The 144,179-nt window shown below is 28.5% G+C and overlaps 3 protein-coding genes across 3 annotated transcripts; 2 read left to right on the top strand and 1 right to left on the bottom strand.

Moving 5' to 3' along the window:
• The first annotated feature begins 4,075 nt into the window (after window positions 1-4,075).
• Window positions 4,076-5,341, top strand: LOC136088435 (uncharacterized). Its single transcript, XM_065812145.1, has 2 exons — window positions 4,076-4,219; window positions 4,280-5,341. Exons 1-2 carry the CDS (start codon window positions 4,076-4,078, stop codon window positions 5,339-5,341), a joined length of 1,206 nt encoding a protein of 401 aa, XP_065668217.1.
• Window positions 5,342-44,575: 39,234 nt separating this feature from the next.
• LOC100210799 (trichohyalin) lies at window positions 44,576-67,260 on the bottom strand. Its single transcript, XM_065814815.1, has 10 exons — window positions 66,964-67,260; window positions 59,135-59,189; window positions 57,854-57,879; window positions 54,465-54,492; window positions 52,868-53,453; window positions 51,001-51,124; window positions 48,270-48,419; window positions 48,134-48,182; window positions 47,192-47,254; window positions 44,576-46,809 (listed from the first exon to the last, which is right to left on the bottom strand). Exons 1-10 carry the CDS (start codon window positions 67,099-67,101, stop codon window positions 44,834-44,836), a joined length of 3,195 nt encoding a protein of 1,064 aa, XP_065670887.1. The 5' UTR covers window positions 67,102-67,260; the 3' UTR covers window positions 44,576-44,833.
• Window positions 67,261-88,440: 21,180 nt separating this feature from the next.
• Window positions 88,441-134,818, top strand: LOC101234525 (toll-interacting protein). The gene is made up of 7 exons (XM_065814814.1): window positions 88,441-88,658; window positions 94,661-94,760; window positions 105,759-105,916; window positions 112,831-112,967; window positions 133,913-133,961; window positions 134,070-134,222; window positions 134,343-134,818. The coding sequence occupies exons 2-7, from the start codon at window positions 94,730-94,732 to the stop codon at window positions 134,658-134,660; spliced, it is 846 nt and encodes a 281-aa protein (XP_065670886.1). The 5' UTR covers window positions 88,441-88,658; window positions 94,661-94,729; the 3' UTR covers window positions 134,661-134,818.
• Window positions 134,819-144,179: the final 9,361 nt, after the last annotated feature.

The raw sequence follows: 144,179 nt of genomic DNA, 5'->3' as shown, positions 1-144,179 counted from the left end.
ATATCTCTTTAAATGAATAAGATTTTAAAAATAGGAAAACTGTTTTAGAAGGTATTTTTATTCTAGTTTTTAAATATTTTATGTGTTTTTATTTTTTAGAGAAAAATGAATAAAAAAATAAATTCAAAACAAGGAGAGATTAGAAAACGTGTGTATGAATTTTATTTAAATTACAAAAATGCTGGTAAAAAGTTCACTTATGACCACTTTAAAGTTGAGAATATACCTAAAAGTACTATCTACAAGATAATTAAACGTGCTGAAAGTGAATCTGGGTACCAAAGAGTCTGGGCACCAAAGAGTTCAAGGAAGTGGAGTAAAAGCTAAAAAAACGACCAGGACAAACATTGAAAGGCTCAAACTCATGTTTGACCATGAAGACGGAGTTTTTCAACGACAGGCAGCTAAAAAGTTCAACTGTAATCAGCAACACATTAGTAAAACATTAAAAAAAAGAACAAATATTAAATCAAGAAAATAAATGACGATTCCAAAACGCTTTGACCAGCAAAAAGCAGCAGCTAGAACTAAGTGCAGTCGATTGTGTCAGAAATTCAAAAATCATAAAGCAATCATTGACAATGAGTCTTATTTCATGTTAAATCACTCCAGTATCAATGGAAATGATATATTTTATACTAGTGATGTAAAATCTACTCCATCTACAGATAAATACCAAACAAAACAAAAGTTTCAAAAGAAACTACTTCTATGGATTGCTTTTTCTGAAAATGGAATTTCTCAACCTTATTTTGTACCAAGTGGACTGGCTGTAAATCAAAAATTCTATTTAAACAAATATATTAAGAAGAGACTTATACCAATCATCAATAAGTATCATTCAGATGGTGCATATGTATTCTGGCCAGATTTAGCATCATCTCAGTATGCAAAAACGGTAATCATATACCTAAACAAGGAAAACGTGCATTATGTTGAGAAAGCGGATTACCCTGCAAACTTGCCAGAATGTCTTATCGAAAATTTTTGGAGTATTTTGAAAGGCCTTGTCTACAAGAATAATTGGCATGCGGAAAATCTTAAAAAATTACGTTCTAGAATCAAGTATTGCCTTAATAAAATTGATTTTGAGATCATACGGAGCCTAGCTTAGTCTATACCAGGCCTAGTTGATAAAGTCAGAATAAATGGTTTAATTGAGAACAACTGATTATATATTTAAAAACTAGAATAAAAATACTTTCTAGAACATTTTTTCTTTTTGTTTTAACTTACTTCTCTGAAGAGATATGTGTCTTTAAATCCAGTCTCGTTTTTTAGTTGTCACCCATAAGAAGATAGTAGAGTTATTTGAAATATGTAAAGAGTCACAAATAGTTTCAATAAATTTAAATGATTTAGAGTTATATGAAATAGGTTGTTTTGTATTTCGGCAACTGAAATCTATGTAGTTAAAATCTCCTAGAATGTAAACTTTAAAAATCTTAAAAAATGTAAAAATAAAAAAACCATAAAAAGTTATATTTAAAGCAAAGTAAATACTTATTTTAATTAAAAGATAAAAGGGTAATGAAATTAAAAAATAAAAGATTAATGGAAAAAATAAATCAAAAGAAAAAAAAACAATGAAAGTGGCTCGCTTAAACGAAAAAAGTATAACAAAAAACGTCTCTATGAAATTGCTTCTAAATCCAAAAAACTGAATTTTTTTTTCCCACCAACTGAGGCGACAACTTCCAATTAAATGCTCATCCGCGGTGCTCTGTGATGTTGTCGATATTTTATGAAATTTAATGGAAAACAAAATATTCAAAGATTTTTTTCATTTCATCCACGCCATCAAAAAAAAATAATAATAATGTCACCCAATTAGCGTTTAATTCTTCCTAAGCTAATTATGTAGCAATTTCAGAATCGCAGAAAAAATTTTAAAAAATTGGTTAAGTTTTAGTTACGAAACAAAACTTAACCATTTTTTTTGTTAAAAAACTTGTTCTTTACGTTTGATTTATTTTTCTAAAAAATTGGTTGTTACAAGTGTTGAGGGTTTTGAAGACTGGGTCCATGTGTATGAACGCATAAAAAATCACGAAGAGCCAAAAACCACAGAGTAGCATTAAAATATTTTATGAGTGATAGTCAGGGACAAAGTGTAGACGAACTATTTAACAGAGTCCAGAGGAATCAAAGAGAACATGAAGTAATCAAGAAAAAAAAAGAATCTATAATGGAAATATTTAAAGAATTCGGAAAACAAGGATTGCCGTTTAGAGGATTAAGGTATGAGACAGCTTAGTATTTAAATAATACAGCAACTTAACCATGGAAACTTTTTAGAAATTATTTTATTAATAACCTGGTCTAACATTGATTTTAAAATATCACATTAAAATAATAATAAAAAAATAAGTTAGTTTAAAGATTCAAAAAAGTTTTATAATTATTTTTTTTTGTTGTTATTTCTTTTTTCATCGCAATTATCTTTATCAACAAAATGGATAAATTTAAAAATTCCGAAAACTCAATACAGTTAGTAAAGCAAATTTTTAATGAGATGTTTCTGAAACAGCAAAAGGATATTTTGAAATTGATAAGCGGTAACTTGAAAGTTACTAATGAACGAATCGACGGGTTACTAAATGACATTACTTAAAGCCACTTGCGAATCTCTAAAAAAATGATAAAAGCTGGTCAAGTAAAGTTAAACAACCAGTTGCTGAATTACGAAAAAGTTCAAAAGGACACAAAAGAAACTTTATTGTTTCATCAAGATTGTCACGATAAAAAGGTTAGTGACTTGGAGAAAAAAATTTATTCAAAATCTAGTTTAAGAAGTGAAAACAAAACAAAAATACGACAACTCGAAGATCGGCAAAGAAAAAATAATTTAAGATTCGAGGGAATTACTGAAAACGAGTCGGAAAGTTGGGATGGTTTGGAAATTAAAATACTAAATATACTTGAAAAGAACCTAAATGTAAATGGATTGAAAATAGAAAGAGCTCATCGGATAGGTAAACCTAATTCAAACAAGCTAAGAACTATTGTAATCAAGTTATTCGACTATAAAGATAAAATAAAAATTCTGAAAAATGCAAACAAACTTAAAGGTTCGGGAATATATATAAACGAAGATATCTCTATCGAAACATTATACATACAAAAAAAATTATTCGAAGAAAGAAAAGTTACACAGGAACAACGGTAAGTATTGTACGTACAATAACGTATATAACAGTACAATAGTCTCTCGATTAATTGCGCAAATTGAAACAGGCACTACGGTGCGCAATTAACTAGGAGTGCGCAAATAAGAAAAAGATAAGAAAAAATTTAGCAAACTAAATTATTAACTGTATAAACAAGTCTTTATTAAGAAATATATTATGCATGACGGAAAAAGTCGTGAATTGTAGGCTGATATGCATTCTGCACCTTTTCTCTTTTAATTTTCATAATTACTGACCGTATGTTTGATGATAGTTGTTCGTAGCTATTCATTAATTTATTGTTGTCGTCTTTTAAAATTGCTTTAGCTTTTTGACATTTTAATTGCTTGCTAATATTGATCAGAGATAAATGTATGATTTCAATACCTAAGAAGTCTGTATCATCGTCTAATTCATCATTATTTGCTACTTCTTCATCAGAATTATTATCCATAGCAACTGCATTATTATTATTTTCTTCGAGAGACAAACAATCTTCAACATTTTCCTTGATTGCTTCAATATGCGTTGGAGAATCTTCACAGTCAATTGATTCAAAAAAACTGAGCATAGCTCAGTGTTAACGGAAATAGTTCTGCCTTGTCAAAGCAATTTTTGAGAGATGAAAAAAATTGAAACACCAATATTTTGGGCCTAAACGCGCAATTAACTAGGATGCGCAACTAATTGGGTGCGCAATTGAGCGAGAGACTACTGTACTGTTAAGGCCGTTCTCCATTCAGCATTTTTTGCGCTTAGGCGGAAATTTACGCGCTATAGTTTGCTCTTGGGCGGAAAACTTCAAGCGGAATTTAATCTCCATTTACCGCGCCGAATTTTGTGTTGTTTTGTTTTTTTATAAAAAAAAAATGGTTTTAAATAAAAGAAATCTACTAAAAAAGAAAATGACTTTGTTGCTTATATTAAAAAAGTGTATTTTATTGAGAAAACGCAGGAAACATAATATGTGGATGCGTAGAATTTTTATGGAACGTTCACGAAAAGGTTTTTTTAATGTATTAGTAAAAGATTTAAAACTATTTGACAGTGTATACTTCTTTCAGAGTTTTCGCATGAGTTCACAAACTTTTGAAGTATTACTATCATAGGTTGCTCCATTTATATCTAAATCTTCTCTAAGACGGGCAGTTGCAACTGCTGAAGAAAGACTATGTATAGCATTAAGATATCTTGTTACTGGCGATGCTCTGATAACAATCGCAATAAGTTTCAGAATGAGCCCTATAACTTTAGGAAGAATTATCATAGAAACATGTAAAGTAATTTGGAACGTTATTTGTAAAAAAGGATATTTGTTAGCACCATCTTCACAAAAAGAATGGCTTAGAATATCTTCTGAGTTCTACGAAAGATGGAATTTTCCTCATTGTCTTGGGGCAATAGATGGTAAACATGTAATTATTCAGTCGCCAGCCCGAAGTGGCTCAATGTATTTTAACTACAAAAAAACATTTAGCATTGTACTTTTAGCAACGTGTAATGCAAAATATGAATTCACTTTGGTTGATATAGGTGGCTCCGGGCGTCAAAGTGACGGTAGTATTTACAATAATAGCAAAGTTGTATCCGCTATTGACAATAATCTGTTAAATTTTCCTGATCCATCATGTATAAGTGGTTATTCGAAATCCATAACATTTCGCTACACTTTTTTAGCCGACGAGGCATTTGCATTACAGTCGCATATGATGAGGCCTTATCCAAGAAGAACTAATCTCGATAAAACAGAAATTGTGTTTAACTATCGCTTATCAAGAGGAAGTGAGAATTCTTTTGGGGTATTGGCTAGCAGATTCCGAATATTTAGAAGACCGATAGTATTAAAAGTTGAAAATGTGAAAATTGTTGTTAAAGCAACTGTGGCTCTGCACAACTTTCTAATGAAAATACAAATAAAAACAGATAATTTCTCATATTGCCCAAGTCATTATGTTGATCAAGAAACTTCACACGAGAGTATTCCTGGTAAATGGCGAAAAGAAACAAATAATTATCAAGGACTTAAATCAATTCAATGTCAAGGAGCCCATAATTTTATCAAAAAAGCAAAATCTATAAGAAATAAATATAAAGATTACTTTAATTCGGAGGAGGGCTTAGTTTTAGATAGAATATTTAACAGTACATCTAATCCTTTTGATGAAGAATAATATAAAATAGTAAATAATAATATTTAGACACAGTATACAAGGAATAAAAAAGAAAATAATTTAAAGTTTGACGTTTTTTATCATAAATATAAATAAATTTATATAATTTTTATGTAAAAAGTTTTGTTTAAAAAGTTATTATTCTTCAAACTCTAAAGTAAATAAAACCTCTTCAATTCTTATTCTTGCCAAACGATGTTTCTTTTTTGGAAGCTCTTTTAACCTGCTAAACAAACTTCTACAATATAAATCATCAGAATCTGTGTTAATAGTTTCATTGTCATCTTTATTTAATTGTTTTAAACTTTCAACAAGTAAGGTATTAATAGCATTGACTGCTTTATGTATTTTTTTATTGCGACTTGAGCAAGTTTTTGTGTTGAACTGCAGTTCAACACAAAAACTTGCTCAAGTCTCAATAGACTCGGTGGAACTGCAACCGACTTGTTCAGCTGAATTTTTTGTGTATATAGTTGGTTCAACTTGAAACTCTATATTGACTTTTTCTTCAACTATTGAATCTAAGTTTGAATCTGTGTCTTGAGGACAGACTGTATCTGTCAAGAATTGTAGTTGTTTGAAATATTTGCATGTTGGCAGTATAGATGCTGCTGCCCCTGACCGTGTTGCTTTCTCTCGTCTGTTATTGCATCGTTTAAAATTTTTTCGTAAACCTTTCCATAGCTTTTTTAGGGATTCAACTATAAAGTTAATTAGAACAGAGTGAGTTTTAATAACAAAAAATCAAGTATAACAAAAAAAACTTAAAAAAAAGCACTACTTAGAGTGCCATGATATATTAAAATAAGTATAATCAGTTACTATTAATTGATTAGAATTATAAATTAGTTGTAAAGTAAAATATTATAAAAGTCTAGTTATATTATTCCTAATATAATTATTACTTTATTTACCCGTTTACTATATCTAATTTAGCATTAATATTTCATAATATAATCATAAAATAGCCAAATTGTTAATCCAAGTATACTTGTTTATTTTTCAAAGTTTGTTTAAAACAAAATATTATTTCTTGTACCATGTGATAGCTTTCTTGTTTTTTATTAGATAACACTATAGGAGCAAATAACTTTCCGCTCAACGTTGTTGAGCTTTTATTTCCTCCAACTTTTTTTATAATTTTCCGCCAACTTTTTTTAATATTACAGTATGCGCATGCGTGAAGTCGCTTTCCGCGCGGAAAGTTTAAAAAAAAGCTGAATAGAGAATAGCCTTTATATACGGATAAATTAATTGTTATATACGATAAATTAATTGTTAAAGGATTTTAGGAAATCAAACATTTGAATTATCGTTTTTTTATTTATTATTAAAATTACTCTTATTTAAAATGGCTGACGAAACTGACAGATCCGATTTTGAGTTTAAAACGTATGAAATTAATAATTCATCTCTTTTAAATCAAAGTTCGGATCCTAATATTAATTTTTATAATAACGATGAAGTAATTAAACATATTACCCCATTATATCAAAACTCAAACTCAAAAAATATTACGGAAGGAATGGACGATAACTCATTTTCGATTCTTCATATTAATATTAGGAGTATTCAAAAAAATTTTGAATCATCAAGACAGTTTTTATATAAAATCAAAATTAGTTTTAACATAATTTACCTTAGCGAAACATGGTGTCATGATAAAAATATTGAAAGCGATTCAAATTTCCAAATACCTATTACAATGTAGTACACCAAGTTAGAGGTTGGGGCAAGGAAGGTGGGAGTTTATGTATATTTATTATTAATTCTTTATCATACAAATTTATGCAAAATTTAAGTTCAACCTTTAATGACTACGAATCATAATGCGTGGAAATCATTAGCAAAACCTCTTTTTGTGCGGTAGATAGACCGCATAAAAGAAAACGTATAAAAAAAATCACATAAAACTTTAGGAGTACCTATAAAAAATAGTTTTCGAAACAATATTAAAATCACAAACTTATAAAAATATAAAAATCACATAAAACTTCAGGAGTACCTATAAAAAATAGTTTTCGAAACAATATTAAAAACATTTTTTTTTATGCGGTTAGATACGGACCGCATAAAAAAATTCTTTTTTTTCTACACAAAAATTCAATTCAACTTTTATATAAAAAATATTTAAAAGTTAACGTTGTAACGCAATTCGTGGTTGAATGTTCATAACAGTAACTATATAATGACGTAGTACATACATATTACAGATTTTAATCGTTGAGATTATTGAAATTATTGCGCGTTTAAAAATTAAATTATATGAGATCGCACAAAAAAATTGCATAAAACAAAACGCACAAATAAAGTATCGCATAAAAAAGGATCGCATAAAAAGAGATTTGAGTGTAGTGCATGCATTATATAGACCACCTACAGGAAAAATTAATGCATTTAAAGACCACTCAAATAAAAGAGTGTATTTTATCGGAAACAATAACCTCGACATTACTATTACCGTCTTTTTTCAATCTGGTTACTATTGTTACATTCCATTAATCAATAAACCCACGCGTGTAACTAAGAATAGTGCAACATCAATAGATCAAATTTTTACCAATGAATTTCTTATATCAAAAATAAAAACGGATATATCGGATCACTTTCCGATTTTTATTATTTCAAATAAATGCAATAAGTCTTATACTCACAAAAAGAAAGTAACAACACGACAAATAAACAATACTCCCATTAAATCTTTTCATGATATCATCTGAAAAATGGAAAGAAACTCTTTTAAATTTAAATGCTGATAAAGCCTATGATATCTTCTTAGCTAAGTTTCTTAAATATTATAATAAAGCGTTTCCCAAAGTTGCAATATTAATAAAAGAAAAAACCCTTAAATCTAAACCATTAAATCTTCAAAAATAAAACAGCGATTATATTGCAAATATCTTAAAAAAAGAACACTAGAAAATGAAACTAACTATAAAAATTATAAATGTTTGTTTGAGTTAATTTTAAGACGTTCAAAAACTAATTACTATTCAGATATGGCGCATTATTAGGGAAGTAATAGGCAAGAAAAACTTAGACAGAAATGCTCTGCTAAAAAATCTCAAATTAAATAATAAATTAATTGTTAATAAATCTATGTGGCAGAAACGCTCAATAACTATATTATTAATGTCGGTAAAAGTTTAGCCGCTAAATTGAACCATCTCAAATAAGCTTTAAATCATACTTGAAATCAAATAATGCTGTTATGCCTAATCATAAGCTAACGAAGGAAGAATTATTAAATTCAGTATCTTTGTTAAAACGGAGTTGTTAACCGGTAGATTTCGTACAATCCCGGAAAAATGAAATTATTTTCGCAAGGATATGAGAGTCAGGAATTTTTTCTTTTGTACCGAATTTTACGAAACAAAAAAAAACCGTCGATGTTCATTTCGCAACTGTTACTTATTAATTACAAATTAAAACTATTTTGCCACATACGAAAGTAGCGCTTTCGGAAGTCGCATTTGCGAAACGATCTCTTTCGCTAAACGACGCACAGTGAGTCAGAAAGGTGAAAAAACGACAAAAATTATATAACTATCATATATAATTATGTGATACATCAATATTATTGTATTTTGTTTCAAAAAATTTAAATTTTCCATTAAAAATAATTTTTACGCGTACCTATGACGCGTAAGGCGCGCGCATACGCGTGTAACTGTCTTTTACGCGCGTAAAATATAACCTAAATAAAAAAATCGAATTCCTTGATCCAAAATACCATATAAAAGAATACCACATAATTTTTAATCTAAATATTTCTTGTGCCTAAGGCTCGTACTACTTACGCGTATACGCGTTAGAGACTTTTACGCGCACAATGACTGACTTAATTTAAAAAAATTAAATTCCTCAAACCAAAACATTTATTAATTAAAAAGAAAAACTGGTTCGAAAAATGTTTTAATATTATATAATATTAAAATATATTAAAAACAAAATAAATATTTATCTTATCTAATTTTTCTTTCAAGAAAACAAAAAAAGAAAACCTAATAGTAATAAAAAGGCTTTATTTCATTATTACAGCATTAACAAAGATAAAACTTCAGGGGTAAGTGTTTTTCCATTTTTAACCTTGTATTTTTTAAAACAAGTGTTGGATATTACAGGATCACTTCTAATCAACAAGTATTGGTACTGGTTTTTTATAACATTCTTTCTAGATATCTTGGCTGTATGGTTTAATCTAGCTTTGCGAATTTCTTTATTTAGAGCCTCTTGTGACTCTTCAGAGAAGTAACCAATTGGCAGTTCTAATGCCTCAGATATCTGCACACCATGTTCAAAGAGTTTATGAACAGTTGGGGAAATCACATACCAGCAATAGTTTTTGAGTATAAGAGCTGTAGTTTCATAGCAATACTAGCAAAAACTTTCAGAGTTCAACTCATAACAGGAGCATACTGCTATTAGGATTGTCCTCAATCTAATAATTACATCTACTGCCACTCCCGTTATATCAGCGAAAGTTTCAGCATTTTCAAATGCTCTTCTGGCAGTGTTTCCATCGTTAGTGATGCCAAAACTCTGTTTGGGCATATCAACTATAAGACTTAGCTCTTCTCTAAACCTCAGTTGAATGTTCGTTTTTTTACTTTTTACTAATGCTTTTTCAGCAGGGGATTTGGCAAAGTATTTTTTAATGTCTAATTTATATCCTAAATGTAAAATATACTCAAAACATCTGAGCCAGCAATGCAGAGTAGAAAGACCCAAAGATAAAGCTTTTCATTGATTGGTTTAGATCTGATCAATGCTGGGTTATTAAGTTCACTGGGCTTAGCTCCGCAAACATTACATGATTGCGAGGACAGAGTGTTATTGAGGGCATTAACCACTTTACCATCAAACATGGTTAAATCTAGTTTGAACTTAAATGTGATAGTCGTATCCGGTTTGCCTTCCTCTACTTCTAACTTTACTTCAAACTTGACTAGTCTATTTATTTCTGCTTTTAAAAGTTCATATTCATTTTTTATCAATTCTTCCGTTTCTTTTTGATATTGGAGATGGTGGGGTCTACAGTAATGTGTACTAGAGGGCTTTTTATTTAACCATACATTTTTGTTCATGATGGTTAATTTAAGTGGAACAACAGCTGTCTGGAAAAGACTTTGTTCATTAACTTGGGCTTCACCAATATTTATATCAGTGTATTTTTGTTTATAGACACTTTGACTGGAGGCACCATCAAAATCACCTTTAAAATGAAGTAGACCTTTAAACCTCCCCCAATTTCAGAAAACATTCTAATAGAGTCTTGGCAGAGTATGAAAAAACATACCCTGTAGAGAAGTTGAAGCAGATGTTTCTGTCACAATTAAACCCTCAGGATAACATTTGTGTCTCTCATTCTTAATTTCATGAAGTGAAGGATAAATATCTGCTTTATGTATTATCGATGAATTTCTAATAATTTGATACTGTTCATCAGAAAGGTCACACTGAATTTTTAAGCTCAAGGCATCTTCGGTTTTCATTTTTATCGGAAAATTTATCTTTTTGATTTTATCTTTTTCAGAGTTTGTAGCACTTTTCACAAGATCAACGAAGTCTTTTTTGCTAGGATCTCTAGTGGCTTTTTTTATTGAAGCTAATGCCAATGCTTCAGCAGGATGTTCAGCCAATTTGGCAACCTTAAACTCGATAATAGTTAATATTTAAGCTTGTAAACTATTATTTTAACTGGGTTGAATTTAATTTATTTATTAATACCTTAGATCTTCTGCTTCTATCACCTAAATCTTCCCAGTTCTTGCACTTTCTACCTGAACCTGATGCAACATTTTTTTTGTTAACAGTAATATCTTTGTTCAACCAAGTTCGCTCGTGTTCTAAAAGTCTAGAGAAGGTTCTTGCATACTTCCGCAACTTTGATCGGAATTTACATTTAAATATTATTAGAGTTTTCTTTAGATTTATCATTTCAGGTTTTTCAATACTTTCATAGTATAGACCCTCCAGTCTACAAAACTCACGTAGAAGAGCCTCGAGTAAGTTATCATGATTAATTCCTAACTCTTGAATTATAGGAACTAAATGTATTCTTTTCATGTTGAATGTAAGCAATGAACTATTTTAAGTTATTTTATACACAAGTTTTAATTTTAAAACATGCACTATGCCATCAAACGTTGCATATATTGGTTTTTGAGGTTTGATCATTAGCACCATCTGCATGAGCATGAGTTTTTTTACTAATAGGAACTAAATGTATAATTTGCGTAATGAATGAAAGCAATGAACTAATATTCGCTACTTTATACGGCAAGTTTTAATTAAAAACGAAAAAAAAAACACAAAAAAACCGAAGTATTTGAAAGGTCTTATTTTAATTGGGGCAAGTTTGGGCAAATGATTTTTATTTTTTCTGCTTTCATATATACCTATTAATGGGAAAATATTAAAACTACCATGGAATCTAGTGGAATCGTTTAGTTTTTAAACTAAACTCATAATTAAACTATCTTAAAAAAATCAATTTATGACACATTTTTGAGATCTCAGTAATGAAAAACTAAAAACAAAATTTATTGTCAAAAATGTTGTTAGTAGTTGCCAAACATCTTAAAAATATGACTTCAAATTAAATTTTGAACTGTTTTTACCCATGTCAATCTTAAAAGAGTGACACAAAAGCTAGATTTTTTTGAACGAGTTTTCCGATAAATAAAATAAAATAAATAAGTCTCGGAAAAAGGCGTATAAATTGGTGAAATCTTGAAAATTGTTCACAAAAAAGTTAATTATTGACTTTTAGTGGTATTTAGTAACATTATAATTAAATTAATTAATTTCCAGCAATACTTTTTTTATGGGGGGTTTTTTGCCGTTTTTTATGGATTTTGACTCACTGTGCGACGTTTTGAAGTCTATAACAAAATTTTGTTGGCCAAACGGATATAATTGTAGAAGATAAAATTTTTACATACCAAAATGTTTATAAAAAAAAATTTATTTTCAGTATTGCAACATATGAACATTTTAAGGTTTTATTTTTTAAAACAATGATAAAAAACAAAATTTCTTTCGAAACGAAACTCTTTCGCACCGCAGCTTGCGAAACAGTTCTTAACGGAAAAAAAACTTACGAAACGCGGCATAGAAAATATATTTAATTACGTTTTATGAACCTAATACGTATAATTAACTAAGTAATTAAAATACTACTTTTTTATATGTCATTGATAAGTTTCAGTTTTAAACTTTTATAAATAAACCAAGACTTTCATAAAATATACTTTTTAGAATGTCATTTAATGAAAAAGAATTATATAATGAAGATAACATGAACAACGTTAACATACGAATGCAATTGCATAATCCGGAAACAATGCCTTTATTGAAATCAAAAAAAGACCTAATTTAAGTGATGAATGCTAAAACTTAATTATATAATAAAATGCCTAAAAGTAGTTCTCACTTGTTTTTAAAGAGAACAATTTTATGTTTAGTCGGTTTCAATTTTTTTAATTTTTGAGGTGCTCTGTTATATGCGATTTCGCTTTTATTACCACAATAACAACAAGTAAATTAAAAAATTTTTTAAAGACATCCTTTTCAATAATTTTTTCTAAAATGTTTTCCTTTATAAAAAAAATAATTCAGGGTGGGAAGGTGGGAAGGGCATTTGTTGCCCCTTGTGTCGTTGGCCCAAAATAATGTTTCAATTTTCAACATACGTTGAAAATTTTAAAGCTCTAGTTATTTTGGAGAGCAGTAAAAAAATAATTGCAAGATTTTGTAGCAAAAAAACAGGCACGTACGATAAAACCCTTCCCCAGGCCTTACACCCTAGAAACAACTTTAACATAGAAGCTCATCAGGACTATACAAGTGCTGGAAGTTTCAGAGCTGTAGCTAGTCTGAAAGGTAGTGATAAATTAATTGCAAGAATCAGTAAGAAATGACAACGGCAAAACAACACTTGAAGTTCAATTAAACTTTGTAATGGAACCAAACATTTTACTTTGTTTTTATATACGAGAAGATAAACAATAAACCTCCATTTCTGCAAAGCCAAAGACAATAAACAACCGAAAGTCAGAAGTAAACCAAAGTCGGTACTTAATAAATATAAATATATATATATATATATATATATATATATATATATATATATATATATATATATATATATATATATATATATATATATATATATATATATATATACTCTGGAATAGAGAGATATTGCGGAAGGAGCGTTGCCCTTTCCCTCAAAACTAACTCGAAGTTTCAGTTGTTTGTTTTTTTTTGAAAATTTTACTGTGTTAGGCCCCCGTCATGTCTCTTTCAGCCCTCCCCACCCCCCACCCCATCCAACCATCCTAACTTAATGAACCTGTTTTGGTGTATAACTGTATATACATAAATATATATAGTGTCCAAAAATACATAATAAAAATAATAACAACACATATTAAACAACAAAAACATAAATAATTTGAAAAGTTACCAAGTGCATTTAACTTAAATGTTTCTAAAATTAATATACTTTTCATTTAATTGATAGATCAATCATAAGGAAATTTTGCATTTTTAGAATTAGTTTTGTGATATATATATACATATATATATATATATATATATATATATATATATATATATATATATATATATATATATATATATATATATATATATATATATATATTTATATATATATATATATGTATATATATATATATATATATATATATGCATGTATATAGACATACCAGATATATATATATGTATAAACTATTGAAGAATCATTATAACAACATTATTTTATTTAAATAATAAATAATAACGTTTTTTTGTATAACGGTTTAATGAATGCTTTCGAGTCTATTCCGTAAGCGCACATTCCGGAACGCTTCTTCCGCAAGGAACTGTTTCGCAAGTACTCTTTCGAAATGATTTGTTTCGCAAGTTTCTTTTCGTAAAGAGATTTTTACGGAATTATTATTACTTATTTTTTTCGTATAATACGTTACGGAAGGTGAATTTGTGCATGTACAACTTCCGCAATAGCAACATAAAATACGCAAGATAAAAATTTTTGTTTACGGCGAACAACCTTAGTTGAAAACTAACAAAAGTTCAGGTTTAGATGATGTCAGCAGTAATGTCATTATTAAATCAATAAAGTATATAACAATACCACTTTTACATGTTTTTAATTTATCTTTAAAACATGGAGTTTTTCCTGAAAAACTAAAAATTGCAAAGGTTACACCAAATTTTAAAGTAGGCGATCTTTCTGATGTTTCCAGCTACAGACCAATCTCAGTTCTTAATTGTTTTTCCAAGATTTTGGAGCGTGTAGTGTATAATAGACTTTATTCTTTCTTAAATGTCAATAATGATCTGTACAATAAACAATTTAGATTTAAATCTGGTCATTCGACCAATCATGCAATAATTAATCTTGTACATGAAATATTTAAAGTTTTTGATGAAAAAAAGTTTACTTTAGGTGTCTTTATTGATCTAAGCAAAGCGTTTGATACCGTCAATCGTTATCTTGCTCTACAATCTTCATCTTTTCTTTTCCAGTAACTTCCAACTTTAATTAGTGGTTGCTTGCAGCCTTGTTGGAAGAAAAGATGTAAAAAAAAAAAAAAAAAAAAAAACATAATAATATTCTTCTATATAAACTTAAAAATTATGATATCATAAATTCTAACTTTGATTTAAGAGTTATTTAAAGAATAGGAAACAATGCATTTTATATGATGACAAAAAGACAGATTTAATGACAATTTTTTTTTTTTTGGTTTAGTATTGTTAATCGTAACACAGTTTTAAATAACCAGTAATAAAAATAATAATATAAACTTACAATGATAGTAATTATAACAAATACAGACAAGGTATCTGAAAGTAGATCGCAAAGATCTTGTCGTCAGAACCTTAAATAACCATTTTACAAAGATAAGATTAAAAAAAAATAATAAACTTTTACAAAATTGCAAAATAGATAATCTTCATCTGAAGAAAGATCAAGAGGATCTTCTCATCAAAATTTTATACAAGAGTAAACCAACATATAAATTAAAAAGTAAAAAGTATAACAACAATAATTAAAATAAGTAGGAATAAACTTCTATTAATGTTAACATGTATATAAACAATAAAAAATAAGTAGGAATAAACTGAGGGTTTAGCATGGGGCAGCAATCTTTTCATTCGTTATTCTTCATTTTTTCTTTTTTTTAGAAAACCTGTATCAATTTAAATTTAGATTTAGAAAAAAAAGTGAGCAAATGCTCACATAAATATCCTTTTGTATATATATATATATATATATATATATATATATATATATATATATATATATATATATATATATATATATATATATATATATATATATTAGTACAAATAAACACATAAATATAATCAAAATTAAATTATTTTTGCTTTAAAATCCACCACTGCTGATAGTAGCCTGTCGCCATGATCTGGATGCTCTTTTTGTCTCTTAAATCTAGTCCTTGTTGGTTTAAACTTTGCATGAATACTTTCTCCATATTGTTCAGCAAAGTTTCATAATCCTTGGTTATGGTATTCCACATATGGCTGTGCATGACATAGTAAAATGTGAACATTCCATGTTGTATTAAATTTTTTATTTAAATTTAATGCAACCTCTTGTGCAGAAAGAAACGAACTCCTTAAATTTGTTATTGCTTCTTTGAAATCTTTTAAAAACTGAACAATTGGAATCAAACATGTAAACGGCTTTATCATTTTTATTTCAAGAGAATCTAAGTTTTCTAATATTTTGTTTGAATTGTTCCATCCCAGCCTCTACATTAATAGACTCTCTGAATGACATTTTTTTAATTCAGCCAATCATCAAATCCTGGCCAGACATCCAACAAAAAATTTCCTAGCAGTGAAACAAAGCCAATTAATAAATGAGGTTTAGGCGGAGTAACTAGTTGCTCAATTAAAGTATCTGGACCTAGATCAATATACAAAATTCGAGGATTAATGCAGTTCATGAAGTCTTTCATGGATGAATTAAATGATTTATTTTCTAAAAAAATATTGTACCAATAATCAATACCGCCAAGAGTTTGTTTTGTCCTTGAATCTAATGTGGATATTCCCTCACACCATAAACAAGCTCTTTTCCCAGAATGCCCAGTTAAGCCAAATTACGCATTTCCACATTTTAGGTCAAAAGCAACATAAAAACTGACACATTGCAAATTTAACTTTTTTTTTAATTTGCCTCAAATGATAATTAGATTCAGGAATATCTTCAACAATAGCTAGAAGTTGTGATCGTTGTACACCACTATTCAAAAACTCATCTGAATCATCATTATTCTTATGAGAATCAAAGATATTGATAATCTCTTTAAAAAATGAACCACCGCCATCCAATGAAATTCTTATAAAGGCTGAAGTTGGGTCTAAACCACGTAATTTTAACAAGTCTCAAAATCTGATGTATTTTGAACATATACAAGATCTCTTAAAATTACATGGTCACACTGTCAACAAACTCACACTTCTGTACATAGTAGTAATTAGAAATAAATAAATCTTCATTCAGAACTCATTCAATTCAGAAAGACGACCAAAAATATTAGGCTCTATGGAAAGTTTACTTCCTAAACCTGTGCGTAGAGTAGCAACTATCACTTTTTTTTTCTATTTGACAGCTCATGCACAACCTGTTATTACTTAATTATTTCAAGGGAAAGCTGCTGGATAGAACTTCTTTTTGCTTTGTTTTCTGGTGTGCCAATTGTGACTTTAGGAGAATTTCCTCCTGTAGATAAACAAAAAGTAGATCTATCAATCAAATTTTCCGCAGTTATTTTACTTTTTATGATTCCAGAAGCAACAGAAGCAACAGAAGCAACCTAAATAAAATTTGTTCTAAAATATAACTTTTGTAGTTAATGTTTATGTACTACCAAAAACATTTTTTTTACCTACTCAGCTTGAAGAGAACCTAGTAGGAATGCTAATGAAATAATATTAGTCACTGCACAGGTGGGTTTACAGTTATGAGGGTAACCAGGTGCAAGATATGTATTGCAAAAAGAACATAAGCTTGATTCAGATTTAGGTAAATTAATTGTCTCATCTTGAAGAGTAACATTGGCACTGGAAGAACTCCTCAAAAGAGTAAATCTAGATAAAAGAACTTTTATGAAAAAGAAAGTAAGAATAACAAAAATGAGGACTTAAAAATCATTAAATATACCTTGGCTACTTTAACTTCCCATTCACCACGAGGCGAATCTCCCTTTTTAAGTCTATACAGGTTTCTCCTGCACCCAGAACAAACAACTGATGGATCATAACCGGGACTTCGGTCGATTTTGTCTAGTTTTAAATACCAGTATTTCGGTTTTTGAATGGTTGTTTTTTTATTTATTATTTTTAGCAATATTTATGTACTTCATGTACTTTTTTAAATTGATTTATAAAGAAAGTTTTCATTAAAGTATTACATCATTTAAGTAGATATTAAAATGCAATTATTTTTGAGACGTATCGTATTGTCGTATTTCAGATTATAAATACACGAAAGTTCGTAAACATTTGCTGCTTATTTTTAAAACCTTTTTTATTTTATCATGTGTTTAAACTATTTGTTTGAGTAAAAACCTAATATATAAAAGTAAAGTTGTCAAATTCTGATTCATTGACAACACTTTTATGGCGTTATACGGCGAAAATCTAAAATTAAAAAGTTCCCAACGAGTTTCCATTCCCAAACGAGTTCCCATTTTTACAAACTACAAAATCTTTATTTCCCTATTTCTTTGATAGTTTTTTTAAAATAATTACCAAGAACAACTTTGGTAAGTTTAAAAAATTAACATTTTTAAGTTTAAACTTATTTAAATTCATTTTATTTAAATATTAAATTTTTATTTCAGTCACATTATGTGACCGATATAAACATTGTGAGGATAAAATATGTGACACATATTTACAATTTGACACATATTGGTTTTTCATTCTCAAAGATGAAAAAGCGCATAGTGCAAAGTGTAGGTACATGTGCATTGTGTAAAAATTATAAAAACATCAGGTAGCGGCAATCTCATCTAGAGTGACAGCACTTGATGGGCTTCCATTCAGAATTTTCATAACATCTGATGATCTTCAAAAATCATTAAAAGCATTAAACTTAAGTGATAAACTTCCAAAATCCGCCACGACTATACAAAAAATTGTCACTAGTTGTAGCGAAACTCTTCGACAGTTAGTAATTAAGAAAATATCAGAATATAAATTAAATGGAAAAGGTTTTAGTATTACTTTTGATTAGTGGACTTCCTTAAGGAACCGGCGATACATAAATGCGAATCTCGGAGTCTAAGTTTTGGACTTTAGGACTTCTCCGAATCAATGGAGGTTTACTTGCAGGAAAATGTGTCTTTTGAGTGAAAAATTGAATCAGTATGGTTTGTCATTAGAAAAGAATATTATTTGTTTAACAAATGACGGTGCAGTAGTTATGCAAAAAGTAGGCCAATTAATACCGGCTGCTCAGCAATTGTGTTTGGCCCATGCAATTCAACTTGCAGTTGTAGATGTTCTATATAAAAAAGAAACAACCGAAAAAAGAACCTTTGGTTTGAATGAATCGATAGACTTCGACTCATATTTAGATGCAGAAGAGCACGAAAACTATGGTGCCTTTAAAAATGTTTCAAATACATACGAGGAAGGATTAGTAATAGATTACGATATGCAAAAACAAGGTACAAAAATAACACATAGTCAAATTAGTCCCCTTATACAAAAAGTAAGGAAAATTGTACAAATATTCAAACGTTCACCATTAAAAAATGAGGTACTACAGAATTATGTAAAACTCAAATTTCGTAAAGAATACTTTTTAATTGAAGGTTCCAAAACTAGATGGAATAGCCTATTAGCAATCCTCGAACGTTTTTACAAATTAAAGTCATGCATTCAAAAATCAGGTATAGATTTAAAACTTAATATAAACTTTACAGAAACTGATTTTGAAACAGTTTCAGCTACTAACTCAGCACTTTTGTTGGTAAGATTAGCCGTTGAGTCACTTTGTTGCAAGGATGCTAACTTAATTTCTGGGGATGCAGCAATGACATTTATGTTTGACAGGCTATGTAAAATTAAGTCATCATTGAGCATAGAATTTATGAGTGCTTTAAAACAACGTGTTATTGCAAGAAGAACGCAGTTGTCCGATTTAATTTCTTATCTGCATAAAGGTCTAGAAGATGGTATTAGAAACTCCAACTTAATAAGTTTTAACTTTCCGCGCGCATCAAAAGCGAATAATCTCAATTCACTTTTGGGCATTGTAAATCAGAAGAGACTTTGGAATCAAAGCACTGCTGTCGAAGTACGAGCCTAGGAAATTCTTCACTTTGAGGTTAGCAAAGTTGAGATTGACGAAGGAAAAAGTTCTGAGAAATCAATGAAAAAAGGCCATTTGTAAACAAATAAACAATGAGATTGTCGGAAACAACCACAACTGATGATATAATCAAGTGTCTAAAAAAAGAAATGAGTCTCTTCGAAGATGAAGGTGTGCAAGGAAAATATCTCCAACAGGTTTATGATCTTCTTTTAACGATTCGGCCGACTAGCGTTAAATCCGAAAGAGCATTTCCTGCCGGTATTATTTTAAACAAATTGCGGTGCAAAATAGATGACAAAACTCTAGACGCTCTTTGTTTTTTAAGAGGTTACTTTCATGGAATAAAAGATAAAGGTCCAAATAGATCAATAAATTTGCATTCTTTTCAAGTTTCAAGATTGTTAAATTTATTTACTTTGCTTTAAAAATTTAAAATATTTAATACCGGTTGTAATACTGGTATTCCTGTATTATATTTTTGTAATACTGAAATACCGGTACTGATTTTTTGACCGTTATTGGATACTCTAAATTAGATTAAGCGATTGAACCTTACGAAATTTAAAACTATTCAACAACCGAGTTGAACTATTTTCTCATCTAGGAAATATATTAGTTTAGTTAAAATAGGGGGTAAATTAGGTAAAATTTTATCTAATAATTGCATTAGTATTAGTTGAAATAAAAATTACAACATTAAATTTATTTTTTATTAAAGTTTTTATTATGTAATTATTAAATATATATATATATATATATATATATATATATATATATATATATATATATATATATATATATATATATATATATATATATATATATACATTTATATATATATATATATATATATATATATATATATATATATATATATATATATATATATATATATATATATATATATATATATATATATTTGAATGCATTATATTACAAAATAAATGTTATGAAATAAATTATTAAACCTCTTTTATGATTTTTTTTTTAGCGGTTTCCAATGATAAAAAAAATTTGTTATTCATATTTCAGTTTTTTTTTGCGTGGCGAACATCGCGGTGAACAGACGCGTTTTCTTACAGTTAAATATTTTTTGGAATTTTTTTAATTCGTTAAATAAAAATTGATATGTCTAAATCAGAAGAGTTAGTTTCGATTGCTATGATGAGAGAGCTACTTAATATTCAAAAAGAAACAATTTTTTTTTTTTTTCATGAAGCATTATCGAACATAAATGAGAGGTTTGATAACTTTTAATCTAGTTTTAAAGAAGTTCGGCGAGAACTCGATGAAATGAAATCTGGATTAAATTTTGTTGGCGATGTATTCAACGATAAAGCTAGAGCAGTTGAGGAAAAAATTAATAAAGTTCACGACGATTTATCAAATGTACGAAAAATGCAGGGTAAAATATCTTCTGACAATATTGAGTTAAAATTAAAAAGCGTTGATATTGAAGACCGTAACAGAAGAAACAATTTAAGAATTGACGGGGTCGTTGAAAATAACGAAGAAAAGAATTGGGAAATCACAAAAAAAAAGGTAAAGCAACTATTTAAAGATAATCTTGGTATTGAAAAAGATATTATAATTGATCGGGCTCATCGAGTGGGAGTAGCTAATGATAAACGAGAGCGAACAATTGTCTTGAAGCTCCGGTTACGAGGACAAAAAAACAATTTTGGAAAGAGCAACAAAATTAAAAGTAACTAATATCTTTCTAAACGAAGATTTTAGTTTTACCATGCGAAAAATTCGAAAGGAACTTTTTGATCAGGCGAAGATACATCGTCAAAATGGCTATTTTGACGGCTATATATATAGATAAATATGGCTATATATATAGATAAATATATGGTTAGAATGACTATAAAAGAATGGCTATATATATAGATAAATATATAGTAAAATATATACCTATATATAGTAAAATATATAGATAGTACTTATTATATTACTGTATTTAATATTATTATTACTATTTATTACTATTATTATTACTATTTATTTTTATTTATTTTTTATTACTTATTATTATTATCATTATTATTATGCTATATTTATACCATCATAGGTCTTTACGCATCATCAATTTATAACTGTTTGTAAATGTCCCGCACGATTGTATATATTTACAGTTATTATTAAAGTGAAAATATATTGATTTGATTTGATTTGATTTGATTTCGCAAAAGTTGTTTACAACAAACTTATTGTTCACGAATTTCGAGAAAACACCCGCAACACAGATGTTATTCCGACATGCGTAAACGAGTAAGCGTTTTGAGTATTTTAGTTTTTAATTATATTAAATATTTTTAAATTATACATTTTTAAAAAATGGCAGCGCTTTTTCGACAGAAATTAGATTTTCACAATTTAAATTTAGACTTTTTTGAGGACAACTTTATAAATAACCTATCAGAAGAAAATATAAATATTTTTCAAAAAACTCAAATAAACTTAATTAACACACCGTATATTGACCCTTTTGAATTTAAAGTAATAGCAGATGATGGCTCATTTTCTGTATTACACATAAACATTAGAACCATGCAGCAAAATTTTGATAAACTCAAAGAATTTTTAAATATTTTAAACTACACGTTCGACATTATATCTATTTCAGAGACTTGGCATGATACAGAAAGTTCTCTTGAATTAAATTCTAATTATATATTACCATTTTATAAACTAATAAGTCAATCAAGAGGAAATGGGAAAAAAGGAGGAGGATTAGGAATTTATGTCTTAGAAAAGTATGCTTTCAAGATAAAAAATATACTATGCGAGTGGAAAAATAAAAAATTTCGAAACTTTTATCAAAAATACGATTATGAAAATAAATAAAGAAAATAAGACATTATATATAACTGGTGACATAAATCTATATGCTCTTTCTAACACAAAATTTCATAGTTATTGCAAACAAACACAGTCTTAATAGACCCCTGATTCATATACTTAAGCTCTCATTAAATTCTGGGATGTTTCCGGATGTACTTAAATTGGCAAAAGTAATTCCATTATACATATGTAATGATCATTCTGACATTACAAACTAGCAACCAGACAATCTCTAATGGACTTATTATAAAAGGACAAAAATAGACTTCGACAAAGTACTAATTGCAACAATTTTAATTACAACTATCGAAAATGAATTGTCTATAAAAAATGTTTGTCTTTCTAGACAATCATTTTAAAAACGGACACTAAATGAACAATCTCGATTTTTTAATGAGGTATAGAAGATCTATTTAATATATAATTTGGACTTATAACGAGTAATTAAATTTTCACTGCAGTATCGTTTCAAAAACTGAAAACGAGCACAAAATTAAAAATACAATTTTTCTAACAGAAGTTCATTTTTTAATTTTTTGTCCAGCGTGTGCTGTTGATTAAAAAGTTAATGTCTATTTAAAAACCTCAAAATGGACTATTTTGTGCTCAATTGAAGTTCATTAATTACTCAGTTCAGTTGTTTTTCAATTCTCAGTGAATGTGCGTGAAAATTTATTTTTAAAATGCCCTCTCCAGTTTGGGATTACTTCAAAAAAGTTGAAGGTAAGTTTATCATTTAAAAAATTCATCAATAAAAAATCAATAATTTCATCAATAAAAAATCAAGTAAATTTAGACAAAATCATAGACACCAAATAGACAAAAAATTATGCTTTGTAGACTTATGAATTGAAAATTATTTTTTAACTGAGCAATCTTAGGACACCATCAAAAATTTGATAGACACAACAAGGACAAAAAATTAAACATTTGTTGTGTCCATTACAACATACAGAATTGTCTATGTCTGTGTTGTAAGTCTATCCATAGACTAGTCTGGTTACTATTACAAACTACAGGCCTATATCAATACTTTCTGTATTTTCAAAACTCTTAGAACGTGTAGTTTATAATAGAATCTATGATTACTTCATTAAAAACAATTTTTTTTACCCAAATCAGTTTGGCTTTCAAAAAAATCTCTCAACAGAGCATGCAATCATTGAAATAGTAAATCAAATAACTAATGGTTTTGAAAATAATAAATTTACTTTAGGAGTGTTTCTTGATTTATCAAAAGCATTTGATATAGTGGACCATTGCATTCTCTTAGATAAATTAAGGCATTACGGAATAATAAATAAAACTTATTATTGGATTAAAAGCTATCTTACAAACAGAAAACAATATGTAAATAATGTCCAATCTGGAGTATTAAATGTCATATGTGGAGTCCCGCAAGGACCGATTCTTGGTCCACTTCTTTTTCTAATATATATAAATGACTTTTGTAATGCATCTTTAAAAATGAACTCGGTCATGTTTGCAGATGACACAAACTTATTTCTCACCAACAATGATATCAAGAAATTATATGCAGACATGAATATTGAACTGTGTAAAGTAAACAACTGGTTTAAGGCAAACAAACTCTCACTTAACGCTGAGAAAACAAAGTATATACTATTTCACAAAAAAACACAAGAAGAAAATCTTCCTCTCAAGTTGCCTAACCTATCTCTAAATGATATACTAGTAAATAAGCAATCCAATATAAGATTCTTAGGAATCATTGTTGATGAAAAATTATTCTGGCTTCCACATATAATATATATCCAGTCAAAAATCACCAAAATAATAGGTTTGATGTATCGAGTTCGCTCCTACGTCAATAAAAATAGTCTTAAATTAATCTACTTTGGGCTAATTCATAGCTTCATCAGCTATGCAAACATTTCATGGGCAAGTACTCAAGCGGCAAAGATTAAAAAAATTTATAGTCTACAAAAACATGCCTGCAGAATCATTTACTCAAAAAATAGGCGTGAACACGCTAAGCCCTTAATGAAAGATATGAAAATGATGAATGTGTTTGAAATAAATATCTACCAGCATTTAATTTTCATGTATCGTTATAATCACAATATCTCTCCTATAAGCTTTAATAACAAGTTTAAAATAAGTAAAAATGATAGCTATAATCTTAGAGCGAATATGTCCAACACATATAAACTGCCTCGGATAATAAACAAATATTCAGAGTACAGCATTCTATATCGAGGTCCAAAAGTATGGAATACTTTTCAAAAAGGATTCAAAGGTACGGTAAATTCGTTAAGTTCATTCAAGTTTTTAACAAAAAAAGAAATTTTTAAAATATAAGAAACGTTTTTGGTTAATGATACTTTGAATAATTTCTCATAAATCTGTTTTTGCTTTATTTCTACTTTTGTTGGTTGCTTATCAATTTTATTAGCGAATTACGCGTTTTATTACGATATTTTATTAAAATTTTATTACGCATATTGTAACATATTAAGATATTTTTTTGAAATCTTGTTATAGGGACTCTGTGAAAAGATTGCGATAACGTACTGTCATCCTCATCTTCTTTGAGCCCCTATCTGTTTTACTTATTTTATTTATTGAAATTTTATATTACGAAGTTGTAAAATCTTATATTATATTAAAACAGATAAAGAAAAAAAAAAAAAAAAAAAAAGTTTGAGGTTCGACAAAAAATTAAATAATTTTATAACAATTTTAGAATATAGTTATATCTAGAATTTTATGATAGCTACGCGTTTTGATTTCAGAAATAATTTTTTTTGAAACAATATGGATGGTACTATTACATATTAAGGATTTGATTTGAGTGCCACGACTTAAAATCTGGCGGTTTCTGTGGTTCACAGTGCCTACAGTCTTTGAAATTTTATTCTCTCTCTTAACAAAACAAAGAAGTCTTTTGGTTAGTTTAAACTATCATCTAAAATATATGTTATTAGAATATTTGTTACTAACGTGTTTACTTAACGAGTTAGTTTTGCAAGCACATTTAACACTTTTGAGGAAAAAAGTATCATTTAAAAAAAAAACCATACTAAATTTCGACGTTTTTTTTATTGAGGGCTCCCACTAAAAAATACTGCCTGGCTCTCTAACCCTGCCATGCTTGTATAACCCTGCCTGTATAATGTATATGCCTGTATAACCCTGGTTTTTAACCTGGTTTGTAACCCTGTATAACCCTGGTAATGTATATGCCTGTATAACCCTGCCTGTATAATGTATATGCCTGTATAACCATGGTATTCTAACCCTCGCCTGGCCTCTCTCTTTAACCCTAGCCATTTCAATAAAGTTATCAATTAACTGAGTTCAGTCGATTGATGAGAGAATCAGTTGATTGAGAACTTTATTGAAATTGGTACAGAATTTTTGCTGTTGAAACGATTACTTTTAGGTTGCGAACGGAAACTTTCGGCTTCGGCCGAAGTTTCGGCCGAAACCGAAATTTCTGGTTCAATAATTTTTTTACTTTTCCTGTTTCGGCCGAAATTTCGGTTCAAACCGCAACCGAAATGAGCCGAAACTTTTATAAGATTTTTTTTTAAGTTTTAATTTAGAGTGGGATCATGACGGTTTCCTAATTGTAATCGTTTGTTAGTAAATCAATTTTTAATTATAACAGTTGTAGAAATTTTAATTGAAATCACGTTACATAATAATTTTAAATTACTATTCTCAAAATCATTCTTAAAATGAATTAAGATTTATGTAAAGCAACCCAAACCAATAGTTTCATCAAAAGGTTCTCAGTACTAAATTTTACAATGGAAAATAATCTATAAAAAACTGGTTTATGGAATCATTTTACCGTGACAGGTAGTGATTTCAAACACGGAACTTGCAATATCTGCAATTTGAAAGTATCTCGTGAATCGCACAATCCAAAACTTCAATCACTTAGCGGACTTTCATCACATTTAAGAAGTGATTTACTCTAAAAAATCTCCTAACTGAAAAAGCAATACAACTACCGGCAGTCCTGAAAATATACCTACTTTAGATCAAGTTGAGCCTATTACAATTAAAAAAAGAACAGTACCCTTATTTGACTCCAGAACAAAACAACAGAGGGCTGAAATGTTGCAATTTGCAATGCCTGGTTGGGTTGACAAAATCTCAAAAATTGATTCAAACTCCGAAGAAAGACGGAAGTTTCATAGGTTTATATTAGAAAACAACATTAAAAGCAAAGTTTGGTTTGGCAAAAGTAGCAAAGAGATTCCTACGACCTCGACCAACATCTACCGAAGTAAAAAGGTTGTTTTTAACTGCTGGAGACATTCTTTCAAATGAAAGAAACAGACTTTTGCCAGAAAACATGAAAAAAAAATGTATTCCGCAGAGAAAATACTTCAATTATTACCTTTAATTATTGAAATTATAGTTTTTATCAAACTATGTTTCATGATGATTGCTTAGATATATGTAAAATAGTTTTTTTTGCTTCAATTCGGTGATCATAAAAGGTTCAGGGATTTTAAACATTCTTTTTCAAATTTCGGCTGAAATTTCGGTTTCGGTTTCGGCCGAAATTTTGGTTTCGGTTTCGGCTCCGGCTTCACTGAACCGAAATTTCGGTACTTTCGGTTTCGGCTCAAATGTCGGTTTCGGTCGATCACTACTTTTAGGCATTGAGTTAATTTTTTTTTTTTTATTATTATTACATATTTCGCCGTTTGACAATGATTACAAATAACAAAATAAAAAAATAAAAAATTACATGAAGGAGCAAAAAAAAGACTATAGTTGTCTTATCACTAAGCCCCGTAATATATACCATACGTAGCATAGCTTTTAAAAACCGTGTAAGATAATACAAAATCTTTTTAATATTAATTAAATTTTCTTAAAAATTATATTTTTAATAAAAAAATAAAAAAAAAATTTCATTTTTTTTTATTTTATCCTCTTATTTCTTTCGTTTTTAAATTTCTTTGTTAAATTGAGAATAATTAAGAAAAAATTTTTTTTAACAAGAAATAAAAAAATATAGATAACAAAAACGAAAAAATAAAAAGTGAATGCACACACTCACTTATAAATACATGCCAAACAATTAAGGGTATTTTTTACATAAGATCTTAAGATTATATAGATATATATTTTTTACATCCTGGGTAATAACCAAATGATAAAATTAAATCGTGTAAAAGTTTCCAATAGATTTTTTTTATATATATATATGTGTGTATATGTAAAATTAGTAAATATATTCATAATTATATAAATCAAATCATAAGAGTACTCTTATTTAACGCCTTAGAAGAAATTTAATTCATTGTCGTTTAGTAGAAGAGTTTGCCTAAGTTTTATTTTAAATTGGCTTAGCGAAGAAAGTGTTTTAAGGTCATCATTTAAAAGTGTATTCATAATTTAGGTCCTCGATTTGTAATTGAGTATTTAGTGGCTGAATAATAGGTTTTGGATTGACTAAAGTTATTTTTTGAGAATCTTGTGCTGTATATATGATTTATTTTTTTAAATATTGAGTAAAATAACGGCGGTGCTGTTTTTTTTATCAAGTTTAAACATAAATATAAAAATTTGATAAAGATTTGTTTTGAAAACATTTAAAATATTGATTTTACTAAAAAGTATTTTTGCATGGGAGAGTCGATCTTTGTTTGTAATAATCCTAATTGCATGTTTTTGTTTGCAGAGAAGTTTATTTATTTTCGTAACGTTGGTGCTGCACCAAGCAATATTTGCATAGTTAAAACTTATTTACTTTTTTTTTTTAAGATTTAAAAAACAAGTTCTTTTTAATTTTTCTTTTAAAAATTAAAATTTTAGTACACAAGTTTAAACATAAGTGCCAGCCAAAAAATGGTTCCACGTTGTTCCACGTTCAATTTTAGTGAAACAAAACCACTAAACTATAGCCAAGTAAACTTTGAAGTATTTGCAGCAACCTCCTGCTCCTTAAGGAGATATTTTAAATTGATTCAAGCATAGTTTTGTCAAATGCAACACCCGCTCCTCCCTTTTCGATTTAAAAACAGTTTCCGGACGCTTATGCAATAAAATACAATCTAGTATTTACCTTATATTCCGAAAATTAAAGAAGTCTAATTTTAATATTATTTGGTAAAAAGAAATCAAGCTTTAAAAGTGAAATGAAAAGGTTAGATCTATTTTTAAAAGTTTGCGAATCTGAAGCAAGTAACGAAGCTCTTCCTAAAATACTTATCGAATTTATCAAAAAATCCGAAATAATTCCTAGAGATAAACTTGGTGAACTAAATAGAATTGTACAGATTTTTATTTCGAAAGTGAAAAATAAGCTTAAAAAATATTGTAGAAACTATTTAAAGTTTTTAAAGTATGAAAATAATTAGCTAGGAAAAAATCTCATTGATTATAGTGTGTCTTTTCATCCTAGACCAGGAAGACCAGTTAAAGAATGGGGAGATCTTTGTGAAAGTAGTAAAAGAACAAAGACTGCAGATTTAGCTAATGAACACCACGTAGCTCTATCTCTTGCTGCATCAAAGAGTGCTAAACCAGCAGAAGAAAATGATTCAGCTTATATTTTGAAAAGAACTTCTAAATGTGTTGATGTAGCTCAGATGAGAAGAAGTATAGATCCCTTGACTCAAGCAACTATGAAACTAAAGGAGGCTCTTGCTCTGTAAACGCAAACTGACTTAAGTGATTTACAATACCAAGTGTTGAGAAATTCAGCCCTTTCTCACAATGTAAAAATATATCCTAGTTTTAATAAGCTTGGGGAAGAAAAGCTAAAATGTTATCCTGAAGGTATTCAATTTAATGAAATGTCAGCAAAATGCTCATTACAAAGTATGCTAAATCATAGAGTTACTAGGATTATAGGTATGATTGATTTAAAGGAAAGTTGTAAAGTTAAGATGAATGAAATTTTATATGTGAAAATTGGGTTTGATGGAGCTTCAATTTAGTATTTACAAAGAAAAATTTGATAGCCTTAATTTTACTGAAGAATCAAAGCAAGAAGATAGCCTGTTTAGCACAGCAATTGTACCTTTTCTGTTTAAAGTTGAAAACATTGACTTTTGGAAAAATTCTAAAAGTTCTAGCTGCCATTTTTGTAAACCTCTTCACCAATAAAAAAGAGACATCAGAGTTGTGCAAAGAAGAAGAAACTGATCTTCAAACTCAAATGAATCAGTTAAAACCCTTCTCAACAGATTTGAATACTTCTGGTACAATAATAACTATTAAGGCTACTTTTAAAATTGATATGACCATGTTTGACGGAAAAGTAATAAGTTCATTAACTGACACAAAGTCAACTCAGTCTTGTAATGTGTTTGGTTGTAAGCCCAAACAAATGAATGATATATATTTAGTTTAAAAAAGCCTGTTAATAAGAAAGCCCATAAACTAGGTATTTCAAATTTGCACTGTTGGATAAGATCTTTTGAATTCATCCTACATTTAGGTTATAAAATGGAAATCCAGAAGTTTCAAGCCAGAACTGAAGAAGCGAAGCTTACTGAAAATTAAAAAAAAAAAATTTATTAAATTAAAGTTCAGAGAAAAGTTGAGTCTCATTGTTGACCAGCCCAAAGTAGGCTTTGGTAATAGCAATGATGGAAATACTTCAAGAAGAGCATTCGAGAATTATGCGATTTTCTCTGAAATATAAGGGGTTGATATGGAAGTTATAAAGAGAATGCACATTGTTCTTATTACAATATCCTCTGGGTACCATATCGATAGTAATCAATTTGAAGTTTATTGTACTGATACAACTAATACTCAATACTCTGAGGAAGCTCAGGAAAGCCTAAACAAGCAAATCCAAAATTTAAGGTTGCATCACACAGCAAAAATATCAAAAATTAACACGATGAAAGATCAGATCAATCTAATCAAAAGGTAGTGCACCTTTTGATTAGATTGGATCCAAAAATATCAAGCATTTTATTTGTAAAACACAGGAGTTATCAAGGAAAAACTTTGTCTCCAGAAGTAATAAACTTATAAGTAATTTAAATTGTGAAAAGATTTTAATATTCTGACTTGTTATTTTTGTATTAAAGATTGCGTTTAAGACTCATAACGCGCTTTGTTAAGCGTCTGCGCGCATTTAGCATACTCGCGCGCGTACAAACGCGTGTGGAGTGTTGAACGCGTGCGCGAGCGTTAGTGTGATAATAAAATAACGTTATATTTTGGGTCAAGGAAGCTAAGTTTTTTGCTAAAAATATTATTTACAAATTTTAAAGTCCTCCAACGCGCGTTTTGACGCGTACATCTGCGTTATACGGGTAATTAGTGCATGTAAAAAAAAAATTAAGTTACTAATTTGAATTCCTTGACCCCAAAATACCCTACTTTGATGCATAGTATAAGCTTAATGTATATGTTGTTAATAGTTAGGTAATTTTTGCCGCTTTTAACTTAATCTGGGTCACTGTGCATTGGCTTAGTTTATCAAGTTCTTTGTTTACAGTGAAATATAAAATATTATTATCTTCATTTGGAATAAATCAAGTTAGTATCATCGGCAAATAAAATTAAGTTTAAGATATTAGAAAACTTATTTAAATCATTAATATAAACTAGAAACAAAAGGGGTCCTAGTATTAAACCTTAGGGAACACCGCATGTGATAGTTATACTATCCGTTTTTTCACCTTTGTATGAGATATACTGCTTCCTGTTAAACAAGTAACTTTTAAACCAAGCCAAGTTTGAATTTCTTATACCGTAGATTTTGAGTTTGGATAAAATAATTATATGATCAACTGATCAAAGGCTTTGCTTAGATCTATAAAAACACCTAAAGTATACTTTTTTTCATTAAATCCTTTAAATATATCATGTACAAGATGTAAAATTGCGTGATCAGTAGAATGACCAGATTTAAAAACAAATTGTTTATTGTACAAAATATTATTTTTTTTTTAAGAAAGAATAGTCTATTATACATAATTCGTTCTAGAATTTTTGAAAAACATGTAAAAATTGAGATTGGCCTATAATTAGTAACGTCATAAGGATCACTGGCTTTAAAATTGGGACAACTCTAGCGATTTTTAACTTTCCCGGAAAAACTCCCTCTTTTAATGATAAATTAATTATATACAAGAGCGGGATTGTAATGAGTTTTATTGAATTATTAATGATGCTACTACTTATATTGTCAACTTCTATACTTTTTTTGGGCTTGATTAAAGAAACCGCGACTAATAATTCTTCAGTAAGTTTATTATTAAACATATTATTAGTGTTATTAGAAACCAAGTATGCATCAAAGTTGGTTTGTGAGCATTTAATTTTTGATGCTAATGAAGGACCAAAATTTACAAAAAAAGTATTAAGTGTTTCAGTTGTTTCTTTATAACATAGTTGTCATTAAATTTGAGTAATTTTGTATAGTATTTCTGTCAGAATTATTTTTACCAATGAGTTCCTTAATAATACGCCAAGTACTTTGAGGATCATTTGAGTGCTTTTTTAATTGATCTGAATAAAATATTTTTGATTTTTTTAATTGACTCAAAGTGTCAGTGATAATTTGATTTATTGAAGTTTCACTTTTTCTAGTTATGCGCGTAGGTTTATTGGTGACAGGGATGTAACTATTTTCATAGATTACATTGAAAAATTGTCTAATGTTTTTTATTTATGTCATAATCTAAAATAATGAGATTCAAGTAGTGATCGACCGAAACCGAAATTTCAGCCGAAACCGAAAGTACCGAAATTTCGGTTCAGTGAAGCCGTAGCCGAAACCGAAACCGAAATTTCGGCCGAAACCGAAACCGAAATTTCAGCCGAAATTTGAAAATGAATGTTTAAAATCCCTGAACCTTTTGTGATCACCGAATTAAAGCAAAAAAAAACTATTTTACATATATCTAGCCAATCACCATGTAACATAGTTTGATAAAAACTCTAATATGTCAAGACATTTCAATAATTAAAGGTAATAATTGAAGTATTTTCTCTGCGAAATGCATATTTTTTCATGTTTTCTGGCAAAAGTCTGTTTCTTTCATTTGAAAGAATTTCTCCAGCAGTTAAAAACAACCTTTTAACTTCGGCAGATGTTGGTGGAGGTCTAAGGAATCTCTTTGCTACTTTTGCCAAACCAAACTTTGCTTTTAATGTTGTTTTCTAATATAAATCTATGAAACTTTTTTTTTGTTGTTATTTAGGTGCCCCAAGAAGACCTATAGGTCTTGTCACAGAGCACCGCGGAAGTGCATTTAACCAGGAAGTTCATGCCTCCTTCATTACCGTGACGCAAAAATATATGCAAAGCTCGTTTTGAGCCTGGATCTCCTGCTTAAAAGGCAAGCGCTCTAACCACTGCGCCACGGTCGCATTAGAAACTTCAGACCTTCTTTGAAGTTTGAATCAATTTTTGAGATTTATAGGACTGCCGGTAGTTGTATTGCTTTTTCAGTTAGGAGATTTTTTAGAGTAAATCACTTCTTAAATGTGATGAAAGTCCGCTAAGTGATTGAAGTTTTGGATTGTGCGATTCACGAGATACTTTCAAATTGCAGATATTGCAAGTTCCGTGTTTGAAATCACTACCTGTCACGGTAAAATGATTCCATAAACCAGTTTTTTATAGATTATTTTCCATTGTAAAATTTAGTACTGAGAACCTTTTGATGAAACTATTGGTTTGGGTTGCTTTACATAAATCTTAATTCATTTTAAGAATGATTTTGAGAATAGTAATTTAAAATTATTATGTAACGTGATTTCAATTAAAATTTCTACAACTGTTATAATTAAAAATTGATTCACTAACAAACGATTACAATTAGGAAACCATCATAATCCCACTCTAAATTAAAACTTAAAAAAAAATCTTATAAAAGTTTCGGCTCATTTCGGTTGCGGTTTGAACCGAAATTTCGGCCGAAACAGGAAAAGTAAAAAAATTATTGAAGCAGAAATTTCGGTTTCGGTTTCGGCCGAAACTTCGGCCGAAAGTTTCCGTTCACTAGATTCAAGTCATCAATCAGATAAACAGATTTTTTTCTAAATCGAACTATTTTTAATTACACTTTTAATGTGATCTTCAAATACTTTAATTGATCCATTAGGTGGTCTGTATAAAGCATGGGCGATAATGTTTTTTGAGGTTATGTTAACTAATTCAATACACAATGACACATAATCATTAGTCCTTAAACTTAAATTTGGCTTAACTTTATACAATAATGAGTTTCTAATAAAAATCCTCCACCTACCTTGCCTGATGATCTAATTTGGTGAATCACTTTGTAATTTGGTAAATGGTAATTATATTTGTTCACCATTTTTTTATCATCACACAATGTCTCGCAGAGACAAATAATTTGAAAATTAATACTAATTTTATATAAAAATTGCTTTAAAGAATCTAAGCTTTTTTGAAGACTTCTAAATTAACGTAAAGGATCGAAAACGAGATCGAGAAGGATCGTGCTCCATTCCTTCAATGATGTTTTTTTTCATTTACAATATAATATAATGGGTTAATATTTTTTATTAGACTATTATTGTAAAATTTTGAATCAGGATTAGAATCTTTTTTTAAAAGTGTTGATTTTTTAGTTTTTTATTAACTCATATTTGGGATAAAAGCTACGTAAAGGGGGTTTGTTAAATGCTTTACTCTCATCTGCTTAATACACGAGAGAGAAGAGGCGTCAATCATTTTTGAAAATTTCCTTACTCGCCTATTAAAATAAGTTAACCCCCGTCATTTTACAATTATCTGAATTTTTTTTTTAATTTGTTCTTGATTACATATCAAAAAATTTCGTAAACATTTCATAAAACTTACAAGCTAAAATATAATAACATAAACAATTTTTAAAAAATGGTTTATATTGTTATAAGATTATTAATATACATAAAAGAAAGATTTTAATATGTATAAAGAATTAAAAATTAAAAAAATTTCTTGAAAGCAATTTAGACATATTATAATAGCAATATAGGCATGCATATATTTTTTTTTTTCACTACCGATAAGGCTGCAAGCTACCACTATTAAAGTTGGAAGTTAATGGAAAAAAAAAAATGAAATTTCTAGAGCAAGATAGTGATTAACAGTCTACTCAAAAGATTGCAAATTTTAAGAATCAGGAAAACAAGATGAAGGAAGCAAATTCCAAAGTACTGGTGTTTGAGGAAAAACAAAATAGATGAACAAGAAATTTTGGAACACTTAGAAACAGTCACAGTAAAAGAATGAGACTTAATTAAATGACGGAAAACACGAGAATAGATTTTAGTAGGCGAAACAAGAGACGCTAGCTCCTTAGAGCAGCCCATTATATTATTTAACGGGTGATGCGAAAGTTATCGGACAAATCCTAATTTCATTATTTGAGCATAATAATTAGCTTTTGTGGTTTTATGTGTAGGCATAAACGTTCTATAAAATATAAACTTTATTATTTGAAACACAATTATTTAAAATGAGATTAAATGCAGCTGAACGAGAATCTTTTCGAAAGCGACTAAAAATGTTTTTTGTAAATAAACCTAATATAAAAAAAAAAAATCGTAAATCATTTTGAAAAGGAAGGATTTGCTCGAAGTACAATATATGATAACCTAAAAAGACTTGAAACTGTTCAATCGTTTTCTGATAGAAAGCACCCTGGTCGTCCGACATCCTGGACTAGAGAAAAGAAAGCCGAATTAACGAGACTTGTCAACAATCAAAAAGGGGTCAGTCAGAGAAAAATAGGTATTAAATTCGGTGTAAATTAATCGGCAATTGGTCGTTAGTTAAAAAAAATGAATATTAAATATAGAAAACGTGAAAAGACTCCAAAATACACTATAGAACAACAAATAAAGGCAAAGAAAAGAAGCAGGAAACTAGTTAACCAACTCTATAACACAAAATCGCTTCTAGTCATCGATGACAAAAAATACTTTTGTTTTGCAGGGGACAACATGCCTGGAAATTCTGGATGCTACACAAACAACAAAAAGACATGCCCAGAAAGTGTTCGTTTTATAGGAAAAGAGAAATTTCCAAAAAAATTATTAATGTGGATAACCATATCTGACCGTGGTATGTCCGAGCCATTGTTTCGCACTTCCAAGGCTGTGGCGATCAATTCATCAATCTATATTAATGAATGTTTAGAAAAACGACTTCTTCCATTTATTCACAAATATCATGGAGACTTTACCTATTTATTTTGGCCAGATTTAGCAAGTTCTCATTATTCTAAAGATTCTCTAAATTGAGCAGCCGTGGCGCAGTGGTTAGAGTTCTGGCTCAGAACCCAGAGGTCCGAGGTTCGACGCCAGCTCTAGCCCAACAAGCGACATTGGTACGGAAGGAGGCGTGAACTTCCTGTTAAATGCTCTCCCGCGGTGTTCTGTGATAAGACCGCAAGGACTTCTGGGAGCACCTAAATAACTAAAAAAAAAAAAAAAAAAAAAAAAAAAAGATGGACCAATATGTCTATTACGTTGATAAAGAATCCAATCCCCCAAATGTGCCTCAAACACAACCAATTGAAAATTTTTGGGGACATTTGGCACAGAAGGTTTACGAAGGAGATTGGCAAGCTTCAACAGAGCAAGTTTTGATTGATCGCATTAAACTAAAACTACAAGAAATTGATTTAAACTTTTTACAGTCGCATATGAAAGGCGTCAGAGCAAAATTGAGATCAATTGCAGATAGTGGTGTTTTTTCATATAAAAAATAATATATTTTTATTAAAAGATAAATGCTTTATTTTAAAAAAATATAATAGTAGTTTGTTTTTTTATTTATAAATAAGTTATTGATGTTTTAATTTTAAGTTTTGTCCGATAACTTCCGCATCACCCATTATAGTAAAGAGAAAGAAAAGCAACATTACGACGTGGTGATAATGGTTGAAAGTTAGCTGCAAGAGCAGGTCCAACTATGTCAATATTTTTGCACCTCATCTAAAAGAGAAAGGGCATCATTCAAAAATTCACCCATGACATGGCAACCATTGTATTCCAAACAAGGACAGATTTGAGATTTATAGAGATAAAGAATAGAATCTTGAGTTAGAAAGTGGCGAGCATGGTAAAAAGATGCAACCTTATCAGATGCTATTTTGAAATTGATTTGATATATGGTTTCCAAGAAAGATCTGAAGTAAAAGTTAATCTTAGAAGATGAAGGGTAGATGATTCATCGAGCACATCGCTATTCATATAGGAAGATTTAGATTATTGCAATAACAATTAGCTAAAAAAAATTGAGTTTTATCGGAGTTAAAGTTCACCAGCCACTGTGAGCCCCATGCTGTAGCAGAAGTAAGATCTTTTTCAAACTCAAATGCCCCTTTTAAGCAATCAGAAAGTGTTGGCTTCTTATCAAGACAAGAATAAATAGTAGTATCATAAGCGAACAATGCCATCTTAGATGTGAGAATTTCTGGAGGATCGTTAATGTAAATTAAAAAAAGTATAGAGCCTAGGATAAAACCTTGAGGAACCCATTAAGGTACAGAATATGAAGAAGAGTGTTGTCCATCGAAGACAACTTTTATACTACGATTAGAATAGAAGGATTCAATAATCTTGAAGACCGTAAATAATTGAATTACAAATCATACAAACCGATTATTAAAAACGATAAATTACAAATTATATAAACTGATATAAATAATAGATAAAAAGATCATTAAAAAACCGGTATAAATAATGTATAAAATAATTTTCAAAAGGTTTTAAAAATACATTTGTTGGTTGTATTGAATTAACGATAGTGAATAGGGGCATAGCCAAATAACTTTGAGACTGGGGGAGTAAAAACACTGTACACTTTACTTTTGGCATACTTTTATTAATTAGATTAGTATAAAATTGAAATAATTGACATTTTAAAAATTGAGAATAAAATAAAAATTTTTTTATTGATAACAAAACTTAAAAAAATATTAAAAAATTGTTCAAGTATTACTTTTTATAACTTGAAACTAATAAATTCATTTTCATGTAGTTTGTTAAAAATTTATGAATTTAATCTTTAAGATCATTAATGGGCCATAGATATGAATTTACTGTACTCCGATTCACTGTGCTTCTCCATAACAAATTAAATTCAAGTCTAATTTCTTAGGACATGAGTGTTGTTAAAGGAAAAGTTAAACTACTAAAACGAAACATAAATATCAATAATCAGAATAAAAAACTTCAACTTTTAAAGTTATTTCAACCATGATCTCCATAATAAACATAAGGAAGGTAAGAAAATTTACTTTAGGTAGCTAAAAACAAAAATCACCTACCAAAAACCGGTAGTCAAAAATCATGTGGTAACAACTATAAATAAAGATTGCTGATATATGAGCACATAAAATGATTATATTATCAAGATGAACAATATCGTAATCTTTGAGAAAATACCTCTTATTCACTGTGCCCCTCAATCCACTGTACCCCAACTTCCCCTATATTGCCAATTTCAAAAACTACTTCCTTTAATTTTTTTTTTTTTTTAAGATATGTAATTCCGTTCAAAAGAAAAATCAATATCATTAAAGACAATTTTGTTCCAAAGATACGGTCCACGAAATGATATGCAAAATTGACTATGATTAATTTTCGAAAATGGTTGCATCAAAAAATTATCATTTTGAAGATCGTAATTATTTTTTTCGTTAAAGTTATAACTATGAAAAGGATTGTATTTTTTTTTGTTTTTTTTTTGTTTAGTTAGAACTATAAAAAGGACACAGAGATGATTTGGTTTTTCATTTATTTTTCATTAAAACAAAGAATATTATATACGTTAAGTTGATATGTGTTCAATACATTCATTTTTTCTTACGCGAGGCTTCCAATGAGTTTGTCGATCACACGAATTAACTAAGCGTGCTTTATTTTTCTGATGACGGCTCTAGGTTACTTTTGTTAGTACTGCCCACGCAATATTTGCATAGCTGATATGGCAGTGAATAATTCCATGGAACTATAAAACAGATGGAAGTTCAACCGCATTGAAATGCTTCGGGACTATGCTTGAAACCTTTTATTTCTTAAACAAAAAGAAAACAACATTTCATGTCGTTTTCTTTTTGTTAACGTAACAAAATTAAGTGTTTAAGTGCAGACTTGACTGATCTTAAAAACTTAATCTTTATGTGTTGCGACAACGCATAAAGATTAAGTTTAAATAGGTACTGATCTATTTAATTACCGAATTTTAGTAAACACTTTATAAAATAATTGCAACAACTCATGAATAAAACGTTTTAATTTTTTAAATTCAATTTAAAATCATTTCAGTGTTTTTTTGTCCAGTGAAACTCGTTTTTTTTTTCTATTTATATCTAACCAGCATATTCCCGAGACGACTTTGATGTTTGCGGCTTCATGAATTTCAATCTGTTTTATAATTCCATGATAATAAAGTTGGGTTAAAGTGCGCATGCTTAAATAGATTTTTGATTTGTATAATATTCCAATACTTTTCGAAATTTTGTTGCTTAAGTTTTTGATGTGCAGTCTCCATGTAAGAGTTCATCAGTATATATTCCTAAAAACTGTGTAGTTTTTTACTCTTTTTACTTCAATATTATAAATGAATATAGGTGTTTCATAGGTATTAATCATTTTTTTTCTTTTTTTAAAAAGTTGGTGAAATAGAGTCCAGTTAGTTTTGTCAATATTTACTGAAAGTTTATTTACTTTTAACCAATCGGAAGTTTTTTTAATTTCTAAGTCCATAATTTCAAATAGTAAAGTCAGGGCTGCCACGTGGGTAAGAGGTGCCTTTGTGCCAGATTATTTTCAGCGCCCTTTCCTGAACTGAACCCCAATGTCAAAAAACTATGACATGTTATTAATTTAATCATTAAAATATTTCCAATGAATTCTTTTATTTTATAAAATAATTACAGGTTATATAATACGATAATATACAGATTATATACATACAATATACAATACTAAATCTAAGCAATCAATAAAATTTGCTTGAATCCAAAGTATCGCTTTCTATAGATATTATGGATAAGTCCGTTAATCGTTCTTCTGTCATGGTAGACCGTAAATAGTTTTTAATTAGTTTTAACTTAGAGAAACTTCTTTCTCCAGAAGCAACAGACACAGGTAATGTTAAAAAAATGCCTAATACAATAGTTATATTCGGGAAGATCTCATTTAATGCATTTTTATAAATGTAATTTAAAACCTCGTGAGGAGACAAGTTAGACTTTATAAAAAATTGAATTGTTTTTAATTCTTCGTTTAGAGCTATCCATCAATATCTTCATCGTTTAAGTTTGTATCATCGGTTAATTTTATATGCAAATCTTTGCAGTGTTTCAATAAATTCTCATTATCCCATTGTTTTAGTTGGTTGATGTTGTGTATTATTTTAAAATCTTCGTTGTGTTGTTGCAATTATTGAAATCGTTCTGAAATTGACGATATAGTGGTGTCCAGAATCGTGAAGTAGAAATTAATTTTAAAATCATGTTTTGCATCAATCACTGTATCATCTGATGCTTCGTAATCGAATAACTTCCTTTTTTTTTAGCTTTCGAGTTTCAGGGAAATCAGGCTCAATATCAAGTTCTCTAGCTTTAGCCATTGCAGACGTCATAAGTTCTTCAAACTTCTTATCAGTTCTAAGACTTTTTAAGTTGTTCAAAATTGAATTAAGATTTTCCGTTACTAATTGTAAATCGATTGTAGGCTTTTGCATTATTTTGCTGACAATATTGACAAGATTCAATATATCATACCAAATTTAGACGGAACACAAAAATTTAAAAGAACAAATTTTTGAAATTATATTATTTGCTTGAGCTCTAGAATCCATGTCTTTTGTGTAGTCATTAGTGATATCTAATAAAGCTTGATAAATTTCTGACATATACATTTTTAAAGGTTTCAGGGCTTCTATCCAACTTTCCCATATAGTTGCAGAAAGTGGTTTTAGGGTTTTTAACGTATTTTTTTAATACATCCCACCGTTTCACACTGATTGAAAAATAATTATATAGTTCTTGAATCACACTAAAATAATTTACCGTCTCAAATGAAATTTTAACAGCATCGTTCACTACTAAATTTAATGAATGAGCAGCGCATGGAACGAAAGCACCTCGTGAATTTATTTCAAGAATTTTTTGTTGGAGTCCATTATGTCTCCCACGCATATTGGCTCCGTTATCTTACGACTGTCCGCGTAAATCTGATATATTAATGTTCATTAATTTTAAATGGTTAATGATGAACTCGAATAAATCTACACCGGTTGTGTCAGTTACACTTTGGAATCCTAAAAAGTGCTCACGTATTTCTGCTAGATTTATAGTGATAAACAAATCTTATGACAATGGTTAACTGTTCAGTATGGCTTATGTTTGGTGTTGTATCAAGAATGATTGAATAATATTTTGAAGAGTGGAGCATTTCTAAAATCTTTTTCTTAATAGCATCACTTATAATGCTAATTATTTCATTTTGAATCTGATCACCTAAATAATGACTAATATTCTTTTTCTCAGACATTTGAACGCGATGTAAATGTTCAGACATTATTGGATCGAATTTAGCTATGGTTTCTATTAATTTTAAAAAGTTTCCATTGTCGTTTTGAAAAAGATTTTTAGATGAACCTCTCAATGCCAAGCATTGTCTTGATAAATACTGTGTTATTTGAATAATTTCTTCCAAAAAACCGATCGCCAAATTTTTTTTTCGGTTTCGTAGAGTCGTTGTTGCATTGCATCAATTGTTCAATTTTTTTTAGTGACATTCTCAACTCGCTATATTTTGAACTGTTTTTTATGTGCCCAACACTAGTTTCGTGAACTTTTAATATGTGGCTTAAGTGTTGCCAATCATTATAACCACTAGTAAGTTGTGTAGTACTGTCAGACATTAATTTTACAAAAGTAACAAAATACTGAATTATGAGTTTTCGAACAAAGCAAATAACTCCTACAAATTTTTTCCCCGTTTGATAAAGTTCGATAATAACAATTATCAGAAAATTTACGTCCAGACTCATTTTTTGGGAAGTCTTCCAAAATTAATTGCTTAGGATCATTTTCTATTAAACAATCTCTTAATTTTATATTAATTTATTTTGGCCAAGTAGCCGGGTCGTTTAAATCAATTTTTTTTGGAATTGGAATTGATTTTATTAATTTCTTTGTTTATGGAGACACCAGAAGAAGAACTTGGTGTTTCGGGATTCAGGTTTTGATTTTCTTCCACTGCGGTCGTAATAGGATTAACAGTTTTAAAGTTAAAATCAATTTTTTCGGAATCGGAATCGATTTTATTACTTTCTTTCGATACGTTTTATATTGTAGAGTTTGTGAATACACCAGAAGAACTTTGTGTTTCGAGATTCATGCCTTGATTTTCTTCCGTTGCAGTCGTAGTAGGATTAATAGTTTTGATAGTGAATTTATCTAAAGAACCTGATAGCTTTTTTTTTTCCATTTTTCTTATTTTGCGTGCCTGATAGTTTTGATTTTTTTCCGATTCCAGACATCTAAGGATTTTAAGTTAAAATTTATTATACATTAATATTTTAAATTCATTTATATTTTGTGCCATAAAAAAATCTTTATACGAATTTAAAGCACTGGTAAAAAATTTATTGTTCTCACGTATAATAGAAAATACAATATTGGATTTCATAAATAAGAAAATATTCGTTTTTTGTAATTGTCAAATATTTAACAAAATTTCTTATTTAAGAGAAAAATTTCACGTGTTTATTCTTTTGTGACAATAATTTAATATTGTAAATTATACTTACGTTGAAATTTTATAATGAATGCCTGATGAAAATCAATAAATATTTGTTTTACACAGAAGACAAATGCAGTCCCAGGACAAAAAGTTCTATAGAATTTCTATAAACTTTTGAAACATATTGCCTATAGAAATTCTATAGAACTTGTATAGAATGTTTATTAATTTCTATAGAAATTGCTATAAAAAATTTTTTTCTTTAGAAAAAAAAGTTCTATAGGAATTTCTATAGAAATTAACAGAGATTCTATAGAAGTTCTATAGAATTCTATAGAATTTCTATAGGCCATATGTTTCAAAGTTTATAGAAGTTCTATAGAACTTTTTTTCCTGGGGTGGTGGTCTTGGCTAGACGTAAACATCATAAATGAACATATATGTTACATTTTACGCAAACGTCGCACATGAGAATATGTGTGTATATGTGAAATGCCGCACGCCGCGGTGACGCTTTTCTCAAACGAAGTTGAGCGATCTATACCAATCGCATCGCACGAAGTCACGAGCGCGCTTCCATAGCGTAGTAGAATAAGGTTTACGTTTCCGCGTTTCCAGTATCTCTCTAATAAAATGTCACTTTTTATTTTATATCATTTAATTTTTTTTATTTAGTGAGGTGGCGCCGATTGAAAGAAGCGCCTGACGGCGCCTTTTTCACTCGGTGCCCTTGTGCGGGGCACAATATGAACAACCGTACGCGGCGGCCCTGAATAAAGTAATGTTGTTATACGATAAAAATATATTTGTTTCGTAAAAATTAAAATATGCATATTCAGTCTAATCAGGTTATTAATTTCAAATTCAACATGGAATTATTTAAAATTCAACAATATAAACTCATTAAAGTTAAATCCTTTTGAAATTAATATAAAACAGTTGTTACAAAAATGGCATGTGCCACAAACCACACTAGAACTGTTATCTGGGGCTTTTAATTTACGAGGTTTTAATTTTAGACCGCCATTAAATTAGAAATATTTATTAAAATAGGTGACATCAAAACCTTCTTGTATTAAGCACCAGAGAGTAAAGTGTTATGGTCCATCTTAACACTAAAACACTTCGATATTTTTAAACATTTACATTACTAAAGTAAAGTTTTTCAAGTTTTTTTACTTTCCTTTTTTTATAAAGGGTGGGAAGGGGAGAGATAATTGTTTTCTGTATATCTAGTCGTAGTTACATAGCTGAATATGAAAGTACTACCGTATTTTATTATAAGTAACCCAGAGTATCAAGTAGGTAACAAAGTCAATTAAATTATCCATAATAAAAATTTGATATAAATGAATTCGTACATTAGGTAACTGATTCTTATATATAATACAAAAATTTATACAAATCATATAAACCGCTTGACAAAATATAAAAATGAAATAAAAACCCACATATTGTGTAAAATTAATCACGAAATTAATATAGTATTTACATCTCAAATGATAAGAAATTTTTTCTTATAACCATATATTATTTATTCTTAGATCATCGCTGCGATGCCCCCAACGAATGGGAGTAATTTCATGATCAAATCCTACTTGGTTGATTATTACACCATTTGGTGAAATTATTATAGACAAACGAGAACTTTCGGCTTGTAACTCGCTGATACGGTTGAGCTCATGAGAAGTCTGAATCCAGCTACTTAACACAGAATAGGATTTTATAATCTCCTCAAACGATTTTTGGCTACAGTAGAACTTATTTGTGACTTAACTCTGTGAAGTTGATAAGATTAATTATTTTTTGAAATACTTTTCTTACTTCGAGAGCTCTTTTCTTTAGGTTAGACCAGAAAGTATAACCCCACCTTGTTTTTTAAATGATTTACCTGATCATCAGGAATGGCATAACCGATCTCGAGAATAGGGAGGTTATGGTAAAAAAGAAAAATTGTAATAAAAACCCGCAATCGCAAAATAGTTCTAAATTATATTAAAGTATTTCTAAAGACTATTAAAGTATTTCTTTAATCCTTAACACGTAAATATAAAAAACTACTATTTCAAGCTTACTAAACTTTTAACTTAAGTTTAAACATATTAGCGACAACAACACAGCCCATTGAGATACTTTCACAAGTCATTATTAAAGAAAATTAGAGATCGAAAATCATTATTACATCATTTTAAAGGAAAAAACCGAGTGGTTGCCTAATTACAGTTAATAACTATTAAGGAGTTAAGGATAACCCTGACAAATTACTGCAGAGAAGTCGGACGCTTATTACGTAAAGAACTACAATGTTTAGTAATAACAAATTAAAAAGGATCTTGAAAAATAGAAGAGTATAAACATGGTACTATAATTTAACTATATTGCAAGTAAAATGTTTTGAGAGGCGTCTAAACCTACTTATTACGTTCAGTTTTAATAGAATCGGTAAAACTCATTACGTAATCATCAATCACGCTTTACTTGATGTAACTTCAAATAGATATTACTTTGGTTCTGCGAAATATTTTTCATTGATTACGTTCATATCAATAAATTCACCTCCAGTATTAAAATCTTCTATTCTGAATTACAGAATGTGGTTGCCGCACTTGTTGCGTATATTCAAGACGATTATCTCTTAAGTGAATGTTCTGTGAATTTTGATGCAACGCTAAGCCATGAGCAGCAGCCACATACCCTGCTTGCAAAGCCTGAGCCGCATTTGATCCTACTGAAGATTGTAGTGGACGTCCAAATACGTCACAGGACGCAGGAAGAATTCTCGGCGGAGCAGCTGATAGACCCCTATTTCCAAGCTCAGCGGGAGCAGGATGCAAACCTCTTCTGTCCCCAATGGAATTTTGAAGGACACCTTTTAACTCATGATTATTTAACATGTGTGGTGGTGGATCAGAATTACGGAAAACTCGTTCTTCGTTTCTTGTTCTTAATGGTGGACTATTTCGAATATCACGCCTTTCAACCTCTTTCCTAGAATCTGCTATTCGACGTTCGTCATACCTTTGTAAACCTTTATTTTCAATCCTATTATCCGAAAGTTCAATACGCTCCTTGTGTAAGCGATCCATGCCATGTACTACTCTTTCATCTCTTACGTCAGAACGATAACCACGATCATCCATTCTATTAGTATTGCGTAAGTAGTACTGTTCATCGTCCAATTGCTGATTAATTGGCCTGATGTCAAAAGACTTAATTTCAGTTTGGTTACCCAAAATCCCAGTTAAACCAGCTCTTCCAAGAACATCGGAGAGTGTTTTGGGAGCATTACTCTGAACATCAACATCTAACCAATCCCGTCTATCAAGATCACGCAAAGGGTTTCGCTCCTCTAATCTCATTGGTGATCTATCACGATTAAAAGGTCGTGTGTCAGTTCTTTGTACAACGCGTCGAACATCAGGTTGGGTGTTAAAAACGGGACGATCCCTATTATAAAGTTCGTCTTCTCGCGGAATTCGGTCATTACGGATATCTCTTCGATCTTCAGCATTTCGACGATCATTTCTGTGATCAGATTTACGATTGCCACCAGAAGGTATTAAGTGACGACGCTGATCAAATTCATCTTCTTTAAGGTAAGAGTCTTGACTTTCAGTAGCGCTAAAAAAATCCTTTCTGTTAGACAAAGGCGAATCTTCTCTTAAGGTTCTCTTTGAATCTGGATAATAAAGTGCTCTGTCATCATAAGCAGATCTTTTTAAACTGTTGCTATTACCAATATTTCTATCGATGCCTCTGTCAATAATTCTACTTCTTTCTCGTTCACGTCGTTCTCGATCAAGACGCTCTTGCTCTAAGCGTTGTCTTTCTTTCTCTATTCTATTTTCACGCTCAATTCTTGCCAAACGTTCTTTTTCCAACCTTTCTTCTTCTTGTCGTTCTCTTTCGATTCGCTCTAACTCCAGACGTTCTCGCTCTTTACGCTCACGCTCCAGTTTTTCGCGTTCAATGCGCTCTCTTTCTAATAACTCTCTTTCACGCTCTCGCTCCCGGCGCTCTCTTTCTTCTCGTTCTTTTCTCTCCAACAAAAAACGTTCACGTTCCCGTTCCCGTTCTTTCTCTCGTTGCTTTTCAGCCTCCCGTTGCTTTTCACGCTCTTTCCTAACTCGTTCAGCTTCCTTTCGAGCGCGCTCTCTTCGCTCTTTTTCACGTTTTTCTTGTTCTTTTCGTTGCTCTTCGCGAAGTAATCTTTCTTTTTCGCGTTCTTTCCTACGGCGTTCTTCGCGTAATTTATTCTCCTGCTCTATTTTCTCAGCTCGCTCTTTGCGAATTTGCTCTGCAGATTTGGTATCTTTTTCAACATCTTTGGTGCTTGCGTCTGCATCAATTTTTGATTTTTCGTGGCTTTTAGAAGATTCACTTGGAGATTTTTTTGGTTGAGAAGCAACTGTAGGACTTTTAACATCATTCTCTGCAACCGCTTGTTTTTTATTTTGTTTTTCTTTTGGTATATCACGTGTCCTCCTTTCATCTCTTCGACTTCCCCGATCATCGCGTCTTGCAGACCTGGACGACGAGGCTAAAATAACTATTTTAATTAGCCATTTATAAAAATACAAAAAAATAACAAAGCATCACTATTTAGTGTACAGCACAATACATATCTTACAATACAAAAACATTTATTGGACGTCTTTTTTTTTTCTTCGCCTCACATGGTTTGCAGGCATGTGAGCGAAACAACCAACAGATACTTACATCAATTAACACATCCCTCACTTAAAAAAAGATCGAATATTCGATGCTATTTTTATATTCGACATAAATGCTATACGGTATGTTTATCGACACCCGCCAAAAAGTGTTGTTAGTAAAAACTGATACATTAAACAAGTTTAATATAAATTTATTTCTATATGAATAGTGAATCAAGACAATAACTATACATAAAAAAATCTTACAAGTTCGAGAAGACTGGGTTCGAGATGATTGCCTAGAAGATTGAGAACGATCTTCATGCTTTTCTAAATAAAAAGTTTGTATAAACTTATTTAGTGGATTAATTCTTACAAAAATTTCAATAATAATGTATCTCTTTTTCAAAATTCAAAAATCAAGCTATAGAAATATTTAAAAAAGTTAATTATTTATAAGTTAGGGTTTGAATACATCAGGAAAGCTTACTTATAGTTGGTTATAAGATTAGTTTATTTAATTTTTGGAAAATTGGCTAAATTATTTAAATCAGAACTTTTTAACAGGTTATTTGCCTTTCATTGATTCAAATTCGAACCGGTTCATAAATTCGAACGAGAATAAAACTCATAAATGACCAAGCGAGAATGTGCAAGCTTGAGTCATTTATGAGATTAGATGAGCTTAGAGCCATCGATACTTTAATCATTTGCCTGGGTTGATTACTTTATCCACTATATTTAATTTATATCTACCAACTTTATTTATCCATGTTTTACTTGAAATTCAATATCTTAAATTATTAATTATAAAAAAATTAAATAAATTAAAAATTATTTCTTTACTATGGTCAATAACTAAATTTTTATTATCAGACCACATAAATAAATTGAAAAACTTGCAACAGTTACTTTATATATAAACATCTGTAGAATAAATAATAAATATAATAAATAGAAAACCTCCATAAATAAATAAAAAATAATAGAAACCACTATAACTAAAAACTTTATTTAAAAACTGTTAATTAATAATTTATTAAATAATATTATTTAATTTATTAATTATTATATTATATTAATTAATTTATTAAATAATAAATACTACATTAATACTACACCCTGCATACTACTAAGTTATTTTAGTTTGTTTAAAGAGCTATCGCAAATTACATTATATGATTAAATATCTTATGTTCAATTATTTACCTGATTTTTTTTCAACTTGCTTTTTTGGTGGAGTTGGGTCGGTTTTTGCCTTAAAAAGAAAAGAAAAAAAACTGAACTGTGGAAGAGTGGAAAAACAACTATTGAAGAAAATTTTAGAAGACATAATATTTAGTACCTTTTCAACTTGTATAACTTTTTCATGAAGAGTTGATTTGTGTAAACCTTCTATACACCTTACAGCTTCATCATTGGATGACATAGTAACAAAGCCAAAGCATTGAGAGCCGGGTGTTTTGGCACTAGTTACCACTTTAGCACCAACTACCTTAAAAAATAAAATTATAAAGTTAACAAATGGGGTAGTATGAAATAAACTTTTAAACAATTTTAGGTTTTTCGTCGACCAAAAACAGGTTTAACACTTTTTTAGCATTGCCGAATGCCAACCCTAATTCCGAGGGCTGATATATATATAAAAATGTTTAGGTTTATACATAATATACTAAATCTCAATTCGTATGTAAGGATGCAATGAAAGAAATGATTACAGCCCCATGTCTAACCCTCAGCCAATGTAGCAGCACTCCTTTGCAGGTCAGGCTATTTGATAATCAATGTATGCCCCCGCAACTTCCTGTTTTTTATGACATCATCTGTGTGTCTAATGCTGCATTTGTATGTGTGTGTGTATATATATATATTTATATGTATATATGCAGTACTGTGAATAAGTTTTAAACCACTTGTATAATTAGACGTATTTACAATTTTTTTCCTATGTAATTTTTTTAAAACATACTTAAGTTTAATAATATATAAGAAAAGTTGAAAGAATATATTATTTTGAATAAATAAACAAAATAGATTAGAAAACAGGATATTCGAAGAATGCTGTTATAGAAATCATTAAAAAATTTAGAGAAACTGGCTCCCTTGAAGATAGAAAGAAAAGTGATAGACCTCCTAAGCTAACAAAAAATGACAATAAATATTTAAAAACTTTCTTTAAGAAATACAAAAAAAGCATCAACCGAGATGGCAAAAGACATTAACACAGCAACTGGGAAAAATGTCAGCTCTTCTTTTATTCGACAGCACCTACTTATATCAGGATTAAGAGGGTGTTTTGCAATTTGAAAACCATTATTACAGTGTGGCAATAAAGAAAAACAACTTAAATATGCAAAACAACACAAAGATAGGACCCAGGAAATGTTTAATCAGGTTCAGAATTAAAAAAGCCTATCAGCCTGAGTGTTTAAAACCAACTATTAAACACAGAGGAGGCTCTTTACAAGTTTTGGGGTGTTTATCTTCATCTGGAGTGGGTGATTTGATCAAAATAGGTGGGCGACTCACTGGGAAACGTTATGTGGATATCCTAAGGCACCATGCTGTATCATCCGGAATGAGACTAATAGGTCATAATTTTATTCTGCAGCAGGACAATGACCCAAAACATTGTTCCCAAATGGCAAAAAATTATTTAAATGAAATAGCAGAAGAAGGAGTACTGGAATGATGACCTGGCCTCCCCAGAGTCCTGTTTTGAATATAATTGAGCATATTTGGGATTACCTGAACAGAAAGAATATCAAACATGCTCCCCAAAATGCTGAAGAATGTTTTGAAGTACTTCAAATGGAATGAAGACAGAATGGCACAACATACCCCAGGATTTTATAACTAATTTGTATAAATCTATTCCCCGGCAAATATTGGCTGGGATTGAGACAAAAGGAGGACATAGTAAATATTAAGAGTTTTTTTATGAAGATTGACATTAAAAAGTTTGTAACTGTTCCATATTTTGTGTGAAATACATGTTTTTTAATAAGTTTATAATTTAGAACTACAAACTTAAATATTAGAGAAGAATTCTCCAGGATTTTTTGAAAAAATGTAAGTGGTCTAAAACTTATTCACAGTACTGTATATATATTTATGTATATATATATATATGTGTGTGTGTATACATACAAGTTCTCGAGATTTTCTCAACAAGTTATCATTCACACATAATTAATACCAATAACTTGATTTTCAAAACTAATTTGACAAATACACCATTCAAAGACTATTATGGTGAAAGTATTAAATTTAATTGACAGACTTTATTGAGAAACTTAGTTTACTTGCAAAATCTTTTCTTTTTTTAAGGGTTAATAAATTGGCAATAGAACAAGAGGATCAAAATTGGTATTAATTATAATTAATACTGATTTTGACTACTTACACTGATAATTATCAGAGTGAGTAGTTAGACTCAAGATGAGATATTAAAAGTTTGTTAACAAATAAAACAAATTGCTTATAATACTAAGAAGACTGATTAGATAAAAATTGGAGGGGTCAGACAATCTATGATGATCATCTTAAAAATTTTAAAAAAATTGATACTATGTTGTTTTCTATCAGAAAAACAGAATTCATAAAAATAGGAAAACAGGATTCACTAAACTTGCTAAATACTTTAGAGAGCATTGAAAGTTCTGAAGAAAATTTTTGTAAGTAATAGTGCCACGATGACTAGCTAATAAAAATTAAGTGAAAAATAACAGAAGTCTGTGTGTTTTGGATGTCTAACAATGACTTAATCAGTTTCTCTGGAATTAAGGCATCAAAAAAAATGAAATGATTACAACTAAGAGTAGTAGGGATGAGCGAGGCTTGGATTGAAACCAACAGGAAGAAATAAAATGCCTGCCACAACCCAAAATATTATGTAGAAGACCTGATTTTCAATTAGGAGAAAAAAAATCACTAGGTACCATATAAAGAAATCAAACAATCCCAATGATTTAAAGAAATTATAAAACCATTACAACTAGTTTTGGTTTGTCATATTTTATAAAACAATTTTTACATTTAGTTTATTATATGTTAATTAGTATATATCTAATTACCTTCCCAAATTTACTGCATACATCTTTGAGATCAACTGCTTTTGTTATAGATGAAAGCCCACTTATCCAAATGCATTTACTTAAATCTGTTTTTTTATCTTCATTTTGTTTTGCTATGTTTTCACTGAAAAGTAAAAATATTTATGGAATAAATTTAAAAACATTTATTTATGATAACAACCTTAAATGATTCTTTTCTCTAAACTTAGTGTTTTTGTACATTTATAACTAGAATTTGTATTACATTTTTGGCAAATATTTTTTTATATTCGTAAGTACTGTGGAATTTTTAACTAATTTTGAAGGAGTAAAAAGCAAAAAAAAAGGTTGGAAATGAACTAAGTAGTTACAAATTTTAACAAGACTATATAATTTAACAAGAAAACATATCTTTAACAAGACTATATAATTTAACAAGAAAACAGTGTATTTTCACTAAATAATTTGGGAGAGATCTTTTTTTTTTAATAGAGAGATTACTTCATTTAATAAAATTTTTCGAAGGATTTTTAATTTCATTATTGGCAAAATAAATAGTAAATTAAACAAAGGGTTATATATGAAAATCATTTTTAATTGTTGGGAATTATAAAACCGTACGTTACTTAAAAATCACAATGAAAAATGATTAGGCTGAGTTGATAGGCATAAGTCAGTATTTTTTTCTGGTCTTTATAAAAAAGTAGCATATGAAAAACAAGCATCATCCAGTTTTCTATGACCAAAGCAAATGCAAATAGAGTTTTGAGTTATCTTTTTAGATAAAATATATTTAGCATGTTAAGCCAAGATAAATACAAGATATTTGAGTCAATTACAAAAATAATCTTGAGCTCCAGTTCCCATAACATTCCAGTTGCTTGGGTTAAAAAGCTGAACCAATAACCATCTGTAATATATGTTATTACGTAATCTGTGTAATCCATCTGTAATATGTGTTACTTAACACTTATGACAAATAAATAATCACATTAATTTTTCTTATAGCAGAATTAAAAAAAAAAAACACTTTGATGGTTTAAAGCAAAAATAATCTTCAACCAATTAAAAGTATTTAAACAGATTCCAACCAACTAAATACAAAAAATGGACTAACAGTTGTTTTCAACATTGAGAATATGAAAAACGTACTGTCTTAATTATGCTTAAAATTTTCTTTCAGGGTTAGAGTCAGGATTTACTGTCTAGCATCACCCTTTATACAGCTAAAATAAGATATTTTATCAGCGTCTCTTTTATACTTTTCTGTGGACTTTCATGGAATCAAATTTAAAACTTTATTAAGTAATTAACAAGTTTAGTTTAAAAATAATTCAGTTGATAAGTAAAACTGTTTTCTAATATAATTTTATTGTGCGATTGTAATTTTTAAAATTATTAAACCAATTTATTTAAGAAATTTTTAGAGACTATTTGAAAATTAAAAAAGTTGTTTACACCTTAAAAAAACTGTTTTGGCTAGCTTTTACAAAACTATAGATTTTTTTTGTATTTTAATTTAATGGTTCAAAATCAAGATCAAATTACCAAGACAAGAAAAAAGAATCATTATCACAACTTAAAATAATCAACATTAAGAATTTAAAAAAGAATATTATCAAAATGTAAAAAAATCAATCTTATAAATTTTGAAAAATCTTTTGATTTTTTGTTAAAGTTGAGAAGATAAATAAGTTTTTGTTTTAAAACGAAGAGACAATTATAACAGCCAAAAAAATTGATGATTAAACATACAAATTTCATAACTATATCTGAAACTAAGCTAACAAAAGCATCTATTTCTTAAAATCTCTAAAACACCATTCCATTATTGAGACTAATTTTACTGACTATGGTCGAAAATTTTTGTACAAAAGAATTCACAAACCTTTTTAAAAGCGAGTCCTTTTTATTCTCGCTTGAATCAGAAATTTCAGAAGATTCTTTTTTAGGTGAATTTACTGTGTTACTATTAGAGGCCTGCTCTGAACTTTTTCTTGGGATCTCATCTGTATTTTCAGCCAAAACCAAAGTTTTATTAGAATCATTTACTAAAAGAGCGTTTTCATTACTTTCTTGATCAACAAGTGCTTCTTTTTCAGCATTACTTTGTTTTGTGGCTTTTAACTCATTTCCCGTTGATTTTTCCAAAGAATTATCGTCAACCAATTCACCAGAAGCAACTGTCTCTGTAACATCCATAATTTCTTCTTCATTAGTTCTACTTTTTTCTTCCATCTTTATTTCATTTTCTTCAACTTTAGGATTATTTGTGTCCTCAACTGAATTTACCATATTTGTTAGCACATCCTTTACACTATCTTTTTCCTGGTTATCTTCATCTGTTTTTTCTTGTAAAAATTTATCATGTTCTTGATGTTGTTCAAAAAAATTTTCATTGTCTTCAACTTTCATTGAGTCACTGTTTTCACTTTTCACTGAGTCAATGTTATTTGCAGATTCCATTTGAAAATCTTTTGAAAAACATGCATAAAATAAATATATTTAAAAAACAATTAAAAAGTTTAAAAACAACAACAAAACAACAACAACAAACTGGAACCCTGTCATAAAGTGTGCAGTGTTTTAAAATATGCTCAAGCTTAGATTCTTGATTCTTTGATAACATAGATTTTTTCAATTCAATTTTTAATGTTCCCAGATGATATTTCTTCGTTTTGACTTTCCAAGGCTTTTTAAGTTTTTCCTGATGTTAAATAAAGTTACACCAAACAGGTTTTACCATGCAATTGTTTGAATATTACATAAACATTTGTAAATATATGAAGCTGCTTTAAGAATCAATTTACCACATCTTGTTTGACGATACCACCAAATCGACAACCAAGAAATAAGAATAGAGTATATACCACAACAAATTTAAAAATTAGTTGAACATTTCTTTAGAGTTAAAATATTTCACAGATTCTGCTTTTTTGAACATAACACAATAGACTTCAAACAACCAAAAATATTAGTCAAAAGCTATGACTCAAAATAGAAGCCAAATCAGCAATCGCCCAAATAAAATCATAAATTTAAACTCATTAACTTAAATTCTGAGCTTATTATGGCAGTGTATGTTGTTGACAGCCCACTGAATCAAAACAAAAAAATAATAACAATAAATTCCTTGGTGCAATTAGCGTTAAATAATAACAAATAACAAAGCAATTTCAAGCCAATAAAATGATTATCATCTGCTTGTATCCAGGTCTTCAGAGATTACAATCCACTTGAAAACCAAAAATGCATAGTAATCACACATGCACAAAATTATGACAGGGCGGATGAGGAAAAACATTCTCAGGTTTTATAACCAATATATTTTTAGAAACATCTTCATTAATTTCTCAAATTTAAAGTTTTTATCAACTTAAATTTGAAACAAATTTTTAAAGTATTTACATACAGCAAACACTCTGAAAAGAAAAGAAAAAAAAAAAAAAAAAAAATGACTTCTGGCAAATGCTGACAATTGTTACCTTTAGATTCTGAAACTTGACTTGCATCCTGAAAAAAATAAAGTTAACACTGTATACAGAGAAAATTTTTATTACTAGTAAATTATTATCAGGTCTTGTTTCAAAGAATTATACTGCACACATTTTACATACAGAATTATTCACACTACTTTTGCTTCAACTAGGCAATTTGTCTTAAAATGACTCAACTGCTTAAAATGGTAGTTTCTGTGAACATTGAAAAAATAATTTTTTTTAATTAAGAACTGATTTTTAACCATCAATTTTGAAAATATTTTAACATGATTGTTTATTTCAGATTTCAATATCATATTTCAATCTTAACAATACTTTTAATAAATAACATATAAGGATAAAACTATATAGTTGACAGCAATTTGACAAGTAACAAAATTAAGTTTTTTTTAATATTGTCAAGTAAAAATGGAATTAAATTGTGGATTATTTAAACAGTAAACTTTCTTAAATTACAGTAGCTTTTTACATAGAATTTTAATGAATGGACTTCGCTATGTAACCGTTGCTACTTGAAAATTAATTTAAATGCACTAAATTGTCAGTTCTGGAGCTCAGGATTAATTTGTATAGCAGAATCAATGCCTGCAGATAAGTTTATTGAGCTATTAGAACAAAAGCTTGTGCAACGTGACATTCCAAAAAGATATTGTTAGTATTATGATTGACAGAGCAAGAATGATAAAATAAAGGTATTACCTGTAAACCAACAGTTTTGTTATGTACAACTGAGCTGTTATTGAAGTAGTATATCAAAAGCAGGAAATTAGGTATCAAGAGAATATAGATTAAAATAACAATTCGACAAAGACAAACAACACAACATAGAAGACAATTATTCAGAGAATAATTTATGCAAGATGTTTATTATTTGGACTTCAATAAATTGGTTGATCTTGATTTTATTCATATTATACATCAAGGAAACCAATGTAATATCTTGATTTTATTCTTATTGATCAAAAAGGTACAAAAACTAGTAGCAATGACAGACAATTACCAACACAAAATAATATTTTGCAGAAACATTTTATGGCTGAATTTAGGAAGCATATAACTATAATAAAAGACTACAAGACTAGATGAATCAGTTTTTGGTTTATTTATCAACGTGTCTGTTAAGTGTATAATAAAATAAAAATTGTATGCAAAAGGGATTAACAGACATAAGCTTACCTGAAAGTGAATCTTTGGCTTTATCTAATAATGCTATTATTAATGCACAATCTTTGGCTTAATCTAAAACCTGCTATCATTAACACACTAGTACCAATACCAGTATCATTAACACACTAGTACTAGTACCAAAGCAACAGTTAAGCTTGTCCTCGGGATGCTAATTTGTTAACAGATGATGCTGTTATAACTTTATGTTAACCTTCTCGATCTGAATTATGACTTTTGGCGTTCTTACTAGATCCGAAAAACTCTTTTTAGCATTTTTAAACATACTTCTATATTTTCAAAAACTAAAAGTTGCATTGTATTTGATTTCAAATTAATGGTCCACGGCAGTCTTGAAAAACAACTTTACATGGTTTTATTATAAACTTTGCTTACATTTTAACTATGAAATCAAGATAAACTATGACTTCCTGAGGTCGCCAATTGACACAATCCCAAGTTTAAGACACTATTGATGAGGTCAAAAATAGTAAGAATAATGATTCTATTGATTAATAACTGATTTCTCATAGTTGCATATATATTTTTCTTACATGGTTCAAAATCTAAAATGCTGTTTACATGTCTTATCAACCTAGTTTTATAGACATTATTTATGTAACATTAAAATACAACATAAGAAACATGTAATAAAGCTATATTTAATCAAGGTAGTACACTAGTACTATATAGAAATGTTCTTATTGTCAATATATTATCAAAGCAATAAGATATTCAGTTAATTTCTAAAAATATTTACTCTTAGTTGTGCTTAAACTATGAGTATAATTTTTCAAAATTTGAAAAAATAAAAATGATATTAGTATATGTTTTAATCATTCTATTTAAATGTTTATGGAATGTTGAAAAATTTAATTTCGTTACCTACATAAAACCTGTTTTTTTCTCAAAAATTGTCTATTTATTAAAAAAAAAAGGTGCAATATGAAATGTTTCTTTTTAAAAAAAAAACGTTTCTTAGGTCAAAACTGTATAAACTTTATAATAGGTATAATGTTAATCTATACAGGTTATAAAATACTTAAAAGTTATATAAGTTATAAAATAATAATAAAGTAAATACCTCTACCTATACCTATAATAAAGTAAATACCTATTTAAGTAGGATACTAATTTTCCTTTCAGAAAAACTTTAGGTCAATGTTGAAACTTTGGGATAACATAATAAACTCTTATTTTTAATTTATCTACAATTTTAGCTAAAAATTCTGCATGCTGAGTGGTAAAACCTACAAAATTGAGCGGGGTCTAAGGGTTAAAAAAAAAACTTAAAGATGCTACAATGATACAAGTCAAAAGTTGCATTTGTCTCTCTTACTGAAAAATCTATTTTACATCTATACCTCTTTATTGCATTTGAAAAATGCAACAAAGGGGTATAGATGTAAGATAGATTTTTCCTTTACCCTTTAAAATCCTTTCAGTATTTAAGAGAAACTTAAAGCTATATAAAAAGAGACCGTTGGTAAAAATTTAAAAGGAAATGCTGTTGTTTGAAAATGGAGAAACAGTGATTTTTTGCAAAGAAGGAGTAATTTCTTAATAACTATATAATCTACCAGTGTAGAATGCCTTACATTTTGCAACAAAGATAAAAAATTATTTGGGCCACAAAACTTTGGATATGATTTGCTTCCTCTAAAAATATTTTTTAAATAATAAAAAATAATCATATATGTATATTAAATCTATAAAAACAATGAACTTGTTATAATTTTATCATTAAATATTAAAAACAAAACATTTCCTAATTTAATAAAGTTTTTTTAAACCTTTCTTTGAACACATCTAAAAAAAATTTAAACTAATTTTCTAAAATTTTTACTAAAATAACGTTAATATCTTTCAAGAACAAATATTTAAAGATTTTGGGATTCCAGGAATAGGTAAATGCAAGAACAAAACCTTGAGATCAAAATTATAGCACAGGATTAATAACTCTAATCCTTCTTTATAAATCTTCTGATGTTACTATGCCCTGATTTTTTCAATATTAAATCACATTTTAGAATTTTTTACACTAATAGTTTTTTGTTAAAATTTTTACATATTCACTGACAATATATTTTAGTTGAAAACAATAAAAATAAGTTGAGTTTTAATAAAAACTTAATTTTTATTTTTGTTGAGCTAAAGCTACAGCTCACAACAAGTATGATTATACAATTAGTAGTAAAGCAATATCTTACAGCTTTTATTCTTTCTTCAGTTTCATCTAAAAAAAAAAAAAAAATCTGATCTACAAAATGAATTAAAAAGTTATGAGACAACTTTGTATCCTCAGGTTACTTAATTATACATACATATATATCAAAAATAATTGTTAAAATAACATCAAAAAAAATTTTAAAAATTGTTAATTAATTGCTACCTTAAAAGTGCTCAAAAAAATGTAATAATTTTTTGTGTTTTTTTTTTATTATCATTGCATAATTTTGTAATAATTTTTAAAGTAATATTTAATTTTAAATGCGCTATATGTTTTTTACTATTTTTGTTTATGCAAATAAAATACAACTCAATATGATGCAACTAAAAGTAAAGATTAGGTAAGATATCTCTAAAGCACTTATCCACAATAATTGCAGAGATGAATTTCATTATTAAAAAAGGGTTGAATTAAGTAATAGAGATTTGTGATATCTGGAAAAATATCTGGTCTTCAAAATTTTAGTTTATGCAAAACCGTGCACTTTGTTTTCAAGGGGCAAATTAACTTAAATTTGTTAACGAAAAAATGATAAAAAACAAAAACTTAAGACTACAAAAGTAACAACACTCTATTCTAACTGTATTATAAAAGTGATAACACTATAATAGTGTTATCACTTTTATAACGCACTTATAACTTTTATAATTCATTCCTTGTTCAAACAACATAAGTAATACCAAATTTTAATTGAAGTAAATAAGCATTTAGAAAAAATGGATATTCAAATAACATTCAAAACTTTAGGAACTTAAACTATACATACTTGAATGAAAATGTAAAATACAAAATGATAAACTTTCTATAAAGATTATATTTTCAAAAAATGTTACTAATGGCCCATAATAAAGCTTGTAATTTTCATATCAACCAAACTAAAAATTCTCAATTGTTGATTTTAAAAAAAATACACGTTGTTACAGACTATTAAAAACATTTTAGAAGTGCTAAACATTTCTTATGAAGCACGTATTTGTTTAGGTTCCTGAAGTTTTTTAGTATTATTTGACTATCCACTATATTTTTTAAGATGCTTTTCTATTTTAACTTGTAACTACGTGTTATTACTTTTGTAGTTGTAAGTTTTTTGGTTTGTTTTGTTTTTATAGCTCATTATCTAACAAATTTAAGCTAACTTGTCCCATGAAAATACAGTACACAGTTTTGCATAAACTAAAATTTTGAAGACCAGATATTTTTCCAGCTAATCATGATCGCCTAATTCAATCCTTGTTTAACATCAAGAAAAAAATACATGTACCTTCATGTTTATCTGTCATATCTGCGTCTGACGTTGCACTTTCATCTAACAATGACTAAAAATACAATAAAAACTTTTTTTAATTATTTACTATTTTCTTATCAGCATAACTTTATTTAAATATAGTTTTATTTGTAACTTAATCTAAAATTTATATAAACAATTATAAAATAAAAACTGTTGCATTTCACAGTAAATAATGGCTGAATATAAATTATCATTTAAATTATCTAGTAACTAAGTTAAAAGTGTTTTTATTTTATCAAATACTCAAATACTATTGTAAAAACTTGTATAACATTTTGCAAAAAAATAAAAAAAAAAGGAAATTTATTTCCCTTATATTGGTTATAATTTAGCTGATAAATTTTTTGAAAAGTTTTTTTTTAATGGACTAAAAATGTTAAAAAACAAATTTATTGCAATAATATATATTTAAATTTTTATTTACAGAAATTTTTATGGAAATCTGGAAAAAAAAAGAAAAAGAAATATCTGGAATTTCAGATATATCCTGAAAAAGATAATCCCTAAAAATTTTCTAGGCTGTTTTTAATGGTGGTCAACATACTAAGTGTCTATTTAAGATAAAAGTCCAAATTTTATGTTAACTTGACATTATTTATATACAACACAAAGCTTAAAAAAAAAATGAAATTATATACAGAATTATATAGCACTTTTTACAAAAATTCAAAAAGCTACACTAACATTTTTTGTACTGGTCTTTTAAAAATGAAACTGTTATACCTGACAAAATAAGAATTGAACTAAAAGAAATTATAAAAGATTTGTCTGCTTTAAACTCAAATTTAAAGAAATTCATGCCAGATCAAATTGACATCACATAGCCGGAAAGAAAATTTTTCGCAAGTAATTTAAGGCGCAGAAGCTAATATTAAATGACATAAGCTAATATCATGTCACAAAATTTTTTAAATGATTTTAGAAAAATGGCAAACCTGGCAATGTTTTGACTCAAAAAAAAAAAAAAAAAAGCAGTAACAAACTATCATATTTTTTTAAATTTCTTATGCTTTATTTTTTCTTAAAACCTTTAAATACTTTATGAACTATAAACTATATTGTTTATTCTGTTAAAGTATTTGTATCATTGTAGAAAACATTTTTTGAAAACACTTAAAACACTGTTCTCCTTAGATATCCATCCTGTCAAAGCAAAAAATTTAAATCAATGCAAGGTTTGTTTAAAAAATAAACGAATAGCAATTATTTATTGAAATAAATAAAAACCATAAAAAAATTTAAAATATTTATATTATATTTAAAAAACAAATTTCTTTAATTTGATTGTGAGAATATTAATAAAAAACGCAAATCCCAGAAATTTTAGCTTAAAAGCTATTAAATATTTAATGAGTTATTTTGAGTTTCTAATTTTTCTGCGTAATGACTTCAGTAATAAAAGAATTTCAAGGCTCGATTTAATTAATCACAAATTGCAATATCTGGAAATATTTCTCATCATTAAATTTTCAGTTTATTAAAAACTGTGAACAGTTTTAATGAAACGATCAATTTTATCATTTTGCAAAAATTAATGAAAAAACAAAACAATAAATTTACTACTTAGGGTTCAAAATAACTAACTTTTCTGAAATTTACATTTATATAAATATGTATTTTTTTATAAATCTTTTCAAACTTTTTTTAGGATTAATTTTATAAACACTTTTAAAAGCTAAAATTTTTAGTGCGAAAGCAAACATCACGCAACAACTCAAATTTAACAGTATAACAAAAAGTACTGGTTTCTATAAGCATTAAAACAACTATTGCATTAAAATTTTTATAAAATAAATTTAAAAAGAATTTTTAAAGCTAAAATATTTGTTTGAAATTTATCGGAGAAAAAATAAAACAAATACTAAACTATAAATTTGAATTAATTGCATATATATAATAAACTAATATAAACTAATTGCAATGCTTTAATACAAATGATAAAAACTTGACTACTTAATTCAAAAAAATGACGTATTTTATTAACGTAGCTGTGTGTTCTACTTTAATTTTTGTGTTGTATAAAAAAAAAAAAGTTCAAAAAATAAAGTTTTTATACAATACTGAATTTATAAATAATTTTGGAATAACTAAAATGATTAAAAGATAAATGCACATAAAATATGGGTTTGACAAAATGACAGATAGATTTCATTTTTTACAGGACAATTTCTGACGCTTATTTTGAGCCCTGCTACTGCAAAAATTATAACAAAATTTACATATTTTTAATTATTGTTTGTTTAAACACAAGGTAATTTAAGGATTATAAATAAAAAAGCTATAGGATAAAATAACTAACTAAGGATTTGAAGAATTTGCGCAGCAATTTAAAAACAACCCTTAAAAAAATTATACTTAAGCTCCTTGCACATTGTATGAAACATTAAAATCGATTTTTGTTCAGGGGGAAAGTTTAAGTAAATATTCATTTAAAAATTTAAATGTTTCAAATTAAAAATTAACTGATAGTTGATAATAAAATAATTATTAAATAAGATATATTTTAAAATAAGTCATTAGAATTGTTTTGTTTTGTTTTAAAATAACTATAAAAAGTTCAAATTACTTTTTATATATTTTTTAACTCTTGTCTTTAATTTTGTGTACATAACTACAAGAGTTACGAGCATTTAATTTATAAGAAAATATTGAATAAGATTTAAGATAAAAATGTATTTTATATCTTATTTCACGATTTCTTTTATTTAAAATATTTAATCATCACTAAATTCCTTTAGACTGTTGTGATTAGCACTGTTTTTAATAATTACATTGTACTTTATCACCCTTTATTTTCCTAGTTTTATTTGATGATTGATAATTTGATAAAACGAATTAATATATTAAAGTTTAAATTACAATTTTTAACAAAAATAAAAATAATAGTAATAATATAGCTTTATAAAAAAATTTTATATCATAATTCAAGATCAATATAAATATTTTTTATTGAATAACAGTTACAAGGGTTGTCCCAGAACTACCTAGCCTAACAAAGAAAATACAAAAATTTAAAAAAATTTATTTTTATTTCTCAACATAGTCCCATTTTAGCTCAATACACTTTTCCCAGTGATATTCAATTGCTTTGATACCTTGTTTATAGTAAGAACCATTGAACTCTGCAAAATAGCCATCAACCCCAGAGTCTACCTCTTCATTTGTAAAAAATCTTCTCCCACCAAGCCATTTTTTTAAGTTTGGAAATATAAAATAACTGAGGGGGCTAAATCTGGTAAGAAAGCAATTCAAATTTTAATTCATTAAGTTCTTTCTCTAACACTTTCTTTTTTGCAAAATGCAGACATTTTCCCTTGATTTCTTCATTCAAACGCTGCAATAAGTTTGCATAACATGCGGCATTGATGGTCTTTCCTTTTTAAAGATAATCAATCAAAATTATCTCACATGCATCCCAAAAAACTGATGCCATAACATTTTCAGCCTAGGAAGTTGTCCTAGCCTTCTTTGGAGCTGATTCTCCCCTTTTTGTCCATTGTTTGGACTGCTCTCTTGTTTCATGAGTGAAATGAAGAACCCATTGTTTCATCCATAGTTATAAATTGGCACAAAAACTTGGCCTTATTTTTGTGAAATATCGCCAAACAATTCATTGAAACATCCTCACGACATTGTTTTTGGTCAATTGTGAGTTAACCTGGCACCAATTGTGCACAGAGCTTTTTTATGTCCGAATTTTCAGTCAATATGCAATGTACAGCACTTTTTGATATGCCAGCCATATCAGCTAACTCGCGCACTTTCAATTGACGATCGCCCAGTATGATTTTATGGATTTTCTTAACCATTTCTGGCGTGGTGACCTCATTTGGTTGACCACGGCGAGGTTCATCTTGACAGGTCATATGGCCTCTATTAAACTCTGCAATCCAATATTTCACAGTTGCAAATGAGGGAGCTGACTCCCCTAGAGTAGAATCTAGTTCACTTTTGATATTGGTTGGACTGAGACCTTTTAAATAAAAATATTGAATGGCATAAAGATGACCAATTTTCACCATATTAAAAATTTACTGAAAACGTTCACTGATAATGGTCGCTAATTTGAAAAGGAAAAAAAAAAAAAATTAAATTTCACAGTTAAACTTTCAAAGGTTAAGGCTTTCAGCCATGGTTATTTTTTTCTTTAAAACTTTCGTGCTTTCTTTGTTGAGCTAGGTAGTTCTGGGACAACCTTTGTATTAAGTTTAGTAATAAAAACAGAGTTTTATGGTTTTTAAAAAACTAAAAATCTAAAGCTCAGAAGCATTTCCAGATATTGGGATTTGCAATCACATAATTCAAGCCCTAATTTTTGTTTATACTTTAAAGCTTTATATTTTTCCAACAAAATATCAAAAAACCTTTATTTATAATTGACAACCCTGGATTTTTGTAAAACCAAGTATTATATCTGCTTGTGAGTTTAATATGACCTGGTAGAAAACAAATATGATCATTTCTTCACTATATCAATAACCAACTTGAAAGAAGTTCAACTTTCTTGGAAGACACTACCACATTAGAAAAGTTTTTTGTATATCCATAAACCTACATATTTTTCAAGTTTATTTTCTTCAGTAAGAATAGTTTTCTTCAAGAAAAATTCAGTAAATCATCATTCAAATCATTATATTATCATTACTTTTGTTTTAATTAAGGCTTTGGATAAATAGATTCAAAATTATTCACTGTTACACACTGTGCCCAAGAATGTAATTATCTATGATGCAGTAGTTAACATAAAACATACTGTAACACACTCACAGACTGAATAAATTATGACTCACAGTTGTGTCCAGATCACCTAATAGCCTTCATGCTAGCAATGAAGCGCAGGAAGCAAAAAACTGCATACACTGCCTTAGAACTAACTAGCAGAGTTCACAGGAATACTACAGCTAAAATCATTGCTCCTGCCTGTACCAGGTGGAACTTAAACTGTTTTATGTTGGAGTTAATCCTAAAACTCAAAGGTACATGGTTTCTCTTAGAGATAAAGGTGCACTTAATATCACTCACAGCAGGATCCCAGAATGGTGCCAGACTTAAATAAAAAAATACTATAAATATCCTACGATACTGACCCAGTGCTGCATCACACGCTCACTAAATCCATACTATTCAATTAACATAAAAAAAGCAAGCAACAAAATTTCAATTTTGTAAAAAGAAATAATTCATCATAGAAAAAACTTTATTTATTACAACATAAATTAATCAGAATTTGTCATAGAAATAGAAGCATAAATATCTTGTTAAATTATAAACTTGAAACATAAGAAGTGCAATTGAAAATTTATTCAACATTATTTCTCAGACAGTGAACTTCAGACTGCTTCTACCAACACCCAAGTTCATGATTTGAAGCAACCCATCAGAAACACAATCAGGATTTTGCAAAGTTTTTTTCATTAACTCAGGTTTTTTTTTCATTAATTCAGATCTTTGAAAAGATCACAAACAAAAAAAATTCTAATTATAATGGTTTAACTATAAAAAAAATCTGGGCACATCATCTACATCATGTTATTACAACAAGTTCAAGTTGAAAGAAAGCACAAAATGAGCATGTTGCACAAATATTTTTGGATACTAATTTAACATTTCAGTTAGACAAATATCTAAAATTCCAAAAACAAAGTTAGACTCAACATCAAAAAAATATTAATATGTTGTCCAACTAGAAAGATGCAGCCAACAAATTTCTATGCTTTAAAACAGAGAAATTCTATGCTTTAAAAAGAGAAAGTCAATGATATTATATAAACTAGTTTTATAACTTCTATCTAATAAGTGAAGCTGCTTTTGCCCTTTTTACAAATCGCAGATGAAATTTGTAAGCAAATATTATGCAACTTTTTTTTTCTTAAATAAAGTAAATATATTATAAATATAAATACTATTTATATAAAAGTGTTTAGAGGAAACTAGGATACTTGTAAAATAATGATACATAATTCCTAAATTTATTTATGATTAGAAAGAGAATAAAGTTTTGAATAGAAAAGTGAAACAACAGATGCTTTTGAAGCATTTTTATGAATTATAATACTTTTTAATAAACATAGACTCATAAAAAAAACATTTATAAGTATTTTATAACTATGAAAATGTGTTTTTGAATTATCTTTAATTTATTGGGAACTTTTGACTTGCACTTTTAACTTTTATTTTACACTTCAGTTTCAGCTTTTGCCCTTTTTACAAATGGCGGACTATATTTATAAGAATGACAAGGTGTCAAATATATTAAAAAGGCCTAATGTTGCAAAAGCAATTGCTTACTCATTTTGCTTATCTTTATGACACGCAACTTTAGGCTATAAAATAGTTGGTCCCCGACAGCAGGCTATTTTAGTATGACATCAGACATGTTATCTAAACAAGCATTTATAATAACTATTTTTTGACATTATTTTTGTTTTTGACACTATTCATCAAACTCCTTTACAACATTCCTTTCTCTATTTTCGAGACTATTCATTAAATTTATTTTCAACACTATCTTTTTTTGTTTTCGACACTATTCATCAAACTCCAATTCGACACCACTCCTTTTTTTATTTTCAACACTACTCATTAAATTTATTTGCAACATTATTCTTTATTCTACTATTCGACAACCATTAATGCAATAATTTGTGACACTATTCTTTTTTCACATTTTCCACAATCTAGTTTGAGAAAATCAAAATTTTGTGATAGTATTCCGCCACACCATTTATAAACAAATAAAAAGCAGCTTCATTTTTTTGTCCAATAAAATCCTGCAAATTAGACATCAAGTTTATATAATATATGATTGGAGAAAGTAAGTTTAGAATGAGGGTGGTTAGTCAAATAATTACAATGAGCCAATTATTTGTGTTAAAAATCAATATAAAAAATACAATTGAAATCAAAAATATTTACTTAGCTGAAACCATTGACACATCAGGAAGACTTGTATATCTTAATTCTATTAGAATACTTTGTAAAAACATAGTTCTGTGACATGTAATTTTCTTTTTTTTTTAATTATTACAAAAGAATACTTTTTTTTTTCAATATTTATTAAAAAAAAAATCATCTGTCATCAAAAAAACTATATAAATTTAAACCATGATTCAAATCAGTGTGATTTAAATTGGTAAATCATGTGCACTCTTATTTAAATATATTCCTATAAATGTACATACATCAACTACTAATGAACTGATAAATATGTATATTTAATAAAATCTTATTTCATCATATCTGAAAATAAAATACTGTATCGATTTTAACACTGCTAATATACATATAAAAAAAGATTTAAACAATTAAGTTTTTGTAAATTTTCAAACATTTACTTTAAATTAAAATTAAACACTTTTTTCGACTTGATGTTTTCATAGTTCGTAATAGATATTATGTTAAAAGATTGAACAACTGTAACAGCTGCTAACCTATACTTAATAGTATAATATTAATATGGTATTATTTAATATTAGATATTATTGAATATATTAGATTATAAATATATGTTACACTCTAGATATGTGTGGTTTACATACATAGTATTTAACATATATTTACAACATCACAACCAACAACATTAAATTACAATTCAATTTTGGCTGGGTCTGCACATAAATTTATTTATTTTACTAAAACTGCAATAAAGAATGCCGTTTATTTCGTTAACGTGAGTGTAGGTCGCAATAAAAATTTTAATTTTGGAACCGCTCTCAACGTTCACCTAACATTCATAAAATGAATTAGATATGCAAGTATCTAATCTCCTTTCTTAAATTTATCAATATTTAAAGTATGCTTACTTTTTCAAGGCGTTTCACAAGATCTGACTTTAAACCAGACTTATCTAAACCACGTTTATCAAGTTCTTGTCGTAAATCAACCACTTTCATAGAATTTAACGAATCAAATGATAAATTGGGAGAAGAGATATCTGACATTTCTATACAACAGAAAATTTTAACGGTCTAAACTTCCGCCTTCCAAGTTCTACGAGGTTATATAAAGGTTTTCAGTGCACATACATTATAAAATGCGAAAATATCACGTGAACGTTGTGTCATAGCGGGTTTTTATATATACTTTTCAATACTATTACAATAGTGACATTATATCAATATTAATTTAATATACAGTAGTTTAGAAAATTTATCGTTCTTAAAAACAAGCTAAATAAAAGTTTTAGAAAACTCTAGTGCAGAATACTTTATTTAAAAAATAAACATCTTTTAATAAAGCGTACACAAACCATAATGATAATAGAAACTAGGTTCATAAATTGTTTCGAGTAGCAAATAATTAAAACCTCGTTTCAGACTCTCAAGATTCAAAAGTAAAAACCGATATTTTTATTTTTGACACAAATTTTGTTAAAAATTTGATTAATCTTAGATTGTTTTCAACAAATTTATTAAGTGTTACTTTCTACAATTTGATTGCAACACATAAAAATATTCAAATATTTTAAATTTCGAAAAAGGTTATAACTATCAAAACGGCAGCGGTACTTAATGACACGGAATATTTGACGCTGCTCTACATTTGTGTCTCTCCCCCTCCCCTATTTTTATGATTGATTATGATAGAATGTATTATACTGAATCAAAATCTTATAAAAACATAGGTCTGAAAATTTGAGGAAAGAATTCTTATTTGATATTATAGTTTAAGAATTACCAAAGTATTCACAATCTTTTTAAAAACATTTTAACGCCGTTTTCATTTAGAAATCAACCATTTAGAAATCCTTTTTTTTAATTACGCGACCCAGTTTTTATTTAAATTCGTAATCTAAATTAATTCAAACTTAATTATGACAGCCATATTTTGGCTTAAATATTTGTAAAATATTTCTTAATAGTTAAGTTTTAAAGTCCTTTTCTTTGTCTATTAAAACATGAGATCGAAAAAAATGAGAAACGGAAATCACCTTCAAAATTAATTACTAACACGTTAAAAAAAAAAAAAAAAAAAAAAATATATATATATATATATATATATATATATATATATATATATATATATATATATATATATATTTCAATCAAGTATAGAAAAAAAGAAATTCAAATTAAAATTTATTAAAATATCATCAAAGCAATTTGAAAATCGGAAAAAAATCTTGCACACAAAGAAAATCCATCATGGAACTATAAACAAATCTAAAAAGTTACTAGAATTCCTATATCTACTGTTGGAAGGGTTATAAAACGATATAAGAAGACTTTATCTATCGAACGAACTAAAGGATCAGGAAGAATTTTAACAACAAATTAGTCGTAAATAAGATTCTTTGTTCTTTTGAAAAAAATCCAGGCTTGTTTAACAGAGAAGGAGCAAATAAAGTAAAATTTTTTTTGATTTTTGGTAAGGAAAGTGAGGAAAGCTACAATTACAAGTCTTTCCGAGCAATTAAATACCCAAATCGTTCTGACAAACAAAATTCCAGATTATAACCATGACCACATGTTGTTAGTGTTTAATTATTAATTAATTTTTATTGTGGATCAAAGTAGCACTATTTCTATGTATTTAGTTTATTAAGTAATTTATACATTTGATTTGAATCCCATATTTTACGTCTTGTCTCTAATTTGGTAATTCCAAATATAATTAGTATAAATTCTTTATGTAACTTACGTAATTATGGGGATAGCCTCGTTTCTCTTCTTTGCACATTTTCTAATTCTTTAGTCGAATGTATTCAATCATTTAAAGGTACAACTCATAATACTAACAGTTCTATTTGTTTTATTGCAAGCATCTACTGCAAGCATATTGCAGTAAGCATAATACTATTGCAAGCATCTACTGCAAGCATATTGCAGTAAGCATAATACTATTGCAAGCATAAGGAATCTACTATTTCCATTTCTCATCATTAAACAAAATAATGCCCAAGTTTTGCTCACAATCACTCGATGCAATAAAGTGGATTGAATCATTTTTCGTTGCTATTATGTAGCTGAAATTTTTATTGTTTTAGCCAATATGCATCGTTTTACATTTTGCGTAATTTAATACTATCAATCATTCACTACACCACTGAACCACCAGATTAATATAATTTTGAAGAAGGTAATAATCATTTAAATTGTTTATTTCAGCAATAACTTTGGTATAATCGGCATATAATTTACTTTAAATCTGCAGTCATTTGCATAAATCGTTAATAAAAATTAAGGTTGTTCACGAAAGCAAAAGTCGAATTTTCGATTAAAAAAAAAAAGTTTTCGAAACTCTATTTTTGTTTCGGTAAGTTCGAAATAATTTCAAACTAATTAATTTTGTATCAAAACGATATTTTCATTTCGAAATTGTAAAATTTGCTTCGAAATTTTAGTTTAATTTCGAAATTCTGAAAATATTACCGAAAAAATTTTTAACTTTCGAAATTGTAAAATTTGTTTCGAAATATTTTTGCTATTTCGAAATTCTGAAAATATTACCGAAACAATTTTTCACTTTCGAAATTCTAAAATTTGCTTCGAAATAATTTTGCGATTTCGAAATTCTAAAAATAACACCGAAACAATTTTTCACTTTCGGAATTCTAAAATTTGCTTCGAAATTTTTTTGTAGGGATTAGAACCTCAACGGTTCTTTAGCAGGGATTAGAAACCTCAGGATAAGATAGGGGGTTGATATTTTGTGACATTTTGTGGAAAAGGGAGGAGGGGGATCTGAAAAAATTTTTGCGTGACATAATTTGCAAACGACCCCTTACATCTACACGGTGAAATGTTTCATATAAAATATTAGCTCTCTCAAAGTGAATAAAACCTACCTATAGCAAAAGCTACTTAAGTGTTTTTGTTTACAATTTAAATTGTAAATTTTGAACGTATAATTTTTTTAAATTTTAACTTATTCACTTATTCAAGTTTTTACTTATTAATTATTGAATAAAAATGCTTAAAAGCATCTTCATTCAATATTGAATAAAAAAAAATTTGAACTTCTAATTCAATATAAAATTCAAAACTATATTTGGTTAAACTATATCTAATATAATAAAAAGTTCGACTGTCGACTAATATATTTTCAAAAGTCAAGCAAAGCCGACTTTCGAACTTATATTAAAATTTTCGAAATTATATTTTGAAATTATAGTTTGAACGACTAACACTTTTTCGAAATCGACCAAGTCGACTAAAAGTCAATTTAGCCAAAATGTGAGGGGGCGGGGGGAGGGGGAGTAATAAAAGAAATCAAGTAATTTACGTCTGTTTTATACGTTTTTAAATTATACAACTTAAATATTAATGAAACAAAACAATATGAACGCCACGCAGGATAAATTTTGCTAGGTCAAAATGATTTAATGTTGTGGAAAAGTCCTTTTGATTTCTTGATAAATATAAAACAAATATAAGTCTAAAATAGTAAAATAAAGTAAATATAAGTTTTAAAATAAACTATTTAGATATGAAGGGTCTCACAATTTAACTATCTTTAGAGCCCTAGTTAAAGAACGGAACGGATCAGCACTGTATATCGTATTGATATTGTATGAAAATCTTTTTAATAATAAAAAAAAGCAAAAAAAAAAACAACAACACATAACTATAAAGTTTTTTAATATAATTATTGTCATATGTTATGAAGTTGTTTAATAATGCAAAGCCGTCAGGAAAAATCTTTGGACTATAAAAAGGCAAATGCCAAAAAGCATGCGGAAAAACCATTTTTTGGCGAGCCCTCGTTAAATGATCAGTCGTAAACCCAGAAATACAGAAGCTAACTAACAAAATTTTGGATTTAAATTAATTGGGATATCGAAAAAAGAAATTTGTAATTTTGATTATTTATTATTTATAAAAATACTGAAGAAATGAAAAAATAATATAAATAAAATGTTAATATAGTAAAAATAGAGAAAAAGTTGTTCTCAAGTGACCGCAGATACCGGTAACTAAAAGTAATTTTTTTGGAAGTTGCTGAAATCCTCAAACCCTTAATAGAACTTCAACAGAGTAAACAAAAAACTTAGTGCTGGATTAGGAGAGAGGTCGTTGGGATGGAGGGAAATACTATATTTTAATTTTTTAATTTAATATGAAAGGAAGGTGGGCAAATATTATATTCCGGCTCTGAAAAAACTACATTCTATTCAACAGTCCCCAGTGGACACACGACGCAATTTCAACGTTGATTTACGGTTGATTTTTAGTCGCGACGTCATATAACCAAAAATCACCATTTTATCAACGTTGAAAATTCGTTGAAAACGATCAACTTAACACGACGTTGAATCAACGTCTATATTATGAGTTTCACCGTTCGTTTTGCATTTTGAGAACTCAAATACGCATGCGTGACTTTACGAGTCATCGATTAGGCCATCTATTGCCATTTCAAAAGGTTTTGAGTTTGTCAATTTAACGATACCACGTTGCTTAATTTGCGATGTATTAGTGATAAATATTAAATAGATCTTTTTTTTTATTTCATCAGTGTGTATTGCATAAAGAATTTACTTGAATTTGTTTTAGAGTTTGTTTAAGTACTTTTTTAAAGTTTGATTAAATTGTTTTACTACGTATGTTAGTATATTTGACTATACTAATTTTATATTATATAAATATAAAATATATATTATCAAAGTTATATGTATATATATAAATATATATATATATATATATATATATATATATATATATATATATATATATATATATATATATATATATATATATATATATATATATATATGTATATATATATATATATATATATATATATATATATATATATATATATATATATATTTGTAAATATAGAAATAATAATAATAATAATAACAATAATAAAAATACTATAATATATTATTATGATTATTATAGCAGCACTCCCATGATCTACAGTAAAAAATATAAAAATAAAAACATTTTATTAAAAAAATTAAAAATAAAAACATTTTATTAAAAAAAATTAAAATAAAAACATTGTTTATATTGTTAAAAACATTCAGAATGTTTCTAAAAACATTCTGGTCAATTAAATTTGCGTTTTTGTGGTTTTTTTATAAAACGATCAGTTTGTTATTAAATTAATGGTTTTAACTTTCTGACAACTCGCAAATGCTGGACGAAAGTCAAAAGAAATTAAAAGTGACGTATGTGTTGGCGTAAGAATCACTTTTTTCCTTCCGCTCTTCCCAAATATAAAAAAATATAAAAATAATAATAACAATAATAAGAATACTATAATATAGTATTATGATTATTATAGTCTATATGATATTTTATTAACATATCATATATTTTATGTATATATCATATGTTATATATAATAATATCATATATATATATATATATATATATATATATATATATATATATATATATATATATATATATATATATATATATATATGTATATATATATATATGTACATATATACATATATATATATATATATATATATATATATATATATATATATATATATTATATTATATGTATATTATATAAATATATCATATATTATATGTATATATAAATATATAAATAAATATTCATATATAATATATACCGTGAAAATGAACATCGATGCCAAGTTTACTAAATGGCAAAGAATCACGCACTATATAACTAAATAGTGTGTTTTATGTTATTTTAATTTAGCTATTTTATTCTAAAAACTTCCACTTGTATATATATATATATATATATATATATATATATACATATATATATATATATGTATATATATATATATATATATATATATATATATATATATATATATATATATATATATATATATATATATATATATATATATACTATAAGAGTGCCTTCTGTTGTTTAGGGAAATGGCTACCCGGTTAAAGCGATGGAGACGGAATAATGTTTTGGTTAATGAGCTTCTTAGTAGTGACATTGGTATTGATTGCTCAGCTTCATTAAATGAAGATATCTGTAGCAGCAGCAATTGTAAGGCTACTGCAATAGTAGATTCTGAATATAATTCAGACTCTATCTTACAGGATGGAATTTAAAACTAAAAATAAAAGCAACTCAGATGAAATCAAATTAAGAGGGAAAATAAGGGGGAGGGGGGGGTGAAATTCCAGACTTTTTCCGCAAACATTTTTTCGGATTTTTCAAATTTGACCTGGATGATCCATTATATATATGTATAATTTTTATTGAAATTGACCTATTTCTACAAAAAAAAAAGTCATTGAATTTTTGAAATTTTAAAACCATTCGGAATTCCGCGGTATACGCGGTGCCATTGGGCTACCTAACCTGATATTGTATCAAAGTTTAATGTATTTATAAAAGTAATAAATTTTTGTTGTAGGTTGATGAACAATGGTTTACAATCAAAGTTCAACATGGCTGGCGGCAAGGGTAAAGAGAAATTTGAAGGCACAAACATTTGTAAGGTTGTTGTTGGTAAGTCATGAGTAATGATATCTGTTATTGAAAAACACAATTTGATGATTTGGTGCTATTTTAATTTCAAGTTCTTGCTGTACTTGTTGCAAAATACTCAGGCAATACCTTTTTTTATAGAGAGCGTCATGCTTAGTAAAGCGACTGCTACGGTTGCTGAAGTCAGAACAGATATCATGAGTTTGTTGAAATATGCACCCGACAGATCTAATGGTGGCTGTCGGTGCGTAAATGACGATTCGAATATGTTAATATAAAATGTATATATAAAATGTTAACATTCTATCTATTTCTGATATAAACTCCCTTAAAATAATTTTTTGAACATAAAATACACTACTTTTAGCGCAAAATATTACTTTTTTATTGTCTTATTTTATCGCAATCCAAGTCGAGACAATTTAACATGTTAACGATGACAATTTAACATGGCTGCAGCCTATTGGATATAAGTTATATCCAATAGGCTGTATAATTTTTATCAAATGACCAAAATTTAACGTTGAAATTAGGTTGTTTGAACGTTTTTTTAACGTCTTATCGACAATATATCAATCATATATGGTTGATATATTGTCGATAAGACGTTAAAACAACGTAATTTCAACGTTGAACTTTTAATTTTCACTTTATTGAAGTTGAAATATGGATGATATGTAGTCGATAAGACGTTATAGCAACGTTGAAACAACGTTTTCATCGACGTTGTTTCAACATCGTGGTTTTCAACGTCGGAATTTGTTTCCAATTCCACCAAATTTCAACGTTGTTTCAACATTGCATTTCGTTGGTTTGCGACGTTGTTTCAACGTTATTTCTACGTCGTTGTGCCCACTGGGTCATATTTGCTTTTGATAAACAAAATAAAATTAAAAAGATTTATAATGTTCAATCAAATAAAAAGATATAAGAAATGCATGTATAAATACTATTATACTAAGATTATCCAAAGTCGATTAGATCCGCAATTAGATTTTTCAAAGTCGACTAATTTCGACTAGTAGACTTTTAGTCGATTTAGTCAAAGTCGATAGCAACACTAGTTTAAATACTTTTTAATTTTAAATTTGCATAACGTAAGTTTAAACCTTAGATTTAGAATTTACATAAAAGCTCGTGCGCTTTTCCTAAATGATATAATTATGATGTTTAAAAGTTATAATATGCAATTCCCTAAGGGCCTCTAACGCAAGTTATGAAATTATTGTAGCAACGTAAACGGCTAATTACTCTCTAGTGGTTATTTAGATGAGATTTACAACAATTTCAAACAATTATATTTATACTTTAGCAGTCTTTTTGTTACACAACTTCAAAATGTAATGATATCGATAGGTATAAATGCATTACAAAGGCAAAAATGTTTAGAAAAACATTTATGAAATGTATCTAAAAGAATCCGAAGAAATCGATATAACAATTGAAACAAATTGTTTAAATAACACTTTAAACTCATCAAGCAGCTCAACTGACAATACCATAAAATTATTTCAGCAATCGTCAACGCCACCGTTTGCAAATACTACTACTTTCGTTAACAACAAAAGACGAAAGCCAATCAACTTAATTGAAATTGTAACAGATAAATCATATTGTCATTTAATTGAAAACAATGATAAACTGGAAAAAGAAATAAACGATTACAGTTTGCAATAATTTCAGAGCTACGAAAATAGTGCCATCGAATTTTTCCAAGCTAATCAAAAATTGTTCCCGGTTTTAACACAAATTGCACGGGTAATATTTTCAGTTCCAGCGGCATCGGTACCATCAGAATGTTTATTTAGTTCAACCGGTTTAATAGATACGTAGCTACGGAACCGGCTGGCGCCGAGCTTATTGAAGCAGTTAGTTTTTATTAAAGAAAATAAATAATGAAAAACATTTCTTTATCAAATAATGTTGAAAGAGTTCGAATTGAACTGAAATTTGTTTTCACTTATAATTCTTAGTAACTTAAAACACTTGTATTCTTTTTCGTTTATCTGATGAGCTTTTTTACAAACAGCTTAATTAATGACAAGTTGATTTCTTTCCAGTCTTTATTTTCTTTTCCTGCCTGGAAAAAACATCAGTAATCAATCATTGAGCTGCCACCAGGGCAGGTGCTAGTAGGTGTCACGTGGTGGGGTGCAATTAAAATTTTTGCTAAGTAAAAAAAAATTCTTGTTTTTTGAAATTCGACGACTGACTGGTCTAAAAGGTCTACATTTGCCGGCTTATTTAAAAGGGTAAAATTTTCCGACTAAATGCACAAAAAATGCATTGAGGAGGGAAGGGGTGTGAATAATTTTAAATTTAAGTAATCTTTCCCCGTCACTGAATGGTTTAGAATTTGTAACTAAAGAGACTAATTTCATAGCTTGTAACAGTAGCATTTACTGTTAAGATAGTGCCTCTTTTTAACAAATCTTGTTGTTCAACGAACTAATTATAAATTTGTTTTTTGTTTTTTACCCTAATTCGTTAAGAACCTGGTTAAGTTTGTTAGATTTTTTGAATCATGGTGCCTCTTTAAATTATATTCTTTGCACACTAAAACAGATTCATTACATACTAAGCATACTGGCACCAAATTAAATTTACCAAAATGGCATTATTTTGCTATATATACATATATCTCTATATATAACATATATATATATATATATATATATATATATATATATATATATATATATATATATATATATATATATATATATATATATATTTATATATATATATACATATATTTATATATATATATTTATATATATATATATTTATATATATGTATATATTTATATATATATATATATATACATTTTTATATATATATATGTATATATTTATATATATATATATAATATATATATATATATATATATATATAATATATATATATATATATATATATATATATATATATATATATACATATACATATATATATAAACATATTTATATATATAGATATTTATATATATACATTTATATACATATATTTATGTATATATATATATATATATATATATATATATATATATATATATATATATATATATATAAATATATATAGATATATATAAACATATTTATATATATACAAACATATTTATATATATATATATATATATATATATATATATATATATATATATATATATATATATATATATATATTTATATACAATGCCGGTTTTAGCACTATCAGCGCCCTGGGCGAGATTTCTACGGCGCCCCTAGCTCAATTTAACCCCATTCAAAAAAATCTGCTGCACATTTTTTTAAAGCCGTTTAATGCACATTTATAATTATACTTACATCCACTGACAAATAGGGACTGGGACAACTAAATATACATGTATCGAATGAAAATTAGGAATTGGCGCAATTAAATGTACATGGTATGGGTCGGGGTTAATGTTAGGGTCAGAGGTCAATCAGAAATTGGTGCGTTTTTCATTTTCAATCAGTTTTGCATCAAAGTTCCAATGGAAACCAGGCTTTTTAAAAGTTATCTTTAAAGTTATCTTTTGTTTAGTATGGGTAGTACTAGCTTACACAATATTACATTAACACTACTAACTGTGAATAAAGGCGAAACATAGCTTTTTCAAGGATGTTAAATTTAGATGAAGCCTAACACTTCATTGCAATATTTATTTCAATACTCTTTATATGTGAATACCAAAGTAAATTTTCATCCAGTTTTACTATGTATGAATCAGGAAACAAGTTCCAAAGGTCTGATGATCGAGGAAAAAAACTAGACGAATAAGAACTTTTGAAGCATTTAGGAACAGACACAGTAAAAGGATAAGACTTAATTGAATTACGAGTGACACGAGAATAAAAAGATGGCACTAGTAATGCTAGTTCTTTAAAGCAGTGCACATCTTAGTATTTATAGAAAAGAGCAAAGAATGCAACATTACGACAATGTTATAATGGTTGGAGGTTGGCTGCAAAAGCAGGTCAAACTATGTGTACAATGCGTTTTTGGAATTCATTTCCTGATTCTAGGAACTTGAGAATTTCTTAGCGAACAGTTCAGCTTTGTCTTTAGGCGAGGTGAAAAAATCTGAACCATACAAGAGAGGTGGAATAACAGATTTGCCCTTGTTATAGATAATATTAAAGATTGATTCTTATTTCCTGATGAAACTTTTATTGCGGTGTTTTTGGAAACTTAAGGTTATAATTAAATTTTTTATAAATTGATTTTTTTAACCCTATCATTAAAACTTATTTAAAAAGCAAAAGAAGTTATAGGTCTTCTGTAAAGACCTATTAACAAAATCTTTCAATTAAGCTATTTTTGATACCGATTTTGGCAATAAAATTATTATTATAGGTGTTCTTTGTGCCGAAAATCGATTTGTAATGCAAATGAAAACCTTGTAGATCATTTTTATTTATTTATTTATTTATATATTTCGTCATTAAAAAGAAATAAGCTTTTACAATGTTTTTACAACATAAAAATATAACATTAAAGTTTCGACATCATTATCCCCAAAGGTGATAAAAGTTTTAAAGGTTTCCATTTAAAATAAAAATATAACGGAAATATAAAAAAAACATAGCAAAAATGGCCAAAATATCCATACAAAATAATAATTCCCAGGAGAAAAAATATACAAGTTTATGCGAGAAACAAAACACATTTTTATTTTAACTTTATCTTGAGATGAAATAATAAAAATGCTTTTTTTTTTTTTTTTTTTTTTTTTTTTTTTTGGTGCCCCAAGAAGTCCTAACGGTCTTGTCACAGAACACCGCGGAAGTGCATTTAACCAGGAAGTTCACGCCTCCTTCCTTACCGTGACGCGAAAATTTGTCCAGAGCTCGTTTCGAACCTGGATCTCCTGCTTATAAAGGAAGCGCTCTAACCAGTGCGCCACGGCCGCACAAATAATAAAAATGTATTGAATGCTTAAAATAATAAAAATGTATTGAATGCTTACCAAGCTATGTTGGAGCTGCTTTCTATTTTTCCTTAATAGTATTTTCCATTTTTAATGTGGTACAACCATATAAAATGTAAAAAATTTTTATAGATAACTTTGATTAACTATATAAGAATATAGTTTGAATAAAATGGTGTGGAAGTTAGTATTACTTTTTTCTAAGTTTATTTTGGGTGTAAGTTGCCAAAAGTAGTTGTTTAAACAGGCGTAGGAATAATTTTCTATTTCTGGTTCCTCATTATAATTTAAAACTAGACAAATCTCAGTGTATGAATCAGGAAGATAATTGTTTTTTTTAGAAATCTATAAAGTAGAAATTTCAAGATCTGATCCAACTTTCTCTAATATTTGATAATGGAATAAAGATATTCATGCTTTGTGAAAAGTTTCTTCAACTGTTGTGGAACTTGGATTGTGGTCTATATTATCCAAAGCAGCAGTTTTAAAAACGTTACGATTCAAGCGTAGTGGACAAACCATTTTTTTTCTGCGAAATAGTTTAATACTCTATTACCCATGTGTGTTGATAATTCTATAACTCTGTTATTAGACATTGATCTTAAGTTTATAAAGTTTATCAACAAGTGTCTTTTTGCAAGTTTTTGTATGAATCATTATGCCTGCATTGATTGCTATTGGACTTTTTTTCTTTATTTATTGTGAATCTTGGTTTATTTGTTGGTTTTAAAAACGTTTCACTGTTGTAAATTATTTAATTGACTAATTGTTAAAATTTGCTTTTTCTAAACTTCGACATTCATTACTTGTATTCCCTTGTAAAACGGTGTCAACAAATGAAAAAAGCAAGAAAAAATTCTCTTCGGCAATCTTGTAAAAAGTTATAATTGAAGTCATAACTTTGATTATTGAGAATTTCTTTCCACAAGAATTTAGCTGCTTCAGACAATATAAAATTATTGTCTTTATAATTCTTTTCGTAATAATTCTTCAAACAATTTCAATATTTTCGTCCAATGTAAAGTAGAAAAACTTCTTGTAACTATACTCCCTTAGATTTTCTACATGTGTCATGCAAACATGTGCCAACAATCTCGGCTTTAGTTTTGTTGTATGTATCCTTTCAGAAATTTTCTACATGTGCCAACAATCTCGGCTTTAGTTTTGTTGTATGTATCCTTTCAGAAATGACATTTTATCTGGGTTTTTCTATTTTTATCTACTATAGAAACTTAGAAGACATATAAAGTGATATATAGCATCTGGAGCTATCAGTTCACCAGTACTAAGCTTACTTAACAAATTGCTATCTTCAAGGATGATGGCGCACTTTCTTACACATTTTTCCCACTAAAATGTTGAAACCCGATGAAGTGCACCGTTAGAGCTTTTACAGTAAATATATTTCAAAATGGTTTCACAAGCTGTTCTAAGAGAAGCCTTATTAATTGGTAGCTGATTCATTGAACAAAAATTATTCATTGAACAAAAATTATACACTATCATCTTTCTTCTTGTACTCTCGTTGGTTTAGTAGAGGAGAGTGGCGTGTTGGCAAACAGCTAAGCGGGAATTCAAATTAAAGACACCAGCTGTAAGAAATTGATTATTTTTGTCTCTTATCAATTAGTCTAACCATTTAATCACAAACTCTCAAAAGCAATTTTTAAAAATATATTTCTGAAATAAAAATTTAGGGTAAAAATAAAATCATTGGTGTTCGGTATTACCCTACGTGTGGTAGTGTAATTCCAAAAAAATTGAGCGTAATCACTAACACTGTTGTGTAATAACAAATAAAATGCTAATTGTAATAATTAAATTTAAAAGCTATACTATGCAACAATAACAAAAGACGTGGTTTTATATCTGTAGTAGGTACAACATAAATGTTGCTCAAGAAAAAAGTTGCATGAAACTATCAGAAAATGTTAGGATCAAATTATTGTGAACAAAAACCGCAGCTTCATTACACTACTTAGCGTCTGGAACTGAGCATAGGAATCCATGCTCAATTCCAGACGTTAATCTCTCAGTAGGTAAAAAAAAAATTTCAAATATATGTTTTTCTATTATACTGTTTTGACCATGTTTGGATTTACCCCGCCTTCACCATTATCCCACTCTCCCCTAGTACTTGTTTTTCAGCCTTTCATGCTGATAAAATACCTATTAGAATACTTCCATCTACTTTACCAAATAATATTGTAATTGGTGACTCGCCCACGCTTTCAAATTTTTCAAATTAATAGATTATTTAATTTTGCATGATTTTCAGGCGGTAAGTTCTTTGAACTTGATTGTCATATGAAAATTTTTTTTATTAAGAAAAAAAAAAAAAATTAATTCTTGTGTTTTAAATAAATATAAAATTTACAACGTTTTTTACATTACAATTTTTCTTAAAAAATATTTCTAACTTATTTTTACACGAATACGTACTCTTTTACCCGCTGGATTAAATTATGTTATAAAGCCCCGTCCCTTGCAATCAGTTAATTTTTACCATATAGTGTATTTGTATTATTTGCTTTATTTTTATTGAGCTTTCGATTGGTATAAAAATTATTAAATTTTGAAAAATAAAGCTTTGTTGCTATGGACAGGTGCTAGTTTCCATGACCATTTGTGGTCATTTTAAAAGTGGGTCTGAGTCTTAAAATGAATGCTTCAACCCTATCAACATATCCATCAAGTTTCATGCTTTTACCCTAAATAGCACAAAGTTTGTACTGATTGACAGCACTATAACTGGTATTTCAGTAAATAGTAATAATTAATTTGAGTAATATTCTCGACGTGTGTTATTCTTTTTCGTTTAAGAGGGAATTAAACACGCAACAGAAAACATGCGTAACTTTTTTCTGAGTTGTGTCAGCAGACCGAAAGAGTTAATTTATGTAAACTGAGTAAAAGGGTAAACTGACCTATTTCTGGCAAAGTCCCAATTCTGACCGATTTTCAAAAGCACTAAAATCTTTAATCAAGAATAGGATTGTTCTGTTATGAAATAAAAAAGCAATTTTTCATCTGAGCAATTTTTAAAAATATTCAGGTAATCATATACGAAGACTTCCCAATGCTTCGAAAACATACTTAAAATATTTGACAAATTTTTTGTCTCCGTCAACTCAATGTTTGGTATTTTTAAAGTTTTTATCATTACATTCAAATTCTTAAACATTTGTTAATCGCTCGAGTTGCAAATAATATTGGAAAATAGTATTATTGAAACTTTATAATATCAATAATTCTTTTAAATAGTGAATTTTTATTTACAATCAGAAGTAAGTTCAAATGGCTAGAAATGGGTCTTTTAGCCAGCATCTAAAAAATTGATACCTAAACACATATTAACTTTAGTTTTATTATAAACTTTATATAATTGTATTCATTGTTAAGAACTTATTTAAATCTATATTTGTTTGTTTATATTATGCAATGCAAATTTATTTTTTTAAATAATTGCTGTGTTGCAGCTGGTCAACTTCACAAAAACAAAAAAAATTAAAAACATTTAATTGATTTATATTTTAAACATTCGTTTAGATTAAGAAAAAACTTTCGTGAGCATAATAAACTTTAAAATTAGCCATCTAAATGCTCTCGGTACGATAAAGAAATCTAACTCGTTTTTTTTAACACAACCTAAGTATTTTTTGCCTAGTTAATATAGCAATGGTTAAATGAATAAAAAAAAAGTTAAACATATTTGCTGCATGGTTGTACTTTTGAATCGTGCAAGCAAGTTTTTTAACGTTCATTTTTTATATGTATAAAATCCAATAAACTTGACAAATTTGAGCATCTGCAGGGAAGCGCCAAATTTATTGTCAGGTCAAGTTATCCTGCTACTGGTAACATGTAACCCAGTAAAATCTGCTTCATGTCCTGCTGCCTTGTAGGATATCCCTTTTAAGGGATAACTCCGACTTAAAACAACTCCAGCCTTAGGGCTCTTGGTTGAGTAAAGGCTAGAGATGGTGTCTTGATAAAAATACTCATCTTGGGCAAATGTTAAATGCATCCGGCTACTGTCTTATAGAAGACCTCCTAGGCAAAGACTTAAGGGGTAAACAGATTCTATCTGTTGACCAGCCTCGCATTCCTTCTTCATCTATTAGGCTGGCACATATGTATTTTTAATACATTGTTTTCAGTTTAGGACGTTGAATGATGGATCTTCTTGACTCAATGCATGGGTTTTGCTTGTGTCTCTGTTTTTATGACTAGGCAACTTATTCTATTATTTCCTAATGAGGGTACAGCTCTAAAACTCAGTTTTATGGTTCTGAGGCCGGCTGGTAGTCAGGTTTCCGAATTCTGTGGTAACTCTCAAAGAGGCTGAATCCATCAACAGCTGAAAAATATCAAAGTATTAACAGTACTATATTGCCCATGGATGGTGTCCCTGTTTGTACTTTTGGTGTGCATTGCCGAGGCCACATTTGAAGCCCTTTGTTACAGCTTAGGGTTTATCCATGCTTTGAGTCAAGTTCTTCAACAAATTTAAAAATGAATAAAGTACCAAAAACTATAAAATACAAAAAACTATCATCATCACCAAGTTCTCTAAATCTATCATTCACTAATATTCGTGGTCTTCGAAGTAACTTTTCTTCTGTTGAGACTTATCTCTTGCAAAGTTCACCAGACCTACTTGCTTTTTGTGAGACTAATTTGAGTTCAGCTGTCTCATCTTGTGATCTTAGTGTTGATAGTTATCTTCCTTTAATTCGCAAAGACTCCAATAGCCACATGCTTGGTCTTGGCATTTACATTCGTAACAACTCACCTATTTGTCGGGAAACTAGGTTTGAATCCACAGACTATTCTTTTATGTGCTTTTGTTTAGCATCACTTCACTCTATTTCCTTTTTCTTAGTTCTATATTGCTCTCCTTCATCTCAAGACTGCACTCATTTTGATGTTATTTCTGATTAAATTGACCAAGCCCTCTCTCTTTATCCATCAGCTAATATTCTTGTTGTCGGTGACTTTAATGCTCATCACACTGAATGACTTGGCTCTAGTGTCAGTGACTCTGAAGGCATTGAAGCTCACAACTTTTGCCTTTCTCAATCCCTTACTCAAGTAGTCAACTTTCCAACTCGCTTTCCAAACAACCCAAATTGCTTACCTTCTCTACTCAACCAATATCTTGTTTTTGATCCTAGTCAGTGCTCAGTTTCTCCACATTCACCTTTAAGTGCTCCTGATCACTGTTTAATCTCTCTTAAACTATTATCTCATTCTTCTTCATCATATGAATCCCCCTATCATCGTACCTCTTACAACTACCTTAAAGCTGACTGGGACTCTTTACGTAATTTTTTTCGTGATGGTCCTTGGGTAGAAATTTTTCAGCTTCCAGTTGACAAATGCGCTTCTAACATTTTTATTCTATCTCGATAATTCCAGGTCAAGCCTCGCTCTTCTCCATAGTTTTCCTCATATTGTGCTGCTGAAATTTCCAATTGAAACCGTTTTATTACTTTCATATCTGTCAGCAAAACAATTCTCTAGAAAACTGACGTCTGTTTATTACTGCTAGAAACCATTGTAAAAAGGTTTTGTCTAACGCCAAAGCCCGCTATTCTCAGGTTATGAAATCTCGTATTTCATTACAAAAATTAGGCTTTCGTGACTTCTGGAGAATCTTTAATAGTATCAATAATAAGGGAAATTCTGTAATTTCATCACTCTTGTATGGTTCAGACTTTGTCATCTCACCTAAAGATAAAGCTGAATTGTTTGTTAAGAATTTTTCATAAATATCATCTCTTGATTCCACTAGTTCCGTTCTACCTTATATAGCCGTCAAACATGTTGATCCATTGCTTAACATTCGTATCACTCCAGCTTCTGTATCTAAAGTGATTTCCTGCCTATATTCTTTTACAGCTTGTGGCCCGGACAACATACCTGTTATAGTTCTCCGGAGCTATTGTCTATACTTTCAAAACTAATCAACAAGTGCTTATCAGAGTCTTGTTTTCCAGCCTGCTTGAAAACGGCATCTGTCATCCCTATTTTCAAAAATTCTGGAGAGCGATCTGATTTGTCTAACTACCGTCCCATTAGTCTTCTTCCTATCATAAGCAAGGTTTTTGAATCTTTAAATAACTAACACTTAATTTCTCATCTTGAATCTAATAACTTACTTTCCGACCGTCAATATGGATTTCGATCTTCTTATTCTACAGCTGATTTGCTCACAGTAATAACCGATAGATTTTATCGTGCATTAGATAGAGGTGGAGAGATTAAGGCAATTGCTCTTGACATTTCAAAAGCATTTGATAAAGTTTGGCATGCTAGTCTTCTCCATAAGCTTTCTTCTTACACTGTATCTGGTAACAACTTTAAGATTATTGAATCCTTCCTTTCTAATTGTAGTATAAAAGTTGTCCTCGATGGACAGCACTTTTTTTCATATTCTGTAACTTCAGGGGTTTTTTAAGGTTCTATTCTTGACCCTATACTCTTTAATTTACACTAACGATCTTCCAGATATTCTCACATCTAAGGTGGCATTGTTCGCTAATGATACCACCATTTATTTTTGTCATGATAAGAAGCCAACACTCTCTGATTGCTTGGAGGGGGCATTTGAGCATGAAAATGATCTCACTTCTGATACAGCATGGGGCTCACAGTGGCTGGTAAACCTTAATTTAGATAAAACCAATCTTTTTTTCAGCCAATCGTTATCGCAATAATTTAGATCTTCCTATATTTATGAACGGTAATGTACTCGATGAGTCATCCACTCGTCATCTCCTAGGATCAACTCTTACTTCCAATCTTTCATGGAAATCATGTATCAAATCCGTTACCAAATTAGCATCTGCTAAGGTTGCATCTTTTTTTCGAGCTCGACACTTTTTTACTTTGGATTGCATTCTCTATCACTATAAATCTCAAATCCACCATTGTATGGAATACTGTTGTCATATCTGGGGCGGATTTTCTAATGATGCCCTTTCTCTTTTAGACAAGGTGCAAAAACGCATTGTAAACATAGTTGGACCTGCTCTAGCAGCCAACCTCCAACTATTATCACATCGTCGTAATGTTGCTTCTCTTTCTCTTTTCTACAAACACTATAATAAGCATTGTTTTAAAGAGCTAGCGTCTCTTGTGCCATCTTCTAAAATTCATTCTCGTGTTACTCATCATTTACTTTGGAATTAGTTTCTTTTATCAGTCCTTAGGAATTCGTTTCTTTTATCTTGCTTTCCTTATTTATATAATTTGCAATCCTTTAAGTCGTCTGTCAATCGTTATCTTGCTCTATAATCTTTATCTTTTCTCTTCCAGTAAACTCCAACTTAAATAAGTTGTTGCTTGTAGCCTTGTTGGAAGCGAAAATATTAAAAAAAAAAAAAAAAAAAACTGGTCTAAAAAAAAATGCCTTTCAAAATATGATAGTATGATCAATTTGCAGCAGTCTTTTTGATTATTTGAAACCACTGTGCAAAGGTTGGAAATACAAATTGATTAAAGTTTGTTTGACAAAAGGATTTATTAAAAAAGTTATCATTTCTCAAATATATTTACTCATTGGTTTAAAAGTAAAAGATCTTTAAAATCGGCTAGGGATATGTTATTTATTCTTTCAATACAAAATATAGAATATTAAATACATTTAACTCGTATATATTTAGAATCCTTATTTCAATAAAATAATGCTTCGAATTAGAGACGCGATTTGCAAAATTGGTGATACGGATCGTGCGTTTCTAACGGAGATAAAGACGTTGCAACTTACTTTTTCCCGTACTTCTCCAAGCAATATTGGCATAATTTAATTAACTATGTATAAATGAGTAATAAAGTTAGATTAAGACTTTCTTTTTTCTTTCTATTTTTAACAAAATCTCTTTTTATTTCCTTTTGATCGATAAAGATTTGAGGTATTTTTAATGGCAGAAAACGCTTTTTTGTAATCGAATGGAATAAGGAATCGTCCATAAAGGAATTTCATTCAGAATTTAAATACTAACGAGGAGTAAAAGTTTATTGGCTCCTTTCGCGGAGATTTTCTTTTAACGTAAGGCGCTGTAATGCTTCAAAAATCTCTGTGCACGAGAGCCAAAACTCTCCTACTTTGTGCCATTAGTTAAACTTAGCGTGACGTCCTTTATGGATGACCCCTAAAACCCACATTGTTTTATTAGTATTTAAGGTTAACACTTAAATCAATTAGATACATGTCTGAGTTCTTCGTTTACTGTTTTAAAAAGTTCAGCAGTATCATAGTTAGAAATGAATAAGTTTGTATCATCTGCATACATAATGCTAGTTAGTTTTGAGGCTTTATTCAAGTCATTTATATAGGTTAAAAAATTGAGAGGTCCAAGAATTAAACCTTGTGGGACTCCACGGGTTATATTAAGAAAAGTGGTTTGATAATCATTGTTAAATGGTACAAATTGTTTTCGGTTAGATAGATAAATTTTAAACCATTGTAAAATTTTATTATTTTCATTTCGCAGTATTTGAGTTTATAAATTAAAATATGGGGATATACCGTATCAAAAGCTTTTGATAAGTCAATAAAAATTCCAAGTGTGCATTGTTAATTTTCGAATGATTTTGAAATTTCACTTACAAATTGGATAATTGCATGTTCAATTGTGTTATCTATCTTGAAACCAAATTGGTTGATGTAAAATAGATTATTATCATGAAAATATTTGTATGCTCTGTTGACCATAATTTTCAAAAATTTTCAAACAAAGGAAAGAACAGAGATGGGACGATAGTTACTAATTTCAGATTTGTCCCCTTCTTTAAAAATAGAAATAATTTTTGCAATTTTTAATTGTTATGGGAATACTCCCTGATGGATAGAAGCTCTAAAGATTTTAAAAAGAACATCTTTTAATTGTTCAAAGTAATCTATGACCACGTTTCCATTAATTTGATCTGATCTAATTGCTTTATAGTTTTAAACAGGTTTAAAGGCTCTTTCAAACTCATCAAACATTAATTTGGAAGATTACTGATCTAAACAAATGCAATTATCCACGGGTATTAGATAATCAGTAAACAAAGATTTGATCTCAGGGATTCTTTCGGATAGTGTTACTAGGTTAGAATTGCAATATGATTTTTCCTGGTTTTCTTTAATCAAAATAACTGGATAAAGATTAATTTTTGTTTTCTTTATCTGTATGTTATCAATAAATAATAAAGGCGAAATATATAGCAGCATATTCGGTTTGAATTTTGACTAAAAAATTTTTTTTTCAATTTTAATTAATTTTTATTTATTTATTTTTATTTTAGGTTCCACTAGAATTCCTTACGGTCTTATCACAAAAAGAAGTTCACGCCTACTTCCTTATTAATGTTATAAAATATGCCCTGATGTGGCGTTGAACCACGGAAGTCTACCTTCTGAGGCAAGCGTGCTAAATATTTAACTATAATAAATATTATAATACAAATGAGAATTCCGCCACCGTGTTTATTTGAATGTCTCTCTTGAGAAATACAAATATGTCTGAAGAGACTCTCTTGATATGTCTTTCTTGAGACATACAAAGACTCAAAACGGAAAAGATAGAAATTTGCGTTTTTACTTAAATCATTAGAGTTTATCCAAGTTTCATTTAAACAAATAATCTTAAAAACATTTTTAATTTCTTCTTCATGAACAATTTTATTTTGTTTGCCGTAATTAATATTAAAAAGAGAATCTTTCATTTTTTAACACTGACTTCAGCAAATAGAAACACCGAGTTCAGTGAATGAGGCAGCCATAATGGATTCTTTAATTTTTTTTGATATCGGTGCACTCAAATGTGCCCAACGGCATCAGGTTTAATAGTCAATGCGTTACTTTATGTGACACACTATTTAAAGGCATTATTTGAAAAGCCCCGGGTTTTTTTTCAGATTCGGAATCGCCGTTAAAGAAATATCCGATAAGAAAAATACCGGTACCGAAATAGTTTTGTCATACACAACTTTGTCTAACTAAAAAATATTTTTTTTTTACTTGACAAAATCAAAACAAAGATAATCAAAAGTATTTTGAAAAAGACTTTTCAAGAATTTTAAGATATAAAAATATCTGAGTTAATAAAAGTAACTTGTGTATTAGGCAAACTTGTATCATTATACTTTTTATTATAGTATTGTGATACTAGGAAGGATTCAGGGTAAGTTTGGCAACAGCCAATATCAACGAGTAATCAATCAATAATATATTTTTGAATAGAAGTTTTACATTTAAAGATATTTACATATAGTAAATTAAATAATAAAAATGAATATCAGTATTACTAAGTGTTTATTACTTACATTACTAGTAATGTGAATAGTTGTAGTAATGTTAATGATAAATAATAATAATAATGCTAATGTTCACAATAGAATGACAATAACAGTAATAAAGCTAAGAGTGTATAATAATTATAACAATAGTAGTATATAATAACTAAAGTGGTAAAAATTAAAATAAAAAATGTATTGATAATAATATTAACAACGAAAATGCCAAATGTTTTAGATTAGTATCCGAAAACTACTTTCAAGGTAATCACACTTTCTAAGCAAATCTATAGAAAAATTTAAATGTTATGTACAAGATATATTTGTGGCATATAAACATCAATATTATTACATATAAACATATACATATACACTATACATACATACATACGTACATGAATACATACATACATACATACATACATACATACATACATACATACATACATACATACATACATACATACATACATACATACATACATACACACATACATACATACATACGCACATATATAGATACATGCATACTTACATACATTCATCTAATTTTTTTTCTGGCACCTAAATGTTTTACAACTCTCTATTCCATATTTATGTTTTTATACAACCTGACTTATACCACCTTCAACTTTTTAAGTCATTGAAGAGGTTAGCAATTTTGCCATGATTTGCAAGTAATTGCTGAAGGAGACGCATGCGTTTTTTTGTCTCATGTCCACAAATAAGTTTTTTTTTTTTCGACAACTTGGTCACAGCTATTTGCAAGTTTTATTATATTAAGCGTTTCAATACTTTTCAGAAAAAACTAAGTTTCTAAAGCAAACAAAGCAAAACTAACAAAATAGAAAATTAAAGTAATTTTAAATAGAAAAAGACAAACATAGTAATTTAAATAATTTGTGTATTTTTTTTTATTTTTGGTTTCTTCAAGGTGGTTGTTGTTTTCAGCAATGAAATTGGATAAGGCAAAGAAGAAAAAAAAAAAAGAAGGTTTTAATATGACATTAAAAAGAATGATTTTCCTATAATTTATTTTATTTATTTTTTTAAAAATGAGAGCAAAAATATAAATTGCTATCTATTTGTAAAATATATTTGTATAATTTTAATGTAAAAAGTATATATAGTTCCTATATGATTATATTTATATAGTTATGTGTATATGTTTATATACACTCATATGTTGGTTTGTTCATGTATGCTTATATACGTATGTATCTCATATGCTTTACTTTTGTATAACTTTTTTATTTATATCTTAACATTTATTTCTACATTAGTGAACGTACATTTAGCTTATTCAGATAAGGTGTTTACTTCATACACAGAATGCCCGTGGTACAAATCCCACCATTGCCTAATTTTTATTATTTTTCTTTTAAATACATTTACTTAACTTAGTTCTACCCACCCTCTCCCCTTTGGTCTACAATGTTATTGGTGAAATATATGTAAACAATTATTAATAAAAAATCTTTGCTTGAATTTTGTGCTTTTACACTGGGCGTCTGTCCAACACCTTTTAATAGTTTTTAGGTGACTCTTATTCTAATATAATCTTTTCTCTTTTATTCCTGAGGCTCCTACGGCTGTATGTGTTCCACTAAAGTAATTGGTTTTCCAGTCTGATTGCGAATTATAAATGGTAATGTAACAAGAATATGTATTGGCGAAAAAAATCTTAGGAAATATTAACTTTAATACCAAAAAAAACAGGAATAAAAAAAGTACGCAAATTATTTAAATTATTAATTTTTTATCATTTTTTTCTATATAAATTTATTTTAATCTCCTATTTTGTTAGTTTTGCTTTCTTTCTTTTTGAAACTCTTAATATAATAAAAGTTGCTAATGGCCATGAACAAGTTGTCAAAAAAAAAACACTTATATTTAGATATAAAAGACAAAAAACCAATCGCATCTCCAGGAAAATAGTAACTGTCTTTTCCTAAATATCAATAAAACTGAATTTATCATTTTTCACCCTCCAAAAAAAAAGATTGATAGTAATAATGTGAAAATTAGAATTAATGGTAAAAGATTTTTCCCATCTAAATATATAAAATACCTCGGGATATTTCTTGACAAAAACCTATCATGGTACTATCAACTAATTCAATTAAATAAAAAACTCTCATGTGCCAATAGTATGCTGTCATTAATACGACACTATGTTCCCCAACATGTTTTAATATCAATTTACTATTCCTTGTTCTCCTCACATCTAAGTTATTGTTGCACTGTTTGGGGTCAAAAAGGAAGTTTTCTATTACATCATATAAACATTTTATAACGCACTTCCTTAAGAATTATGACATTTTCTCCCTTACGATCTAATATCGAAAATAGGTTTTCTAAATTAAAAATTCTAAAATTTCAAGATCTTGTAAAGCTTTATAATAATCTCTTTGTGATTGATTTTCTTCAAAATAAAATACCAAATTCGTTGAATAATTTTTTTATTAAAACAAGTGACACGCACAAATATTACACTCGAAATACTGCAAATTTTAACTTGCACACTTCCTTTCTCAACACTATCAAATATGGCAAGCTCTCTTTTAAGCATCAATGTATTTTTCACTGGAGGGTCAAATCATATTTCAACCAATGGCCTGTGACTCACCATCTCCTATTTTCCTGATTTTTACATATTGTTATGTGCATCATGTAGATAGGTTAAATTTGAAATTTCAGACTTCCAAGTACAACGGTTCGGAAATTATAGCCTTACAAACATGACACAGTGGCCCCCCCCTCGATTTACAAATGGTCAAAACAGACTACTTTAGATCTGTATAACTTTTTTCTCACTTTCAACAAGTGACTCATTTTTTCTAGAACTATTTTCTGGATAGTTCTCTCTTTAAAAAAGTGGTTTTTATTAATTTGTGTTAAATAAGAAAAAAATTATGACCTCCTCAACTTTAGAAAAAATCATTAAATTGCTAAAATATGCCAAAATGAAACTAACTGTAGCATTATTCTGTTCATCTACAAGTCTTTACAGATAGTTTTTCTGGCCTATGTAAAGGGTGCAACTAATTATAAGTCATTTCTTAATAAAAGGAAAGGTATGGTAGGTTGTCCTCTCCTTGATCTGGTCTTTATAGTAGATAGGGGCACAAATAAAAGGGGAATTAACTTTTTAGAGACCTTCATTATGGTTCAAATAAAGGTCTCTAAATTAATTTAGATATTTAGGTACTTAATACCTAAATATCTAAATAAATTTCAAAATGAAACCATTATTTCTTTAAATTCTATTTTATTTATATCCACTATAATCAGTGGTGTTTATGTGGTCTGGACCCCCCCCCCCCTCACTAAGGTGAGGGGGAGGGGTGGCACCAATCAAATTCAACTTACTTTAAGTAATTTAATTAACTTTTGTTAATTCCTTTTTAAGACCATTACATTGCATATTTGCTGGAAAATCTCTCACACATTTTTGATAGTTACTATGAAAATTTGAATCTTATGGTAAAAGCATGAAAAAATGCAATAAAGATCTAATGGCCTTAACTGTATATTCATTAGAAAATGAATTATGTATGTTTCATGCTAGAAAATGAATGCTTATATCTTTGTAAGTTGGTTGCTCTTCTTTCCCCTTTGATTGGTGCCACCCCAAACCCCCTCCCCCTCACCTTAGTGAGGGGGGGGGGGGTCCAGACCACATAAACACCACTGATTACCTATAATAAAATAGAATTTAAAGAAATAATGGTTTCGTTTTGAAATTTATTTAGATATTTAGGTATTAAGTACCTAAATATCTAAATTAATTTAGAGACCTTTATTTGAACCATAATGAAGGTCTCTAAAAAGTTAATTCCCCTTTTATTTGTGCCCCTATCTACTATAAAGACCAAATCAAGGAGAGGACAACCAACCATACCTTTCCTTTTATTAAGAAATGACTTATAATTAGTTGCACCCTTTACATAGACTAGTTGACAGATTAGAGGGGCACCGGTTTTTAGTAACACATACAACCGTTAATGATTGAAAAATAGAGTAATTTAAAAATGCTGGCATTTTTGGTGTGGATTTGACAAGTTTATAATGTTTGCATTTTCAGATAGTTAGGTCTAATGGTCTTATATGCTGTTAATCTTAGATCAAAACAAAGTGTTAGAAAAATTTACAAGCATCTCAAAATGGCTGAAAATTGGACTTTTTAGGCGAGTGGACATTTTGCTTTTAGATATATTTAAGTTCTAAACTGCAACAAACTGCCTATTTTTTACCCGTTTATTGCAGGCAGTAGTAGCTAATCAGAAAAGCTATCTGTAAAGACTTGTGGATGAACAGAATAATGCTACAGTTAGTTTCATTTTGGCATATTTTAGCAATTTTATGATTTTTTCCAAAGTTGAGGAGATCATAATTTTTTTCTAATTTAACACAAATTAATAAAAACCACTTTTTTAAAGAGAGAACTATCCTGAAAATAGTTCTAGAAAAAATGAGGTGAAAATACTAGGTTTCATGACCTGAGAATAGCGAGCTTTGGCGTTTGACAAAACCTTTTTACAATGATTTCTAGCAATAGTAAACAGATTTCTGTTATCTGGAGAATTGTTTTGCTGATAGATATGGAAGTAACGGTTTCGATTGGAAATTGCAGCAGTACAATTGAAACCGTTACTTCCATATCAATGCTTTAGTCCATGCTATCTTCAACTTCATTATCACTGTTTTTAAAATTAGGAACTAAAATTTTTCGCTGCATTCCCTACTGCCATGTTTGTTATTCTGACTTTACTATTTTTTTCTTTCTTGTGCCAGCATTGAATTTTTCAAAGGTGTGATTAAAATTTGAATCAATTATTTAATTCTTATTTTTAGGTGTACATGTGTATCTGTTTATATTTAAATTGAACAAGATATGACTAAATTTAATTGAACTTTCTTTTCAATTATGAAACCAATAGTCAGATGCTTTAAAGTGCCTTTTCTTTCAGTATGCTATCAACTGGTACTTGTTGACTTTTTTTTGCAACAAACCATGTGAATATGGCCTTGTCAACATTTTGGAATTTATGAAGTTTCTTCCAATTTGATTTTGTGCTATTTTTTTCCATGGGGTCGCAAAGAAAAGTAAGCGATACTCAAAAGTTAGCGATATCAAGTATTTGAGATATTGAGAGTCAACTGTATTCATAAAAACTTTTTTAGAAATAATTTAAGGAAGAAAAAATTTAGTAGATTATTAAGTTAAAGACTAATATTATTAATAAGAAATAAAAATAAAAAAATTTACACTAAATAAAAAATTAAATGTAAGATACTTGAAAAAAAGTCAAAATAAAAAAAGAAATAAATAGTAATGGTAAACTACCTTAAATTGTATAATAGGTATAGTGAAATAAATAGTATTATTTATAATATAACAAGTTTATCAAGTAATATATTAGAACAACAAATAACAAGGTTTTATTTTGCAATACAGTTAACAAAACCGTTTGCATCACTGTCTTTTTTATGAATGTACTGCAGCCGCTGTTGATGGCTTTTTTAATATGACATGACATTTTGTGCTATGTATGTATTAAAAGATATATATATATATATACAACCCTCAGAATTAGGGTTGAACTAAACTGCCGACCTGCAAGTGTTTGAGGTCGGCAAAAAATTGCCGACCCTCTTTATATTTCTATCCTTTCTAATTATTGCCGACCTGATGCCGACCTCAAAAAGATTGAGGTCGTCAAAATATTGCCGATCTCATTTTTCCTAATTCCGAGGGTTGTATGTATATATATATATATATATATATATATATATATATATATATATATGTATGTATAAGTATTTTGAATGTATTTTACTGCTACATTGTTTTATTTAATATTCAAGTATGTTTTATTTCACCTAGATCTAAATTAATTCGATTGGAATTGTCCCATGTGTTTCTTGCACTACACTATACTAAACTTTTTTCAGAATGGCTTCAAATGATGAAGGAAATATAAAAAGTATGTATATAGATGTGATTAGAGGATTTGACAACTGAAATTACGCAAGTATAGTTATTAAAATCTGAAATATTAGATTTTAATATTCAGACTGATAGTAAATTAAGTTAGAACTGAAAATTCTACTTGTGCTTCTGACTCTAACTGTTTGAAGTTTTTTTTAAAAAAATCAGCCATATTTTAATTTGATTTAAATTTAAGAATTTAAAAAGTTATAAAAAAATTTAGAGATGCACATGTTTTTGAGTTAGCGTATTTTTATATATAAACAAGAGACTACTACATCAGTTTTATTCTAAATGAATGTTTAATTCACAAAGATAAGTTTTAGGGATTCTAAAGTGAAATTGCTGCTGGTAATAGTTTAAACCAGTAAAAGTTATCTTAAACTTTAGTATTTTTCGCTTTTCTTTAAGCAACTAGATATATTGTAATATTGATAGTTCTTGAAAATTATGCTGCATATTTTATATATTTGACTTATTGTCAGAAATTAATTAAATTCTCTCAAGCCTTCCTGGGAAGTGCGTGCGGTTGCATGCCTTGTTCATCTACACTTAAATAATTTTTTTAAACAACTTGACCATGTTTTTATATAATAAGCGTTTTAAGAAGTTGCGGCAAAATAAAGCTATAAAAAACTAGAGAGAGTAAAACAGCAATACTCGAAAAAAAGAAACTATCAAAGACTATACGAAATAGAAAATCTAAATAAAAATAAGCCAAAAAAATTGAGTATTAAAAAAAGAAATTTTCTGTCAATATATATATATATATATATATATATATATATATATATATATATATATATATATATATATATATATATATATATATGTATATATATTTTTTTAGTATTTTATTTAGTAGCAGTAGTACTCATCAGTAGGTTCTTCCTGATGAACCTACTGATGATGAAACATGCTGTTGAAGACAACTAAAAATTAGATGTTTTTACTAATTTTATGTCACTCACTTTCTGCACGTTTCTGTTTTGCTGTTTTGTCAGCATTTTTCCATTTTGCACTAACATAATGAACGAACAGTTTAAAGTTGTTACAGCTAATTTCAATAATGGAATGTTAACTATTTCAACCAAGTGTGCGTGGAAACACAATGTGAATATAAAAATGTACAAATGAAATGGGAATAGAAAATTAGGAAATAAGAAAGTTAAAGCTTCTGAATATTTTCAATTTTGTAAAAATGTCAAGTAAGATTTTTTGACAATAAAAAAAAGCGTTATTTAAATAAATTATAAAAAAATATATTTAATAATTATTAAATATATTTTAATAAATATCAATTATTAATATTATTAAAAATATAATTAATTTACGAAAAAAATTAATTATTAAAAAAGTATCAAGAAATATAAAAACTGTTAATCGTAAATATTAGGTTAAAAGTGTTTTAAATACATATTAAAACAACAAAAGCAAAAAATTTTAGCCACAAATTTATTCTTCGATACTATTATAAGAACTTATTAAGCACTTGTGTTTTTGTTTGGTTGCGGTTTTTTTTTACCATTAATAGTTTAAAAAAATAGCGATCTGGCACAAATAAAAAACGAGAAGTTGGGAAATATAAAAAACTACATTGTTGAAGTAGTATAAATGCGCTGTTGTAGATACTATTTCAAACATTGACGAATGAAAGTCGTATAACAATTATAAAGCTTTTTATAAACACAGTCTTCCGCAATTTTCAAATTTCAAGATCACTCTTGTGGCCTTGACCCCAAGCAAAATTATAATATGTTGTCATCGAACGCATAATTGCGCTCGGTGACATATATTAAAATTTTATGAGCGTGATATAACACGCTTGGTGATTTTCTTCATCACAAGCCTTGATATATATATATATATATATATATATATATATATACACTTTAAAAGTGTTTGTATATATATATATATATATATATATATATATATACACTTTCAGGTCAGCAGTTAGGTCAGCATTGCTGAATGCCAACCCTAATTCCAAGGGTTGTATATATATATATATATATATATATATATATATATATATATATATATATATATATATATATATATATATATATATATATATATATTATATATATATATATATATATATATATATATATATATATATATATATATATATATATATATATATATATATATATATATATATATATATATATATATATATATATATATATATATATATATATATATATATATATATATATATAGAACCCTTATATGTTGTCCGAAAGTTTTTTCCATATTTTGTTGACAAAAAGTAAAAATTAAAATGCAAGACCGGAATTTTTTTTTTAATAATGATAGACTGCCTGCCCCAACCAAACCCTCAGTCGATGTAGCAGCACTCCCTTGCGGGTCAGGCTATTTGTCAGTTGATGTAGCAGCACTCCCTTGCGGGTCAGGCTATTTGTCAGTCGATGTAGCAGCACTCCCTTGCGAATCAGGCTATAAGATAGTCGATGTAGCAACACTCCGCGCATGATTTACAGTAAAAAAAATAAAAATAAAAACATTTTATTAAAAAAAATAAAAATTAAAACATTTTATTAAAAAAAATAAAAATAAAAACATTTTATTAAAAAAAATAAAAATAAAAACATTGTTTATATTGTTAAAAACATTCAGAATGTTTTAAAAACATTTAGAATGTTTTTAAAAACATTCTTGTCAATTAAATTTGCGTTTTTGTGGTTTTTTTATATAACAATTAATTTGTAATTAAATTAATGGTTTCGACTTTTGTCCAACACGAAAATGTTGGACGAAAGTCAAAAGTAATTAAAAGTGACGTATGTGTTGGCGTAAGAATCACTTTTTTACTTCCGCTCTTCCCAAAGACAACAAACTATAGATCTATATATATATATATATATATATACAACCCTCGGAATTAGGGTCGGCATTCAGCAATGCTGACCTAACTGCTGACCTGAAAGTGTTTGAGGAAAAATTGCCGACCTTGTTTTTATGTTTTATGGTAAGACCTTTGTATCGAATGATTTTTGTTGACCTTTAAAAGATTGAGGTTGGCAAATTATTGCCAACCTCATTTTTCCTAATTCTGAGGGTTGTATATATATGTATGTATGTATATATATATATACATGTATTTATGTGTATATATATATATATATAAATATATATATATATATATATATATACATACATATATATATATATATATATATATATATATGTATGTATGTATGTATGTATGTATGTATGTATGTATGTATGTATGTATGTATGTATGTATGTATGTATGTATGTATGTATGTATGTATGTATGTATGTATGTATGCATGTATGTGTGTGTGTATATATATATATATATATATATATATATACACACACACATACATGCATACATACATACATACATACATATATACATATGTATATGTACATATATATATAAAGAAATAATAACATAGAAACTTACTGCTGTTTACAATTCACTACTCGCGACTATATATATATATATATATTTATATATATATATTTATACATATATGTATATATATATATATATATATATATATATATATATATATATATATATAAATATAAATATATATATATATAGTCGCGAGTAGTGAATTGTAAACAGCAGTAAGTTTCTATGTTTTTATTTCTTTGTAAAAAATTGAATTTAAATAAGTTTTAATAATTTGTATTATTATTTGAAATGTGTTGTAGTATTTTCTTCTCTTAGTTATGGGTTAGTTATGAAATAAAAAATACAAAATATTACAAATTCTGAATACATATTCATTGAATTATAAGACAAAAAGATAAAAAGTAACCAAAATTACTGATGTGTACAATTCACTGCTCGCGACTGTATATGTATAATTATGAAACATACCAAAACATAATTATAATAACCTTAATAAGGCTACAATGCATAATATGATAGATAAGATAATATGTAACATAAGTCTACAATACATAACATAGTACTAATTTGTTTACGGTCAGTCTGTAAGATCAATGGTTCAGACAGTGACAGTACTCGTAATTTAAAGGCAGCTTTTCTATCCAGCTTGAATGAAAAGTATATTATTCATCCTTTGCACACGCTATCAACACTTATTGCTTCTTCTTACAAATACTTGTCGTTCTTCAATGCAGAAGTTTGCAATTTTGTTTATTCAGAGATGCATAGTATGGCAGACAAAATTATTTCTTCTTCAACACCTTAGGTTTATGCAAGGACTCAGGCAGTACAGATTTAGACAGCGAATTGGTGAATGCAATCATTTAGATCAACTACCTCCTTTAAAAAAGAGTACAGCTGACCCTGAATTGTATGATTTGCTGACAAACTTTAAAACAGCTGCCACTCTATTGTCTATAGCTGGCAGTAATGACACAAGACATGAATTTGACAAATACTTGACGCTGCCCGTGACAGCATGTGATGCATTGCAATTCTGGAAAGACAATGACTGTGAACATAAGCTTTCGACAATGGCATTGATTGCTAGAATATTGTTGGCTATTCCTGCTACAAGTACTGCCAGTGAAAGAGTCTCTTCAGTGTGTGGGGTGATGTTGAGTGATTGCAGGGCTTGCCTAAAGCCAGAAATGTTAGAAATGCTGATATTTCTCAAATATAACATGCAGCCCTTATATAGGCTACTTAAGCTACCTTTATTTGTGTTCAGAAAGTTTCAGAAAGTCAGAAAGTAAGTTTCATGTTTTGCTCACTTTAACTATGTTTTTTTTGTTTGTTAGCATTTTGTTTTTTGAACTTTTGAAGTAGTTAAAGAATTGCGAGTTATTTCAAATAATTTGAAGTGCTTTAACTACTTAACATAATTTTAATTTATTTACGTTTTATTATTTATGTTTTATTATTTATGTTTTATTATTTGTTTTATTATTGTGAATGTAACTAATAAAACTAATAAAAAAACAATTGTGTTGATACCAAACTGAACCGAACCCAAACTTTAGTTGTTACTGAACCGAACCAAACCTGAACTGCGCTTAAGGCTTAACCAAACCGAACTTGAACATTAGATAAAACCAAATCACACTTTAAAAGAAGGGTTTGATTTCCATCTCTACTAGAAACATGGATAGTTAAAAATTTTTTCTTTCAAATGTTTTTGTTAAACTTAAATTTTTATCAATGCACAGGAAAGCAAGAAAACTAGTTAATATTTTTTTTTTAACAAGTTTTTCATATAAAAAAATAAAGTCATTAAAGCTAATATTTAAATATAAAATATTTGATTGTTTTCATACCCCCATTGAAATAGTCTGCACTTTTGTAGGATTATCCAAATTGTGCATTTAAACCCGATAGTTTTTTTCCTGATAAACTATTGTTATTGAAGATGCTACAAAAGCTCGTGGGCTAGAGCATTGTTAATTTACTGAACTTTTTTAACAAAATGTTTAAGAACCTAAACTTTATTTAAGTTTTTAAATACATTTTTTTAAACAGAGCGATCGTTATGTTCATTATCTCTAGTAATTTGTATTAACAAATGGGTATTGGAAATTGTGTAATACAAAAGAAACATTTTCAGACATGCATCAAATGCGGTAAATATATTTATTAAAGAAACCATGTTATTCTTTTATTTAACTTATTTTGTCATTACAAAATTTATTAATCAAATAATATATTTTACAAACAAATAACAATTTATTTTCTTATTTTCCTATTATATAAATATTGAGAAAAAAATAAAAATAGCAAAAGCATTTTTAAAAGCTAAAAGACTTTTTAAACAAATAAACGTAAGAAAAAAAGTTAAAAAAATTTCTCATAGTTCTAGCATACATAGCAAATTAGTTTTATTAAAATTTTATTATAAAGAAATTTTTTTCAACTTTTTTTAATTATTAAAAATTTCTAGTTTTTTTAATTAAACTTGATATTTCAATACAATTTTGTTTCCTTTTTTAAGGATTGTTTTTTTTTCTTAGTAGTTTAGCTTTTTGCCGCAAATTTTTGAAACGCTTTATAAGTTAAAAGACGCAAACTGCTGTGGTCATTTAGTCTAAAAAAATTATTTAAAACATGGAAAAACAAGGTTTGCAACTACATGCGCTTCCCGGGAAGGCTTGTAAACTGTACAGTTTTTTTTATTTTTGTTTTCCTTGTTTGAATTTTATTTCAGTTTAAATTAGGGGTGCACTGATGCCTATATTTGGCCGATGCCAATAACGATTGGTACAGGCGGATACTGATGCATCGGCATCAACCTAAAATTGAATATGTACTTTTTTTTTTTACTAATGCAATTAAACGCAATGTATGATTCAAATAACGATACTATTACCTCAGGTCCTGAGATAAGTAATATTTTAAACTCATATTTTAAATCTGTCTTTATTAACGAAGATCTTGTTTCTCCAATGCCGAACTTTAAACATCAAACCACAAGCTTTGTCTCGGAAACTGGTTTCTTTAGAAAAAGTAATTTCAAGTCTCTGCAAACTAGGTCAATATAAAGCTCCAGGTGTAGATGGTGTGCACCCATGGGTTCTTAAAGAATGTGCTAGTACAATAGTGTACCCTCTGACAAAAATATTTCACAGCTCACTTCAAGAAGGTTCTGTACCCAATGCTTGGAAAATTCTAATGTGACACCCTTGCACAAATGTGGAAGTCGATTAAATGCAGCTAACTACCGTCCAGCTTTGCTCATGTCTGTAACGTGCAAAGTTCTGGAACAAATTATCCGGGACACTATCTTGAATTATTTATATAATGATCAAATTTGCCATATCCCAGAACAACAACATGGATTTGTTAGGAACAAATATGCGGTAGTGGTGTAGTGGTAGAGCACTCACTTCATAAGCGAGAGGTTCTAAGTTTGATCTCCACCACGTCCCTGGTAGTACCGTGCTCAACTTGTTTCTCTGTGCAGCGGCCTTGTTTGTCAAGTTTCGTGTTTTGGAGTTATAGAGTTGAGAGAGGGTTATAACCACATTTAAGTAGCCTCCTCGTCTGTAGTGGCCTTCTGGGCCTTGAGGAGGTGAATTATCAAAAAAAAAAAAAAAAAATTCAGCGTCACTAAACTTTTGGAGTCGATGGACATTATTTCTTCATCTTTGGCAGATAAGCAATTAGTTGATATAATCTTTCTTGATTTTGCTAAGGCTTTTGACACTGTGCTGTATCAATGTCTTATGCATAAACTGAAAGCCTTTGGTATCACTGGAAAACTACTTTGCTGGATTGGTGACTTTCTCACTAACTGAAAACAGAGAGTTGTTTGCCCAGCTGGACTTGCTTGGAGAGTACAAGTCCAGCTGGGCAAATGTAACTAGCGGTGTACTACAGGGTAGTGTCTTGGGTCCACTTTTGTTCATCCTTTACATAAATGATTTGCCATCAGTCATCAATTACTTCCCTTGCGATGACTGCAAAATTATTGCTCATATTAAAGATGTTTCAGACTCAGACAAGCTTCAATTAGATTTAAATGCTATCACGGAATGGTCTGAAAAATGGTACATGAAGCTAAACTACAAAAAATACAAAGTGATCCATATGGGTAAAAACAACCCCCAAAAAAATTACTATATATTTGATGCAGCATCTTTGACCAACATTAACATTTTAAAATCTGAAAACGAGTACGATCTTGGTATTACCATTACCTTGAATGGCAAATGGGACACACACGCTTCGGAAATTGCATCTTAAGCTAATAACATTTTAGGATGGATGAAAAATACATTCATAAGCAGAGACGCAAAACTATGGAAGAAATTATACACAGTGTATATAAGGCCACATTTAGAAATTGCTACTCCAGCAATTAAAAATAAAATTGATAGAGTGACTTGACAAGTTGAACCATTGACCCACTAATTGTGTAACACTTGGTGGTTTTTCTAGCTTAAAGTTAAGAGCTTTTAACAAATTTAATTTCTTAGAATGCTGAAAAAATTCAGGAACTGGTTTTGAGAAAGGCATTTTTGCAACATCTTCTCTCTCTGCAGCAGAAACATCATGGTCTAGAAGAGCAAGTGGAGCCAAGGTTTTATCAAGGTACCATAAATATGATTCCATTTAAACCATTGTGACAAATGTCATTTAAAATTGTTTCAGAAATCTAAATATATTGTTCTAAATATATTCTCTATATTTCGTCATTTGCCAATAGGCATTTATATCTTGGTAAGGCGTATATTACCTTCCCAGCTTATCCAGTTTAACTTATCTTATTTTTTGATACTGTTGTCATGGCAATATCTTTAACAAAACCCCTTCGCTAACTCTTGTTTTTGATTACTGTCTGGGGCAGGTTACTCCATGAATCAAATTTTTTTTTTTTTGGACTTAATTTGACACTATTATAAAAACTATCCAGTTTATAGTTTTTTTCATGTCTGGAAACAGTTTATTAAAAAATCAAAAACGCTTTTTATATGCCACTGAGTGATCAATTGGCTTTTGTGAAGAAAATTTTGAATTTTTTTACCAATTTTAAGAAACTAGTCTATAGAAGATTCTGTAGACAAATTTATAATATTTAAAAGAATAAAAAGTTTTATAGGATAAATTTTAAGGTCCCTGCCTGGCATTTAAAACACCCAACATTTTTGGCCCAAAATCGAACTGGCGGGGAAGTTTCTAAATTAAATCTAAGAATTAAATTTAGAAATAAAATAAAATAAGAAATAAATCAATGATGAGCAAAGCAACTAAAAGTCTATCAGATTATTTTTATATAGATAAAAGTAAAAGTTAAAAAATAATTTGTAAATTTTGCTAAATAAAGTATCAATAGGCGTAACATCTGGCATAAAATATATATATACTTTTATTTTAATTCACTTCCAACAAGGCTGTAATCAACCACTGTTAAGTTGAGAGAAAAAGAATAGCTGTAGAGCAAAGAAACGATTGACAGAAGACTTTAGAAGTTGAAAGTTGTATGAATCAGGATAACATGAAGATGGAAGGGAGTTCCAAAGGGTTAAAATGTGGGGAAAAAAACTAGACAAATAAAAGTTTTTAGGGCATGCAGGGATAGATACTGTAAACCAATATGACTTTGCTGAATGACGAATCGAGCAAGATTAAGTTTTAGTTAATGAAACTAGAGATAATAGCTCCTTTGAGCAGCAACCATGGTAGTATTTGTAGAAAAGAGAAAGAGATGCAACATTATGATGATGGGAAAGAAGCTCAAGCTTAGTGAATAGAGCAGGTTCAACTATGTTTACAATCCATTTTTAGACCTTGTCTAGAAGAGAAAGAGCATCATTAGAAGAACCAGCCCAAATATAAGACCAGTTTTCCATACAAGGAGGAATAAAAGATTTGTAGAGGTAGATTATGGAAACAAGAGTAAGAAAATGACAAGCATCATATAGAGAAGCAACCATACCACAAATTTAATTTAGCTATTGATTATATATATGGTTTTTATGAAAGATCGGTATTAAACAATAATTTAAGGAGACGTAAAGAAGAGGACTCAGTGAGAGGGTTGCCATTTATATAGGGGTGTTGATAGTATTGCAATAGTTGTTTGCAGTAAATAACTGAGTTTTGTTGTAGTTAAAATTTACATGCCACTGTGAGCCCTAATCTCTTACAGATGTAAAATCAGATTCAAGATTGGCTGCCTGTTCTAAGCGATCAAAAAGCAAAGACTTTTTGTCAAGACAGGAGTATAAAGTTAAGTCATCAGCAAAAAGAGCTACTTTAGATGTAAGGTTGTCAGGAAGATCTTTAATGTAGATAAGAAACAAAACAGGACTAAAGATAGAGCTTTAAGATACCCCAGAAGTTACTGGAATTGAAGAAGAGTGAAGGATGATTTTAATAAAGCAGTTAGAAAGAAATGATTTAATAATCTTAAAAACTTTTCCATATATACCATATGAAACAAGCTTATAGAAAAGACCAGCATGCTAAAGTTTGTTGAACGCTTTAGATATGTGAAGAGCAACAGTCCTAGTCTCTCTTCTATCTAATGCACAATAAAATCTTTCAGTCAAGCAGTTAACAAGTCTGAAGTAGAGTAAGAGGATTGAAAATTGATTTTCTGACATTAAGTTATTTGACTCAAGATGGGATGTGAGAAATTTGTAAGGACAAAATAACAAATGTGTAAATTAAACATCAACCCAAATATTATCACATTGATGTAATGTTTTTGCAAAAGTTTTTGTAAAGTCAAAAAAATAATTTTTAGTTTTTTTGGTTATAGTATTTTGTTTATTATTTATTTAAACTTTTTGAAAATAATAATTTTATTCCTAGTTCAACATTCTTAGTGATTTGTTTCCTTAGTTCAATATATTTATTTTATTTCGAGCTACACAGCTACAACGAATTAACAGTTGGTATGAACCTTTAATTAAGGTTGTTCTCGAAGGTTCTAACTTTAATTTCTCCATTCTCATTATGGATTATACAGTAGTTTTAAGATAAATATATTAAGTGATTTCTAAAAGTCCTAACAAGCTAAAGTTTTTACTTTGTAATTATTCAAATACTAAAATTTCATTTTGCACATTTACTTTCTTTAAACACCTGAAAATAAAACAATTTTCAGACGTTTAAAAAAAGTAAATACGCAAAATGAAATTTTAGTTTGATAGAATGGCAGTTAAATAGAATGTTAGGGTTTCTTATGTGCAATAATAAAAAACTAGATAAGACAAAGCAGCAGACAAAATGGGACTAACTAAAAAACTTTCTTTTGAGCATTTTCTTGCAAAATGTTAAGGTGTGCTTTTTTTTTGTTACATCATACTATTTCAGTGGTACCAAAAGTATCTGGGTTTGTCATAGGTCACTATGTTAAAACTGCTTTAGCATTTCAAACACTTACCAGCACTATTGCAAATACTACCAACTACTGTCAACATTATTTGTAAACTTTTTTTAATTTTATTTTCCTTGAATTTATAATTAGAGAATAAATTGTGAATGAACATGTTTTTATTTATATAGCTTTTTATTTAAATTTGTTTTCAGATCAAAGACGTCAACAAGTAGTGACTGGAGAACTCCCAGATAATTTCCTTAAAATTGAAAGTGGTCAGCTTTTTCCAGCAAGTGGGCAATCTTTGTATTATCCTGCTTCATTTGGAAGGTATCAAGAAGTTGGGGTTCTTAGCATGACTGTTGTACAGGTTTTTATGTTTATACTTTTTTTATAAACTTATTTGACTATCATCATTAAATAACTGAATTTTGTTAAAAAATTCATGAAAAATTTAATTAGTTTTTAATAATTTTTTTACAAAGTTTCAGCTTGCAAAATTTCAATTAATTGTTATAGTATTAATAATATTTGCTGCAACAACAATATGCTTTTGATGCACAGCATGCAAAGATACTATAACAACCATTATTTAAATTGTCAACTTAGCCTTAAAATAGTTTAAGGAATTTAAGAATTTTCACATTTGATTCTTTTACTATGTTAACGTATATTTGATGAAGGTCCATCGCTTGTTATCAAGGAAACTAGTTTGGAATTTTTGAACCAAATCACAACTTGTAAACCATTTGATATTTTGTAGTGATATATTAAGTCTTCTATAGATCTGCCTTTTTCTAAAAGTATTAAATTTAGTTTCCGAGCCTTTTTTTTAAAGGGTTTACTAGCGTCATATATTCTTTTTAATATTTTAGAATTTAAGCAATAGTTCATCTTATTAAAGCCTTTTGCGCTTTAGCAACTGCTAGTTTTACTTGCTTATGCCATTTTAGATAAGCAGGTATTAATATGCCTAAGTCTTTTTCTAATTTAGTTTCTTTAATATCATAACTTCCATTTATATTGTTTATAGTATACTTGTTAGTTATATATTTTTATTTTTGGCACTAATGTGCATAATTTTACATTTTACCTTGTTAAGTTTCATTACCCACATGCTACACTAATTGCTACTCTAATTAATAATGCTGGTTTGCAATTGATTTAGTGCTTTTAAAACACTGTAATTGTTATTGGTAACTTTAATTTTCTGTCGTCAGCATATAATTTGCATTCTGAAGTTAACTCATTACAAGCCTTCACAGGAAGCACGTGCGGTTGCACGCCTTGTTTGTCCACATTTAAAGTAATTTTTTTAGACACACTGAACACGGCAGTTCACACTTTTTAACTTTTAAAGCGTTTCAATAATTCGCAGCAAAAGCTAAACTTATCTGCTGACAAAAAAAACCAATACTAAAATTTTTTTTTTAGATTGGTTGTTATTTTTAGCTACAGAATTTGATACAAGTCAAGGAAAAAAACATTATATTTTATAACAACAACTTTATGATTTTATAACAACAATTGAGAATTTTGATATGGAATTTATTCAAGATTTTTACAAAACTAATTTGGTATGTACTCTAGAACTATGAGAAACTTTGTCAATTTTTTTTCTTAGGTTTATTCGTTTTTATGTCTTTTGGTTTTTAGAAATGTTTTTGCTATATTTGACATTTTTAATTTTTTCTCAATGCTTATATAATAGAAAAATCAGAAAATAAATTTCTATTTATTTATAAAGTATATTCTTTGGATGATAGATTTTGTAATGATGGAAAAAATTAAATAAAAGAATTCCATGGTTTCTTTTTTAAATGTATTTACCATTCTTGATGCCTGTCTGAAATTGTTTCCTTTATGTTGCCCAATTTTCAACATTAGGACAAATTACTAGAGATAATAAACATAATAATTGCTCTGTTTTAAAAATTGCATTTAAACCTTAAAAAAATGTTTTAAATAGGCTCCTAAAAATTTCGTTAAAAAAGTTCAGTAATATAACAATGCAGATTTTGGAGCGTCAATAACAAAAGGTCATTAGGAAATAAACTATCGAGTTTAAATGCACAATTTGAAGAATCCAACAAAAGACTATTTCAATGAGGGTAACGAAAACAATCAAATATTTTATTTTTGAACATTAGTATAAATGACTTTTTTTTTACTTTACATGAAAAACTTGTCAAAAAAACAAAAAATGTTTTACAAATAAATAGCAATTAGCTTTCTTGCTTTTCCATTGATAAAAAATAGTAAAGTTTAGCATTTGAACAACAAATTTTAAAATTGTCCTTATTTCTAGTGCAAATAATAAAGTGTAATAAATCTCCTTAATATACTGACTTGCGAAAATCACAAATGAATTTTATGTCAAAAAATGTTTTTGTTTTTGTTATATTCTTACCTGCTTTCTTACTCGACTCGTATTAATTTTGGCAGGGGAAAATAACAAACATCCTTAAAAGAAAAAAACAAAAAAGTAAAATATTTAGGTATATTTTTTTGGAAAAAAATTTTCTTTTTTTGATAAATTTGTTTAAATGGTTGGTTATTGACCTTTGTAATGGTTGGTTATTGACCTTTGTAATGGTTATGCGGTAGTGGTGTAGTGGTAGAGCGCTCGCTTCATAAGCGAGAGGTTCGGAGTTCAATCCCCACCACGTCCCTGGTAGTACCGCGCTCAACTTGTTTCTCCGCGCAGCGGCCTTGTTCGTCAAGGTTCGTGTTTCGAAGTTATAGAGTTGAGAGAGGGTTATGACCACAATTAAGTAGCCTCCTCATCTGTAGTGGCCTTCTGGGCCTTGGGGAGGTGAAATAACAAAAAAAAAAAAAAAAAAAAAAAAAAAAAAATGGTTGATTATTGAATAACTATTTCTGTGATTTTAAAGTTTGATTATTTTTTTTTGTTTGATTTTTAGCTAGTGTTAAACTATTTCACAAATTTTTTTAGTTTTACCTGACGTGTTTTACATATCAAAATTATTCATAAATATTTTCAACTATATTATGTATTTTTAAAATATTTATTATCATATTCTGAATATTTCTGTTTGTCAAAACCAATTTATAAAAATATATTAAACTAATGTTTTTTATTTTCACAAGCAATTTTCTAATCATGCTTCAAAAGATTTAATCTCAATCAAGTAATTATTAGTTGCAGCCATTTAAAATTAAAGTAATGGTTGCAGCCATTTAAAATTTAAAATTTTGAATAATGTGAAACAAAATTTATTTAAAACATAAAATAATAATAATTTAAAAACACAAATAATTTTAAATGTATTCTGCACAACTGCCTAATGTTCTTAAAAGTACAGAGCAATAATAAATTAGTAATTAAAATTAAATTGGTAGTTACTAATTTAGAATAATAAATACATAGTAAATTTGACATTTTTTTATTTTTAGTTAAATCTAATACACAGGGCCACTATAGTCACAAAAATAAAACATGTTATAAGCACCTTGTTTCCTATATAAGGACAAAAAGACAATATGTTGCATGAGAGTCTTAGGGTTTTAAGTGCCAGTTTTGAGAGAATCAACTTTAAAGACATCGACATAGTCTACTCGTCCCATGAAAACTATAACAGAATTCATGACAATATTTTGCCATAATGGTTGTTTATTATTTCTAATGATATAAAAAAAGGTTTTGAAGGAATTAGGTGAAAGTATTTTTTAATAGAAACAATACTTTTGGTTTTAGTTGGAATTTAACTATAATTAGTTTTTTTTTGTTAGAATTAAAGATTCTGTAAAAAATACTTGCGGATAAATAATAAGTTTGGAAAAATAAATTAAGCAAAAGACAAATTTAGGACATTAACAATGCTGTTCCCAAACTGAGGACTGAAAGATAGTATGAAAAGACCTAAAACTACTCTTCTGAAAGACTGAAAGATAGTTACATTAAACTGCTCTACACTTTAAACTTTTGTCAAAAACTTGTTCAAAACTAAAAATTTTAGAAAAAGTATTCAACAGATAATACACTTTCTTTACATCATCTATATTAATTACTCATTTTATTCCAAAATATCAGTTAGAATCCTATAATTCTCATGTGACGACCATTTGGTTTGATCCTTTAGTACAAAAATGTTTGACGTCAAAAAAGAAAAAAACATTTAGTTTCCAGTCTTCTAACTGATTTAAAATTTTCCTGCAAAATTTTGACTTTTGCATTTCATATTGCTGCTTCCACTCATTGAATAAAACTATTAAAATCATACTCATGGTTTCAGTTGCTTTTTTATGGAATGATGGAATGAATCACAAGTCATAAATGTGAATTTTTAAAAATATTATTTAATTTTCTTGGTTGCTATATCGTTGCCATTAATCATATATAATAAAACATTACTAAATTCCATCAGATGAATCCTACTGGAATTTTATATTGTTATTTTTGTATATTTTAGACATAACCTTTGCTCTAAAGGTTAATGCTGGGTTAGCAAGCTATATATAAAACCTAATAGTAGAGCATCATCAAATTTATCTCTAGTTATTTCTAATTATCCTACAGCTCTACTGAAATGTATGCCTCCAAGCATACTTGTGCATGCAGTTTGAATATAGACTTAATTTTTTTAAGTAAATTTTATGAGGTACTCACTGTTATAAAAAAATTGCATTTTCATTAGAGACATGAGGTCAGGCTTAAGCAGATGTCTTTTATTACTCACTCAGTGTTTAGCAATTGCTAATGGAATTTATGAAACGGAAAATAAAATGGAACAATTTATGAAAAAATTGTTAATCAAATTGAGCCTAGTGACATCAATCATTTTTTGCAGACTAATTTTTTTTTTTTTTAATCTCAAGCAGAAACAGTGCAGTTTTTAAAATAGTTAAAAATTAGACATACAAAATTAAGACAAACACAATGGAATGTAATTTTAATGATGGTAAACCTAAGTTTGGTTGTTTTAAATTTATAATTTACCTTGCTAACACCATTTTCATGATGTGGACGCTTACTGTTTACTACTTTAATATCCATTTTTGTTTTTATTTAGTTGATTAAGATCCGCACTCAACACTATTCTGTAAGCAAGTCCATGAGTGATCATATTTCATGTTTATTATTAATAATGTTTAATATTAAAAATTCTTGTTTTGAGTGAAGCAATTCACACTAAGTAGTGGTTATATAGAAATCTTCTTTACTGATTATGTAGAAATCTTTACTGATTATGTAGAAATCTTTGCTGATTATTTAGATATCTTCTTTGCTCCGACCATTTATCTCTAAAGCTACACTTACCTTTTTTTCTTTTTCCAATAAGCACAAATATTTCATTGCATATAGTTAATCGTCGATAAATTCGTCAGAATACTGCCTAGAATCATTCATTCTAGGCAGTATACTTTTTCCATGTCTGTGACCACTATTATTTCTTGTGCAATTGGACAGCAAAAATGCTGTATTCGTTTCTTGTACATTCTATGGAAACAATCTTTTTTTGAATTTTGTTGATTTTAAGAAAAAGTCAACCAAGATCTTTATTTTTTATATCTGATGACTAAGCACATGGTGTTATGTTTGTTTGTTATATAATAAAAAGAAATATTTATTGTTCTGCTGGCACAAAATTGCAAGCATTGAAAAAAATATTTTATTATGATGAAGACTTTTGGATGAAATGCAAATGAAGTTTCTTTGCATGATACACATCATATAAAAAGTTACCATTTGATGGCATTGGTGGAGCAGTTAAATTTTTCCTCAGAATGCAGAAAATATAAATATTTCTCAGGATGCAGCAAACATAAATGCAAAAAGGTTATCTGAGCAGGAGGAATTTAACTTTCAATCTTACTAACTTGATAAATATCTTCTAGAAATCAAATGTAAATGTATCTGCAAATGTTATACTTTGTATTAGAAGTTGATGAAGATAATAAAGACACACTTGTAAAATTCCTATCATAATTGTTGTATTGAAATTATTTAAACATATTACAGTATTTAGAGTTAATTCCTGGTTAGTCAAACACCGGTTAACTCAAACTTTCATTATCTCGGATGGTTTTTTATAGTCCCTTGAAAGCAAGAACAAAAACAAGAACAACGTTCTACTTCGCTAAAGTCAAACATTCCTTTAGTCAAACCGTTCTCCATGGTCTCCTTTGGGTGTTCGAGTTAATGGTTATTTATTGTATTTTTTGGATGTATAGATCAACATCCCTCTTTAAACATCCCTAAATTTTTAGCTATCCATTTTAATCCTCTCCTTGAAAAGTTATATCATGAAACAAAAAATATTGTAAAAATGAGTGATTTCAACATTTATTGAATTATTTTTTTTTTTAATCTTTTAATGTTATTGACCACTGCAAGACTGAGGGGGGCACTACAGTTATGGAGGCTAGTGATCGAATTTTCACAAAATATTTTGAGAATTTTCACAACATACCTCGAAAAAATCTTGCTTTGCAGAGAAAATCTACCAGTTATTAAATAAAACCTTAATTTGGGATAAAATATTAAAATATAAAACCTTAATTTGGGTTACGCATGTAATTAATGCTAACATAATACAAGTATAAAAAATTAACAAATGTAAAATTGCATTTTTAAATAAATTTTTCTAATAAAATAAATTTTGATTAGTCGTATTTTTGGTATCGGTGTCGGTAAAATATTTGCCAAAATATTGGTTTCTGCTTTGGCACCAAATTTGAGTACCCAAAATTTCCGTTTGTTTCTGTTTTGGTCTTTTTTCTGTTTCGGTTGATCACCAATGGAGGCTACTTTATTATTATTGTTATTATTTTTTATTAAATATTTTTTTATATTGTCGTTACAACCCTCTCTTAACTCTATAACGCCAAAACATGAATCTTGGTGAATAAGGTTGCTGCACGGGATAACAGGTTAAATTATAATCACAAATTGTTTCTAATTTTATGCTATGCTAATCTTTGCTAGCCTATTAGTTGAGGTAAAGTTCAATGTCGGTCAATTGAAATATTCTACTTACAAGGCAGTACAGGGATGAAGTTAACATCTTCCATAGATAAATATTGTTGTCTAAAAATTTTCTAAAATTGCTTTAATTTAAAATAATAAAAAAAAGATTGATAAGATACTTTATTAGCAGAAATAAATAAAGCATAAAAATTTTCTAAGAACTTTTTTTTTAACGTTCATAAAAAGCTTTTATTTAATCTGAATTTTTTGCTTTTTTTTAGACTCTTTATTTTTTTGTTTTTGTTTTAAAGTTAAAATTAATCAAATTGTTGTAACGTTATTAAAATTTGTAGGCACGTCTTGTCAAAAACTATGGTTACTTGACAAGAATGGATCCATACTGTCGAGTGAGAATTGGGTTGCAGACTTTTGAAACTCCAACAGCATACAATGGGGCTAAAAGTCCTCGTTGGAATAAACTTATTCAATGGTATTTATTTTATTATTATGATAACCAGGATAATAATTTGCAAATAAACAATAATCACTAGGGGGAGGGGTGATCTTTAAAGATTTTTAAATTGTATTTATGCAAATGAAATCGTAAATTGGACAGTATGCATTAATTTTCTCTGTAACTATTCTAGAGTTGGTTGTCACACAGTTAATACTGATCTCATCAGTATAAATGCAAAACAGCTTCAATTTTAATACTTTCAATAATAAGCTTGACAAATTATAGATATTCTCACATCTAAGATGGCATTGTTCGCTGATGATACTACCATTTATTCTTGCCAACACTCTAATTGCTTGGGCATTTGAGTTTGAAAAGGATCTCACTTCTGCAACAGCATGTGGCTGGTGAACTTTAACTTAAAACCCAATTTTTTAATCTACTAATCATTATCACAATAATATAGATCTTCCTATATTTATGAACGGTAATGTACTCGATGAGTCATATACCCTTCATCTTCTAGGATTAACTCTTACTTTCTATCTTTCTTGGAAACCATATATCAAATTGATTGCAAAATTAGCATCTGCTAAGGTTGCATCTCTTTATTGTGCTTGCCATTTTCTTAATCCGGACTCTTTTTTTATCTCTATAAATCTCAAATCCATCCTTGTATGGAATACTGTTGCCATATATGGGGCAGATCTTCCAATGATGCCCTTTCTCTTTTAGACAAGGTGCACAAATACATTGTAAACATAGTTGGACCTGCTCTTGCAGCTGTTGCTTCTCTTTCTCTTTTCTATAAGTGCTATGATGGGCGCTGCTCTAAAGAGCTAGTGTATCTTGCGCCCTCTACTAAAATTCATTCTTGTATTACTCATCATTTAATCAAGTCTCATCCTTTTACTGTGACTTTCCTAAGTGCTCCAAAAATTCTTATTTGTCTAGTCTTTTTCCTCGAATGTCAGTTCTTTAAAATTTGCGGCCTCCATATTGTTTTTCTAATTCATATTTGCAATTTGTTAAGTAATTGTTTAAGTAAACACTATAATGAAAAATAAAAAAAAAAGACTTTTAATATACTTAAATAATATAATTTAAATAAGACTTTTATAGAAGAGAAGTAGATTATAATAATCAGTAATAATAATGAGCAATAATACTATAAACTCCAGTTATTGGTAATAATAATCAAAATAATAATAATAATAATCTAACAATAAATATAACAATTCTATTAATAATAATAATAAATTATTTTTATTATTATTATTATTAATAACAATAATAAATAATTACTGTTATTATTAATAATAACAATAATTTTTATTATTATTATAATTAATAATAACAATAATAAAAAATAGCAATATTTGTAATAGTGAGAGTTTGAAATAGAACAGTGATGTAAAAAATAATATTAATTTGAGAAAAAGTGAAGAAAGAACAAGTATTAGTAGTAATAAATCAGCATTAAAATGAAGAAAGTAGTAGAAAAGAATTTTAAGAAAGATCTAGTACTAGTAGTTATAAACCAGCATTGAAGCAAATAAAGTTAAGATGGATAGTAGATAGTTAGCGGCAAAGTAGTATAGAAATTAGGAAGAATACTTGTTTAAAAAAAAAAGTAAATAGACTGTTTTTGATTTTAGAAAATGTAGGAAGAGATTTTTGCTGTGAAGGGAGACTATTCCATGTGCATATGCTCTGATATTTAATAGATTCATGGCCATAATAAACAGTTCTATGTTTAGGTATAGATAGTTTAAAGCTTTTAGTTGATCGAAGTTGATAACAATTATTTTTTTATAAGTTAAAAAATCAGTAAATAGAGGAAGTAAGGTTTTATGTTACTTTTTCCAAACAAACAAACAGTTGGAGTGTTGGATAAGGTCTTTTAATTTAAGTATCATTGATATGTAGTGGAGGATTTTAGGGTCAGAGTTAAAATGCTGAAAATAGATTATTTTGGAGGTGAGATAATCTTTTAAATGTTAGAGATTGGGTTTGTCCCCATTTTTGACAAGTATATCTAAGATGAGACTCAAAAACAACATGATAAATGTTAAGGAGCGTTTTAAGGTTCAGATAATGTCAAATTTTGACCAAAATACCATTGGACCTGCTTAGTTTCAGTGTTAAGTCTTGAAGATGGGATGCAAAACTTAAATTGGAATCAATTTTGATACCAAGATACTTGATAAAATTCACAGGATCAATTTTTTGACCACTTAATCTGAAATTCAGGTGCTTTTTTATTTTTATTTGGCTGGATTTAAAGATAATAGTTTCAGTTTTTTGGAATTAAGTGATGATTTATTGGATAGAAGCCACTGGAGTAGATATGCTAAGTCATGGTTAATATTTTTGTTTATCTTTTTAAGTGATTTGTTTATTAAAAGCAGGTTGGTGTCATCAGCAAAGTGGAAGCAGTGGAAAACTTTATAGAGGTATTAAGATTATTAATAAAGAGAAAGAAAAGCAATGGTCCTAATACAGAGCCTTGTGGGACACCATTTGATGATTTTATTAATTCAGATTCCATCCCATTAATAGAAATAAATTGTGTTCTATTTTGAAGATAAGAAGAAAACCATTGGAGTGTTGTGCCTCTGATACCGTAGTACTCCCACTTTCTTATTAGAATTGAATGATCAACTGTATCAGAAGCTTTCTGGAGATCAACAAAAACACCACATGCAAACAATTTATTGTCCAAAGCTGTTCTAATTTTTTCAGTTATATCAATTAGTGCATGAGTTGTTGAATGATTGTTTCTAAACCCATACTGATTTTTATAAAGAATTTCTCCAGAAAGTTGTAGAATCTATTGTGCATAGCCTTCTCAAATAGTTTGTTAATATTTGAGAGAAGAGAGATTGGGCGATAATTAGAGTAATCCAGTATAGAACCTTTTTTATGTATTAATATCACTTTAGCTATCTTAAGGAGATCTGGGAAAATTCCATTTTTAAATGAGTTATTCATCATTATGGATAGTGGCTTTGAGATTATGTTTGGAATAAGCTTAAGAATAATTGTGGGAAGGCTGCTTGGACCCAGATTTTTTTGTTTTGAAAATTCATTGAGACTCGACACCTCAACTTCAGTCACTGGCTCAAAGAAAAAAAAGCTTTCATTAGGATTTTTTAGAAAGTCTCTAAAATCATATTTAAGGATAATTTTTTTGTTCATTAGATACTCTTGGATAGTAGCAAAGTAATTGTTAAAAATATTAGCAATTGTGGTTGGATCAGAGATGACTTTATCATTTATTTTGAGGTTGAAAGAGTTATTGTATATAGTAGGTCTGATGTTGATAATTTCTTTCATTCCTTGCCAAGTTCTCTTAATGCTGTTTAGGTTGTTGTTGAAAAAGGAAATACAATATAGTTTTGTGGATTGTTTAAGTAAGTTGCTTATTTTATTTCTATATAATTTAAATTTATCAAAGAGTAGATTTCTTGTATTAGTATTGTTTGATTTAACAACTTTTTTATAAATGACGTTTTTGGTTGAGATGGATTTAAGAATACCAGCGTTATCCATGGTTTAGATTTAAGTTTAATTTGTTTTTTTGTTAAAACTTTGTATGGAGCATGTCTGTCTAGAACTTTTTCAAATATATTTAAAAACTTATCATTGATTTGTTTATACCCGTGTCTTTTATTTGTACCTCCCAGTTCATACTAAATATATCTTGTATAAAGGTGTCAAAGTTTTTGAAGCATCATCTAGAGATTTTTATATTCTTTTTTTTTTGGGGTAATACCAGGAATACAGAGGAACTGGATCATGTGGTCTGAAATAGATGTTGTTAGATTGCCAGAGATTGTTTTGAGAGAGTAGGCGTTTATAAAAATATTATCAATAAGAGTTTTGGTTTTTGAAGTTATACGTGTTGGAAGAATAATGGTTGGGAGAAGCGAGCAAGAGCATAATGTTTGGAGATAATTAGAAACAATAGGAGATTCTTTACAATTAATTAAGTCCATGTTAAAATCACCCATTAATATGTTTTTTTTTCTTGATAACTTAATTTCTCAAGTAAAGATGTTAAATGGTTTGCAATGAATTCTTTTGGATTTAAGGTTGATTTTAATTTTGGATTTAATTGGATTTAAAGATTGGCGATTGGCAGACGACTTAAAAGATTGCAAATTGCATAAATCAGGAAAGCAAGATGAAGGAAGCGAATTCCAAAGAACTGATGTTCAAGAAAAAAAACTAGACCACTTAGGAGCACTTAGAAACAGTCAGAGAAAAAGGATGAGACTTAATTGAATGATGAGTAACACGAGAATGAATTTTAGTAGATGGTACAAGAGATGCTAGCTCTTTAGAGCAGTGTCCATTATAGTATTTGTAGAAAAGCATCATTAGAAGATCCGCCCCAGATATGGCAACAGTGTTCCATACAAGCCCAGATTTGAGATTTATGAGTATTATATTGTTAAAGTATTGGTTTTATGAGGGTTGATAGCTTCAATAAAAACTGATTCAAGAAATTTCGAGACATAGATGGTAAGATCATCACAAACTACATAGTTAAGATTAGAGCTTATATACAGAAGAGCCCTACTTTTTTTTGATTCAGTAGGGCAATGTTCAGTGTTAAATCCATTTATGGTAATATCAGTTATATTTGAGTCTTTTATATATAAATTTGATTCAGTAATTCCTATCACCATAGGTGAAGTGTTAAGAGTAACAATAAGGTTACAGAGATCGTTGTGGTAAGGAAGGTTACAGAGATGTTGTGGTTAGATAGCTATATTGAGATTAAGGTGTATATCAGTATCAGGATTTAAAGAATTATTGACTTCAGTAACATCAAGATATTTACAATTAATAGTTGGATCATATATATTGTTCATATCTCTATGTAGACTTTTTAGGTGTGCAAGAGATTCAAGAGATTTTAATAGCTTTAGTGGAAGATTCTTGCATGAAAGTGTAAGCTTAAGTTCTTGATTGGAAAGTCTACTAAATGGTATATTTTCGGAAATACAGTCAGAGCAATACCATTCTAAATAGCCATTGGAGAAATTGTGTGCTTATTGATTAGATTGCACTTTGTGTGAATCCAAAAAGGGCAGGAGTCACATTGGATGACTCTATGGTTTTTGGATACATTTTTTTCTGCATAGTTTGCAGGATTGTTTTAATACCATATTTTATAATTTAATATTTTTGATTTACATATAAGTCTATTAGAAGTTTCTTTTCTCTTCCAGTAACTTCCGACTTTAATAGTGGTTGCTTGCAGCCTTGTTTGGAAGTGAAGATATTTAAAAAAAAAAACGATTTTTAAAAATAGGTTGAAGTTAGAAGAAAGTAAAAAGTATTACAAATAATATTAAGCCAAATATTTTTATTAATCCTGAAGAAAAGCGAAATATTCAGTCTAAACATGATTGAAAAAAATTCCTAAAATAATCACCCTCTCCCCCTCTTCTTCCCTATTTCCTCCCTATAAAAGTAGCTTTTTCTGCTAAAGTAAAATTTAAAACTGAAAGGTATGAAAATAAGTAAAAAGTAAGTTAAATTTGAGAAATTCACAAAAAACTAAACCGAAAAAAAAATCATTGATATTTTCTGTATCTTATATTATGCCCAAGAGTCTATTATTAAATTTAATATTTAAATAGTTGATAGATTTTAGTATATAAAATTTGGAAATGGATAAACTCAAAATTTTCATTTTTGCAACTTTGCACTTTTTGCATTTTACTTCTCATATGATACATTTAAAAGTTTATAGGAGTCAAGTATATAAAACAAAAAAATAATATTTGCAAAAATATATAAAATCTGTGATTAGTTATTTATATTTACTTGATTAGTTACTTATATTATACTTTAATAGAAGCTTTTATATTCTAATAGAACGATTTACAATGTGAAATTTTTCAAAATTTTTTTTGCCTAATGTCTGTTTGCAGTTTCTATGAAAATATGTAGTTTGCCAATTTAAGAGCCTTCAATCAATGTTGGGTTTAAGATAATAAAAAAATTTATCTTTTTTTTTTATTTTTTTATTTTTTAAGATTATTCACCTCCCCAAGGCCCGAGGGGAGCCACTACAGTCGAGGAGGCTACTCATTTTTTTGTGTTTTTTATTTTTTAGTTATTATTCGTGGTGCAACCCTCTCTCAACTCTTTAACTCCGAAACACAAACCTTGCCGAGCAAGGCCGCTGCGCGGAGAAACTAAGTTGAGCGCAGTACTTCCAGGGACGTGGTGGGAGTCGAACTCCAAACCTCTCGCTTACAAAGCGAGCGCTCTTACCACTACACCACTACCGCATGTGAGTATCTGAGTGCATGTGAGCATCTGAATGCCATACATATTTGGTTAGTCATTTACAGATATTGCATGTCATCATGTGAAACAATTTGAATTACACTTGCAAACTCTTCACAAAATTTATTTTGAAGTATCCTTTAGTAAATTAGTAAAAACAGAATATTAGTAAATTTAAAACTATAAGTAAAACAAGTGTAGCGTTAAATGTAAAACTAAAACTTACCCAAGCATCAAAAAGGTCTTAAAAAAGTGGAACTTATCCAGCACATTGCAGTGATGCATAAGACAGTTGATAAGTATACATTTGTTAAGCAGAATTAATCAACAATTTTCAACAAACTAAAGGAAGCTTTAATAATGAATCTTAAACTGTGATAAAGTTGCCTGAGCTAAAATCGAAAAAGTGTTTTTTTTCAAAATGATTTTGTTATTTCGATAGAAACACTAGTAGATTGTTTTGGTGAAAGCCATATTTCAATCATGAATAAATACAAACTAAAAAAGATTTGCAATTTTTTCTGATTAAACAGACAAAGTTTTCAGTTTTTATTTACAATCTCTTAGTTTGTTTCTAATTGAGTTTTACATTTATTTACAATCCTTTAACTTATTCCTTATTGAGTCGGAAAAAAAAAAGCACAAATTTGGCAACAGTTATACTTCTTAGTTTAAAAACAAAAACATTATGGTTGTGATGATTTGAAAAATATTTTAGAAAAATTTTACTTTATTTGTGGCGATGCATGGAAAAAAGAATGATTGACAGAGAATAGGAGCTACCATTAAGTTAAAACAGCAGCATCTAAACTTAAATTTAGTCAAAGTGAGATCACATGCCACATGCAAGGTGTAACATGCAAGGTGAGATCACATGCCACTTGCAAGGTGTAACATGTAACATGAGATCAAATCAGCCACATGCATGGTGTAACATGCATGGTGAGATCACATGCAAGGTGTAACATGCAAGGTGAGATCATAACAGCCACATGTATCAGTTTTACATGTTTTTCAAATATTTGTGAAAAAAAAAGATAAAAAACAGCATGAAATAAACTCAAATTCAGTTTAGATTTAAATCAATTTAAAAAATTCAAAAGGTTAACTTATTATTTTAGAAAAAAGAGATGCAACCTTATGACATTGAGACAGTAGCTCAAGCCGAGAAGCTAGAGTAAGTCTAACTATATTTATATTGTGTTGTTTGGACCATGTCTAAAGGAGAAACTTCATTATTAGAAGATGCAGGCCAATTAAATAAGCAGTAAGAAAGTGAATAAAATTAGGTAGAAAAAAAAAGAATAGTATCAGTCGTATGAAAGTGGCAACCACAATAAAGAGAGGCAACCACAATAAAGAGAGGCAACCACAATAAAGAGAGGCAACCTTAGCTGATGCTAACTTTGTAATATGTAGTTTCTGAGAGATATCAGTAATGAAAGAAAATCTGAGAAGAGGTAGAGGACTCAGTAAGAGTTTTGTCAATTATCAATATAGAAATATTAATAGTATTGTGATAGGTATAATATCAGCAGTATACAAATGTTGGATTCATTAATCACTGAGAGCCACAAGCTGTCACAGAAAATTGATTACATTTAAGATCTTTTGTCTGTTTTAAGCATTAAAAAAGTTATGACTTTTTTGTCAAGATTAGAGTACATAGGTGTGTCATCAATAAACCACTTATCAGGGATTATCTTTTTCCGGATATTTCTGGAATTCCAGATATTTTTTTCAACTTTTAGTTTTTCAGAATATCCAAAACATTATCCATACATGCAAGTTTAGGTGTATATTTTTGTAATATATTTGTTTTTTAAACTTTTTCACTCATTACTCATACAAAAATTATAAAAAGGTTTGAAAAAAATTAGAAACAACTCAGCTTAAAGTGAAATTAAAAGGAAAGTAAGGAAAAACATATTCCGGATTTTTTGCGGGTATTTTATCCGAACAATTTTTCGGATTTTTAAAATATGGCTTGGATAATGTATAACTTATGAAGTAAAATTTATATGAGAGGGATGTAAAATTTTAATACTGAGGTTAGAAAGAAATTCTTCAATAATTTAAAAAAATTATCCAAGAAAAAGCTTAGTAAAAAGACCATAACATTTGACTTTATTGAAAGTCTATGATATGTCAAGAGCATTTGTGCCTCACCAAATAATGTACCAAATAATTTTCCTTACAGTTAACAAGTAGTAAAAGAAAAGAATTCTAAATTGGTTTTTAAATTGTCATTGGACATATGATGAAATGTTAAAAGTTTGTTAACTTGAAGACTCAAGACTCGAAGACTCGAAGACCTTGCTAATTATAGTTAGACGACTGATTGGGTAATAGTTAGAGGAACTCTAAGTTTTCAATAGTTAGAACCACAGTTGTCACTTTTCTTTAGACTGCACTTTTATTAAGGTTGTTTCTAATCAAATTGAGAGAGCTTTTTCCCTTTATTCATCAACCAATATTGTTGTTATGGATGACTTAAATGCTCATCACAAAAAATAACTTGCTTCTACCACATACCATTGAGCCTGGCATTATATTTTACACTAAAGCTCAAAACCTTTGTTTTTCTCAATCCCTTACTGAATTATCTTTTACTCATTTTGTGACATAAAGTTTACTTTGTAGTTTCCTTGATTTAGGCATGTATGGAAGTTTTTGTTCTTTCTCATTGGTTTTAAATCAAGCCTCATTCTACCCCATTGTTTCCATCTTCTTTTGTGTCTGCTATGGTTTCCACAAAAACAGATTTCTTGTGGACAAACATCAAGAGCAGCGTTATTGTGAGAAAATAATGCAAAAGATATGCAAAAACCAGAAAAAATTCTATTCCTGGGATTCGGGATTGTATAATTTATTCTCGGAATTTCCCAAAAAATCCCCGCATTATTTTATGCTTTAAAACTAAAAGAAAAGTCATAATTTAATTAAGTATATTGCAGCAAAATGAAAAAAACTTGTACATGAAGTTATTTATTTTGTCTTAGAAAATATCTAAATTATTATTACTTAAGCAACTTCTTACTTTTTGTAAAATAATCCTGCGGAGGAAAATGCCCTTTCTGACTCGTTGGTTTAATCATCCTTAAAAAATCATAAACTTTCTCCTAAGGACAACCACTTTCAAACAATGACATATCTTTTGATAATTTAAAAAAGTTTTGCCTAAGATTAAGATCTTGATTAAGAATTTCTGGGTGTTGCTAGAAAACCTTTTTCTAGGGCTTCATATAGTTGCTCACTAATAGATTTTTGGCATTTGGTTATCTGCACTTTTTGGTATTTCATCATCTTCTTCACTTACAAAGTCTTCAATGTTATTCAAGGAATTTGTAGGGTGATTTAAGTTTGTTACATTTAATTTATTTAGAAGCTTCAAAATGAGAATTTTTTTTTCAGATTTTCATGAGAATCTTTTTTCAGATTTTTTCAGATTTTCATTGATTTTTGTGAGAATATCTTTTTTCAGATTAATGGATTTTTGCAATCTTTTTTCATCATTTTCTTGCAATTTTAAAAATGTTTTTATTTTTAAGATGATGAAAACGATACAAGAAATGATTCTGTACTAAGAGTAAATGATGGGGTAGGTGTGGTTTGACTTAAAACTAATAAATAGAAACAAAAGAAGACTTTAGAAGTAAGTAGATTATTCTGCTTACCTCTTAAGTCTCTTTTCTTTATTTCAATACTAGGATATTGAGTTATTTGGATAGATGTATCCAAACAACTCAATATCCCCCTTTTATTGCATTCATGAGCTAATGCAGGTGTTGTATTGAAAAGTATATTTTAAACACATTTAACAATTCGCTGTTGTATAGTTATAATTTTTCCCACCCACCCAAGCTTATAAAGACCCCTCCCCATTTATAAATTTTTACTTATTATCAACAAAAAAACATCTCAAAACTAAAAAAAAATTTGTTTCAGCATCAGTAGGCTCATCAGGAAGAAATCCTGATGAGCATACTGATGGCGAAACAAATTGTTGAAGAAAATTAGATATGTGTTTTTACTAATTTATTATTGCTCTGTTCTTTAAGAACATTGAGCACTCTATTTGTAGAATACACTAACATAATATATATATATATATATATATATATATATATATATATATATATATATATATATATATATATATATATATATATATATATATATATATATATATATATATATATATATATATATATATATATATATATATATAAATATATATATGTATATATATATATATATATATATGTATATATATATATGTATATATATATATGTATATATATATATATATATATTTTTTTTTTAAACATCTTCGCTTCCAACAAGGCTGCAAGCAGCCACTAATTAAAGTTGGAAGTTACTGAAAGAGAAAAGATGAAGATTGTAGAGCAAGATAACAATTGACGGACGACTTAAAAGATTGCAAATTATATGAATCAGGAAAGCAAGATGAAGGAAGCGAATTCCAAAGAGCTGATGTTCGAGGAAAAAAACTAGACGAATAAGCGTTTTTGGAGCACTTAGGAACAGTCACAGAAAAATAATGACACTTAATTGAATGACGAGTAACACGAGAATGAATTATAGTAGATGGCACAAGAGACGCTAGCTCTTTAGAGCAGTGCCCGTTATAGTATTTGTAGAAAAGAGAAAGAGAAGCAACATTACGACGATGTGACAATGGTTGGAGGTTGGCTGCAAGAGCAGGTCCAACAATCTTTAAAATGCGTTTTTGCACCTTGTCTAAAAGAGAAAGGGCATCATTAGAAGATCCGCCCCAGATATGGCAACAGTATTCCATACAAGGCCGGATTTGAGATTAATAGAGATAGAGAATAGAATCCAAAGTAAGAAAGTGACGAGCTCGATAAAGAGATGCAACCTTAGCAGATGCTAATTTTGCAACTGATTTGATATATGGTTTCCAAGAAAGATTGGAAGTAAGAGTTAATCCTAGAAGATGAAGAGTAGGTGACTCATCGAGTACATCACCGTTCATAAATATAGGAAGATCTAAATTATTGCGATAACGATTGGCTGAGAAAAATTGAGTTTTATCTGAATTAAAGTTCACCAGCCAATGTGAGCCCCATGCTGTAGCAGAAGTGAGATCCTTTTCAAGCTCAAATGCCTTCTCCAAGCAATCAGAGGGTGATGGTTTCTTATCACGACAAGAATAAATGGTAGTATCATCAGCAAACAATGCCACCTTAGATGTGAGAATATCTGGAAGATCGTTAATGTAAGTTAAAAAGAGTATAGGGCCAAGGATAGAACCTTGAGGAACCCCTGAAGTTACAGAATAAGAAGAAGAGTGTTGTCCATCGAGGACAACTTTTATGCTACGATTGGAAAGGAAGGATTCAATGATCTTAAAGATGTTGCCGGATACACCATAAGAAGAAAGCTTATGGAGAAGACCAGCATGTCAAACTTTATCAAAAGCTTTTGAAATATCAAGAGCGATGGCCTTAACCTCTCCACCTTTATCTAATGCACGATAAAACCTGTCAGTTATTACTGTTAGCAAATCAGCTGTAGATCGAGAAGATCAAAATCCATATTGATGGTCAGAAAGTAAGTTATTAGATTCAAGATGAGAAATTAAGTGTTTGTTAAATAAAGATTCAAAAACCTTGCTTATGATAGGAAGAAGACTTATGGGACGGTAGTTAGATGAATCGGATCGCTCTCCAGAATTTTTGATGAAAGGGATAACAGATGCCGGTTTCCAGCAGGCTGGAAAGCAAGACTCTGATAAGCACTTGTTGAATAGTTTTGAGAGTATAGACGACAACTCCGGAGAACACTTCTGCAAGACAATAACAGGTATGTTGTCCGGGCCACAAGCTGTAGAAGAGTCTAGGCAGGAAATCACTTTAGATACAGATGCTGGAGTGATATTAATGTCAAGCAATGGATCAACCTGTTTGTTGGCAATATTAGGTAGAAAGCAACTAATGGAATCAAGAGTTGATATTGATGAAAAGTTTTTAGCAAACAATTCGGCTTTGTCTTTAGGTGAGGTGACAAAGTCTAAACCATACAAGAGAGGTGGAATTATAGATTTGCCCTTATTATTGATATTATTAAAGATTCTCCAGAAGTCACGAGAGCCCAATTTTTGAGATGAGATACGAGATTTCATGAACTGAGAATAGCGGATTTTGGCGTTAGACAAAACCTTTTTACAACTGTTTTAGCAGTAATAAACAGACGTCTGTTTTCTGGAGAATTGTTTTGCTGATAAATATGGAAGTAACGGTTTTGATTGGCAATCGCAGCAGCACAGTGTGAAGAAAACCACGGAGGAGAGTGATGCTTGACCTGGAATCGTCGAGAGGGAATAAAAGATTCCATGCCAGCCTGAATCCACGAAGTTATGTAAGAAGCACATTTGTCGACAGGAAGACAAAAGATTTCTACCCAAGGGCCATCACGAAGAAAATCACGGAAAGAATCCCAGTCAGCTTTACTGTAGTTGTAAGAGGTACGATAATAGGGGGATTCAGGTGATGAAGAAGAACGAGATATTAGTTTTAGAGAGATCAAACTGTGATCAGAAGAACCTAAGGGTGAATGTGGAGAAACTGAGCACTGACTAGGATCAGAAACAAGACATAAGTCGAGTAGAGAAGGTAAATGATTCGGGTTGTCTGGAAAGCGAGTTGGAAAGTTGACTATTTGGGTTAGGGATTGAGAAAGGCAAAAGTTGTGGGCTTTAATGCCTGCCGAATCACTGACACTAGAGCCAAGCCATTCAGAGTGGTGAACATTAAAGTCACCAACAACAACTATATTAGCTGATGGATAAAGAGAGAGGGCTTGGTCAATATGATCAGAAATAACGTCAAAAAGTGTGCAGTCTTGAGATGAAGGAGAGCGATATAGAACAAAGAGAAAGGCAATAGAGTGAAGTGATGCTAAACGAAAGCACATAAAAGAATTGTCTGTGGATTCAAACCTAGTTTCACGACAAATGGGTGAATTCTTACGAATGTAAATGCCGAGGCCAAGCATGTGACTATTGGAGTCTTTACGAATTAGAGGAAGATAACCATCAACACTTAGATCACAAGATGAGACAGCCGAACTCAAATTAGTCTCACAAAGAGCAAGTAGGTCTGGTGAACTTTGCAAGAGATAAGACTCAACAGAAGAAAAGTTACTTCGAAGACCACGAATATTAGTGAATGATAGGTTCAGAGAACTTGGTGATGATGATGGTTTTTTGTGTTTTATAGTTTTTGGTACTTTATTCATTTTAAATTAGATTGAAGAACTTGACTCAAAGCATAGATAGTACTCAGAACACTGTTTAATAGCCCAAGCAATTGCCTCATTACTACTAACAAACCCTAAGCCGTAACAAAGGGCTCCAAATGTGGGCTCAACAATGCACACTAAAAGTACGATCAGAGACACCATCCATGCTCAACATAGCACTGTTAGTACTCTGATACATTACAGGTGTTGATGGAATCAGCCTTTCTGAGAGCTACCACAGAATTCGAGAAAACTTGACTACCAGCCATCCTCAGTACCATAAAACTGAGTTTTAGAGCTGTACCCTCGTTAGGAGATAATTGAATGAGTCGCCTAGTCAACAAAACAAAGACACCAGCAAAACCCATGCAATGAGTCAAGAAGATCCAGCATTTAACATCCTAAACTGGAAACAATGTATTACATCTACACCAGCCTAATGGATGAATTAGGGGTGTGAAGTTGGTCAACAGATAGAATCTGTTTATCCCTTAAGTTTTTGCCAAGGAGGCCTTCTACAAGACAGTAGCTAGATGCATTTAACATCTGCCTAAGATGAGTATTTTTATCGAGACACCATCTCTAGCCTTTACTCAACCAAGAGCCCCAAGGCAGGGGGTGTTTTAAATCGGAGTTGGCATCTCCTAGCCTTTGCCTAAAAAGGCGTATCCTACAAGGCAGCAGGACATGAAGCAGATTGTACTGGGTTACATGTTACCAGTAGCAGGATAACCTGATCTGACAAAATATATATATATGTATATATATGATCAGGCTTTAAAAATCGTCAACCTTTAAAAAGTTTCATAATTTTCCGATTATTAAAAAATTATAATTATAATATTTTGATGTAGTTTAAACTAACTTTCGAGTTGAATAACTTAATTAGAAACTTGAATTGACATTTTCTTTATTACTTTATTTTATTTTGTTATATAGAACTTTATTTTTAAAATTTTTTCTTTCATTAGTTTCAAAAAATCAAAATGATTATTTTAGTTAGAACAAATTTTGGACTTCCCTTTTTACATACACCCTGAGTTAAATTTTTATAAAGTTTTATTGTTTAAATATCATCAGAAGGTAAAATTAGTAACAACAAGTATACATCAAAATATATCAATGGACATCCTCAGTTTTATTAAACTAGGCTGCGTAACATTTTAACATAATAACTTGCATTTTCAATGATAAATAGGAAGGGAAAAAGTTTGAAATACGGAAAATAAAATTCAAACTCCCCTTTTGACATACACCCTGCTTAATTTGTGTTTTATTCAGGGATGCGGAGTCCCAAAAAGATTCCGGCTTTATATCTCTACTTTTTCCAAGCCTGTAGTGTCCAGAAGCTCTAAACATGTTTGTTGACTTATTATCTGCTATAATAAAAAAATTCATGAGACTTAATGACTTGAAACTTATTGTTTTTAAGCCCGGAGTCCTGGAGTCCCGGAGTCCTTGTCGCCATTATACCTAAGGACTCCGGACTTAAAAATCGATTGTTCCAATAACCTAAAAGTCTTAATTTTTTTTCTATTAGTAGTACATAAACTTATTTATATTTTCAGAGCTCCTGGATACCAAAAACTAGAATAAAGTAATCTTATTGTGACTTTCAAATCCGCAGTCCTTTTTGGGACTCCGCATCCCTGGTTTTATTATTTATTAGATTAATGAATTTTATTAAACTTAAATTATGGCTGTTGATTAGTTCAAAATGTCGCTTAATTCACAAATTTATATAGCATTTAAAAAAAAAGTTCCATTGGAGAAAAACATCATTTCCTTTAATGTTAGCTAACCGAATATTATATGAATTATGTAGAAATTTTGATATCACTATATCCTTTGGATACAAGAAAGGAAGACAGTTATTACAAGAAAAAGCTGTTTATAATTGCATTGATAAAAGCAACTCTTTGTTTCTTGGTTTTCTTGCATTTGTGGCAAAAAAATTAGAATGTCTGCATCTAGATTTTAGACTTATTAAGCATAAATTATTATTTAGTCCTATTGTTTATCCATTATGTGAATCATGAGAATCGTTATCCCCTTTGTTTTCAAAGAGCTTTATTTCTTAAGTTTTTTTACACAATCATAGCATTTTTTTAATACTAAACATTCTGATATAGACATAAAAGAAAAACTTGTTTATTTAGTGTTTTAATATAAGCTTGCGTTAGTAGTGTAGTGGTAGAGTACTCGCTTCATAGGCAAGAGGTTCCGAGTTTGATCCCCACCACGTCCCTAGTAGTACCCCGCTCAACTTGTTTCTCCGCGCAGCGGCCTTGTTCGTCAAGGTTTGTGTTTCGGAGTTATAGAGTTGAGAGAGGGTTATAACCACAATTAATTAGCCTCCTCGTCTGTAGTGGCCTTCTGGGCCTTGGGGAGGTGAATTAATAAAATAATAATAAAAAAAAGCTATTACTGATTTGTCTTTGGATGTTATGAATTGTGAAATCGTGGTATGGATACTTTACAAAAGTTTTTTATTTTTGTGGTTTCTTTCTCAAACATCAATAGAACATTTAATCATGCAACCTCTGCTACTGATTCTTCTACTGAAGTTAATAACAAATTTTAATTTTATTGTTGCACTGTGTATAACAAGACATATTTTTAATATAACTTTTTTAATTACATGATTATGCAAGCAAGTAATAATGATATTTTTTATAGTTTGAATCTTATTCAAGCATTAAAAGATTTTATCTCTATACTTAGAAATATTGTTAACAAAAAAATAAGCTTTGAGCAAGCCTAAAAATTGCATTTTAAATTATTTTAAATTGGTTATCACTGTTCCTTTGCTAGACCATCTGAGTACTGAGTTTAACACGATGTTTGATGATACAACTTTAAAGTGTTATTAAACACTTGTGTTTTAGTTTCGTCGTTCTAATCTTCCGTTTCTTCTAAAAACAATTGTAGAAATTCAGTGTTCTTGTTATACTAGTTGGAAAGACCACATCATATCTTTAAGTGCCTTTTATTTAATCAAAGGCCTTTATTAGGTTTATTTATTATTGCCTAATCAAAGGCTTTATTACGTGAGTTTGACCTGTGGGAAGTTGAGTTTAATTTCACTTAACTGTCTGAATTTCAAAAGTTAGCTCTAATCTAATAATACTGAAACATTACAAGCAACAAACCTTTTCTTTACTGAGGCGCCTAAAAGGTTATAAGAAAAAGGCTAAGAAGAAGTTGCAAAGCAAAATGGTAGATAAATTCTAAATGGTTTAGTTTAGCGTTTCATACAAGGTTGTCTATAGATAGTAAACAAGTTTTTACCAAGTTTTATTATAAATATTTATAAATTGTGTTTTAAATAAAATTCAAATATAATAAAAGTATAATTTCAAAAATGTCTTAGTTAAACAGCTACTTTCATAGTCAGACATCTTTGTAACAACATTTAGCATTGTACAGTTATTACAAAAAGTTTTTTGACTCTTGGTAAGAATTTATTAAGTTTATTTATAATTAAAAGTTATTTATAAAATTATATTTACACAGCAAAATCTGGTATTTAAAAAATTATAACCTGTATATATTATGCATTTCATCAAATTAGTATTTTCTAAAAATAATTTTTTTAATTTGCAAAAATCACATTTTCAGTTTTAGCGATGTCATAAGTTACTTAAAGAATTATTAAAACGTTTTTATAAAATACTCTCAATCCAGTCAAAACTAAAAAAATAGAGATGGGGAGGAGGCATAGTTTTTTTAAGACTTGCCCAAAAAATTTCTTGTAAACCCCCCTGCATACTGAGTGGAATTTCAAAAATCAGCATACTGCATAGAATTTAAAAAAATAAATCAGTCAATTGAATTTTAATGGTGTTTTTATCTTTAAAGATTTTTCACGATTAACTTTTTGTTTTGTTACTATTTAATTTTTATCAATGGTATTAGTGCCAAAATTGCATTATATTTTCACATACTTGGTTGAAAATAACATTAAAATAATATTTATTATTTACTCTATTTGCTTGTCCACCTGTTCTTGTCATACCAACAATCACATGTCTGATTTTAGACATTTTCTGATTTTGTTGTTCCATGATTTAAAAATATTATTTTAGAGAAATACGCAAGCAGGCTTAAGCTAAAAAGGTGCAAATAAACAGAATTTGTTTTCTTGAATAAATCAATAATTCCAAAATATTTAAGTTGTACTCACACATATATAATAGAAGATGCTAATGTACAACCCTCGTAATTAGGGTCGGCATTCGGCAATGCCAACCTAACTGCCAACCTTAAAATATTTGAGGTCAGCAAAAAATTACCGACCTCGTTTTTATGTTTTATGGTAAGACCTTTGAAATTAGAAAAAAAATATTTCTTGAGACTTATTGTGTTGCGTTGCGAATCACTCTACTAATTATTAAACAGATTAACTAATTATTAAAAATGTGCTGTTTACAGATTACCAAAAGATCCAGAAGAACGTAGAAAGTGGCTATCAGCTATTCCGATAAACAACATTCCTGATAGAAAATGCACTGTTGTATGTTCTGAACATTGGCCTATAAATTTTAAAAAAGGTAATGTTTGTGGTAAGAAAAGACCCTATTCTTGGCCTTCTATTTTTTATTGTGTTAAGTCCAGCCTTGTTCCAACTGTACCTCCAAAATCAAAAATTACAACTTCATCAACTGGTGCAAGAAATGTTCCAGCTGATCAACTTGAAACTTTCAAAGCCATGGACTCTTTTTGAATTTTGATCATTTGATTATTCATTACCAAAAAAAATACCAAAAGATTTATTAAAGCGTATAGTTGCCCACAAATGTGATGAAGAGATTTGTTTTCAATCTATTGAATTTTACTGTGGTTTGCCAAATTAAGATAAGCTTTCATTAAACTGTTTTGTATATAAAAAAAAAAATTGATTGTTACAGATTTTTGTTATCTAAATTTTTTATAGGTTCATACTAAATCTTTCTTCTAATTTAAAATAGAGACGTATCGTTGTGAATGCTTATGCTATGTAACAAGTTTGTCTAAAAATCATGTAACTATTTTAGACAAATGGTTGAATTTGGCTGAAGCTATACGATATTTGACTAATATTGAGTTATCGATAAAAAAACAAGTTATTATAGAAAGTTTATCTTCTATGAAAATTTTAAGTATTGGTGATACACTATATTCTTCAAACACTATTGTTCGAGCTTTCAAATATTTTTCTGTTTCAAGAGCACTTTATAAGAGAATTCAAAATGATTATCAGCTTTCCAGTGTTTCTACTCTACAAAAATTGACATCAAAAGTTTCAAAATTAAACAATGAATTTATTTTGCATGTTTTTTGCAAACTTACTTCCTGACAATGACAGTGCATTTTAATAGTGATGAAGTATATGTTAAAGCTTCATTAACTTATTACGGTGGAGAACTTTTTGGGAAATCTGCTAATCAAACAGACAAATTAGCAAAAACAATATTAGCTGTTTGATTAAATGTCTTTTTGGTGGAACCACTTTTATAGTATGCATAGTGGACCCACTTTTATAGTATGCGTGATTCCAGTATGTTGTCTTGATTCAGATTTTCAGTATGAAGTAATTGATTCTATAGTTGGATCAATTTAAAGTGCAAATGGAAGCTGTGTTGCGATTATATGTGACATTAGTTAAGTCAATGTAAAGTTTTTCTCTCTCTTTGACACTTGTGACTCTTTCACATTTAAATACTGCTTCAATCTTTTCAAAACCTGTTGAGTGACAAAATATTTCTTTGTGTTTGAAAGTTTTTTTGTAATGAAACACTTTCTGCTTTATAAACACATCCTAAAATAGACCAAAGCAATGTTAAAGGAACTGTTGTATTTCTAAAAAAGTTATAGATGCATGGCAAATTATTAATGTTCACAAACTGGGTGATGATAAAAAGTTAAGAGACCCACTGTGCTCTGTCATTGAATCACAAGATGATCTTCGTCTGCAACATACTTTCATTATCACAAATCTGTAAAGATATGGATCTGTGAAGATATGGATTGCCATAATGGAAAAAAAAGAATTATAACACTGACTGTTGAAACATCTAAAGCAATAGTCCATACCTTAAAAGGAATAGTTGAGTTAGCAAAATATTTGTTAAGTAGATCTCACGAATTTGTAAAACTTTACATCTGACCCTATTGAAAAAGCATTTAGTAAGTTGCGTGAAGGTGCTGGAAGTGCTTATTTTATTTCGGTTCAACTAGTTTTAAAAAAAACTAAAATTGAGCACTCAAAACTACTTTTACATTATGATTCAGACTTTCATGAGTTTTATGTTGGTCATACTTGCATGAACTGTCAGAGGCAACTAACACAAAAGGAAAGTGAGATATTTGATTCTTTGAAAATATTAGAGTCTAGTTTAACTGATGCTGTTAAAATAGCTTTAGTATACATTGCTGGTTACCTTCAATTTAAGATCGGCTATGAAGATCTTGACACTGATACATATTCATATTGTAATGAGTATGGCTTATCTCAAAGACTTAGATAGAGGTGGTTTGACAAAGCCAACTGACATTTTAAGTCAATTTACTTTCTTTTGTTATGTACTTTTTATTGCACTGGATCTGATTTTGCCAGTTTGTTTGCATTTCTTATCTTACTACTTTAAATTAATCCACAATTTATATTTTTTGGGTTATTTTAAAAATAATATAAAAAGTTTTAAAATTTTCTCAAATATTTTTTTAAATAGTTATTCAAAGCTAAACACCCCACGTTCTTACAAGGAGCCAGCTCAAAAAGTTTTAAAACTGAGTGACTAAACTTTTTCTCTTTTTGTTGTTTGACTTATATAAAACTCTTTTGAATAAATTATGTTTCATTGAAATTTTTTAATATTTTCTCTTCAATAAATATAAAATAAGTATGCCTTTAGTTAGCAAGTTAGATAACAGTTGTAATTTGATAAAATATTTTTATAAATCAAAATTAAGCCTACATTAATTTTTTACTAATCGGCCTCCAGTTTTCAAGTTTTGCCGCTCGTGTAATAGGCCTGTGTTTTAGATAGCCGTGTATTATATTTATATATTTATATTGTATTATATTTACATATTTATAGAACCTCAATTGTTTATATTTGTTTACATGTTATATTTTTAACATTCATGTTAAAATCATTAGAGCTGCAAAAATTCACTTGTGGACAAGCAAGAAGTTAGTGTTGATTTATATGTGAATTTAGCCCAATCATTTTAAGTAAGAGTTTAGCCCATAGCACACCAATCCTTTGCTTAACACTGTTAAGTAGATCATATGTTAGACATTAATATTTCACCTAGTGCTATCTGTCATATTTTAACCAATCTGTTTTGTTTAAAATAAAAAATGTTTAATTTTTTTTTAATTATTTTTTAAGCAATTTGCCCGAGAATGTTAGAGAAGTATATTTGGAAATGTTTGATGAGGTATAAATTGTCATTTTATGTAAAAATGTTTGGTGAGGTATAAGTTATTTTATGTAAAAATGACACCATTTTAATTGAGTCAAGAATGAATATTTTTGCTTTTCATAGTGTACATTTTCAGTCGATGAGCGAATAGCTTGGTGCTTGATAAAGATTCCTGATAGTGTGATTATGGGAGAAGTTCTAAATGAATGGTTTTCTTTAAACGGAAAGCAAGGTGAAGAGAAAGAAGGAATGATCGAAATTGTTTTTCAATATAAAGTTAGTTTAATTTCTGTCAATTTCTCATTCTTATTCATTTTTTTTTTATTCTCAATTATTGTCATTTAAAATAAAAGATAATAAAGCATTAATTAATTTATTTTTATTCAATATTTAAAGAAGCTTCCTGCCGGACCTATGTTAGTTCCTTCTATGGTAGGTCCGATGGTTATTAATCCCATGGTTCAGCCCCTTATATATCCAAATGCATACGGTCCGCAAGTAATGATGCAACAGCCAATACAACCGGTTCAGCCAAATTTTCAACAAAATTCTCCTGGTCCCCAACAGATTTTTGAAATTAATCCTGCCGATTTAAGAACTTTAAAAGAAATGTGTCCTGATATGGACGTTGATATTATCAAAACAGTTTTACAGCAGTGTGGTGGAAATATAGACAAAGCAGCAGCTCAGTTGCTTGAAATGAATGCTACATAATCTTACGTTATTCTACATAATCTTAATGGATTTCTAAAATTTTAGTAACTTATTTTTTAATGCGAATTATTTTTCTTTTTTGTAAATGTATTTGTGAAATAGTTTGTTTTAGTAGTAGTGTTTACAGCTGCAATTAAATACCAAAACAGTTTAAGTTATATTTTGTTAATTTTTAGTATTATAATTCAAGATTCTTTAATTATAAATAAGATTTTATGTTTTTGAAGTGTCCACTGATGACTCACATTGTCATGTGTCACTGATGACTCACGTTGTCATGTGTGATGACTCTAGCATTAGGAAAGCGGTGGCTCAGTTGATATTAAATGTATGATGACAAAATGATTGCGGTTCATCTGATAAAGCATTCTTTTTTTTTCTTTTTTACAATTCATTACATTGTAAAAAATAATATCCTGACTAATTGTGAGTTCAAAAAATATGTTTAATTTTTTTTTCGCTTTGCGTTAAGCTCTCTAGATGTAGTTTATAACTGTTGCACAAATCCTTGACATATTCATGACGTTCCTAAAAGTTAGGAATCTAAAAGTAAGGAATAAACATTTTCACCGCGTTTGGAAACATTTAGAAATGAATTAAGTGCATTTTTTCCTATTATATCAAGTCTTTGCATTAAAATATTTTGTTCACAAAACTCAAAATAAGCTAGTTTTGGAAGCGCTAATGTTTTATATAGCTGAATTAGAGAGCTCGGATTCTCGAATAATATGATCCATAATAATATGATCAATATTCTCACGATTTTAGTTAAGATATTGATAATAGATTTATCGTGTAACATTTTTCGTTCGTCGATGAGATATTTTTTTGCATATATTGTTAGTGCTCAACGCCGTTAATGCAAGTTCTCAAACTTTTTTGTCTTGTTTGTTCTCGGTGATATCAAACATATTTTTTTTCCGGTCTGCAACATTTGTTTTTAAACAATATGATGTTAAGTTTTAAAAGATATGTTAAGTTTAAACAATATCTATATATATATATATATTGTTTAAAACTTAACATATCTTTTGCGATGGAGTATGAAAATATGTATATACATTTTCTACAAAAAAATATATATATTCAAATAAAAAATATATATATCTATGATAATTTAAAGACCGGAATTTTAGTTAAATAGTTTTATGGCATTATAAAATAAGGATGGCTCACATCACAGTAATGTTTGAATTTTGAGCTTAGACTTTTAAATAAACCTTAAGAGGTTTAACTTTAAAAGTCTAACTAGTCGTATGTCAATTTGTGTGTTCTTCACACTCATACTAATAAAAACTTTCATTTAAAATGGAAAAAACAAATTTTAAACTTGAAATAACTAATTTTTTTCGATCTTTAATATGTTTGCAGACATATGACTGGTTAGAAATTAAACATATAACTTAAAACTTGTTTGAAAAAGTTGTTTTCTCAGTTTAATGTCTTATCTTCATTGAGAGCAGCACTATTTTATGCCAAAATATGGTCCATCAACTATAAATCAAAATTTTACATCTAAACTTGAGTAATTAAAAAAAAATTTAACTTTGTTTGACTTTAGACAAACTAAAGCGCTAGGAGAAAAAAAACTTTTTTTTCTAAAAATTATTTGGGTTAAAAAAATGCAGCAAAACATAACCTTTTTATAAAAACGCAAAATTCGTGTGTTTTCCAGTACATGCATTAACCGCGTTGAGTGGTTGAGCTTTATAAACGCCGGAGGGTTAAAATTTCAAAAAAAAAATTTTTTTTTTTTGAAACACGAATAAATTAAATAAAAAAAGTGCTTAATTTTTACAAATTTTTGTAAAGGTTTTTGAAGATGTCGTTATTACAAACTACGTGAAAATCAGTTTAATATCAATAATAAATAGAATATAAAGATAATAATCAATATCCTTTATTATTATTATTATTATTTTTATTATTATTGACAATAGTCATTATTATTGACAATAATCTTTATTATTATTGACAATAATCATTATCAAAAATCACATTTTCTCGCTTTTTATTTTATTTTTTGTGCGTATTTATATATATAAAGTTATTATATATTCACTTTTACTTTTACCTAATCTAGTTATGATATTTTACTTTATCTTTTATATATTTTACTTAAAATATATATAAAGTTTTATATATTAACTCTTACTTTTACTCAATCTATTTATGATATTATGTATTAAACGATATTTTACTTTATTTATTATATATCTTTTGTAAACATTCATTTAATTTTTCTTTTATGTTATATATTCTTGAAGCAACTTTGTAAAACTTATAAATTGTAACACGGTGCTTGGCGATAAGGCAAATTATGCCTTCTTCTTGCTCCGGCCATTAACTTAATTGTAAATTTATGGAAACTGTCAAATTTGTTAAACAGCAAAATAAAATAGAATAAAAAAAAAATTATTATTATTATTATTTGTTTACATTTATTGGTCGGTAAACAGTTTTTTAAAGCTAATATTAAAAATAATTAGTTTTCACAAATTTGCGGTTGTAAAACAAAAAGTAGAGCATCCAACCAACACATATATAAGGTAGAGCCAACAACATATATTAATATAGTATAATCAACATATATAAGGTAGAGCCAACAACATATATTAATATAGTATAATCAACATATATAAGGTAGAGCCAACAACATATATTAATATAGTATAATCAACATATATAAGGTAGAGCCAACAACATATATTAATATAGTATAACCAACATATATAAGGTAGAGCCAACAACATATATTAATATAGTATAATCAACATATATAAGGTAGAGCCAACAACATATATTAATATAGTATAACCAACATATATAAGGTAGAGCCAACATTATATATTAATATAGTATAACCAACATATATAAGGTAGAGCCAACAACATATATTAATATAGTATAACCAACATATATAAGGTAGAGCCAACAACATATATTAATATAGTATAACCAACATATATAAGGTAGAGCCAACATTATATATTAATATAGTATAACCAACATATATAAGGTAGAGCCAACATTATATATTAATATAGTATAACCAACATATATAAGGTAGAGCCAACAACATATATTAATATAGTATAACCAACATATATAAGGTAGAGCCAACAACATATATTAATATAGTATAACCAACATATATAAGGTTGAGCCAACATTATATATTAATATAGTATAACCAACATATATAAGGTAGAGCCAACATTATATATTAATATAGTATAACCAACATATATAAGGTAGAGCCAACATTATATATTAATATAGTATAATCAACATATATAAGGTAGAGCCAACATTATATATTAATATAGTATAACCAACATATATAAGGTAGAGCCAACATTATATATTAATATAGTATAACCAACATATATAAGGTAAAGCCAACATTATATATTAATATAGTATAACCAACATATATAAGGTAGAGCCAACATTATATATTAATATAGTATAACCAACATATATAAGGTAGAGCCAACAACATATATTAATATAGTATAACCAACATATATAAGGTAGAGCCAACATTATATATTAATATAGTATAACCAACATATATAAGGTAGAGCCAACATTATATATTAATATAGTATAACCAACATATATAAGGTAGAGCCAACAACATATATTAATATAGTATAACCAACATATATAAGGTAGAGCCAACAACATATATTAATATAGTATAACCAACATATATAAGGTAGAGCCAACATTATATATTAATATAGTATAACCAACATATATAAGGTAGAGCCAACATTATATATTAATATAGTATAACCAACATATATAAGGTAGAGCCAACAACATATATTAATATAGTATAACCAACATATATAAGGTAGAGCCAACATTATATATTAATATAGTATAACCAACATATATAAGGTAGAGCCAACATTATATATTAATATAGTATAACCAACATATATAAGGTAGAGCCAACAACATATATTAATATAGTATAACCAACATATATAAGGTAGAGCCAACAACATATATTAATATAGTATAACCAACATATATAAGGTAGAGCCAACATTATATATTAATATAGTATAACCAACATATATAAGGTAGAGCCAACATTATATATTAATATAGTATAACCAACATATATAAGGTAGAGCCAACAACATATATTAATATAGTATAACCAACATATATAAGGTAGAGCCAACAACATATATTAATATAGTATAACCAACATATATAAAGTAGAGCCAACATTATATATTAATATAGTATAACCAACATATATAAGGTAGAGCCAACATTATATATTAATATAGTATAACCAACATATATAAGGTAGAGCCAACATTATATATTAATATAGTATAACCAACATATATAAGGTAGAGCCAACATTATATATTAATATAGTATAACCAACATATATAAGGTAGAGCCAACAACATATATTAATATAGTATAACCAACATATATAAGGTAGAGCCAACATTATATATTAATATAGTATAACCAACATATATAAGGTAGAGCCAACATTATATATTAATATAGTATAACCAACATATATAAGGTAGAGCCAACAACATATATTAATATAGTATAACCAACATATATAAGGTAGAGCCAACAACATATATTAATATAGTATAAGCATCATATATAAGGTAGAGCCAACATTATATATTAATATAGTATAACCAACATATATAAGGTAGAGCCAACAACATATATTAATATAGTATAACCAACATATATAAGGTAGAGCCAACAACATATATTAATATAGTATAACCAACATATATAAGGTAGAGCCAACAACATATATTAATATAGTATAACCAACATATATAAGGTAGAGCCAACATTATATATTAATATAGTATAACCAACATATATAAGGTAGAGCCAACAACATATATTAATATAGTATAACCAACATATATAAGGTAGAGCCAACAACATATATTAATATAGTATAACCAACATATATAAGGTAGAGCCAACATTATATATTAATATAGTATAACCAACATATATAAGGTAGAGCCAACATTATATATTAATATAGTATAACCAACATATATAAGGTAGAGCCAACATTATATATTAATATAGTATAACCAACATATATAAGGTAGAGCCAACATTATATATTAATATACATATATAAGGTAGAGCCAACAACATATATTAATATAGTATAACCAACATATATAAGGTAGAGCCAACATTATATATTAATATAGTATAACCAACATATATAAGGTAGAGCCAACATTATATATTAATATAGTATAAGCATCATATATAAGGTAGAGCCAACATTATATATTAATATACATATATAAGGTAGAGCCAACATTATATATTAATATAGTATAGTTTAACCAACATATATAAGGTAGAGCCAACATTATATATTAATATAGTATAACCAACATATATAAGGTAGAGCCAACATTATATATTAATATAGTATAACCAACATATATAAGGTAGAGCCAACATTATATATTAATATACATATATAAGGTAGAGCCAACAACATATATTAATATAGTATAACCAACATATATAAGGTAGAGCCAACATTATATATTAATATAGTATAACCAACATATATAAGGTAGAGCCAACATTATATATTAATATAGTATAACCAACATATATAAGGTAGAGCCAACATTATATATTAATATAGTATAACCAACATATATAAGGTAGAGCCAACAACATATATTAATATAGTATAACCAACATATATAAGGTAGAGCCAACATTATATATTAATATAGTATAACCAACATATATAAGGTAGAGCCAACATTATATATTAATATAGTATAAGCATCATATATAAGGTAGAGCCAACATTATATATTAATATACATATATAAGGTAGAGCCAACATTATATATTAATATAGTATAGTATAACCAACATATATAAGGTAGAGCCAACATTATATATTAATATAGTATAACCAACATATATAAGGTAGAGCCAACATTATATATTAATATAGTATAACCAACATATATAAGGTAGAGCCAACATTATATATTAATATACATATATAAGGTAGAGCCAACAACATATATTAATATAGTATAACCAACATATATAAGGTAGAGCCAACATTATATATTAATATAGTATAACCAACATATATAAGGTAGAGCCAACATTATATATTAATATAGTATAAGCATCATATATAAGGTAGAGCCAACATTATATATTAATATACATATATAAGGTAGAGCCAACATTATATATTAATATAGTATAGTATAACCAACATATATAAGGTAGAGCCAACATTATATATTAATATAGTATAGTATAACCAACATATATAAGTATAGTAAAAAGTATAAAAATAAGATTTAAAATAAGTAAAACAAAACAAACTATGAGCATAATTTAAATAACCATGTATGATTGATATTAAAGTTTGATTAAAATTTTCTTTTTGAAATAGAATTGTGTTTTATATAAGATTTCTGCGTTTTCAGAAATTTTAATGCTTAAATAATCAATACAATAATTTCATGTAATGTTTTCGTCAAAATAAACACCTCAATTTTTGCTACGGAATCACTTTTTGTTTCAATTTGATTGATAAGGATTTTAGGTAAATTTGATTGCAAAAGCTTTTTTTTGTGAACAAATGGAATACGATCCACTTTGTTTTATTAGTGTTAACTAACTACACTTGAACTAATTAGACGCGTGCTTGAGTTTTTCGTTAATAGTTTTAAAGAGTTCAGAGGTATCATATGATACCACTATGCATAGTTAGAAAGGAATAAATTAATTTGCATAGCATACTAACTATGCATAGTTAGAAAGGAATAAATTAATATCATCTGCAAACATAATGCTCGTTAGTTTTGAGGCTTTACTTAAATCATTTATATAAATTAAAAAATAAAGAAGTCCAAGAATAGAACCTTTTGGGACTAGTCTCAAAAGTCGTCTGTCGAATTGAAGTTGAAGCTTCAGGCAAGCTTCTTCCATCATTTCGAACTTTTACATAGTAATAGCTGTCAATTGCTTTGCAATCAGTTGAGTAAAGCTAGATTATTGGGAGGCCTTCTAACGGTTCATTTAATGATTCAAAGTCAGCATTGATAACGTATGCATCTCCCTGTGATAATTTGTAAATTTTAATATGTCATCTTTAACTTTTTCAGTCATCACTGTGCGCTGAGCCTTTTCCCCGATTCCAAAGCAATATTCACAATAAGCGCCACCCAGAACCCCCATTAATACATTTTTCTAGTAGTGTGTTAATTTTCGCTAAAACTAAAAATTCTTAAAACATTTTTATTAAGTATAGCTGCCACATCTGAAAAGAGGAAAACGGTTTGTTTTATAGTTTTAAAAGACTCACCCTCGTCGTAAACATTTTCAACACTAAATCAAACTTTTTCAATTTCAGCTATTAATATCAGAGTTACTTTTTGTCTTCTATTTTACTTTCTATTAACTCCCTAATTTTTGGTGACATCTTGTTTATAAATGCAGGAGCATCGGACTCAAACCTGTGACTTTGTGTTATTTCAGCTGTATAGTTGACCAGTTTCTTTGCGGATCTCAAAATCTGATAAATCGTCGTCGTCTGGTAGTCAAAAACCAAATCTTAAAAAAAAATCAAAACAAAAGAATCCCGAATCGCTTCATGAGAAAATTCTCGTTTAAATTTAGGTTGTTCTTTAATTCTTGAAGAAGGTCGAGGTGGGGAAATAGGTCTAGAAGGAGGTGCTGGGTTTCTGGTTTTGATGTTTAAAGAAACCTTTTATATTAGTTTGACCTTTTGCAGGAGTAAAAACTCTTTTTGATTTTTTCTTTACACTACATGGATAATTGGATAATAAAACACCTATATGTTAATCATCCACCACTCAATGCATTTATTTTAATCATTCTAGGATTTATATTATTATTTCTAGAAATATACTTGTTGATTTATGCCTATATTGTGATACTCCATATTTGGTCATTAAAACATTGCTCTAACTTCTATTTAACACAAAAAATATGTGAAATAGCAATTGTAATATATATATATATATATATATATATATATATATATATATATATATATATATATATATATATACAGTCGTATGACAATTTATTATGGCCACCCAATAAATTTTAACATACCTTGCTTATCTTTTGTTTTCTTGGCATTATAGTTCAAAGTTATATAACTTAATTTATTTGGATGCATACAATATAGTTATACGTTGACAAAATTATTTAAAATTTTATGCTGGTGTAAACACTGTCATTTTTGACAGCCATTTTGTGTGACGCCATCTTGAGACCGCTATTCTTACAGTGTACGCGGTGAATACTCTCTGTTAGTTTTGGTATATTTTTCAAAGTTATCATTAAAGTAAGTACTCAAATTGACTAATATTACTTTAAGAATATTACATTACATAAATTAACATAAAAATATTTTTATTTCACTCAGTATTTTGTGATTAAAATTATTTTAAGTAATAATAGAAATTTTCGTACTAAAATTGGTTATTTTTTTAGAAATGGGCAAAAAAAAGGACTTATCTCTAGAAAAAAAAAGTGAAATCCAAGCACTTCTTACAAATACTGTTTTTTCCCAAAGAGGAATCGCCAGAAGATGTAATGTTTCTAGAGTCTGTATGTAATGAAAGTGTTAAATTACAAAGATAAAGTAAAAGTTTCAAAAAGTGCGAGTAAACTAAAAGGATCGGGAATATATATCAATGAGGATTATTCATTGGAAACTGCATCTATCAGGAAAAAACTATTCGAGCAGATGAAGATACATAGGAAAAATGGTATGTTTTCGATTGTAATTTACGATAAATTAATAGTAAAAGAATTCAGGAAATTACCTCCTAAACTTTAATTATTTTATTTTATACTTTAAATATTTTGTTAGTATAACCTTTCTTGTTATTATGGAAGGTATAAATTTTTGTGAATTAAGCTTTAGGGCATTCCAGCCAAATAAAAATATACTTTTAGCGAATCATTCAGATTCAGACGTTAATTTTTTTAACACTGATGAAATAATTAGCAACATATGCCCTTCTTATTATAATTCCGATATTTCTAATCTTTCTGCTGATATAGATATTAATGAGTTCTCTATTTTACACCTAAATATTAGGAGCTTTCAAAAAAATTTTGATAAATATAAAGATTTTTTATATCATTCCCTTATATAAAAAATATTATATTTTTTATATAAGGGAATGAAAAAACTAACAATATGTCAATTACTTGTGGCGTTCCTCAAGGATCTATATTAGGACCACTTTTATTTTTAATCTATATTAATGATTTAAGCAAAGCTTCTAATATTCTAGATTCTATTTTATTAGCTGATGACACAAATTTATTTTATTCTCACAGTGATATAACAACATTATTTAAAACGGTCAACATCGAACTTCTAAAACTAACCGAATGGTTAAATATGAATAAACTTACAATTAATTTAACTAAAACTAATTA

The sequence above is a fragment of the Hydra vulgaris genome, chromosome 12 (assembly GCF_038396675.1).
Source record: "Hydra vulgaris chromosome 12, alternate assembly HydraT2T_AEP".
Lineage (NCBI taxonomy): Eukaryota > Metazoa > Cnidaria > Hydrozoa > Anthoathecata > Hydridae > Hydra > Hydra vulgaris.
Note: the sequence above shows the minus strand (reverse complement) of the source record. Positions and strands in the feature narration are given on the sequence as shown.

Coding starts and splice junctions, on each gene's coding strand:
- LOC136088435 (XM_065812145.1), top strand. CDS start 4,076: ATGACTTTGTTGCTTATATTAAAAAAGTGTATTTTATTGAGAAAACGC. Junction 4,220..4,279: donor ATTTAAAACTATTTGACAGT/GTATACTTCTTT, acceptor TTACTATCATAG/GTTGCTCCATTTATATCTAA.
- LOC100210799 (XM_065814815.1), bottom strand. CDS start 67,101: ATGTCAGATATCTCTTCTCCCAATTTATCATTTGATTCGTTAAATTCT. Junction 59,190..66,963: donor TTGTGAAACGCCTTGAAAAA/GTAAGCATACTT, acceptor TTGTATTTTTAG/TCATTGTTAGATGAAAGTGC. Junction 48,420..51,000: donor TATGCAGTAAATTTGGGAAG/GTAATTAGATAT, acceptor TTATTTTTTAAG/GTAGTTGGTGCTAAAGTGGT.
- LOC101234525 (XM_065814814.1), top strand. CDS start 94,730: ATGGCTTCAAATGATGAAGGAAATATAAAAA. Junction 94,761..105,758: donor TGATGAAGGAAATATAAAAA/GTATGTATATAG, acceptor ATTTGTTTTCAG/ATCAAAGACGTCAACAAGTA. Junction 112,968..133,912: donor TGGAATAAACTTATTCAATG/GTATTTATTTTA, acceptor TTATTTTTTAAG/CAATTTGCCCGAGAATGTTA.